This window comes from Stegostoma tigrinum, chromosome 38 (assembly GCF_030684315.1).
Source record: "Stegostoma tigrinum isolate sSteTig4 chromosome 38, sSteTig4.hap1, whole genome shotgun sequence".
Taxonomy (NCBI): Eukaryota; Metazoa; Chordata; class Chondrichthyes; order Orectolobiformes; family Stegostomatidae; genus Stegostoma; species Stegostoma tigrinum.
Window position 1 is genome coordinate 18221768 of NC_081391.1, and position 144179 is coordinate 18365946.

At 42.7% G+C, this 144179-nt stretch overlaps 3 protein-coding genes across 5 annotated transcripts; 1 reads left to right on the forward strand and 2 right to left on the reverse strand.

The window, feature by feature from the left end:
* Positions 1 to 16134: 16134 nt before the first annotated feature.
* Positions 16135 to 91279, reverse strand: aldh16a1 (aldehyde dehydrogenase 16 family, member A1). Of its 2 annotated transcripts, XR_009443032.1 has the most exons (18): positions 91136 to 91279; positions 76669 to 76771; positions 74259 to 74385; positions 71953 to 72131; positions 68909 to 68986; positions 54143 to 54327; positions 50430 to 50582; positions 49405 to 49602; positions 43185 to 43283; positions 37269 to 37405; positions 36815 to 36920; positions 33610 to 33770; positions 33353 to 33520; positions 32779 to 32983; positions 30638 to 30823; positions 28300 to 28425; positions 22402 to 22502; positions 21188 to 21299 (listed from the first exon to the last, which is right to left on the reverse strand). XR_009443032.1 is itself a non-coding variant. In XM_048521157.2 (17 exons), exons 1-17 carry the CDS (start codon positions 91229 to 91231, stop codon positions 21126 to 21128), a joined length of 2481 nt encoding a protein of 826 aa, XP_048377114.1. In that variant the 5' UTR covers positions 91232 to 91279; the 3' UTR covers positions 16135 to 21125. The 2 variants fall into 2 exon arrangements, 1 of the variants encoding a protein (XP_048377114.1); XM_048521157.2 differs by lacking the exon at positions 22402 to 22502 and having other exon boundaries at positions 16135 to 21299.
* On the forward strand, positions 91270 to 111204 carry pih1d1 (PIH1 domain containing 1). 2 transcript variants are annotated; one of them, XM_048521158.2, is made up of 11 exons: positions 91270 to 91538; positions 94425 to 94530; positions 95348 to 95414; positions 97720 to 97905; positions 100573 to 100634; positions 102865 to 102946; positions 105922 to 106018; positions 106515 to 106565; positions 107981 to 108071; positions 109848 to 109991; positions 110430 to 111204. In XM_048521158.2, the coding sequence occupies exons 2-11, from the start codon at positions 94453 to 94455 to the stop codon at positions 110463 to 110465; spliced, it is 894 nt and encodes a 297-aa protein (XP_048377115.2). In that variant the 5' UTR covers positions 91270 to 91538; positions 94425 to 94452; the 3' UTR covers positions 110466 to 111204. The 2 variants fall into 2 exon arrangements, with proteins under 2 accessions (XP_048377115.2, XP_048377116.2); XM_048521159.2 differs by lacking the exon at positions 91270 to 91538 and adding an exon at positions 91543 to 91647.
* Positions 111205 to 118465: 7261 nt separating this feature from the next.
* Positions 118466 to 130535, reverse strand: prl (prolactin). The gene is made up of 5 exons (XM_048521665.2): positions 130458 to 130535; positions 128143 to 128249; positions 124187 to 124294; positions 122720 to 122899; positions 118466 to 120152 (listed from the first exon to the last, which is right to left on the reverse strand). The coding sequence occupies exons 1-5, from the start codon at positions 130495 to 130497 to the stop codon at positions 119970 to 119972; spliced, it is 618 nt and encodes a 205-aa protein (XP_048377622.1). The 5' UTR covers positions 130498 to 130535; the 3' UTR covers positions 118466 to 119969.
* Between the last annotated feature and the right edge of the window lie 13644 nt (positions 130536 to 144179).

Sequence of the window (144179 nt, forward strand, 5' to 3'; positions counted from 1 at the left end):
TGTCCCTAAGAGCAATGACCTGGGTGTCTGGATTACTCGTCCAGTGAAATCACTGCCACCTCCACCAATTTCTATGTAACTCCCCCGATTTCGTTCCCATTGTACATACCTTGTCAGGGCTAACCTCTTTCTATTCACGTGCATCGTTCTCTCTCTACCTGATGTCGAAGACTTGCTAATCACGATACATGCTGTGATATCAATAGGGGGCAAAGCAAGGAGAGCTTCACGAAAATTATTTGGTGGAACTCCTATTCAAACAATACTTATTAATTTCAAAAAACCCTAAATTAAAATAATGATTCCAAGCATCTACTATCCTTAAAACTCTCCCAAACAGTATAATACAAAGTGATAACAGAACGTCGAGTACGCATGAGCATTGCTCATAAAACAAATAAATTAAAACAAAGCAAAAACACTGCAGATGCTGGAAATATGACATAGTTTTGAAGAAGGGTGGCTGGATTTGAAACTTGAATTCTGCTTTTTTGCCACACCTGTTGAGTTTCTCCAGCACTTTCTGTTTCTGAAAACAAATAATTAAGTTATTTTATTCTGAAGGCTGACTTGATAGATTAATGTTTACACAGAAAGTTGTACACGGACATGCAAAGCACCCAGGTTTATTCCGGAATCTCCAGGGATCAAAGATTAATTCCCAGGACAATCCTACAAGGACATGAATAAAAATGGAATTTTCCCCAATTTCTTTGAACATTCAGCTATTTGTTACAAAATTGTTGAGACATGGCATGAAAGAATCCTACTTGTCAGTCAGACACTAAGTATTTCGGCAATTAAGAATATTTCTATTCAACTCACAATTGTGCAGGAAGGTGGAAGGACCGTAATAATGGCTATACTTGTTGATTTAACGATGGAATAAAGGTTTTAGAAGCTGGAAGTCAAGCCAAGAAACTTCCAGGAATCAAAGTTGGCAACCCTATACATGGATCTGTCCTTGGCAAGACTGGCTACGTGATTAAAGTAGGAAGTCTCTCAACCAATCCATTTTATTGCACATTTAAAGCAGTCTGTACTTTCCATGGCTGTTTGTTCTGGCAAATTGTTTGGTTGGCATAACTTTTATTAGCTCTACAGGCCCTTCAGCCCAAGTTGACCATACCGCACAGTTTTCACAATTAAACTAATCCCACATGCCTGCGTTTGGTCCATATCACTCCGTTCCTATCCCATGCAATGTACTTGTCTAAATGCTTCTTAAATTATGAAATTTCGACATGACCTATTGCTCTTCACTGATTTGGAAACTGTCCCTTCACTTCATGGGTTCAAATGCAGCCAAGTGTATTGGTATTGCGAAGAACAAAGAAAATTACAGAACAGGAACAGGCCCTTTGGCCCTCCAAGCCTGCGCCAGTGGAGATCCTCTGTCTAAGCCGGTCATCTATTTTCTAAGGGCCTGTATCCTTTTGCTCCCTGCCCATCCACGTACCTGTCCAGATACATCTTAAAAGACACTAACATGTCTGCGTCTCCCACCTCCACTGGCAATGCATTCCAGGCCCCCCACCACCCTTTGCATAAAGAACTTTCCACGCATATCTCCCTTAAACTTTTCCCCTCTCACTTTGAACTCATGACCCCTAATAATTGAGTCCCCCACTCTGGGAAAAAGCTTCTTGCTGTCCACTCTGTCTATACCCCTCATGATTTTGTAGACCTCAATCAGGTCCCATCGTCAATCTCCGTCATTCTAATGAAAATAATCCTAATCTACTCAACCTCTCTTCATATCTAGCACCCTCCATACCAGGCAACATCCTGGTGAACCTCCACTGCACCCTCTCCAAAGCATCCACATCCTTTTGGTAATGTGGCGACCAGAACTGTACACAGTACTCCAAATGTGGCCGAACCAAAGTCCTATACAACTGCAACATGACCTGCCAACTCTTGTACTCAGTACCCTGTCAGATGAAGGAAAGCATGTCGTATGCCTTCTTGACCACCCTATTAACCTGCGTTGCCACCTTCAGGGAACAATGGATCTGAACACCCAGATCTCTCTGTACATCAATTATCCCCAGGACTCTTCCATTTACTGTATAGTTCACTCTTGAATTAGATCTTCCAAAATGCATCACCTCGTATTTGCCCGGATTGAACTCCATCTGCCATTTATCTGCTCAACTCTCCAATCTATGTATATTCTGCTGTAATCTCTGACATTGAACTAATCTTTTTGCCTCTTTTTCAGGTTTGCTGTATCTTTTCTGTGTCAATTCTGTATTTAATGAGAAAACATATGAGTTTACTGGTTTACTTAACCTACATGCTGTACCTGGCTAGGAAGTGCTCAACTGGACAGCGTAAAGACAGCGTTACTCAATGTCTACTTCATCTTGTACCTGAACTTGAAGTGCTTAGTGCTGATGTTCAAGGAGAGGGTTGAAATGAGGAGGAGAGAGAAAGGATGCTCCCATTCCTAGTAACAACATCTCTGATTTTAGCTGTTTAATTCAAAATCAGGAAGAACTTCCATTTATATAGCAGCTGAGGTGGAGATGGTCGAATGTGTCAAGTTCCCAGGAGTGATGATCATCAGCAATCTGTCCTGGATCACCCATACTAACACGACTGTCAAAAAAAAGTCAATACAATGCCTTTATTTCCTTAGGAGTCTCAGAAAATTCAAGTCCATAAAGACTCTGACCAAGTTTTAGAATGCTATCAGTGACGCATCTCTATCTGACTGCGTAATGGCTTGGTACAGCAACTGCTCTGCCTAGAACCATAAGAAACTACATAGAATTATGAACACAACCCTGTCCATCAACGCGAGCCAAACTTCCATCCACTGACTCCGTCTATACTACTCATTGCCTCAGAAAGGCAGTCAACATAAGACCCGCCTACTCTGGTCATAATCTCTTCCAAACTCTCCATCGGGCAAAAGATACAAAAGCTAAACATACATAACAACGGATTCAAGAGCAGCTTCTTCCCCGCTGTTATTAGAATTCTGAATGGACCTCTCAAATTTCAGATTTAATGTTGATCTCACTCTTTGTATTCCTTGCTCTGTTATATCGCCCTAATGCACGTTGTATGGCATGATCTGCCTGTGCTACACTCAAAACAAAAGCTTTTTACTGTACCTAGGCACATGACAATAATAAATCAAATCAAAATCAAAAGATGTCCCAAAGCACTTTACCGCCAATGTACTTTTGAATTTTAATTCTCTATGCCCTCCCTCAAAATGGTGGCAAGGCAATCTCTCAAATCTACCTGGGAGACCTCAGTTCAAGGAGGCAGCCGTAAGAAGGCATTTCCAACAAGGAAACTCTGACTCAGTCCTGAAAGTCAGCGTGCTCAGGTCTCTGAAGTAGGAATTTAACCAGGTCCATCTGACTCAGAATTGACTGTCATACCAACTGAAACACAGCTGACAATTTAACACAATGAATTAGAACATAGAACATAGAACAGTACAGCACAGAACAGGCCCTTCAGCCCACAATGTTGTGCCGACCATTGATCCTCATGTATGCACCCTCAAATTTCTGTGACCATATACATGTCCAGCAGTCTCTTAAATGACCCCAATGACCTTGCTTCCACAACTGCTGCTGGCAACGCATTCCATGCTCTCTCAACTCTCTGCGTAAAGAACCTGCCTCTGACATCCCCTCTATACTTTCCACCAACCAGCTTAAAACTATGACCCCTTGTGCTAGCCATTTCTGCCCTGGGAAATAGTCTCTGGCTATCAACTCTATCTATGCTTCTCATTATCTTGTATGCCTCAATTAGGTCCCCTCTCCTCCTCCTTTTCTCCAATGAAAAGAGACCGAGCTCAGTCAACCTCTCTTCATAAGATAAGCCCTCCAGTCCAGGCAGCATCCTGGTAAACCTCCTCTGAACCCTCTCCAAAGCATCCACATCTTTCCTATAATAGGGCGACCAGAACTGGACGCAGAGGAATTGACAAGGTAATTACGAAATTAAAAGTTGAGCAACAGTTCGGTGCAGCAAGAGGTATTTGGGCAGTTTCTTTACCCGAAACACTACTTAGGTAGTGTCTCCCACCCATCCTCCTCCTCCTCCTCCTCCTCTAACCAAAACAAAAGGATCCGAGTGCTGATTTGGTAGGATTACTTTTTCTTTTCTTTTTCAATAGTCTGTGTGTGAATTTAGAACAGAGGAATGGGTTTCAGGACAGTTGCATGCTCCTCCAGTAGAATGTGGGAGGTAAGGGTCACTATTAGTGGCCTCACTGAATTCAACTGCGGGAAGTGCACCCAACTCCAGCTCCTCGGAAACCGCGTGAGGGAACTGGAGCTGGAGCTGGACAAACTTCGGAGCACTCGGGAAGCTGAGGGGGAAATTGAAAGGAGTCTCAGGGAGGTAGTCGCACCTCAGGTACAACAAAAAGTTAGATGGGTGACAGTCAGGGGACAGAAAGGGAACAGACAGACATTGCAGGGATCCCCTGTGGCTATTCCCCTCAATAACAAGTATACCATTTTAGATACTGTTGGGGGGAGGGGGAATGACTTACAGTGGTTAGCCGTGGGGTACAGGTCTCTGGCACAGAGTCTGTCCCTGCTGCTCAGAAGGGAAGGAGGAAGAGGGGAGAGGAGGAGGAGAGCATTAGTCATTGGGGACTCCATAGTTAGGGGGACAGATAGGAGATTCTGTAGGAATGAGAGAGATTCACGGTTGGTGTGTTGCCTCCCACATGCTAGGGTCCACGGCACCTCAGATCGTGTTTTTGGGATCCTTCAGGGGGAGGGGGAGCAGCCCAAGTCATGGTCCACATAGGCACCAACAACATACGTAGGAGGCAGAAATTCAGGGAACTAGGGTTAGACCGAGAACCAACCGAGTGTCATCTCTGGTTTGTTACCTGTGCCACATGCTAGTAAGGTGAGGAATAGGGAGTGAGAGCAGTTGAACATGTGGCTACAGGGATGGTGCAGGAGGGAGGGATTCAGATACCTGGATAATTGGGGCTCATTCTGGGGTAGGTGGGACCTCTACAAAAGGGATGGTCTATACCTGAACCAGAGCAGTACCAATATCCTGGGCAGGAAATTTGCTATTGCTCTTCAAGAGAGTTTAAACTAATTCAGCAGGGAGATGGGAACCTGAATTGTAGCTCCAGTGTCCAGGAGGTTGAGAGTAGTGAAGTCATAAATAAGGTTTCGTGGTCGCAGGAGTGTACCGGCAGGCAGGAAGGTGGTTTGAAGTGTGTCTACTTCAATGCCAGGAGCGTCCGGAATAAGGTGGGTGAACTTGCAGCATGGGTTGGTACCTGGGACTTCGATGTTGTGGCCATTTTGGAATCATGGATAGAGCAAGGACAGGAATGGTTGTTGCAGGATGCGGTGTTTAGATGTTTCAGCAAGATCAGAGAAGGTGGTAAAAGAGGGGGAGGTGTGGCATTATTAGTCAAAGACAGTATTGTGGTGGCAGAAAGGACATTTAATGAGGACTCGTCTACTGAGGTAGTATGGGCTGATGTTAGAAACAGGAAAGGAGAGGTCACCCTGTTGGGAGTTTTCTGTAGGCCTCTGAGAAATTCCAGAGATGTAGAGGAAAGGATTGCCAAGATGATTCTGGATAGGAGCAATGGTAACAGGGTAGTTATTATGGGGGACTTTGACTTTCCAAATATTGACTGGAAATGCTATAGGTCGAGTGTGTTAGATGGGTCAGTTTTTGTCCAATATGTGCAGGAGGGTTTGCTGACATAATATGTAGATAGGCCAATAAGAGGTGAGGCCACTTTGGATTTGTTTCTGGGTAATGAACCAGGCCAGGTGTTAGATTTGGAGGTAGGTGTGCACTTCAGCGAAAGTGACCACAGCTTGGTTATGTTTACTTTAGCGATGGAAAGGGATAGGTATATACCACAGGGCAAGAGTTATAGCTGGGGGAAAGGTAAATATGAGGCGATTAGGCAAGATTTAAGATGCATAGGATGGGGAAGGAAACTGCAGGGGGTGGGCACAATTGAAATGTGGAGCTTGTTCAAAGAACAGCTACTGTGTGTCCTTGATAAGCACGTAGCTTTCAGGTAGGGAAGAAGTGGTCGAGCGAGGGAACCGTGGTTTACTAAAGAAATTGAATCTCTTATCAAGAGGAAGAAGGAGGCTTATGTAGAGATGAGATGCGAAGGCTCAGTTAGGGCACTTGAGAATTACAAGTTAGCCAGGAAGGATCTAAAGAGAGAGCTAAAAAGAGCCAGGAGGGGGCATGAGAAATCTTTGGCAAGTAGAATCAAGGAAAACCCTAAAGCTTTCTGTAGGTATGTCAGGAACATAGAGTAAGATTAGGGCCAGAGAAGGACAGTAGTGGGAAGTTGTGCGTGGAGTCCGAAGAGATAGGAGAGGTGCTAAGTGAATATTTTTCATCAGTATTCACACAATGTTGTCAAGGAAAATACTGAGATACAGGCTATAAGACTAGACGGGATTGAGGTTCACAAGGAGGTGGTGTTGGCAATTCTGGAACGTGTAAAAATAGATAAGTCCCTTGGGCCAGATGGGATGTATCCTAGGATTCTCTGGGAGGCTAGGGAGGTGATTGCAGAGCCCTTGGCTTTGGTCTTTACGTCACATTATGTTCAGGAATAGTGCCAGAATACTGGAGAATAGCAAGTGTTGTCCCCTTGTTTAAGGAGGGGAGGAGGGACAATCCTGGTAATTACAGACCGGTGAGCCTTACTTCGGTTGTGGGTAAAGTGTTGGAGAGGATTATAAGAGATAAATTTATAATCCTCTAGAAAAGAATAATTTGATTAGGGATAGTCGACACGGTTTTGTGAAGGGTAGGTTGTGCCTCACAAACCTTATTGAGTTACTTGAGAAGGTGACCAAACAGGTGGATGAGGGTAAAGCAGTTGATGTGGTATATATGGATTTCAGTAAAGCTGTTTGATAAGGTTCCCCATGGTGGGCTATTGCATAAAATAGGGAATCATGGGATTGAGGGTGATTTAGCAGTTTCGTTCAAAAATTGACTAGTTGGAAGAAGAGACAGAAGACAGAGGGTGGTGGTTGATGGGAAATGTTCATCCTGGAGTTCAGTCACTAGTGGTGTACTGCAAGGATCTGTTTTGGGGCCACTGCCGTTTGTCATTTTTATAAATGACCTGGATAAGGGCGTAGAAGGATGGGTTAGTAAATTTGCAGACGACACTAAGGTCGGTGGAGTTGTGGATAGTGACGAAGGATGCTGTAGGTTGCAGAGAGACATAGATAAGCTGCAGAGCTGGGCTGAGAGGTGGCAAATTGAGTTTAATGCGGAAAAGTGTGAGGTGATTCACTTTGGAAGGAGTAACAGGAGTACTGAGTATGGGGCTAATGGTAAGATTCTTGGTATTGTGGATGAGTTTAGAGATCTCAGTGTCCATGTACAGAGATCCCTGAAAGTTGCCACCCAGGTTGATAAGATTGTTAAGGCGGCGTATGGTGTGTTAGGTTTTAATTGGTAAAGGGATTGAGTTTTGGAGCCATTAGTTCATGTTGCAGCTGTACAAAACTCTGGTGCGGCCGCACTTGGAGTATCGCGTACAGTTCTGGTTGCTGCATTATAGGAAGGATGTGGAAGCATTGGAAAGGGTGCCGAGGAGATTTACCAGGATGTTGCCTGGTATGGAGGGAAGGTCTTATGAGGAAAGGCTGAGGGACTTGACGCTGTTTTCGTTAGAGAGAAGAAGGTTGAGAGGTGACCTAATAGAGACACACAAGATGATCAGGAGGATTAGATAGGGTGGACAGTGAGAGCCTTTTTCCTTAGATGGAGATGGCTAGCATGAGGGGACATAACTTTAAATTGAGGGGTGATAGATATAGGACAGATGTCAGAGGTAGTTTCTTTACGCAGAGAGTAGTAAGGGTGTGGAATGCCCTGCCTGCAACGGTAGTCGACTCGCCAACGTTCCGAGCATTTAAATGGTCATTGGATAAACATATGGATGATAATGGAACAGTGTAGGTTAGATGGGCTTCAGATTGGTTTCACAGGTTGGCACAACATCGAGGGCCAAAGGGCCTGTACTGCGCTATAGTGTTCTATGTTCATTTGGCCTGGTAACGCATATGGAGCAGAAATGGTAAAGCTTAAAAATCAGAGATACATAACTCAATTATTACTGATGTCAACCTTCTCCAAAAGTAATTAAACATTTTGACTCCTGTTACAATGCATAAAATGTTATGGATTACTTGCCAGCTCTAATCATGATAGTGGAAAGTTGCTGAAATAAAACAGAATTAAGTGATTAACAGTGACAAGATTGAACATACAAATTCTAAAAGCAGCACTTCTTGGAACAGGAAGTACTAGAATCTAATATGTTGTTTGAATGCCACAGAAACAAGCTGCAAAAGACAGATAATGAAGTTTCACTTTCATGGTGTTGCCATTATGGATGAGCGACCACTTATAAGGTTCAACATTTGATGCAAGATTAGTCACCTATTTTTATTACATTGGTTATTACATCTGAAAATTCAGGATTATGTTCCATAATTCTGTCCATTGCAAAGCATCTTTACTTGGGGATATGCTGGATCAAGATCCCAGGATTCCTTCCCCCAACACCACACCTTCACCACACAGACCTCAGAAGTTCAAGGTGGCAGGTCACCTCTTTAAATCAGGGGCCCATATCCCAAGGACGAATTAAAAGAACAGAGGCAACAGATTTATTAGTCGAATGGGTCAAATTCCACTCTGGTTATGTAGCCTAAGGGATTTTCTGGAGTTTTGATACTGTGCTGAGAATTGACATACTTTTCTACCGAAACTGCAATGTTTCAGTTGACACTTCAAAGGTTGTTAAGGCGGCCTACGGTGGGTTAGGTTTTATTGATAAAGGGATTGAGTTTCGGAGCCATGAGGTCACATCGCAACTGTACAAAACTCTGGTGCGGCCACACTTGGAGTATTGCGTAGTATGAGTTGGCACTTCAAACATTTGAGATAAGACTAGGCCTTGTCAGGAATACAGTTTGAAGTCGGAGATAATGGGAACTGCAGACGCTGGAGAATTCCAAGATAACAAAATGTGAGGCTGGATGAACACAGCAGGCCAAGCAGCATCTCAGGAGCACAAAAGCTGACGTTTCGGGCCTAGACCCTTCATCAGAGAGGGGGATGGGGGGAGGGAACTGGAATAAATAGGGAGAGAGGGGGAGGCGGACCGAAGATGGAGAGTAAAGAAGATAGGTGGAGAGAGTATAGGTGGGGAGTCAGGGAGGGGATAGGTCAGTCCAGGGAAGATGGACAGGACAAGGAGGTGGGATGAGGTTAGTAGGTAGTTGGGGGTGCAGCTTGGGGTGGGAGGAAGGGATGGGTGAGAGGAAGAACAGGTTAGGGAGGCAGAGACAGGTTGGGCTGGTTTTGGGATGCAGTGGGTGGGGGGAAGAGCTGGGCTGGTTGTGTGGTGCAGTGGGGGGAGGGGACGAACTGGGCTGGTTCAGGGATGCAGTTGGGGAAGGGGAGATTTTGAAACTGGTGAAGTCCACATTGATACCATTAGGCTGCAGGGTTCCCAGGCGGAATATGAGTTGCTGTTCCTGCAACCTTCGGGTGGCATCATTGTGGCACTGCAGGAGGCCCATGATGGACATGTCATCTAAAGAATGGGAGGGGGAGTGGAAATGGTTTGCGACTGGGAGGTGCAGTTGTTTGTTGCGAACTGAGCGGAGGTGTTCTGCAAAGCGGTCTCCAAGCCTCCGCTTGGTTTCCCCAATGTAGAGGAAGCCACACCAGGTACAGTGGATGCAGTATACCACATTGGCAGATGTGCAGGTGAACTTCTGCTTAATGTGGTATGTCATCTTGGGGCCTGGGATAGGGGTGAGGGAGGTGGTGTGGGGGAGAGTGTAGCATTTCCTGCGGTTGCAGGGGAACGTGCCGGGTGTGGTGGGGTTGGAGGGCAGTGTGGAGCAAACAAGGGAGTCACGGAGAGAGTGGTCTCTCCTGAAAGCAGACAGGGGTGGGGATGGAAAAATGCCTTGGGTGGTGGGGTCGGATTGTAAATGGCGGAAGTGTCGGAGGATGATGCGTTGTATCCGGAGGTTGGTAGGGTGGTGTGTGAGAACGAGGGGGATCCTCTTTGGGCGGTTGTGGCGGGGGCGGGGTGTGAGGGATGTGTTGCGGGAAATACGGGAGACGCATCTTCATCTCCAACTGCCGTTGAGCCTCTTCATCTCCAACTGCCGTCGAGACATTAACCACCTCAACCTCTCCCCCGCAGAACGGGCAGCCCTCCGCTCCAACCCCAACCTCACCATCAAACCCGCAGACAAGGGTGGCGCAGTGGTAGTATGGCGCACTGACCTCTACATCGCCGAGGCCAGACGCCAACTCTCCGACACCACCTCCTACCGCCCCCTCGATCATGACCCCACATCCGAGCACCGAACCATCATCTCCAACACCACTCATGACCTCATCACCTCAGGGGACCTCCCACCCACAGCCTCCAACCTCATTGTTTCCCAACCCCGCACAGCCCGTTTCTACCTCCTTCCCAAAATCCACAAACCTGCCTGCCCTGGTCGACCCATCGTCTCAGCCTGCTCCTGCCCCACCGAACTCATCTGCACCTACTGGACTCCATTTTCTCCCCTTTGGTCCAGAAACTCCCCACCTACGTCTGTGACACCACCCACACCCTCCACCTCCTCCAGGACTTCCAATTCCCTGGCCCCCAACACCTCATCTTCACCATGGACGTCCAGTCCCTATACACCTGCATTCTGCATGCAGATGGCCTCAAGGCCCTCCGCTTCTTCCTGTCCCACAGGCTCGACCAGTCGCCCTCCACCGACACCCTCATCCGCCTGGCTGAACTCGTCCTCACCCTTAACAACTTCTCTTTTGACTCCTCCCACTTCCTACAGACTAAGGGGGTGGCCATGGGCACCCGCATGGGCCCCAGCTATGCCTGCCTCTTTGTAGGTTACGTGGAACAGTCCCTCTTCCGCACCTACACAGGCCCCAAACCCCACCTCTTCCTCCGGTACATTGATGACTGTATCGGCGCCGCCTCTTGCTCCCCAGAGGAACTCGAACAGCTCATCCACTTCAGCAACACCTTCCACCCCAAACTTCAGTTCACCTGGGCCATCTCCAGCACATCCCTCACCTTCCTGGACCTCTCAGTCTCCATCTCAGGCAACCAGCTTGTAACTGATGTCCATTTCAAGCCCACCGACTCCCACAGCTACCTAGAATACACCTCCTCCCACCCACCCTCCTGCAAAAATTCCATCCCCTATTCCCAATTCCTCTGCCTCCGCCGCATCTGCTCCCACGATAAAACATTCCACTCCCGCACATCCCAGATGTCCAAGTTCTTCAAGGACCGCAACTTTCCCCCCACAGTGATCGAGAACGCCCTTGACCGCGTCTCCCGTATTTCCCGCAACACATCCCTCACACCCCGTCCCCGCCACAACCGCCCTAAGAGGATCCCCCTCGTTCTCACACACCACCCTACCAACCTCCGGATAAAACGCATCATCCTCCGACACTTCTGCCATTTACAATCCGACCCCACCACCCAAGACATTTTTCCATCCCCACCCCTGTCTGCTTTCCAGAGAGACCACTCTCTCCGTGACTCCCTTGTTCGCTCCACACTGCCCTCCAACCCCACCACACCCGGCACCTTCCCCTGCAACCGCAGGAAATGCTACACTTGTCCCCACACCTCCTCCCTCACCCCTATCCCAGGCCCCAAGATGACATTCCACATTAAGCAGAGGTTCACCTGCACATCTGCCAATGTGGTATACTGCATCCACTGTACCCGGTGTGGCTTCCTCTACATTGGGGAAACCAAGCGGAGGCTTGGAGACCGCTTTGCAGAACACCTCCGCTCAGTTCGCAACAAACAACTGCACCTCCCAGTCGCAAACCATTTCCACTCCCCCTCCCATTCTTTAGATGACATGGCCATCAAGGGCCTCCTGCAGTGCCACAATGATGCCACCCGAAGGTTGCAGGAACAGCAACTCATATTCCGCCTGGGAACCCTGCAGCCTAATGGTATCAATGTGAACTTCACCAGTTTCAAAATCTCCCCTTCCCCAACTGCATCCCAAAACCAGCCCAGTTCGTCCCCTCCCCCCACTGCACCACACAACCAGCCCAGCTCTTCCCGCCCCCCCACCCACTGCATCCCAAAACCAGTCCAACCTGTCTCTGCCTCTCTAACCTGTTCTTCCTCTCACCCATCCCTTCCTCCCACCCCAAGCTGCACCTCCATCTACCTACTAACTTCATCCCACCTCCTTGACCTGTCAGTCTTCCCTGGACTGACCTATCCCCTCCCTACCTCTACTGTCTCCACCTATCTTCTTTTCTCTCCATCTTCGGTCCGCCTCCCCCTCTCTCCCTATTTATTCCAGTTCCCTCTCCCCATCCCCCTCTCTGATGAAGGGTCTAGGCCCGAAACGTCAGCTTTTGTGCTCCTGAGATGCTGCTTGGCCTGCTGTGTTCATCCAGCCTCACATTTTGTTATCTACAGTTTTAAGTCAGTTGCTTTTCCCAGCAACTTGGATGCTTTATGCAATTCACAATTCCAAGCTACAATTGAGGTCTGATCTCAACTCCCTGCCAAATGGTACATTGCCAGAGGCCTGCAGTTAACATCAGGGCTTATTATGCTAAATCAGAGAAGAATGGAACCAAAAACTTTTATTCTGGTAAAAATAGTTAAAAACAGATTGAACCCTTCTACTTTAAAAAACCCTACCTTTGCGGCGGACGAAAAGCTGATCATTCCAGCACCGATGAGCTATGACCAAGAATCAAACACAGCAGGGGAGTAAGGTTTGAATAACATTGGAGGTTATTTAGTAATAGGAAAATTGGTTTATCAGCAAGTTCTCGTAAGAGCATTAAGTTTTTCTTTGACAAATTGCCAGATTGTACTTTGAAACATGATCACTATCCCCTGTGGTTTGATCCGTCACTGTTGGATTCCATTAGCTTACTTAGTTGAAAGTGCATTGAAATGCTTTAGCACTCAATATTCCCAAGAGCTTCATCTTCCAATTCCTTTCCCTTCTTCTTCAGTCCTTAAGGCGTTCTATGACTTTCGTATAGTGCTTCATAGGCTCCAGTTATCCTCATGTTTTATTCCAACAGCAAGATTTTAAAGTTGATTCCAGACTGAGTGCTATCGTAGTTCATGCAATGGTTAAACTCACTATCTGCTCTTCCCCTCCACTCCAGGACAGAATTAGACACCCTGGCTGTCATTTTGACAAATTCATTGCCAAAGGTGCAGATGCCAAATTGGTGAAATTACCCAAAGCAGAGAGTCTTTTATACAGTGCCTGTCTCAACTTCAGGACTTCCAAAACAACCTGGGGTTAGGAGGAGTAGGCCATTTGGCCCCTCCAGTCTGCTGGATCATTCAACAAGATCATGGCTGATCAAATTGTAGCTTCCACTCTACTTTGCTGGATAACCACCATAGTCTTTGATTATTCATTAACAAAGAAATCAATCCACATCTACTTCAAAAATGCTCGATGATTCTGCCTCCATTGCTCCATGGAGTCCCGACCCTCAGAAATACTTGAGGTCACCAATTTAGGAGACCCCTTATTTTTAAACTGTATTCCACTAGTTTTATTCTCTTCTACAAGTTTAAACATTGTTCAGTATCCACCCTGTCAAGTCACCTCATTATCTTAACTGTTTCAGTAAGATCGCATCTCATTCTTCCAACCGCCAATGAACACGTTCGTATCTGTCCAACCTTTCTTTGATAACCCTCTCAACTCAGAAGTCAGTAACTGTCATCCAGAGTCCCAGGCATGGGTTCAAATCTCACCAAGGAAGATGGTGAAATTTAAATTCAATAATTTTTTTACAGCACAAAAGCTGGCCTAAAGATGACTATGTAACAATTCTTGATGATTGCAAAAATCCATCTGGTTCACTAATAGTCTATCAAAAAGAAAATCTGCCATCCATAGCTAGCCCGCATGTGACTTCAACCCGACAGCAATGTCATTGATTATTAGCATCTGCCCTCTGGACAGTTAGGGATGGGTAATAATTGCTGGCTTAGCCAGAAATGCCCACATCCTTGAACAAATGAAAAACACAGAATGACTTTCCCTGAACTGCTCCTAATGCCTTTCTTAAATAAGGAGGCCAAACTGTAAGTGATACTTTACATGTTACCTCACAGATGTCTCTTACAATTGTAGCATAGCAAGCCTTTTATATTCTATTTTCTTTACAAAAAACAAGTGGATAATGAACAATATTCTTTTGCCTTCCTAATCACTTGCTGCAGCTGTATACTAATTTTGTGCAATTCATGTACAGGGACAGTTAGATTCCTCTGTACTTTAAAGTTCCAAAATCTCTCTCAATTTAATTAGAAAGCTGCTTTTCTGCTCTAAACCATCCTACAGTCAATGAATTAATTTTTGTAATCCAATCTATCACTTTGGAGGAAATGAGGCAGCCAATTCATGCACAGCAGGTTCTCACAAATAGCAATGTTACGAAGGATTAGGTAATCCATTTCAGTGACATTGGTTTCAAGGTAAATATCACTTAGGTCTCTGGCAAGAATTTCTCTTCTGTATTTCCAAATGCTGTGCATGGATTCTTTTACGTGCACCTGATGGGGCAGACAAGGATCATGTTTAACAAGATTACAACAGCATAAAAATTATACATCAAAACGGACTCAGTCACACATCTGAAACAAAATCATAGCCTTACCATAAAGTGTGTGCAGTGATTGTAACCAGCTGGATCTTGTTCACTACAAGATCCTTGATTGGGGTTAACCTGGACCAAATCAGGAAAGCCCGGGGTGACCAATATAACCAGGAGGTTAGAATCTCCTCAGTTCAGGCAACTGACTGAGCTGGCTGGTCACAGCTTATACCCTTTACTTATTCGTGCAGTGTAACTTGGTGACAGGTTACTTCAGTATGCACCTGAACAGTGCTCAGAAAGACATTGAGGACAACTGAATTTATAAACACTCACTGAAAACGAGAATGGAAGCACATACCAAAAAAGCCTCAGTTTTCAAGTCCCTTAGAAACGGATGGATAAACCAGTTCTGGGTTCAAAACATTCTTTTCTACTTGGAATACTGGTTTGTTATTAAAGACTACCAAATTGTCACAATTGTCTGGCAGTCAGAGAGACACGCAACATCCTGATGGCACATGCTAAAGGAAGAAAATAAACACACTCCCCATGAGAATGTTGCTGCAAACCATTATTCTGACTCCGTTAAATATCAGCAACAATGAACCTTGGGTCGTTCACCTCCTTAAATGCCTGGAGGAAAGTAAATTCTTTCAATTACTTGGAACCATGGTACAAGCATCATTCAGTTGTAAGAAATTCTCTTGCTAAAAACAAAATACATTAATTTATGATATTAGCAGGTACGAGACTGTGAGAAAGAAGGCTGTTCCTTCTCTCTCGCTGCAAAGAAAGTTCTCAGCAGTCAAAGGCAGGGACATGCAGACATACTTGCCAAAGTACAACTAGATATGCATCTGGTTGGAGTTAATGGTCAACACACAGCAAGACAAAAATTGCAAAATGGTTATTAACCAAAGTAATGGGGAGAAGGAAGGAGGCACCTTGGGTACCCCTCTTCTGGTCTTCAGCCTAATGGGATCGAACAAGTGATTGGAAAGGTGTACACTAGCATCCCCTGGAAGCAAAGTATATTAACGGGTTAACAATGTGTAGAGGTGGATGAACGTGGAGCAGTCCAGACCCAAGACGTCAGCCTTTACGCTCCTCTGATGCTGCTTGGACCGCTGTACGTCCCGCTCTACACCTGGTTATCTCAGATTCTCCAGCATCAGCAGTTCCTACTATCTCTGTATTATTGGGTGTTTGGAAGAGAACGGGACTATCCTCAACAGGAAATGGTGTCTTTCTTAATCTGTTACTCTGCACATCAAGATAGAACAAAGGAAAAGTCTGCAAACAGAAAAACCATCAAAGTCCCTCTCAGTTGGATTTTTTTTCTTAGTCCTTTTCGGAGCTTTTCATCATATTTAAACAGTCGCTCAAAAAACACAAAATCACAATAAGCACAATCCCTTTTATTAGGCAATCTACCCAGCTCTGGCTTGAGAATGGGTTTCTATGAATATAGCAGGAAGGTAGGGGCGTGTAAAAGGAGAACGGCTCGCAAAAGGTTTTGTTTTGTATTTAAAAGACTAACAGAAGTTAAACTGAACAAATGAGTAAAATAAATGGGAAAGCAACTGTGACAAGTGAATATCACAAAAAAGAGGATAGCCAAGCTGCAAAAGTAGACAGTCTAACAAAACAAATGCAAACAAACAGGTGTACACCTTAGTGGATAGTGAACGTTTGTTACTTTTTAAAATAGAATACAAATCATAACCAAAAATTGCTGTCCAATGGTCAGAATTGACAATTAAAACTTCCAGATTATATTTTCTACAGGTATAAAGGGAGGTACATACAATGGAGACACACCATTATCAATTACACAGAGTAAAGGAAGTAAAGGCCCAATGGTATCATCACTGGACCATTAATCCAGAGGCCCAGGTAATGTTCTGGGACCAAGTTCAAATCCTGCCATGTTAGATGGTGGAATTTGAATTCAATAACAATGTGAAATCATTTTCAACTGTTGGGAAAAATCCCATCTAGTTCACTAATGACCTTGAGGATGGAAAACTGCCATCCTGACCCATAGTAACGTGGTTGACTCTTAAATGCCCTGCTCTGGACTATTAAGGATCAATAATAAATACTGGCTCAGCCAGCAATACCCTCATCTTGTGAATATTTTTTTTAAAAAATGCATTAGTGCCTAAACAATATAAAAAGAATTTTCTCCCCCCACAGGGCTGAAGAATTGGTCACAATATTGTGACAACATGACAAAGAAAAGGACTTGCATTTTTTGATGGCCCAGTTCCCAACCTCAACACGACAGCACTTTATAACCAATGAAGGACTTTTGAAGTAAAGTCATTTAATGCGAGAGACCTGTCAGTTACTTTGCACACATTAAGACAGTGCAAGTGAGCGTTTTATATTAATCATGGAGTCATAGCCACAGGAGATTTTAATTAACCAAAAATAGTTTGTGGTAGGAAAGTATTTGCACTGTGGAAGAGAGGATCTTTTGAGTGCATCGAGTTTGTTCAATTCAAACAAAGTAGCAAGCTCAACTTGACCTAGTTCTGCACAGCAAATAATGCAAAGGCTACCATAATGAGGGAAGGGCATTCAGTGCAATCGGGGTAAGTCAGGATAAAAAAGGTCCTTGCGTGGATAAAAATAAGTAAAATTATCCCATAAATAAAAGCCAAAAAGAACTGCAAATGCTGTAAATCAAATAAAAATAGAAATTGCTGGAAAAGCTCAGGAGGTCTGGCAGCATCTGTGGAGAGAAAGTTAATGTTTCAGGTCAGTTCTGAGGAAGGGTCACTCTGGTTTCTCTTCATAGATGCTACCAGGCCTCCTGAGCTTTTCCAGCAATTTCTATTTTTTTTCATCACTTAAGAAATACAGAACGCCCCAATTAAATGATGAAATGGAATCTTTGATCATCAATGTGAAGTACTTAAACAGGAGGAGATGAGACAGATAGTAGGAACAGATTTTCTTTAATTTCGATTGTGAACAAGGACCGCGTTGAAGGCTGCTGCAGACAATTAGTTTATGGAAAATATCATCTAATTTGTTAGTATAATTTCCACTGGCACAAGATATGTGAAACATTAAGGGCTTGGACTGGAATAAGTTAGGCACAGGAGTGGTGCAAAAGGAGCCAGCAGGTTTTGCAGTGAGGACAAGAAGGGGTAGTATTTTACACCTAAGGCACTAAACCTATGCTTATAAATTAATTGTTTAATATTCTTGTTACAAAACCTTTATGATTGCATACTGTGTTAATAACCAGATTGAACTCAATTCCTTTGTTTCGGATCAACGTAAGAAATAGAAGATTATACATCCACTTAAACATGCTCTGCCATTCAATAAGATCACAGCTGATCCACTTTCTTGACCAATCTCCTCGATTCCTAAAACCCAAAATTCATTCACTCAGCTTTGATCATCTTCGCAACTGAGCATCTGAATTCCAGAGTTCAAAATCCTACAAATTCCAAAAACAGGCAATCCTTTGGGTAAAAACAAAATTGCATCTCTGTCCCAAATGGGCAACTCCAATTCCTAAGGGCTTTGATCCACAAGTTCTAGATTCTCCAGACAGGAGGAAACAGCCTCTTAGCATCAATCCTGTTGCAAAATCTTAACATGTTTCAATAAAGTTCCTGTCAAATCCATCTCCTCACATAAAAATCCCCCTATTTTAACAATTAATTCAGTGAATCTTTTTGGAACAATCTCTTGGGCAATTACACTGCCTTTTTGTATGAATTTGATCTTCTCACCAAAGTGGCCTGATGAGGTCTCAGCAAAGGCTTGTTGTACAATAGCAACAAGATTTGCCTTCTGTTATTCTCCAACCTTCTTGCAACAAAGGCTAACGTATCACTTACCTTTCTAATTGTTTGCTTCACCTACATTTTCAATTTGAGTAGTGTACACAGACACCTTAATTCCTCTGAACACCAATACTTAATAGATGCTCTCTACAGGTAGTTCTCCTGTAATGTGATAGTTGCATTCGTGTGATCTTGCGCTATAGAAAACTTCCACAGAAAATCACGTTATAGGGAAATCGCAATATCTGTACAGCGGAAAGTTCATGTTATCCAAACAGCATCCACTATTCATTAGTTGCATTATGGCCCATTTGTGTTAATGAAATGCGTTATAGCTGAAATACCTGTATTTGAAAAACGCATATTTGTTACCCATCCTAAATACCCTCACATTTTCCTATACACACTCCACCTGAACCTTCTTAACCACTCTACCTGCAGACCATTACATCCTGTTCACTGTTTACTTTCCCAGCTTACTTTATAAGTGTGGTTATAAATGGTAGGGGAATGGAATGCATTGCCGGAGAGGGCGGTGAGGTCGGCCTCATTAGGGGCATTTATGCTGCTATTAGATAGGCAAATGGATAATAGTACAAGGCAGGGGTGGAGGTTAGATAGAACTTAGATTTCCGGTAAAAGTTCAGCACAATATCGTGGGCCGAAGCACCTGTACTGTTCTATGTTCTAACTCCAACAAAACTAGGTGCGTTACATTTGTTCTTTCATTTAATTCATCCAAGAGGATTGTAAGCTGCTGAGAATCTAGGGCTGTTCTATGTCACACCCCATTAGTAGCAGCCTATCATCGTGAAAAATGATCTGTTTAGCCCTTCTCTGTGTTTCCTGTTTGTTGATAAATTTTATGTTAATAAAATTAACTCAGATCTGATGATCCCTTATCTTGTATGAACCAGAGGGGTTTCCACACCTGCTTTGTCTGCTTAGTCATAAGTTTTATACCTGAACCTATTATCAGAGCAGTAAAAAGTATATGTGAAGCATTTTAAAATATTTCTCAAATCTGATAAGTATTTATCGAAACGCACACCAGCCTTCTTTTGTAAATTAGGGGCTGCTTCCCTTTCATCCAGTTGCAATCTGATACAGTTATAAAATAAATACATTCCTGATTAAAGAGGGGAGAAGCATACACCAGGCACAAAGTTATTACACAAAGATTTGTTGTTTTACAACCTTATTCCCTTGTTTCACACCTCATTTTTATCAACAAGGCTATTGCTTTTCAGAAATTTATTCTCATTTTGATGATAAGAAACACAAATTCTATTGTTCATCAGAAGTGACTCGTAAAGGATGGGTACTTTTGCTCAAAAGGACGTAGTTGGTATTTTTATTTCTCAGCTCAATCATTCTTGCAACATTTCCTATACAAAGCCAAACTGAGAACAAGAACTATGGGCATTTTTGGTACTTACAGACTTAGCTTGAAGAATTGTGTTCACGTTATGACTTCACATTAAACATTTGAAGACAGCAAAGGAGGATGAGGGGTAAGTTTGTTCCTATTGATCTGGATTCATTCCAGATTCCTATCAGTAAAATTGCAGGATTGCTATCGCACCATCTAGGAAATTCATGGTGGATTCACACAAGACTGAACTTGTACGAGATTCGTTCATTTTGCCTGATATTTGTTCAAAATATAAAACATGCAAATCATTACATCAAGCAAAAAGGTTCTCAAAGAGATGGTGGGATGATATTCCTGGGATCACAACCGATTTACGATGGTGAAATTGATGTGCAGATCTGTGGCAAGCATATTTGGTGAAATTTTCTATTCTTCAGAAGATTTCTTTTTTTAAAAAAAGATAATTGCATGTTGTTACCCAAATATGGCCAGTGGATCATGGACTAACAGGAAATACTTCTCACAAGTAATGTTCACGACTGGCAGGTAGCACTTTTTCGGAATGGATCAGTGAAATTAGCACCTAGACTCCTGATTCAGAGTTAACGCCAACATCAGCTGGCTGATGATTGGGTAATGTCATGGAGTACAGATTATATATCTGACCTATCCTTACACAAATGAATTTGGTGGGACGTGCTTTCGTAGATGAGGGAACAAGCTTCAGCTGAGACACACAGAAGGAGAAGGAATGAAAAAGATGGAATGGACCTACAAGATATGTTGGCACTCAGCTCTTTATATAATGATCAAAATCAAAGACAGAACAAGATGGGAAATCCAGTTCAATTTGATGGTCGACTCTTCAAAGAGTTACAAAGAAAGATTAAACTTGTTCTTTCTCATCTGAGTTGCAATCTATTTATGATCCCCCAACTCGTGCAATTCTGAAACCTAGAACTTATAGCCAATTTGTCTTTGATTTTGTTCATTGCTACTGATTAATGTTTCCCTGTTATCAGATATTCTGCCAATTTAGACAAAGGACAGATTAGATCCATGACCAATTAGTTTGGAAGCCATTGCTGTTTGTCAGCTAACTCAAAACCCATACTACAACAGAAAAGGCATGTGAATTTAACACAATAGAATTCCATTCTCCCACTCTTGAAAATCAATGATTGATCCCTTCCTGAATGAAGAATTACACTCTGAAAGGGCTGCAGTCTGTTAGCTTGGATAGGCTGCCTCTAGTTGGCAAAGATTTCTCCCATAGGGATCCAGATGTTCTTGCACTGTGTGGCTTGGTAGAGGAATTCTTCACCTGCACCTTGCTGAAGGTTCCACCAGTTTCGCTGCGCACCATAGTTCACCCAGGTCCGCTTTACATTTTCAGCTGACGACCACTCAACAAACTTTGATCCCTGCAGAAGACAAGAGAAAGGTAACACTGTTACATATATCTTTGAACATTAAAGGAAAGGAACTATAATGATGGGCACAGCCCATGATGCAAGGCTTCAGAGAGGAAGACGATTTAGTGTTGTGGATTAGGACAGCTGCATAAACCTGTAGCACAAAAAGAATAAAAGGTCTTTGGATTTATTTAGTACCTTTCAAAATCATAGAATGCTCCAAACTACCTTACAATAAAGTGAAGCACTTCTGGAAGTGCTGTCGAATGTTTAACAACAGAAATGTTCAAAACAATTTACACACAGCAAGATTACACAAGCAACAATAAGTTAAAAGGCCCAGTATGGTTTTAGAGGATATCAGGGACATCGGTAAGTGCTTTTTGTTGATACCAGTCATGGAATCATTTGTGCCCAATGAATTGAATAAGCAGACTGAAGGATTCAAGTGGCTACTCCTGCTCCTAATTCGTATGTTTACTGTCTCAGACAAAAGGAGTGCTCCACTTTCAGAATGATATCAGCAATGTCTTCACATTGAAGGAAGCCTAACTACTCAGACTGCATGTGCACCATCAGAATGTCAACGTAATTGTATACCATTAACTCAAAACTGAAATATTTAGCTTTGATGCTGCTGAAACTCTGAAATAAACACATCAGTTTTCTCCTTTTTGAAAGGTGTTGAAGTATGGTCCATTGGTATCTATTTCTTTCATTCCCTGTCCAAATGGTCACTCCCCATCCTTATGCCTATATAACAGCTGCTGGCCAGCAGTTCAACCAGGGAATGTATCACTGAAGTGAAGTTGTCAAAGTGTTAATGTCATTGGACCAATAATCCAGAAACTCAGACTAATTTTCCAGGTACATGGATAAAAATCCTATCCGGCAGCTGGTGGAATTGAAATTCAACTAATTACATATGGAATTGAAAGCTAACCTCAGTAATAGTGACCCTGAAGGCCTTCAGCAACTGTCATTAAAAACCCATTTGGTTCACTGGTGCCTTTTAGGCAAGGAAATCTGTCATCTTACTTGGTCATGTGACACCATACCATTAGCAATATAGTTTTTTTAAAATTTGATTTGATTTATTATTGTCACGTACCTAGGCACAGTGAAAAGTTTTGTTTTGCGTGCAGTTCAGGCAGATCATACCATAGAAAGTGCGTGGGGTGATAGAACAGAGCGAGGAATACAATGTTACAGCTGCAAAGAAGTGCACAAACAGTGAGATCAGCATTAAACTTAAAATTTGAGAGGTCCATTCAGAAGTCTAATGACAGGGAAGTAGCTGTTCTTGAATCTGTTGGGACATGTGTTTAAGCTTTCGTATCTTCTGCCTGATAGAAGACATTGCAACAAACTGCCCTCTGAAATGCCTAGAAAGCCACTTAGTACAAGGGTAATAGGAGATGGATAACAAATGCTGGCCTTGCCAATAACACCCAAATCCCACGAAAGAACTTAAATATCATCTCCCATGCATAGCTTTGTGAGCAAGAGTCACAAGACAGGGAATGCTGGCTGGTTTCTCCCTCCTCCTTAGCTGGTAAGTTCCAAACAATGCCTCCCCTGGGGTTTAACAAGCTCTGTACAAACTCAGGTTCAAGTTTAGATTCTTCTGCTCTGCCTGGTGATGCCTTTAACCAACTAATTCTCCCAGGGAGCTGCTAAAATTCGTTATCAACTCTCCACTACTTTACACACAAGAGGTTAAATATTAGCACTTATTAAGTTGAGGTTATTGACCTACATTGCAACAGGAAAATCATTTTAGCCTCTGCGTCAACTCTAACTAGGGGAATTAACCCAAATAGTGTGCAAGCAGGTCATAAGCACAAGTAATAATACCCTTTGTGATTTAACACTTATTGAATACCACAATAAGTACCTGCAAGTTCTGCAAGTGAATTGATTAACCAAAAGCAACAATGAGGTTGTGCAATGCAACCTGCCAACTCAGGCTTCTGCATGTGTCAATAAAAGCAGATTGTCTTCCTTGATGACCTTTGCAGTGCAGGGGGTGCAATGAAAAGGACTTGTGTTCTCTTTTTGCATTTAAAAGTGAGGGGTTAGAATGGAATGTGATGTCAGACTAATTACTTCAACACTGATAGAGTGCAGTTAGATTAATTGCTTGTTTCATTCCATTAGCACCAACCACCATTTGTAGTCAACATTCATTTCCAAACTGATACACATGATCTAAGCCAGGAGCTCTCAAACATTTTGCTCCTTGGACCACTCAAGTGGGATAAAAGACCTTGTGGATCACCCACTGGTTCCAACCCATCCACCTTCACTTGCCATCCCCAGAAAAAAAGCTCTGGGGGCGGGGGGGGGGGAAACACTCTGGCATTGCTTTTGGTAAGACACCAATGAGGTGATGTCTGGTTCCAAAATGGAGAACTCTAATCTCATGTCAGTTTATTACTCCACTTGATTTTCAGCTGCCTATGAGTCAGAAATGTGACTGTAGATTATTGGAGATGGCAGCAGATCCTTCACAGCCGATCGGGTGACTCTTGAATAGTCAACACTGTACATGGAGCCAAGCTTTCTCACCACATTAAAGACCCCTGTAGACCATCAGAGGCCCATACAGCAGACTTTTAGAACTACTGATCTAAACTGACGTTATCTATGTGGGGGTAGGGGAATTCTCCAATGCTGAGGACACCATCTTTCAGAGGAGCTGCTGAGATGAGCCTACCCAATCTGTTTGGTCAAGTGTTGAGATATTCCATTGACATTAATTAAATTTACAGCAAGGGTTTTCTCTCTACCATAAACAAAACCAGAATTGCCAGACAAACTCCTTTAGCTGGTAAGTTCCAAACAATGCCTCCCCTGGGGTTTAACAAGCTCTGTACAAACTCAGGTTTGGTAAGACACCAATGAGGTGATGTCTGGTTCCAAAATGGAGAACTCTAATCTCATGTCAGTTTATTACTCCACTTGATACCCTTTGTGATTTAACACTTATTGAATACCACAATAAGTACCTGCAAGTATTTGCGGAGACACATTTTGGGTTGTTTGTTTAAGTTTCTCTCAATGTCTTGTTCAACATTCTGGTCAGAATCACTAAAATCTAATCAACTGCTCATTCAAAGGAGTCACGACTAGGATGAAACCATCACCAATATGGATGAAGGAGATCTCATAACTAGTATCAGAGATAATGGGAACTGCAGATGCTGGAGATTCCAAGATAATAAAATGTGAGGCTGGATGAACACAGCAGGCCAAGCAGCATCTCAGGAGCACAATGAAGGGTCTAGGCCTGAAACGTCAGCTTTTGTGCTCCTGAGATGCTGCTTGGCCTGCTGTGTTCATCCAGCCTCACATTTTATTATCTTGAGATCTCATAACTGCTGTGTTTGATCTGCAGGTATTTGGAGATGAATATCAAGATTCAAAAATTTCATGGAACAGTGAGGCTGGCTTTGCATTTTAAATGAATCTCGATACTCCAACAGCAAATTATCTTCACATTTAAATGGCAACTCAGTTAGGATCACAGGATATTGCAAAGGTAGACAATCAGTCCACTAACACTTTGCTAATCCTGGGAGAGCTATGAACGCATATTCCAGACAACACAGTTGCTTTAATCGATGTGCATCATTTCCTCCTTACAAACTGTTAGAGCCCTTAGATTTGTCTTTTAGAATAAACTATTTTAACTGTTCTATAATTTCTTCACAACACAGAACTTCAAGTAGAGTCAGAAGAGTTACTGAGCTCTAAAGAAGTCATATCAGACTTGAAACGCCTGCTGTTTCTCTCTCCATAGATGCTGCCAGACCTGCTGAGTTTCTCCAGCATTTCTGTGTTGGTTTCAAATTTCCACAAGAATTTATAATTATTACTGCTCAATAATTACTGTTTATCACTTTCCGATGGCATAAATAGAAAAGATTTACAGAGACAACACTTCACTGCTTTGGTACAACTTTCATTTCAAAGGATTTTTGAAGATGATAATCTTGGTCTTTATTATTTCCTTCCAGACTTCCCTCAGGATTCTTATGAAATGTGCCATCAGGGAGTGCGGTCTTTCTTGCTTGGGAGTGTCTATTTTTTCAATACTGAACACACATCTTGTTATCTAATGAGTTGCCCCACTTCCTCTTCCTGTCCCTGCTCAGTCCCACTACCACATGTTAAAGCTAATGAGTGTTTAAGAGGACTAGCTAGGCATATTATAGAGGGTAACGGATGAATACAATTAGATGCTATGAAAACCTAACACCACTTCATCGCCAACACAGATTTTACTCAAAGTGATCAAATGGCAAATTAGATAATTTTTTTTTGAAATAATTTCAAAGTGCTTCTGGTGGGCAAACTCTCTCTCTCTTCACATGAGGCTTATTTTGCTACAATTTGCCCTCATTGAAGTCATAAAGACAGCAGATATTTCCTCAATGAAAATAGTTATTGTTAAGTGAATCCACGTCAGTGACCCAACTGCTCCAACTATTCCTCATATCCAAAATTGAGTGAGTAGAATTTAGCAGTAACAGTCAGAATTATAGACAGGGGCGTAAAAACACTGCTTCTATTTTTGTTTCAAAGCTGAAGCGGTGTCAAGAACACACAATGCCACACTCTAGCCATTTCTGCTCTATGGAAAGTGAGAGGGTGTTGGCTGCAGACAGCTACAGACTCAGCAGCAAGGTTCAGAAGGGATTTTTGATGCACTTTATCCCACAACCTCCCCTGTGCAGAAACAGTGACTGTTGTTGTAGGTCAACGTATTCCATCTGTAACTGGAGTTTCCAATGTTCAAATTTGATCAATTACATTAAACAGTCACTGGGATGAAATAAATTGAGGTCAGCATTTATTTTTGTCATACCAAAAAAGTTTCCAAGTAATATAATGGCATAATTAGAAGCCCTAGAATACATTCTGCGTGCTTCTAGCCAGCTCACCACGTACAAGTCACTACTAAACCAAACAGGCTATATACTGTTTGGGTTGCAGTTAATATTTCCTGAAAAAGGTACCAAAAAGATCCATCTCCCGGACAGTACGATGTTCAGGAATGGTAAAACATTAATTACTCTAAAAAGTCTTCACTTGTCAAAAGTCCAAAGACCAAAAATAAATTCTGCTAGATCACAGATAACATTTATTGATCAAACGTTCATTTCTTATTACAGACTGTTATAAAATCAAAATCATCCAATTTACATATCTGTGTTGTTGACTGTCTGATAATTCTTAAAGTGACCATTGCATAACAGTTTTATTGCTCTTTAAAATGTTAAGCACCTGTGCTAGCAGGGTTTGAAGTTAGCACATTATAGACATGCACCACAGCAGACAGAAAAGGTGAAATCGAACTGGTCAGTGTACAGCACTGAAATCATTCACATTATGCCTGTCAACTTTACTCATTACCTCATGCTACACCTTGCAGAACTTGCATCTTAAGAATCAGATTGGTCATTGTGGCAAACATAAGTGTGAAAAATTTAAGCAAAGTAGGGATGACTTGGTCTTCTTTGCAAGTTGCAGTTGCAGTTTCATTTCTATTTAAAGTTTTGAATAAACAGAGCTTTAAAAACCTTTTTACATAAAATGCATCTCATTAGGAAAGGCCTTAACACTTCAAGCCCAAAAGGTATAGATGAAGCCTGAAAAAGCACCAACATGCATTTTGTAATGCAAACGCCTTCAACCGGCTCAGCCCAAAAGCTGCTTCCGATACCATCTATTTAAGATAAAAACCATGCAAGCATTCATTAAGATGATAGAAGAGGAATCAGGAATTAGACTCAGGGCTATGTAGGAAACCATCGGAAACCTCAATTAAATTCAACCTCAATTTCATTTGCTCACTTTCTTGTTCTACAATATTGAAACCCTCAGGAATTCTCTATACGTATTCCATCCCATTTTGCAAAACTTGGTTTCTGTACAGAATTGCAGAAACCATCAGTAAGATCTCAGTTCTCAGTACCTACTTTTCTATATAGAATCTTTCAATTACATTTCCACCTTTTGGAATCTGTTAGTCTCTGATAAATGTTTGAGGTAGAACCAGACTGTTTGCAACCTTGCTATTATATCCAATGCCAAGATGAGCTTCTGACCTCACATCTGTGCCCTAGCCAAGACCATCTATTTCCACATTTCTTTTAAAACTCGCATTAGAATCCACACATGCTACAGCTTATCTGCTACTGAAACGCTCTTCCATATGTTCATTACTGCTACTTTTGATCATGCCGATGCATTCTTGACTGGCCTGTCTTTCCCTCTCCATGAACTTAAGTCATCCAAAATGATGCTGCTTACATCTCAGCCTACATGAAGTCTTATTTACCCATCATCCCTGTCCTTGTGACCAAAATTTCCCAAAATTTGTGGGTAAATGGAGCTGAGTCTCAAAGATCAGCCATGACCGTATTAAATGGTGGGGCAGACTCGAGGGGCCAGATGGCCTACTCCTGCTCCTAGTTCCTAAATTCAATGTTAAGCACTGTCTTGACTTTCTTTATATTTATTTTACAAAGCCTCCATGGCCTTGTCCCTTCATACCTCAGATTTTCCAGAATTCTATCATCCTCAGATATCTCTTTGCCCCTCTAATTCTGACCTCACCTGTGCATTTTTATATTCAACGCTCCACCACTGGCAGTCTTGCCTCCAGCTACCAAAGACCTAAGCTCTGGAATTCCTCCTGAAACATTTAAAAAGTTCCTTAAAATCTAAAGACTTTGACTAAGCTTTTGGTTATTTGCCCTAAAGCCCTACATGACGTGGTGTCAAATTTTGACGGATAGTGCTTCTATGAAGTGCCTTGGAACTGGTTACATCAATAAAAGGGCAAGTTGTGGCTGCTTGTTGAAAACATTAGGAGGTCAATAATAGATTCCAATCTGTAACTTTTATTTGATTTGTCCTCTCCACTGAGCCAGTACAGTAGACACTTAATGCAGAATGGCAAACATTACCACACAGGAATGACACAACAGCAGATTACCTTTTCAGATCCAAAATACCACATGGCTTGGACATCTTGATGCTCAACTAGGAATTTACTGAGGTGGTCTCGGCAGCCAGTCAGAATATTCACGACACCAGCAGGAAGATCTGAGGTTTCAAAGACCTACAGAAACCAAAACAAAAATTCTTTGGTTGAAATATGCAACACCCACAGGAATTAGCCTGACTTTAAATCGAGAAGTAAGTTTTTTGCTAAGGTAATGTTTCAAAATGATTATAACTATTCCAAATCTGTAAAATGTCACCAGTAAAGCCCTGCATTGGGATGGATGGTTTCATCTCTATAGTTTCAAAAAGGCACAAGGCTTTTAAAACAAAAAATTTAAAAAAAGAAACACACCAAATTGTTTCTTTGAATCCGTGATGTAAAAGATAGGATTGTTAAAATTCACGTCACATAACATAAACAATTAACATCAGCTTTATATTTTTGAACATTTAGTCAACTCCAATCAAGTTGTATGCTCAGTGGGGAATAAGGTTGTTTTTAATAGAACCCTACAGCACTGAAGCAGGTCATTCGGCCCATCAAGCCCACACAAACCCTCCAAACATCATCCCATCCCCCTACCCTATCTCTGTAACCGTGCATATCCCATTGCCAATCCACCCCAACCTGCACATCTTTGGACTATGGGAGGAAATTGCAGCACCCAGAGGAAACTCATGCTGACACAGGAAGAATGCCCACACAGTTGCCCGAGGGTGAAATTGAACCCGGGTCCCTGGTGCTGTGAGACAGCACTGCTAACCACAGAGCTACTGTAACACCCAAATTACTGTTCCTGTGAAGCACAGTTGAATTCACCAGATAACTGGACGTGTCTGGAGCACAAGACTGGGCATGCGAAGACAGCACTTAAAATGTTATATGACAAAGGTGATTTTTAGGGTATTCATTATCTGTAAAATGACATCTGCCTGAAAGATTGGTACAATAATGGTTTCAAAATGATGGAAAGTGTTCCAAATGCCAGCACTATCATTCCTGACCTCGACTAGCATGTTAAGTGATTGTTGAGTCAGCAGAGTAACCAGTTCAATGCACTGTTGATATTCAAAAACAAAAGGAGGTCACATTCCTAGACGTTGGAGGAATCTCAGCACAGCAATCTATTTACATTCATGCATGCGACGCAGGATTTCTCAGAATCAACAGAAGACAAAATAGAAATCTGGTGGCATGCAGAATCCATGCTTAGTCTTGTTTAGCAGCATGTAATCAAAGTGTGAAAACGCTGCTGACCTGACTCTAACAGCTTGTCAGGTTCCTTGAAAAACCTTGTCAATCGCATTCATTGGTAAGTATTCACTGACTGCAGTTCAGAGCCTTACCAGCCACCGTGCTGCAGACAACCTGCTGACGGTATGTCAAACAGCTCTGCCACTTAAAGCTGTGCACAACTTCAGAGAATTATACAGAAAGAGAACTCTATGATCAACAGGCAGGTATAATTGGTGCTACTAGTGCATAGTGCATGAAATGCTAAAACCTACCATTGCAATGTTCATCTGATATATCTAAAACAACACCAAACTTCATTATCCTTCCAAATTGATCAATTTTTCCCACACTAACTCCCATGGTGCTGGGGAGACTGCTGATAACTTACCCAAGTGCGCAATTTTCCTGTGTGAACTCAGGTAGCAGGCTACTTGACCATAAGATATAGGAACAGGATTAGACCATTTGGCCCATTGAGTTTGTTCTGCCATTCAAATCATGGCTGATGTGTTTCTCAACCACATTATCCTGCCTTCTCCTCATAACAGATGATCGCCTGGCTAATCAAGGGCCTATTGATATCTGTCTTAAGTACACTCAATAACTTGGCCAATCCAGCCCTCTGCAGCAATGAGTTCCACAGATTTGCCACCCTCTGGCTGAAGAAATTTTTCCTCATCTCAGTTCTAAGGGTGGCCCCTTTGCTCTGAGACTGCGCCCTCAGGTCATAGTCTCTCCTACCAGCAGAATCGTCTTATCCACATTCACTCTATCCAGGTGGCTTAACATTTTGCAAGTTTCAATGAGATCCTCCCCATATCCTTCTAAATCCCTCAGACAACAACCGCTACACCCTGGGATCATTTTTTGTAAGCCTCCTCTGGATCTCTTTGAATGCCAGCACATCCTTCATTAGATACAGGGCCCAAAGCTGCTAGAAGGATCGAGTTTTCCAAAAATTTTAAATGTGTCCAAGTTTGCATTCTGACAAAATCATTGTCGCACAACCTAAAGAGATTGGGAGTTTTTCACAAGGGCTATTGAAAACATTCTCATTCATGCATGGATGTCTTAAAACTCTGGCCTATACCTGATAAAGTTCCAAGGCTGGCAGGGGATACTTTTCACTGGGGACAATGATGACAGCATTTCCTCGAATAATGGCTGGAGCAAACAGACTCACAAAACTGAGGAGGGGGTTCTCATCTGGGCAAGCAATGGCGATCACTCCAACTGGCTCCCGAACCATGATTGTGGCACCATAAAGCTGGGTTTCCTTCAACAGACAGACAGACACAGAGCGCGCGCGTGAGAGAGAGAGAGAGAGAGAGACAGACAGACAGACAGACAGACAGACAGACAGACAGACAGACAGAGAGAGAGAGAGGGAGAGAGAGAGAGTTAGTGCTCTTACTGTCAATAATCCGCGACAGTCATATTTGCTGAATGAAGGGATGGTTGAAAATTACACAGCAAAGAAACCTTTACGTCACTGTTAGCAAAGCAATAACTACACAGATATTAGCACCAACTCTAGTGAATAGAGGAATTCTGAGTTCAACTTCATCCAGACAAAACAGCTTGAAATTCACAGGCTTACATGAAGAGACAATCTTATGAATGCAGAACAACTCAATAAGGATCTGAGGAGTAACAATTATGCAGTAGAGTCATGTTAAATACTTTACCGTAAGATGATGCAACACAGGAGGTTATTCATCACATCAGCCCTACTTAGGAGCTACCCCATCAGTCTCAAACACCTGCTCTTTCCCCGCATCCTTGTAAGATTTGCTCCTTCAAGTATTTAGCGATTGTCTTTCCAAAAAGTTATTACTTAATTTGGTTCCACTATTCTTTCAGGCACTGCATCAGGCACCAGATCATAATATTGCACACCGTAGAACAAATAAATCTCCACATCATGCTTCTGGTGCTTTTGCAAATTACTTTAAATTTGTGTTTCTAACACAGGCAACTTAGTTAGCAAAACCCTTCATAATGATGAATGCCTCTACTAATTGTCCCATTAGATTTTTCTGCTGTAAAGCTGTACTAGGTTCTCTCATTTCTCCTGGCAATTAAAATCCTTCATCCATACTTGCAAGAGTCCTAAAATATGGAGCACAGAAATAGACAATTTTCCAATGGGGTCGAAGCAGAAATTAAGCTCAACATATCATTGTTACTTTTGATAATCCTCTGCTTATTTTGAGCCATGAGTCCCAAGTGGACTGCTACCTTTGAAGATTAGTGCGTACACCCTCAATCTTTCTGTTCTTGCACGTCCTTGTAAAATGATACCATTTGGCATTTCACCACTTTCTTCCTACCAAGTTGTGTCACTTCTTATCTCTGTTTAACATTTCGTCTGTCACAAGTCTACACATTTCCCTGATTTGTCTCCACCTCCCCGTCTTCTCTGCCTTTTAGCAATCATGACATTTCAGCAGTACTTCATCAGTTGTAAAGCACTTTGAGACATCAAGTGGTCATGAAAGGCACTATATAAATGCAACATTTTCTTTTCTTTGACATCAGAACCTAAAAATCAAATTTCCTCGGGGTTCTTTGAGGGTGGATATTGTTAAGTGATGAATTTCCAGGTCAGTGCTGTTCTTTAGCTGACCACTCCAGTGAATGACTCTTGGCTCTAGAAAGGGAAAGGGATCTTCTGTAATCAGTGACTTTCCTCAACCAGGTACCCATCAGGTGTGGAATTTACATATATAAACTCTACTTGTTCTGAATCACTGGATGCTGACATTCTGCAATGCTACACCAGTGATTTATTGCCTCATTGACAGGCTGCATTATGTTCATAACCAGTTTTACTCTTTGTCATTATTGCTTGACATCATATTCCACCCTTGTCTCCTCCAAACGTAGTTTCAAGCTCGAACATGACTCCCATGATACTTCGCCCATCTGGACTCATTTACAAAGTGCATGTCTAGACAGTGACATATGCAAGACTGACCCTGTCCTTGCTCCAAATCCTCTCACAGGTATCACATTGCAGAAGTCAGTGAGAGGCCTTCAACAGGAGCCTGATTTTTAACTCACTTGCATTAGGGCATCAAAGCAATCAGAGCTTGATCAAACATTTAGATCAGCACAAGGGTGGGAGTGGGTCCTAAGTATTGGCTAGTACTATACCAGCTTGAATATTTATCCAGTTGGCCATCAGGGACAGGAAGAGAATGGAAACTTTCAAATCAATTTACCCACCTGGACTGTGCCCCCAAATTTGTCACAATAAGCACCCCAGTAAAAAAGTCTTTCAATGCAGGCATCCACTTCACTTAAAGCTTCCTCCATCTCAACACCAGTCAGAGCACTAAGGTTTTGTGCCATCTCTTCCCGTCGCTGTTCCAGGTTCTCTGCCATGTAGTAAACAATTTGAGCCCTATTATGGGCAGCTCGCTTCCCCCATCTGCAGGGAACAAATGACAAAGTCTACAGTCCTTAACTCCAAAATAAACTTGTTTTCTTTTTGCCAGTCTACAACTTCCAAGAGTCAGGAGCAATAGCTTAGGCCAAATTAAGTCAAAATCACATCTTGCTTACTCCAGGGGGCCTTATCCTAGACAACAGATAATCTTTAATGACTTCTCATACAGTTGCAAGGCAAAACTCAGGCCTTTATCGCCATGCCTGCTGCACTCAGTCAGCAGCAATTTCACACACAGCTCCTGACTCTCAGCCCCACAGTACATAAACTGAGCCTGGCTCAAAACTGTAAATTGAAGAATCATACCGACACACTGATTCATCTCCGAGCTGAGCCTTTACCATTACTTACCCCAGTGCTCCTGAGTGAGCAGCCTCGACTGCATTCCGGACATCTTTCCGGTTACAATCACTCACGTAGGCGAGAGCCTTGCCACAGTGGTCAAAGATGGGCCGAGAGTACATGCTGTAAGGCCTCTTCTGAGCGCCTCCATAGTACACTTTATATGTACGGTCAATGCTACAGGTAAATAAAACACCAAGTCAACTGCGTAAATGAAGACAGTCCCATTTACATGGTTTCATGACAAAATTCCCACTTCTTCTCACCTTGGAACCGCATCAATCTGGAGTAGTTTGGGTTTTGTCATCTGACCTGGTATTGGTGGAAGATCTGCTCCTTGTATGGCTGCGAATGTATTATACTGGATTTCTCCTGGATTTGGACGAGGTCTTTCCTCCCATGCGGGCCTCACATACTCATACAAGCCCTAAACAGGAGAGTGGGTTGCAGGGTGAAAGGCCAGCAGTAAATAACTAACTTTATGCTTCCACCCAGGGTTATGGGAATGTAGTGTGCCACAACCAACTGGAAAATTGATCCTAAACTAAAAGGCAAGCCTTGTCTTGTAAACTGTATACTTCCATGATCAGCACATGGTGAACACTCTCTGACAGGGAAGAGTCTAAAGAAATTCCTGGTCATTAACTACATTAATCCAGTAGGTAACTGTAGGCCAGTTAGCTTAACTTCGGTAGTGAGGAAAATGCTTGAATTTATCATTAAGGAAGAAATAGCAAGGCATCTGGATGTAAATTGTCCCACTGGGAACACCCAGCATGGGTTCATGAAGGATAGGCCATGTTTAAGTAATTTGGTGGAATTCTTTGAGGACATTACTTGCATGGCGGACAATGGGGAACCAGTGGACGTGGTGTACCTAGATTTCCAGAAGGCATTTGACAAGGTGCCACACCAAAGGCTGCTACATCAGATAAGGTTGCACGGTATTACAGGTAATGTATTGGCATGGATAGAGGATCGGTAGACCAGTAGAAAGCAAAGAGTAGGGGTAAATGGGTCTTTTTCTGGTTGGCGGTCAGTAGCTAGTGGTGTGCCTCAGGGATCATTGTTGGGACCTCAGTTGTTTACAATTTACATTGATGATTTGGAGTTGGGGGCTAAGTGTGGTTTGTCAAAGTTTGCAGATGACACTAAGGTGAGTGGTAGAGCAAAGTGTGCAGAAGACACTGAAAGTCTGCAGAGGGATATAGATAGCCTAAATGAGTGGGGCAAAGGTCTGGCAGATGGAGTACAATGTTGATAAGTGTGAGGTCATCCATTTTGGTAGGAATAACAGCAAAATGGACTGTGTTTTAAATGGTAAAAAAACTGCAGCACGCTGCTGTGCAGAGGGACTTGGGTGTCCTTGTGCATGAATCGCTGAAGGTGGGATTGCAGGTGCAGCAGGTAATTAAAAAGGCAAATGGAATTTTGTCCACCATTGCTCCAGGGATGGAGTTTAAAAACAGGGAGGATATGCTGCAGCTGTATAGGGTCCTGGTGAGGCCACACCTGGAGTACTGAGAGTAGTTTTGGTCTCTTTACTTGAGAAGAGATATACTAGCACTGAAGGGGGTGCAGAGGAAATTCACTCGGTTGATTCCAGAGTTGAGAGGGTTGGATTATGAGGAGACAATGAGTAGACTGGGATTATACTCCTTGGAATTCAGGAAGAATGAGGGGAGATCTTATAGAAACATAAGATTATGAAGAGAATAGATAAGGTGGAGGCAGGGAGGTTGTTTCCGCAAGCAGGTGAAACGAGAACTAAAGGGCATTGCCTCAAATTAAAGGAAAGCAGATGAAGGTCTGAAGTCAGGAGAAACTTCTTCAACCAGAGGGATGAGAATCTGTGGAATTCCCTGCCCAGTGAAGTGGTTGAAGCTACCTCACTGAAATGTTTTAAGGCAAGGCTAGATTAAGTTTTGAACACTAAAGGAATTAAGGGTTATGGTGAGTGGGCTGGTAAGTGGAGCTGAGTCTCAAAGATCAGTCATGATCTTATTAATGGCTGGCCAGGCTCAAGGGGCCAGATGGCCTACTCCTGCTCCTAGGTGTTACGTTCTTATGTTCGTATGTATTTTCAAAAATGTATCTAGCTTTGTATATATCGCTTAACATGACCTTTGTAAAAAGGGGCATCAAGCTGTTGCTGACCAAAGTCCTACCACAACTACAAGACACTTTAGTATAGTCTTGCTCGACTGTAGGTTTGCTCCCCTGTTAGACAGAGAGGTGGCTAAAGGTGGTTTAATCTGACGGGCCCCAAGCCTAAGGTGAGGGGAGAGGTTAAGAAGGAGAGTCCTTCATGGCAACCTAAGCCAGTGCAGAAATTGAACCCAAGCCAATGACATCACTCTGCATTGCAAACCAGCCAACTGAGCTAACTGACCCCAATACTAATGGCACCGGAAAAGATGTCAATATGATCGATAAGAATGATGACAGGAACACGCGAGACATACATATTTAGAAGGGATTTTCTAATGACTTTCACAGAATCCCTACACAGTGTGGGAGTGGGCCATTCGGCCCATTGAGTCCACATCAAACTTCTGAAGAGCATGTCACCAACTGCACCCCCCCCACCCTTTTACCCCTCATTTCCCACGGCCAATTCACCTAACCTGCCTATCTTTAGATTGTGGGAGGTAACCATAGCACCCAGAAAAACCCACACAGATACAGGGAGAATGTGCAAATTCCATGCAGTCACCTGAGGGTGGGATTGAGCCTGTTCCCTGGCGCTGAGAGGAAGGTGAGCCACCATGTCACCTGTATCCAGAAGTCTTTAAAATTATCTAGGTTTTGATACACAGTGAACTCTTCCTCTCATGAAAAGCAAAACTAGACACCAACAAAATAAGACAGTCACCAGAAATCCAATAGGAAATTCAGAAGAAGCTTCTTTACCCAGAGGATGGCTGAAAGGAATATTATAAATGCACTTAAGGGAATAACATACGAAGGAGAAGGGAATACTGTGCAGGGTTACAACTGCAGATAGAGATGATGGCTGATGGCTGATGCAGACTAGTTCTACGTTGTATTTCCTCTCAAATCCGTGCTTCTTAATTGATTGGACTGGGGGTATGGCTGCAGACTGTGTCATGGCAATATGGAGCTAAACCAATCCAGTAAAACACTGTACAGGCTGCATATTCAAGAACGCACGAGAATGGATAGCATTTTCATTGCAGAAGGGCAGCACATTGCGGTTTTCTTTCTGGATTGCCTTCTTGTGGTCTTTTGATTAGTCACTGTTTTCCTTCTGATATACTTTTCCCCACTCTACCCCGCAAAGCTAGAGGCAAATTCTCAATTTCTATTATGGAAAATGGAAAATCTTACTGCACTCATAGAACATGTGTCAAAAATTTGTTTTATTAGACATTGGGAATGCAAGTTTAATCTTTAGAACAGTTCCACTGGTCATGGAATTGGACTCATAACCTGTCCTCCAGTACTGACCTCTTTTCCACCATCTCGTCCAAATCCACTTTCCTTGTACCCACCAAAGCCAGCTGCGGCATCAAACATGTTGTGCCCGTTCACCCAGACAGCTCCTGCCTTCAAACTAAGGAGAGAATGTTCGTCAGTAAATCTGGAAGAGTAACTGCGTGAATGTGAATGATGCAGGAATGCGAAGGCAAGGGGAAGAGAAAAACAAAGGAAGGAAAGAAAAGGTAGCATAAGGCGATGAGTGGGAAAGAGAAGTAAAGAGGCAAGGGGACAGAGGAAAGAGGATGACAGCAAAGTGGAAAAGCAGAGAAGTAGTAAAATGATACGAGAAAGGAAAAAAGGCAAAAGCTGGTAAGAAAGGAGGAATAGAGATACAGAGGTAATATGCAAGACAGGATGGAAGAACAAGTAGGGAAGATGCTACACGCCACCCCAGTCAATCAATGATCACAGATAATATTACCTCATTGCCACTTCAAGTGCCAGTGGCAGGTTTTCAGTCCAAACACTGCCAGCGAGTCCGTATGGTGAGTTGTTTGCCAAAGCAATAGCTTCCTTTGCTGTTCGGAATGTCAGAGCGACCAAAACTGGTCCAAAGATCTAAGGAATTAAGGGGCGATTACTTATTAAATGTCACAGCAACAAAGATCCACAAAACTTTCTCCCTGCTGCCCAGAAACAGTTTATGCCTGTGTTTTAATCCCAGGCCCGACCCCCAACTATATTATGAACCTGGAGGAAATTACCCAAATGTTGTTACAATATGGCTAGGGATCAGTAACCTTTCTTCTTAAAGCAGACCATAGGTGAGCTCCATGAGACCTATTAAGAAAATAAAGCCACAAGACTGCATGGTTTTACCATACTTTTCTTTACAGATTAGAACAGTAATAGAATCCGTAACATATGTACACCCAGATTTTGTATGCGGTAAACATGGATAATATATTTCAACCAAACACCCCAGAGCGCAAATTAAGCAGTAAATATTTTCAAGACAAATGCCAAAGGATGTCTTGGTAACTCTCCAGGACATGAATGATACAGCGATTCTCAAGAGCAAAATTTTTCCGTGGCACCAGAGAAAGTAGGTGAGGCCCTTAATGAGTGCTTTGCATTGGCATGCATCAAGGTGAAGGACATCGATGGTGGTAAGATTAGGAGGGCTGTGATATTCTTGTGCGTGTCAATATTAAGACGGAAGTGGTGTTGGGTGTCTTCTCCCCAGGAATGGATGGAATCTATCCTAGCATACTGAGGGAGGCAAGAAAGGAAATTGCTGGGACTTTGACAGAGATCTTTGAGTCCTCTTCAGCCATAGGCAAGGTCCCAGAAGACTGGAGAATAACCAAATTTGTTCCACTGGTTAAGAAGGGGAGCAGGGATAATTCAGAAAATTGTAGGCCGGTGAGCCTTACATCAGTGGTAGGGAAATTACTGGTGAAGATTCTTAGGGACAGCATTTACTCTCATTTAGACTTTGGAAATTAGGGTCAGTCAGCATAGCTTTGTGCGAGGAGGTCTGGTCTCATAAATTTGTTTGAGTTTCTTTGGGAATGTAACACAGGTGATGAGGATGGGGTAGCAGATGTTGTCTACACAGACTTTAGTAAAGCATTTGATAAGATCCCATATGGTAGGCTGGTCCAGAATATCAAGTCACATGGGATCCACAGTCAGTTGGCAATTTGGATACAAAACTGACTTAGTCATAGAGGACAAAAGATCGTAGTGCAGGGGTGTTCTTCTGACTGGAGGTTGACAAGAACAAGTGCTGGGACCTCTGCTGTTTGTAATATATATAACAAATGTATAAGTGATTGAGTTGTTTGTAGATGGTCTCATTAGCAAATCTGCAGATGACATGAAAATTGCTGGGGTTGTGGCAGTGAGCAGCATTGTCAAATGATACAGATCAGTTGGAACATTAGGCAGAGACTGGCACATAGAGTTTAATCCGACTAAGTGGGAGGCGAGGCATTTAGGGAAGGCAAATGTAGGAGGAAAGTACACAATGAATGGTAGGACCTTTAGAAGCACTTGTATACAGAGGGATCAGAGGTAGAAGTCAATAGATCCCTGGTAAAGAAGTATATATGCTATGTTTGCCTTCAATGGCTAGGGCACTGAGTTTAAAAGTTGACAAGTCATTTTGCAGCTTGATAAAACTTTAAATAGGCCACAATTGGAGTTGTGTGCGCAATTTTCATCACTGCTATATAGGAAGGACATTAACGCAGAGTGCAAATAAGGTTTGCCAGAATGTTACCTGGATTGGAGTGTATTTCTTATAATGAGAAGTTGGACAAAAGTGGATTGTTTTTGCTAGAGTGTTGAAGGCTGAGGTATGATCTGATAGAAATAAATAAAATGATAAGCAGCGTGTATGGGTGGATAGCCTTTTTCTCCTAGAGTGGAAATGTCAAATATACGGACACATAGGTTTAAAGTGAGAGAGGGAAAGTTTGAAGGAGATATGTGAGGCAGCTGTTTCTTTTCTTTATGAAAATACAGAGGGTGGTAGGTGCCAGAAACGTGATGCTGGGGAGATGGTCAAAGCAAGCATGAAAGCAATGTTTAAGAGACATATAGACAGATATATGAACAGGAACGAGAGGGATAGGGACCACATGCAGGTAGATAGGTTAGCTTAAAATGGCATCATGGTCAGCACAGACATGGTTGGCCAAAGGGCTTGTTCCTGCGCTGTACTGATCTGTGTTTACAAGGAATTACAATTATTTACTATTGCAGATCTGGCCTCAAAATTCCCTCTCTACAGCCACTCCATCATGGACTGCCGCAGTGACTGCTCCTTTTTTAATCAATCACCCTGCTCCCCTGGGTCCACACTTGCCTGGCTACAAAAACTGCATTTCAATAATTATTTTCTGGAACGACAACAGTTTATGCTGAGAGCTAACTTCACAAAACTAGATTTGCCCCTGAGTTTTCCCCAAGCTCCAATCTTGCTCGGGTGTATTAAGCAAATACTACTCATGGGCTTTTCAACCCTCACTCAGTTGTGCTAAAGAATCAATACATTTTCAGACGTTTCGTCACCATTCTAGGTAACATCAGTGAGCCTCCGACGAAGCGCTGGTGTTATGTCCTGCTTTTGAGTTTTCTCAAAACTCGCTAGTCCTGCTTTCTATTTATCTGCTTAGGTTTCCTTGGGTTGGTGATGTCATTTCCTGCACTGGTGATGTCATTTCCTGTTCTTTTTCTCAGGGGATGGTAGATTGGCTCCAAATCAATGTGTTTGTTGATGGAGTTCCTGTTGGAATGCCATGCTTCTAGGAATTCTCGTGTCTCTCTCTGTTTGGCTTGTCCTAGGGTGGATGTGTTGTCCAAATCAAAGTGGTGTCCTTTCTCATCTGTATGTACGGATACTAGTGACCCACGTAACGACATGACCCACCATCACTCGTATCCTTACATACAGATGAGAAAGGACACCACTTTGATTGGGACAACACATCCATCCTAGGACAAGCCAAACAGAGACACGCACGAGAATTCTTAGAAGCATGGCATTCCAACCGGAACTCCATCAAACACAATGGCTCCAAATCAATCTACCATCCTCTGAGAAAAAGAACAGGAAATGACATCACCAGAGGAAATGACATCACCAACCCAAGGAAACCTAAGCAGATAAATAGAAAGCGGGACATAACACCAACGCTTTGTCGGAGGCTCACTGATGATGTTATCTAGAATGGTGACGAAACGTCTGAAAACTAACCTTCCAGCTCAGCGAGCAAACTCACATCTAGAACCTCAACCTGAGCTACAAGTCTTCTCAAAACTCACTAATCAATACATGCAGGCTTCTTCCGAGTCCTTTACAACCTTCCTACTTTCATAGTTTCCCAGCATATCTGCTACTAAGTGCTTTTAAATCGCTCATTAGGTTTTCAACTGTACAGAATCGGAGCAGTTCCCATCAGTACAGTAACTATCAGCACTCCTAAATCAAAAGGTTAAATAGAAGTAAAATATGTTGGATTTTGGAAATCTGAGATAAAAACAGTGGATGTTATTGAAACTGAGGAAGTCTGGCAACATCCGTGGAGCAAGAAACAAGATTAATGTTTTGTGTCCAATATGACTCTTCAATTCTGAGTTTCTTCAACATTTTCTGTTTGTATTTCTAAAATGGAATCTGCCCAAAACAGAGGATCTGTCACTCTCTCTTCCTCCAACTTGGTGATCCCCCACCCTAAACTATTTTCTCTCTGAAAAAGTGAACCCCTCCCCTTCTCACCACGCTGAATTGTCTCGAGTGAATAATCAAGAAACCCTTGCAATAAACCTTGCGCCCATCTCAGGGCAGAATTTAATGCTGCCACGGAACAACTCTTGGACTGAGCATCTTGTTAATAATTGGCACATTTTACAGAGAAGGCGGTCTTTCACGTTATACTTGGACCTAATCAGAAATGGTTTTCATTACTATCAAAGGCTGAAAGCAAGAATAATTTCTCAGTCTGAAGCAAAGAACATCACAGGCTTCACTCAGGCTCAACCAACACAGAAATCAAATCACATTCTGCTGAACTTTGGATGCACTTTCATCACAGTTTGTAGACCAACTTTTGCCACCTGTGCTATCCATGTTACGCCAAGCCCCTTTCCCCAGCAGCCACCACATCCAGCTCCATTATTAATGCATAACATTTACCTGGTTTATCAAGGTATCTACATCTGTGTGGAACTCAACTTGTACCAGAGTGTGCAACACGGTCACATTACAAGAACATATAATAACCCCATAAAGTACAACATCTCAAATCACTTTAGTGAATCTGGTACTTTTGCTGGATAGTCTGTGTTATAAGGAATGAATTGGGCAGCCATTTCACCCACAGCAAACTCCCAGAAACAAATGACCAAATAATCTGCTTTTATTGAATAGATGAGAATTAATGACATAGACACTGGGGAAAACTCCCTCATTCTGCTTTGGAATAGCAAGATGGGTCATTTTAGGTCCACTTGGGACGGTCAGTGGCCTTGGTTTAACATCTCTTCAAAAGAAGACAAGATTAGCTACAGCGACATCAATGATCCAACAGCTCATTAATTATCTACACAAAAGCATAAACATTGCTACTGCAAAGAGGAACTAGTGCATGATTTGTGCTCAGGAAGCCAGACCTCAGCTACAAAGAAAGGCAGAATAATACAAATAGAGTACGCTCTTAACTAATATCAGCAGTAGCTCAGGAGGTAACACTTGCCACTGAATTAGCAAGAGGCTGAAGTCCCACTCCATGGCTTGAACCCAAATCATGACTGCCAATCTAGCACAATACTGACAGAGTGCTGTACTGTTGTCTTTTGGGCAGGATTTGTAGGATGAGACAGTTACTAACAAGGTCAGTAGCTCTTTACTATCCCTAATTGTCCTAAAGGCGGAGTTCAAGCTGCCATTTGAACCACTGAAGTCCATATGATGAAAGGGCACTTACACTGCTGTTAAGAAAACTCCAGGATTTGAACCAATGACATTAAAGAACAGCAGTACAATTCCGGGTTAGGATGCAGTGTGGTTTGGAGGTGAACTTATTGGTGATGGTGTTTTCATGTATCATTCCAGGTGGCAAAGGATACAGGTTTGGAAGACACTGTTAAAGAAGCCTTGGTAAGATGCAATTGTCCATCCTGTTGATGGTACATAATGCTATGATGGAAGTAGTGAATGTTTAAGGTGAGAGATGGGGTGCCGGTCAAGGAGGCTATTTTGTTCTTGATCGCGGCAGCATTCTAGAGTGTTACTGGAGCTGAAATTACCCAGGCAAGGAGGGAGTATTAAACAACACTCCCGAGTTGTGTCTTATAGATGGTGAACAGATTCCAGAGAGTCAGGTGAGTTATGTGCCATAGAATTGCCAGGCTCTGACTTGCTGTTATAGCCACATGACTCAAGTGACCTCTGAATTTCAGGTGAGCCCCAGAATCTTGTTAAATGGTGAGGTTGGTGAAATGTGAAAATAATTAACCGCCTGAATGAACGTAAAAGCTCCAATGACATATTTCCAAGAGACACAGAGCAGTTGTCTCATATTGGCTAATATTAACAGTCAAACATCACAAAGATCAGACTAATCAGTCATACAATCACAGTACAGCTGTGAAAGCTTGCCAAGTGCAACACAGCTACTAGATCACAACAGTGATTACACTTTGAAAGTACTTCTTTTTATGTATGTAAAGCATTTTGAGATATCTGACGGTCATGAAAAATGCAAGCCTTTCTTTTTTAATGTTCTACAATTTTGCAAATAGAAGATATGGAAGAAAAGGGTCACACTCATTAAACAAGTGGCTCCACAAGAAAATGGAAACTGATCTTCCAGCAGATTTCAATTACCTCTTCCTGGACAACACGGGAGACTGTGTTCACATGTGTGATGAGGGTGGGTGGATAGAAGATACCTTTCTGAGGCATTCCTTCACACACCTGGTACACCTGCATATGAGAGAGAGAGAGAGAGAGAGAGAGAGATGTGAAAACTTGCTAAAAGTCCAGGAAAGAGAAAACCATACTTCAGCTTCCGTGTCCAAGATGGAGGTTGTGGAAAATGAAGGCTACCAAACTTTAGTCAGTCATAAAATCAGAAAAAATGTACAGCACAGGAAGAGGCCATGCAGTCCATCAAATCTGAGTCAGCCTAAAAAAAGGAGTCAACCATCCACTTTCCAGTTCTTGATCTATAGCCCTCTAGATTATGGTACTTGCAGTGTCAGTCAATTTATTTTTAGTACAACAAGGGTTCCTGTCTCCACCACCCTTTCAGTCACTATTCCAGACGTCCGTCACCCCATAAATGAAAACTATTCTCAACTCCTCTTTAATTCTTCCACCGTTTACCTCAAATTTACTCCAAGCTAGGCTCCCTGGTTATTGAGGGAAATAGGTCCTTCCTATTCACTGTCTCAGGTCCCCTAATATTAATACACCCCAATTACGTATCACCCCAGCCTCCACTTCCAAAGAAAACAATTACAGCCCATCCAATCTTTCCGCTCAGTTGTATTCAGCCAAAACTCTACTGTTAGAACTGACCAGGAGAAAAGATTACATAAGTATAAATTTGAATATTCTTGAGAGACCAGCTATCAAAGCATTTTTGTCTTTCACTCAGGGCAAATGCAAAAGTACTCAATTAAAAATGACTGCAATGATTTATACTGCAGATGAAAAAGGTGCCAAATGATTGGCAAGTCAGCTCCAATGCATCTATGTACTGCTTTGCAAGAGAAATGGGGGATTAAAAGATCCTCAAGCTTCTAGGTAATTAAAAAAGGCACAAAGCTTGGACATGATCCTTTTGTTTGGACAGAATGGGTCGCTGTAATTGAATGCATGTCGCTTGTAGTAGACTATAGCTTCTAGATTATTGTAAATTGTTGCTAGTTGGCACACTGAAGTCTGTTCGGCAAGTGTTTCCCAATCTCGGATTTACATCTGACAGCATAAGCTTTTCCTGAAGATCCTGTGATCTGTACAATGTGCAATGAACTAAACAGATCTGTTGCAATTCCTGTTTTTTCATTGAGTTGTCATCTCATCCAGTTCAAGCGGTAGCGTCACACTTAGACTCAACAGCCCAGGCAGGAAATGCATGGTGAGAAAAAGAATACATCTAGATATGATAATAGAGACCACAACCGAAACCACGTTTCTACATGATTGATGACGCAACCAGGCTTGGCTGCAACATCCCGGTTAGTAAAATTGTCTCTCAATATTCATTGAGAAGTTTGCGTGTGCATGGTAGGCAACAGGATGAGGAATAAAAATGCTGGAGAAATTCAGTAGGTCTGGCAGCACCTGTGGAGAGAGGATCAGAGTTAATGTTTCAAACTCAATGAATTGTCTTCAGAATTGAGCGAGATGTTGGATGGTGGGCAACACCAGTTGCACAGCATTCAGGAGAGATGGGAACGAGAAATCATCAATACAATATTTCTGGACTGAAACAGAAGATATTCGGACTCGCAATTTGCCAAACCAATTATTGAATTAATTTTAGGTTCCAGAGCTAACTTACACACAGTATAGATCACCAAACTAGATCAAAGAAATTTGAAGTCACCAACTTTTTCAGCCTTAAGAAGTTGAAAATGATAAGAGCAAGAAATGGAGATATACAAGTTCCAATTTCATTGAAAGAATAAGTTTAAAAGGGAGGTGGAGCACAGTACCTCAAATTCCACTAAAGTCAGAATCAGAATGTTTTAACCACGTATCCATTCCTTTTTGAGTGAAACAGAATGCAATGAGATCTTGAATGGAAAATCTTCATCAGTCAACAGATTAAATATCAGTACCTGTGCTTCATTTAGAATATTTCCCAAAGTGCACGTTGAACACGTGAGGAGTTGAACATGTGGCTACAGGGACGGTGCAGGAGGGAGGGTTTTGGATTCTTGGATAATTGGGGCTCTTTCTGGGGTAGGTGGAACCCCTACAAGCAAGATGGTCTTCACCTGAACCAGAAAGGTACCGATATCCTGGGAGGGGAAATTTGCTAAGACTATTCGGGTGGGTTTAAACTAATTCAGCAGGGGGATGGGAACCAAAATTGTAGTTCGACTATAGAAAAGGTTGAGAGTAGGGTGGTCTGAAATAAAGTTTCAGGGACGCAAGATGGCACCGGCAAGCAAGAAGTTGGTTTGAAATGTGTCTACTTCAATGCCAGGTGCATCCGGAATAAGGTGGGTGAACTTGCAGCATGGGTTAGTACCTGGGACTTCGATGTTGTGGCCATTTCGGAGACATGGATAGAGCAGGGACAGGAATGGTTGTTGCAGGTTCCGGGATTTAGATGTTTCAGTAAGAACAGAGAAGATGGTAAGGGGTGGGGGGGGGGGGGGGGGGGGGGGGGGGGGGGGTGTGGTGGTGGTGGTGGTGGTGAGGTGTGGCATTGTTAGTCAAGGACAGTATTACAGTTGCAAAAAGGATGTTTGGGGACTCGTCAACTGAAGTAGTATGGGCTGAGGTTAGAAACAGGAAAGGAGAGGTCACCCTGTTGGGAGTTTCCTATAGGCCTCCGAATAGTTCCAGAGATGTAGAGGAAAAGATAGCAAAGATGATTCTCGATAGGAGTGAGAGAGACAGGGTAGTTGTCATGGGGGACTTCAACTTTCCAAATATTGACTGGGAACACTATAGTTCGAGTACTGTAGATGGGTCAGTTTTTGTCCAGTGTGTGCAGGAGGGCTTCCTGACACAGTATGTAGATAGGCCAACAAGGGGCGAAGCCACATTAGATTTGGTACTGGGTAATAAGCCTGGCCAGGTGTTAGATTTGGAAGTAGGTGAGCACTTTGGTGATAGTGATCACAATTCTGTTATGTTTACTTTAGTGGTGGAAAGGGATAGGTGTATACCACTGGGCAAGAGTTATAGCTGGGGGAAAGGAAATTACGATGAGATTAGGCAAGATTTAGGGAGCATAGGATGAGGAAGGAAACTGCAGGGGATGGGCACATTAGAAATGTGGAGCTTATTCAAGGAAAGCTCCTGTGTGTCCGAGATAAGTATGTACCTGTCAGGCAGGGAGGAAGCTGTAGAGTACGGGAGCCGTGGTTTACGAAGGAGGTGGAATCTCTGGTCAAGAGGAAGAAGAAGGCTTATGTTAGGATGAGATGTGAAGGCTCAGTTAGGGCGCTTGAGGGCTACGAAGTAGCCAGGAAAGACCTAAAGAGAGAGCTCAGAAGAGCCAGGAGGAGACATGAGAAGTGGTTGGCGGATAGGATCAGGGTAAACCCTAAGGCTTTCTATAGGTATTTAAGGAATAAAAGAATGATGAAAGTAAGATTAGGCCCAATCAAGGATAGTAGTGGGAAGTTGTGTGTGGAGTCAGAGGAGATAGGGGAAGCGCTAAATGAATATTTTTCAACAGTATTCACTCTAGAAAACGACAATGTTGTCAAGGAGAATACTGAGATACAGGCTACTAGACTAGGTGGAATTGAGGTTCACAAGGAAGAGGTATTAGAAATCCTACAGAGGGTGAAGATAGATAAGTCCCCTGGGCCGGATGGGATTTATCCTAGGATCCTCCGGGAAGCCAGGGAGGAGATTACCGAGCCTTTGGCATTGATCTTTAACTCGTCATTGTCTACAAGAATAGTGCCAGACGACTGGAGGATAGCAAATATGGTTCCCCTGTTCAAGAACGGGAGTAGAGACAACCCTGGTAATTACAGACCAGTGAGCCTTACCTCAGTTGTTGGTAAAGTGTTGGAAAAGGTTATAAGGGATGGGATTTATAATCATCTAGAAAAGAATAAATTGATTAGGGATAGTCAGCATGGTTTTGTGAAGGGTAGGTCATACCTCACAAAGCTTATTGAGTTCTTTGAGAACGTGACCAAACAGGCAGATGAGAGTAAACCGGTTGATGTGGTGTATATGGATTTTAGCAAGGCGTTCGATAAGGTTTCCCACAATAGGCTATTGTACAAAATGCGGAGGAATGGAATTGTGGGAGATATAGCAGTTTGGATCGGAAATTGGCTTGCTGAAAGAAGACAGAGGGTGGTAGTTGATGGGAAATGTTCATCCTGGAGACCAGTTACTAGTGGTGTACCGCAAGGGTCGGTGTTGGGTCCACTGCTGTTTGTCGTTTTTATAAATGACCTGGATGAGGGCGTAGAAGGATGGGTTAGTAAATGTGCAGATGACACTAAGGTCAGTGGAGTTGTGGATAGTGACAAAGGATGCTGTAGGTTGCAGAGAGACATAGATAAGCTGCAGAGCTGGGCTGAGAGGTGGAAAATGGAGTTTAATGCAGACAAATGTGAGGTGACGCACTTTGGTAGGAGTAACTGGAAGGCAAAGTACTGGGCTAATGGTAAGATTCTTAGTAGCGTAGATGAGCAGACAGATCTCGGTGTCCATGTACACAGATCATTGAAAGTTGCCACCCAGGTTGACAGGGCTGTTAAAAAGGCATACAGTGTTTTAGCTTTTATTAATAGAGGGATCGAGTTCCGGAACCAAGAGGTTATGCTGCAGCTGTACAAAACTCTGGTGCGGCCGCACTTGGAGTATTGTGTACAGTTCTGGTCACCGCATTATAAGAAGGAATGTGAAAGCTTTGGAAAGGGTGCAGAGGAGGTTTACTAGGATGTTGCCTGGTATGGAGGGAAGGTCTTACGAGGAAAGGCTGAGGGACTTGAGGCTGTTTTCGTTAGAGAGAAGGTGGATGAGAGGTGGCTTAATTGAAACATATAAAATAATCAGAGGGTTAGATAGGGTGGATAGGGAGAGCCTTTTTCCTAGGATGGTGACGGCGAGCACGAGGGGGCGTAGCTTTAAATTGAGGGGTGAAAGATATAGGACAGATGTCAGAGGTAGTTTCTTTACTCAGAGAGTAGTAAGGGAATGGAACGCTTTGCCTTCAACGTTGTAGATTCGCCAATTTTAGGTACATTTAAGTCGTCATTGGATGAGCATATGGACGTACATGGAATAGTGTAGGTTAGATGGGCTTCAGATCGGTATGACAGGTCGGCACAACATCGAGGGCCGAAGGGCCTGTACTGTGCTGAATGTTCTATGTTCTATGAATAGATGATCTCCTTAACGTACCAGCTAGCATCAAGTTGTGCATAACTTAATCATTTATGCAAATGTAGGAACCGTTCACAGACTAATGCCAGCTTAGTGTGTAGGAACCAAACATATGAAATAGAAACAATAGCTGACTGTTAGGACGTGGAGCTGAACTTAAGGGGAGGCAATGGCTGGTGACATTAACACTAGATTATTATTTCAGAGGTCCAGATTTAGGCCATTATCGAGTCCTGTGCTCAATTCTGATCACAACATTGCAGCAAGGATGTGGAAGCTTTAGAGAGGGGTGCACAAGAGGTTTACCAGGAGGCTGCCTGGATTATATGGCATGAGCTATAAGGAGAGGCTAGAAAAACTTGGGCTGTTTTCTCTGGAGTGGCGGAGGCTGAAGGGAGACTTGATAGAAGTCTATTAAATTATGGGATGCATAGATAGCATTGATGGTCAGAATCTTTTGCCCCCAGAATTGAAATGTTTAATACTAGGGGGCATGCATTTAAGGTGAGAGGGAAAAAGTTCAAAGGAGATGTGAGGGACAAGTCTTTTAAAAAAAACAAACAGTCTGGAATGTACTGTGAGGGGTGGTGATGGAGGCAGATATGATAGGGGCATTTGAAGGGCGTTTAGGTAAGCATATGAACATGCAGGGAATGAGAGCCAGGGACAGGCAGAAGGGACTAGTTTAATTTGACATCATGTTCAGCACAACATTGTGGGCCAAAGGGCCTATTTCCTGTGTTGTACCATTCTGTTCGAAGTTCCCATGACCATGAAACCATTGAGGATTGTCAGAGAAACCTATCTGGATCACTAAGATTCTTTAGAAAAGGAAACTGCTGTCCTTACTTCTTCTGACATACATGTCACTCCAGGTCTACAACAATATGGTTCACTCTTAACTGCCTGCTGGCAGTTAGGGGAGGGCTATAAATGCTGGCCTGGTCAGTGACATTCGCAACTGGTGAATAAATTTTACAAAGTATGATTTTTAACCTCTCACCTCTGCTCCTTCACTCCTCGCCTGCTCTACATATTCCATGATCGTCTTCTTCTGTGATTCGTCCACCAATGCACCCATGTCAATGCCCTTGTCCAGACTGTCACCTACACGGAGGCGCTGCATTCGCTGCTTTAGCTGGTCAATCAGCTTGTCAGCAATTGACTCCTGTATTAGCAGTCGAGAGCCTGCACTGCAAACCTACAACAGAGAAACACCATAATCCTGAGGAGATCGACAGCAATTTATCTTCTAGCTATCACTGTTTAATACTCAAATTAAGCGATAATAATACCAGGTGTGAAACACTTTCAATTCAGCGTTAGTACCATAGATTTCATCGACAGATTAGAAGAGTAAAGCTCCCCTTGCCCAGTACTAATCAAGTTCAGGACTGGTGTCACTGATGCAAAAGTTCAGATAAAGTCAAATCTGTTAACTGTGCTTGTGGAGAGGCACCCAAACTATGACACATTTCCTACTATGCCCTCTACTACCAAACCTACGTTAACGACAAAGTTTGAAGTTTTTCAAATCTTGAGCGAGAGACTGCATGCAAGTGGTGAGGGAAGCCATAGCAACACAGCATGTAAAAGCTCCAACCGTTTGCTTCAAAACACCCTGACCTCAGGAAGACAAAGCTTGCTACCAAGTGGAGAACACCCTCTTGGAAAATCATCCATCCTTGTGAAACTGGCCATCATACTGTAAAAGCGAGAGGAATCTGTAAATCCAGACAGCAATTGTGTTGAGTTGGCTGTTCTCAGCCAGGACATCAACTTGAACACTGAAACATGTTCCAAAAGGGAATGGTAGCCTTCTGTGTCTTTTACCCAATGGGCTATTCTTCTTTATATGCCAGCCTTGGCAGGTTGCAATCTTTGCCTTTGGAAGTATGTTATTACATAATGAAGGGAAAAACTGCCAAAAAAAGCTAAATATTTGTGACAATGGCACATACTTTTGGGTGCTTCTTGGTTGGAAAATATATAACATGCCTAAGCTAAACACACAGCTGTGGGTCTCACCTGTCCTTGGTTGAACCAAATTGCATCCACAAGGCCTTCCACCACACTGTCCAAATCAGCTGTATCAAACACAATGAAAGGAGATTTCCCACCAAGTTCCAGTGATAGTTTCTTGCCAGTGCCAGCTGTAGATCGACGGAGGAGCTGACCGACCTGCGTGACACATTAAAAAGGTTCAGTAATCAGAAACAAAGAAGTTCCTTATAGGATTTAAAATGAATTTTTAAAGGGGTTTGACAGGGTGGATGCAGAGGTCGATTCCCTTGGCTGGGAAGTATAGAACACAATATAAAGGATGAGGGTCAAGGTGAGAAGAAACTCATTCACTCTGAATTTTCAGGATGGCCTAATCTCTAAGGGGTTTGTGAATGATCCTTCATTAAGAAAGTAAATTAGATTTTTGGACTCTCCGGGAATCATGGGATATGGAGTTTTGGGGGTAGAAAGCAAGGGTTTAGGAGGTCTGTTGTAACTATATTGAATGTCGGAGTAGATCTCAGGGAAAGATGGTCTACTCCAGTTCCTATTTGTTCTGTTCCCATTTAAAAAGGATTAAAAGGCCAAAACCCAACATCTTTACCTTTTAAAAAGAAACTAGCTTTAAATATTGATTAATCACCAAATCAAACTAAGATTCAATTACTGAGGTTTACCCACCGTGACATGATGGCTCTCGAAACATGGGATCTTGAAGCCAGTTACACCGCATCTCACAGCCTTTTCTGGAAGCCTATTCCCTGAATCAATCATCCTTGTGGATGAAAACATTTCCTCTTGACTTTTCTTTTTACGCCTAATTTCCTATTTTTAACCGTTTGCAAAAGAGAACAATTTGTCAGGATAAATTTTCTCTCAATTTCTTGGCACGATGGCTCAGTGATTAGCACTGCTGCATTACTGTGCTAAGGATCCAGGTGTGATTCCACTCTTGGGCGACTGTTTGTGTGGAGTTTGTATGTTCTCCCCCTTGTCGAGTGGGTTTCCTCATAGTACTCTGGTTTCCTCCCACAGTCCAAAGACGTGCAGGTTAGGTGAGTTGGCCATGCTAAACTGCACACAGTTTCCAGGAATGTGCAAGCTAGGTGGTTTAGCCACAGAGAACGAAGTGTTACGGGGACAGGGTCAGTCTGTGTGGCTTACACCTTGGAGGATCAGTGTGAACTCGTTGGGCCGAATGGCCTGAATCCACTCTACAGAGATTCTATGATTTAATTAGGTCACCACAAAGTCTGCTCTCTCACAAAAGGAGAGAAGCCCAACATTCCGCAGAAGTTGTTAGCAGAGGGCTGGAAGGAATTGCTCTACAGGGATGAATTACAGCAACCAGTTATTTCCTCATCAGCAAGTTCTCTGCCCTTCAATATCCATCTCCTGCTAGTCGACATCTCCAGGAAGTTCCCCTTACACTGACTAATTCCTTGTGGGCAGCTTCTGAAGGCTTACTGTTGAAGTTTTCTCTCCCCTTCAGATTTTGTCCCTTTTCTGAAGGCACTAATGATTTTTCACTCTGCCACAGTTCTGTGAGCATAACCAGCCTTCCAGCACATTCCTTCAATGCTTGCTTGTTGTGAGAGAGATGAGGCAATGGAATCAGGTGAACATTTATTCAAGGAAGATGAGCTACCCTATGCTCAATGCCAGTTTATGAAGCAGGATCAGAATCTAGATCCCTGGTTCGTATTTCATCACCTTCCCTCCCGCCTCGCTTGTTCAGCGATACTGACACTGATTACAGCACACTAATTGTTGGCCCAATAAATTTATTTCAGATTTGAGGCCAAAAGCTTACGGCTGTTCTGTTCAGCTTAGCAATGCACAAAGTATTTCAAACATTGGTTATCAGGGAAAGCTGGCAAAAAAGCTGCAAACCTTTTCACTGACACCCAAATTGAGTTGCACAGTTCTCAATACCTAATTATGTTTCTGGCTTAGGATCATGCTACAGCAGACAGAATGGGGATTTTAACACAATCGTTCACATCTACAAGTCAATGGAATTTTATAAAATCTGTCAAAGGGGGCTGGAAGGTCATTGCAGGACCAAAGGGAATGCATTACTCTGTTTTACAGTTGGCCCTGTATCTTCCAACATTGAAACACAATGAGCTAACAGGTTTAGTGTTGGATGACTAGTATGAAGTCAGTTAGCCAGTGAATCTGAACAGCAAGATGTTGAATAATTATGCTAGACACATGCCCCATCAGGCTGGATGTGCACAATTCTCCCTCTCATTTTGTTTTCGGCTTCTTTACTAAAGCTCTTCTAATTAAATGTCAGTTTCTATGCAGTTAAAGCAGCAGATTCAGAAACATAACATTATTTGATGTAAAGCCCCTTGTGATTTACAGGAAGAACATTTAGCCTCACACCAAAAAATGAAACACAGTACCAATAAATAAAGCCCAGCTGATTGTATATTATCTTCTTTCTGATGCTTTTACATCAAAAGGTAATGAGTATTATGCTTCCCATTTCAGACAATGGATGCCATCAACTCCTCTATCTTGTTTGCAAGTAAGGCCGGGTTTGTTCAGTTGGATAGCTAGATATAAATAGAGAACACAAATATCTTCGAAATCGAAATACATTCAGGACAGTATAGTAGGAGTTAAATACAAAAATAAAAGGCTGCCTCTAGCCTTTTTTTAAAAAGGTACTTCCAAGGGCAAGTTCAGTGCAGATTTGATGTAGAGTAAGCTTCTATTAATGTTCACAAGCGCACTTAATGTTTTTAAGAGTTAGCATTTAAACATTTGCACTAAAAGCTAAGAGTTATGAAAGGTGCTGGCAAAACCCAGCCATTTCATTTGTATTAACATTACACTGGAAATTGCAAATAAACTGGCTTTCTAACGAGGGTAATAGACTTACATTTTATCTGACCACTCAGGAAGGCTACAGGCCTTGGTTCATTCCATTTATCAGGGACATGGTTGTGGAGATATAGAAATAAACTCTTTTAAAGTTCTCCAACTTTTGAAGATTAATTGCACTTTGAGACAGGATACTATTACCCAAAAGCAGAAGTGAACACTTGGCATCCAGTAAGAAATGCCAAAGCCATTTCTACCTTCTTCCATGGAACCAGACATGAAACCAAAGACCAGCCTTGCTCCTTTAATGAGCTTAGTAATAAAGCCGCAGTACCTTTACTCCAAGGCAACTACACTTGCTGACTGGTTAAAAACCTTAAGACATTGGCCTGATTCTGCTCTTTTCTTCCGACTGGACGGCAGAGCTTTCTCAGTGAGATCTGGACTGATCTGTTAATCCTCAAATCCACCTTCCTGCATATTCCCTATAATCCTTGACTCCCTTATTGATTGAAAATCTTGAAATCTTAGCCTGAATACGCTTAAGAAAGATCCTGAAAACAGCAGAAGCCAATGCTCAAATAACTGCACTACAGACTTCCATTCAAAAGATTGGCCTCTTTTTCCCCACAGAGCTATTAGTGGGTCACATCCACTTGTCACTAATAGCAGCTGGTCAAGTGACAGACAATTCAATGTCACGACACACATGTTGTCAGATTTGTACAAAGTAACATGGACAGCAGGTTGGCACTTGAATTCCAGACGGCAAGAAGTAAGTGCAGCAAGGGACAAGGCTGACTTAAAGACCACAGGGTTTTAAAAGCGAGACAGGGTGAGCTGGGGCCAGATAAACAGATTTAAGAGAAACGTCTCTAAGAATTTATCCAATGCAGTACCGTGGTAGAGCCGGTGAAAGCGACCTTGTCCACATCTTGATGCATCGCCAGTTTGCTGCCAAAAGCTCCATTTCCCGTCACCACGTTGAACACGCCAGGTGGGAGGCCAGCCTCCGCACAGATCTCAGCAAACAGTAGGGCAGTCAGTCTCGTGTATGAGGCTGGTTTCAATACAACTGTGTTACCTGAGATTCAGAGGGGAATGAGTCAGACAGGACATGGGCATTTAAAGCATTGCAACTATTCTGTATGAACTTCACCAGTCAAACTTCAGACTAACATTCATTATAGTTAAAAATTTCAATCCAATCATCATTGCACTATGAATTAAATTTATTCAATAAATCTGAACTGTATTACATTACTGCATCATTAATGTCTTGCTTGTAAACCTTTGACTTTGATTGAAAGAAATAACTTGGATTTATAATAGAATCTGCCATAATCACAGTTCCAAAGCATTTTACACCTGTTAAGTCATTTAAAATGCATTCACAGTTTGGATAGAGTCATAGAAATGTACAGCACACAAGCAGACCCTTCAGTCCAACTTGTCCATGCTGACCAGATATCCTAAATTAATCTAGTCCCATTTGCCAGCATTTGGCCTACATCCCACTAAACCCTTCCTATTCATGTACCCATCCAGATACCTTTTAAATATTGTAATTGTACCAGTCTCCACCACTTCCTCTGCCAGCTCATTCCATACACACACTCCCCTATCCGTGGAAAAGATGCCCCTTAAGTCCCTTTTAAATCTTTCCCTCTCACCTTAAACCTATGCCCTCTAGTTTTGGACTCCCCTACCCTGGGGAAATAACCTTGGCTCTTGACCCTATCCACATCCCTTGTGATTTTCTAAACTTCTGAAATGTCACCTATCAGTCTCTGACACTAGTCCGGGGAAAAGAGTCACAGCATATTCAGCCTCTCTCTTTGGCTCAAACTCTCCAACTCCAGTAACGTCATATCTTTCCTCTAGCAGGGTGATTAGAATTGAACACAGTTTGTCAGATAATGTAAGGAAACAGAAAAGGGATAAATGGTTAAATCATAGGTTTCACTAATGGTGCTTTGGAGACAAATGTTAGCCAAAGCACCAATGAAATGTTGCTTCCCCCACCACGATGAATCTTTCTAACACTAAGATTTCAGGGTAGAGGCCTGGTTGAACATCTCATCTGAAACACAGTACCTCCAAAAGTGCGATATCCCCTCCATTCTGCCCTCAAGAGTCAGCTCATACATTAGAGTCATAGGGTCATACAGCACAGGAACAGGCCCTTCAGTCCAACCATTCTATGCTGAACATACTCCCAACTAAACTAGTTCCACCTGTCTGCTCCTCACCCATATCCCTCCAAACCTTTCCTATTCATGTGATGCTTTTTAAATGCCGCATTTGTACCCAAATCCACCACTTCCTCACGAAGTTCATTCCACATGCTAAACACCCTTGTGTAAAAAAAATTGCCCCTCATGTATTTTTTAAATCTCTCTGCTCTCACTTTAAAAATGTGCCCTCTAATCTTGAAATCCTCCAGCCAAAGGAAAAGACAACTACCATTAGCTCTACGTATAGCCCTCATTATTTTATAAACTTCTATAACTTCTCAACCTCCTGTGCTCCAGTGAAAAAAAAATCCCAGCCTATCCAGGTTTCTTTTATAACTCAAATCTTCCATACCATGGTAAATTTCTTCTGAATCCTCTCCCGCTTAATAATATTCTTCCTATAAACTGGCAACCAGAATTGGACACAAGAATCCAGAAGAGCCCTCACCAATGTTCTGTACAATGTCAACATGACATCCCAACTCCTATACCCAAAGGACTGAGCACTGAAGGCAAGCGTGCCAAATGCCTTTTTAAACTATGTTTAAAATCTATGGAACTGGGTTGGATTCAACAATCTGTGGAGCTGGAGGGACACAGCAGGCCAAGCAGCATCTTAGGAGCACAAAAGCTGATGTTTCGAGCCTAGACTCTTACCAGTCTAGGCCTGAAACGTCAGCTTTTGTGCTCCTAAGAGGCTGCTTGGCCTGCTGTGTTCATCCAGCTCCACACCTTGTTATCTTGGATTCACCAGCATGTGCAGTTCCCATTACCTCTGGATCCAACAATCTTCTGATTCAAAAGAGTACAACAACACAGCCAATGATTGACTGAATACCGATTATGGAACCGTCTCCTCCAAAACAAAATGCTTTCACAATTAATAGACAGTGCGAGCATGAATAAAGTGGGCGCAATAAAGCAATGTTAAAGGTAGCTTTCTCAAAATAAATCTTACAGTGCAATCAACGAACAGCAAGAAGTGGAAGCAAAAACACAAAGCAAGCAGTATTATTCAAAAACATACTTCAAATTATTTCCATCGTTTTGAACTATCATTTCACACTTATCAATTACATATCTGCACACACCCCTTCTACAAAACCTTGCATCCTGTTGTTACATTTTCTGGCAATATTTTCCATTCAAAATTCATATTTCCGTATCTGTCATGTATTACAAAAAATTGTACTAATTTCTAATTTCTTAATTTCTCCCATTGTATTGACGGTATTCCTCCTGTTATAAAACAGCTGAATTTTAAATCACCAAGAGCCAGAACATAGAAGATTGAGGATTAATCTCTGAACCATGGCTATTCCAATACTTTCCTGGTTAGTCTCCCATCTTTCATCCTTTTGCCGCCTATCCCCGTCCAAAACCTTATTCACATTTGCTTAAAGTTACATTCACCCATCATTCCTCTGGAGCTCAGGGTGATCAAAGCCCTGCATTGGTGCCTCTTCTCTTAATAATATCCTTGAACCCTACCAGCTATCAAAATCACCTCAAGATAATAGATATTATCAGATCTCTCTAAATTCCTACCCTCACCCCTCCATGACTAAAGAAAACGACCTAAAATCCTTGTCTGATCATTTATTAAATTTTGATAAGGCTCCTATCAAACAACGTGGGCCAGCTGATTATCCTTTATACCCTGAGAACCTACTGCCCATGCTTATGGTGTCTAGAATGAAACATTCCCTCTCAGCTGCATAGAACCTCGGTGGATGGTTGATTAGTGTGTGGAAGGTCTTGGGAAGTCTGCACTGTAGCAGGAAAAGTTAGAGGGAATGTAGTCGAGAACTAGGAATCACAATCTCAGGATAAGAGATATGAATTTTGTTGTGTTGTGTTATGTCTCAGTCAGTATACTTTTTAAGATATTCGCTCATGGCACCTCCAGATCATAACACTGGACCTGTGGGTATAGAGGTTGCATACTCCATCTCGCCTCAGATTACTCAAGGCGAGACACTCTACTGAAAGCCTGTTGCTCTGTTTAAACTACAGGAAGTCACTGGATTGTGATCAGGTTGCGTTCTGGAGACCGTTTGCAAGTACACGATAACATAAAACAGCTGTTTGTACATTGGGTCTTTAAAATTTCACCCATGTCCTTTTCCTTTATTCATTCACGGGATGAGGGCATTGCTGAGTAGGCCAGCATTTATTTCCCATCCCTAAATGCCCAAAGGGCAGCTCAGAGTCAACTACATTGTTGTGGGTCTGGAGTCACATGTAGGCTTGACCAGGTAAGGATGACAGTTTCCTTCCCTAAAAGGACATCAATGAACCAGATGGATCTTTCTTCCCCCCCCCAATCAGCAATGGATTCATGGTCATCATTAGGCTCTTAATTCCAGATATTTATTGAATTCAAATTCCCCCATGTGCTGTGGCAGGATTCAAACACGGACCTGTGTTTGAATCCCGCTACAGCGGAAGGGGCAATTTGAATTCAATAAATAGATCATTAACCTAGATCTCTGGATTAACAATCCAGTAATAATACCACTAGGCCATTGCCTTCCCTTGTACGTATGGGATTACATTTGTAAGTATAAGTGTCCAGTCGTTAGATGTTCATAAATCAGAGACCCCTGTACTGCCCTCATATTAGTTCAGACAATTATGCACCTTAAGAATATTTTTTGTACTCAATAGTTAGTCATAATAAATAATAACTGGGGTCTTCAGTACCACATTATACATACGCAGTTTCACTTTCATATTTAATCAGGGAATCCGGGCTTTGTTGGCTAGGACAGCATTTATTACCCATCCCTAATTTCCCTAGAGAAGTTGGTGGTAAACTGCCTTCCTGAACCATTTGTAGGTCCACCCAAAGTGCTATTAGGAAAGGAGCTCTGGGATTTGTCCCAGTGACAGTGAGGGACTTTCTCCCCCGTTTTCCACTGACTCTAACACAAATGAAGAAAATATTGCAGAAACACAGAAGGTCTGGTTGGGACTGTAGCAGAGTTTCTGGTTTGAGTCCAACATGACTCTTCTTCTGAGTGCACGATGTCCAGGCCAGTCACTCTCACCCTTCGAGTTCAGCCTTTTGTACATTTTTGAACCAAAGCCACATCGAGGTCAAGAGCTGAGTGATGCTAGCAGAATACAAACTGAGCATCAGCGAACAGAATTTGCTGAGAAGGTGCTGGTTAGCACCTTTAATCATTTTGCTGCTGATCAAGAATAGGCTGATAGGGTGATAACTGACCAGGCGGGAATTGTCTGATCTTTTGTCCACAGGGCATACATGGTCAATTTTCCACACCACCAGGAAGATGCTGCTATTGCAGCATGAATAGTTTTGCTTGGAACATGGCAAGTTTTGGAGCAAACGTGCTCATGAGTATGACTGGAATATTGTCAGGGGCCAGAGATAATGGGAACTGCAGATGCTGCAGAATCAGGGATAACAACTGCACCTCCCAGTCGCGAACCATTTGAACTCCCCCTCCCATTCCTCAGACAACATGTCCATCCTGGGCCTCCTGCAGTGCCACAACGATGCCACCCGAAGGTCGCAGGAACAGCAACTCAGTCAACTTAGGAACCCTGCAGCCCAATGGAATCAACGTGGATTTCACCAGCTTTAAAATCTCCCCTTCCCCCCCGCCACATCCCAAAACCAGCCCAGCTCGCCCCCGCCTCCCTAGCCTGTTCTTCCTCTCACCTATCCACTCCTCCCACCTCATGCGGCACCGCCGTTTCCTTCCTCCTAACCTCATCCCGCCCCCTTGACCTGTCTGTGTCTACCACGGACTGACCTATCCCCTCCCTACCTCCCAACCTACACTCACCTCTACTGGCTCTACCCACCCCTTTAGCTTGTCTGTCTCCTCTCCATCTATCTTGTCCTATATCCATCTTCAATCCACGACCCCCTCTCTCCCTATTTATTTCAGAACCCTCTCCCCTTCCCCCTTTTCTGATGAAGGGTCTAGGCCCAAAACGTCAGCTTTTGTGCTCCTGAGATGCTGCTTGGCCTGCTGTGTTCATCCAGCTTCACACTTTGTTATCTCTATTGTCGGGGCCACAGCCTTTGCACTTATCCAGTACCTTTAGTTATTCTTTATACTGTATAGAGTGAATCAACTTGACTGAATACTGGCATCTCCATTTTTGGGTACCTCTGAAGAAGCAGAGATTGTTTTTCCAGTTAGCACATCCAATTGAAGATTATTGCAATGCATCATTAGCCTTATTGTTTGCACTGATGTGTTGGGCTACTCCAACATTCAGATGGGGATATTTGTGGTGCCATCTCCTCCAGTAAGTTGTTTAATTGTTCATCACTATTCAGGACCGGATGTGGCGGGACTTCAGAGCCTCAATCTGATCTATCAGTTGTGGACACCTTAGTCCAGTCTATCACATGCTGCTTATGCCCTCTGACATGCAAGCAGTCCAATGCTGTTGCTTCACTGAGGGTAGACACCTCCTTTTTCAATACAAGCGATAACAAGGTGTGGAGCTGGATGAACACAGCAGGCCAAGCAGCATCAGAAGAGCAGACATTTTAGGTCTTCTTGCAGAAAATGGTGTTGCTGCTCCCAGCACACTCTCTTGCACTCTTCATTGAACCACAAGTAATCCCTTGCTTTGATGGGAATGTTAGAGTGAGCGGCATGCCAAGCTGAGTTTGCAGATTGTGTTAATGTTCAATTCTGTTGCTAATGAGGACCCATAGTGCTTTGTGGAAGCTCAGATTTGAATTTCTAAATCTATTTGCTAATGATGACCCATAGTGCAGCAACAACACCAGTATGTCATGGCTTCCACCCCAAAAGATGAATTACATGAACCTGGCTACACCAGGCAAAACACTGTATTGGAGATAGACTTGCACCACATTAAAAGCAGAGGTGAGAAATCTCTTCCATCAATGTTAGGAATCTTTGGAATCAGAAACCTATGATGCTCCAAACAAGATTGAATTACTGTACAAAAATCTAGCAATCAAGGGTTGTTCAGACAGGTTAGACAAGTACAGCTGCGGCAAAAAGATAGGGCCAGTTGAACGGTGGAGCAGCTTTAAGGGGCTACGCAAACCTGTACTTATTATTTCTTGCCCTTGTATAAACAAATACAAGTTGCTTTCTTTAGCAGGAGAATTTCTAAAAGCAATTCGAGTGTGTTCAGAGAGCCATCACAAAATGAAGTCACAAAAGAAATACTGCCAGTAGTCTCAAATTAAAAAGGAAATAGCTAGAAGATTTACTTTCAGATATAAAGCAGTTTTCTATCGTGTGCATATTTCTCAGCCTGAAGCTAGCTTTAGCCTCCTCCAACTCTAGCATCAAATGACATTCATTCAATGCTCCGTACAAAATAGGAACTGTGGCTGAACAAAGGCGACAGGGATTCATCTCTTCCCTGTGAATACTTCAATCGTGCCATCAAGCCAGTCTAGTGGCCAATTTGCCTTCCTTGGCACTGTAAAAAGGAAAAGATTCTTATACAATTAAGTATACATTATTTGGAGTAAATATCTGATTGCTCTTCTGAGCCCTGTAAACTGATGCAAAAAAAAAGATAAGCTGCTAATTAGTTTATAGACCACAAAGAATGAGAGATAACGATTTCCCTTTGAAGTAGAAATAACAATTAGGCCAAGAGTTGGTCAAAAATTTTTGCATCTCTTCACTGGTCTGGAATTTACAGCCTTAACTGGCAGTAAAATTGCAAATGGTACAATTGCAATCTGCATGCCAGATGGTCTAGGCTAAATTAGACTGTTCATGAATCAGTTGTAGAGTGTGACTAAGTTCCTAATTGTGGAGTTGCCAAGTGGCTTGTTCCCTTGTCCAGATACCTTGTTGCAGCTTGAAGCAGTGCCACATATTTAATGTTGCCATTCGGATGACTGGGTGGTACGGTGGCTCAGTGGTTAGCACTGCAGCCTCAGTGTGGCAGGGAACCAGGTTAGGTTCCAACTTCGTGTTATTGTCTGTGTGAAGTTTGCATGTTCTCCCTGTGTATGCATTGGTTTCCTCTGGGTGCTCCAGTTTCCTTCAACATTCCAAAGATGTGCAGTTTAGGTGGATTGGCCATGCTACAATGTGCAGGCTATGTGGATTAGCCATGGGAAATGCAGGGTTATGGGGGTGAGGGTGTGAGGGTGTGAGTGGGATGCACTTCAGAGGGTCAGTGTATACTCGATGGACTGAATGGCCTGGTCCCACACTGTAGGGGTTCTATGATAAAAAGGAGCTTTAAGAAACCAATGCTTTTTTTCATTAATTAGGCTATATTTAGCACCGTTATGGTCACCACGCCATAGGAGGATGTGCAGGCTTTGGACAGAGTGCAAAAGACTGATGAAGGGTCTAGGCCCGAAATGTCAGCTTTTGTGCTCCCGAGATGCTGCTTGGCCTGCTGTGTTCATCCAGCTTCACACTTAGTTATCTCGGATTCTCCTGCATCTGCAGTTCCCGTTATCTCTGATCACAATTTTAACCTCACTGTGAAGCCTGTTCCAGGATGCCTAACCTGAAGAAGTTACCCTCCTCCTTCCGGACCAACCTCAGGGAATCTCTACTCTCCTCTCCACCTATCTTCTTTTCTCTCCATCTTCAGTCTGCCTCCCCCTCTCTCCCTATTTATTTCAGAACCCTCTCCCCTTCCCCCTTTTCTGATGAAGGGTCTAGGCCCGAAACGTCAGCTTTTGTGCTCCTGAGATGCTGCTTGGCCTGCTGTGTTCATTCAGCTTCACACTTGGTTACCTTTACCAGGATGTTGCCTGGATTGGAATGAATTAGCTGTAAGGAGAGGTTGGCCAAACTCAGATTGTTTTTGCTAGAGCATTAGAGACTGAGAGGGATCTATTAGAAATATACAAAATTATTGGAGGCATGGATAGGGTGGATAGTCGCAGTGGGGAAGTGTCAAACACTGGGGTGGTGTTTGATTAAAGTGATGGCAGAAGTTTAAAGGAGACACGACAGCGTTTTTTTTTTAAAATGGAGAGTAATAGGTACCTGGAACACACTGCCCTGGGAGGTGGTCGAAGCAGTTTCGACAACAATGTTTAACAGTCATTTAGTCTGACACATGAACACTCAGGGAATAGAGGAACAGGGACCATGTACAGGCAAGTTGGATTAGTTTAGAATGGTATCATAGTCTGTACAGACATGGCAGGCTGAAGGGCCTGTTCCTGTGCTGCTCAATTCTATGTTATTTGAATCACCACTTTTTGAAGATAAATGGCTCCTGTTTCTTCATACTTTGTTCTAAATTCTGTACTCTGGCATTAGGAATCAGTCTGCTAGCCTCTTTCTCCACTGCCTCCAAGGATTAAATATCCCTCACATTCAGTTTGCAATGGTTCTAACCTTTAGGACTGAGATGAGGAGACTTTTTTTTCTAAATAAACATTCTCAGGACGTGGGCATCACTGGCTACTTATTACCCTGACAGCAGTTAAGAGTAAACAACATTGAGTCTGGAGTGACACGAGGGCAGACTCCTCCCCAGAAGACATTAGTGAACCAGAAGGGTTTTTCCGACAATCTGTTTCATGGCCATCATTAGACTCTTAATTTCAGATTATTGCCTTCAAATTCTAATCATCTGTCATTGCAGGATTTGAACCTAGGTCCCCAGAACAGCACCTGGATCTAGTAGTCTGGCAATAATACCACTGGGCCACCACCTTCCCTTTCACTCAAAGTTGTGAATCTTCAGAACTGTCTACTCCAGATACTATAGTGTGATACATTTTGTATTGTCAGTCAATCAAGCAATATGGAGTAGGGCAGGAAGATGGAATGGAGGTAACAGGACAGCCATAGCCATATTAAGTGGTACAGTAACAAATGAAGCTATTTGATTATTCTTCTATAATCGTATTACAGAAATAAATATAAGCTCTTTGCAGCAGTGAAAGGCTTTCTGAAAAAGACAACAAAAATGCTGTCAGCAGTAAACAATCAAAAGGCAATTGCTAGGGGGTGGAGTGAGGCACTGTACAATGTAGCTTGCGATATTGAGCATATTGTACAGCCTGTAGCTAGCTTTAGACTCCTTTAATACCAGCATCAGCGAACTTCTTTGTTTCTCCCTTGTGCACACCTCAGCCCTGACACTGAGTGAATCTAATGATCAATTCACTTTCCTTAACACAGTAAAATGGAAGATATTTTTCAATGATTAACAATATATCACCTGGAGTTAAAATCTCACTGTTTGCGGTTTTAAAGAACATAATGTGATACTAAAAGATAAGTTGCTGATCAGTTTCAAGACATTAAAGGAACAAATGATAATGACTTCCCTTGGAACTAGAAATAACAATTAGGGCAAGATTTTGCCAAGTACCTCCAAACCATCTCACAGATGAAGAATTTACAGCACTAAATTGGTAACACATTTATAAATTGTACTCTGCATGCCCATCGATGGCTCTGGTCCAAATTTGTAGTTTTTCCTGAACAAAATGCATAGTACGATTAACTCCTAATTGGTGAGTTGCTGAGTTATTCACTCTTGATCTGCTATCTCACAGCACCAGGGACCCAGGTTTCATTCCTCCCTCGGGCAACTGTCTCGGCGGAGTTTGCACAATCTCCCAGTGGCCGGGTGGGTTTACTCTGGGTGCTCCGGTTTCCTCCCACAGTCCAAAGATGTACAGGCTAGGTGGATTGCCCATGCTAAATTGCCCATAGTGTTCAGGAATGTGAGGATTAAGTGGGTTTATAGGGTGATGGGTCTGGGTGGGATGTTCTGAGGGTTAGTGTGGACTTGTTGGGCCATAGGGCCTGTTTCCACACTGTAGGGATTCTAAGAACTTTATTGCCCAAGTTTGTTAACAATCCCATTTGCCCAAATAGATGTTGCAAAAGATCTCTTGACACCTATTTTTGAGAAGAGCCAGACCACACTTACTGGGATATCCTCAGATCCCTAACAATAAAAATCAGACAGACAATCTGTTCAGGATTAATATTTATAGGATGTTGCTGTGCATAAACTCAATGCTGTGTTTACTAACCTTACAAACTGGGCATAAAGTGTTTTGGATTCTCCAAGTCACAAAGGCGACCATAAAGAACAGAATTTCTTTTCTCTAAGTCATAATTTTTCAGGATAATATACAACACTTTTAAAAAATAATTCAGACAGTGTGGCATTGCTGGCTAGGTCAGCATTCATGGCCCATCGCTAATTGCCCTTAAGTAGTTGGTGGTGAATTGCCCTTTTGAACTGCAGCAATCACGTGGTCTAAGTACATGTAGCGTGCTGCTGGGGAAGGAGTTCCTGAATTTTAAACCAGCAATTGGTTTAAACTCAATGATGAGAAACTTGAAGGAGAACTTGCAAATGATGACATTCCCACACATCCCTTGTCCTTCTACATAATAGAGATCATGTGTTCTGGAATGATTTTTTGAACACACCTTAGTGAGTTGATGATCTGCATTTTGTTAGATGGACTACATTGCTTGCATTGAGAGATGCTGGTGGACGATGTGCACATTGAAAGTGCTTGATGGGTGGCCTATCAAATGGACTGTTTTGTCCTGAATGGTGTTGAGCTTCTTGAGTATTGTTGAAGCTGCAATCATCCAGACAAGTGGACAGCATTCCATCACACTCCTGATTTGTGCCTTGCAGATAGTGAACAGGATCTGGGGAGTCAGCGGCAAGTTACTCACCACAGAATTCCTAAACTCTGACCTGCTCTTGTTGCTACAATATCTGTCTGACTGATCCAGTTCAGTTTCTGGTGAATGGTAACCCCCAAGATGTTGATAGTGGAAAATTCAGCAATGGTAATGCTTATGGAATATCAAGGACCGTGAATTGGTTTGCCATGTTGGATATGGGTCATTGCATAACAATTTCTACTTGCTACATATCTGCCTTAACATGTACTTTGTCCAGGTTTTTCTGCATATGGACATGGACTGCTTTGGTATGTGAGGAGTTATGAATAATGCTGGACATCATTTCAGCTCTGTTCATATGTCTATGTTCTGACATTAGGGGCCAGTCGTTAGCTTCTACCTGCTTACGGCTTAATTATGTCAGAAGGTAAGTTGATGAATAAAACTGAACAAATGCAAGAGACCAGGACTTTATGACGGAGATGAGGAGAAATTTCTTCACTCAGGAGATGTTGGTACATAGAGTATATTCAGGAATATGATTGCAATATGTTTAGACACGAAGGCAATGAAAGGATATGGGGTGGGGCATAATGGAGGAGCTAAGCCAAAGGTTGAGCTGCAACCTAATTAAATGGTTCTTTATAACAGTGGAAGATTATTTTTAAAATAGTATTTCTGCTGCCTATCAGTAGTTTCAAACTGAAAGGAAATTGCTAGAAGATTTACACTGAGATACAAGATTTGCTATCTCATGCATATTACACACCCTGCAGCTATCTTTAAATTCCTTTAGCTCTAGCATCAGTGAACTTCAATCACACTTTGCACAAAATAGGGATTGCAGCCAAGTGAAGGTGTGAGGAATTGGTGTTCACTATGGAGAAGCCTCAGCTTGGACACTGGCTGTTAGTGGTCAACTTGCCTTCTTTGGCACTATAAAAAGGAAGAGATTTTTGCACAAAAAGAAGTACATTATCTGGAATAAACTACTTCACTGTTTACCCTGCTAAATACCATGAGCTGATGCAAAACAATAAAGATAAACAAATAACAAGGTGGGGAGCTGGATGAACACAGCAGGCCAAGCAGCATCAGACGAGCAGGAAAGCTGGCATTTTGAGTCTGGACCCTTCTTCATAAAATATCAGTTTATAGAGCAATTAAGTGACAAAACATTTCAGATAACAATCTCCCTTTGAGTGACAAACAATAATTAGGTCAAAAGTTGGCCAATTTGACTCAGGCCACGTGACATCAAGAAAAGGTGCTGGTCCCTGACAATACTTTGGTACAGTAATGAAGATCTAATTGGGCCTCTATTCAAGCTGTTCTAGTACAGTTACAACAGTAACATCAACCAACGTGCCAAGCTATGCCCTGTCTACAAGTGTCAGGCAAATTCAACCTAGTCAATTACTGCCCTTGTCTACTCTCAATCCTCAGCAAAGTGATGGAGCACACAAGCAGATGAAACATGTCCTCTTTATTCCCCAAGTGCCTTAAGTTCTTGTTGGCAAGCGAATCTTTCAACACAAAAAAAAACAAGTACATCAGGTGCTTTAAATTGGAAACAAAACCAGGAATTGCTGGAAAGGCTCAGCAGGTCTGGCAGTATCTGTGAAGAAAAAAAAAGTTAACATTCTGCAGAAGGGTCATTCAACCCAAAGCATTAGCTCCGATTTCTCTCCACCGATGCTGACAGACCTGATGATCTTTTTCAGCAATTTCTTTAAGAACTAATCTACATCTGCCTTAAAAATAAGCAATGAGTGCACTTGTGCCACATTCAGACCAAAGTTCCAAACTCTCATGACACTCTGGGGGGGGAAAAAAATTCCCATCCTCTCTATCCTTAAAAGATGACCAAATTCTGGACAGATCCATAACAGGAAACATCCTTTGCACATCCATCTCATTAATACTGCTCAGAATCTTACATAATTCAATTAAGTCATCCCTCACTGTGCTGAGCTAAGTAAAAACAGGCCCAATCTTTTCTTATAAGAGACCCTGTTCATTCCAGGCATCAATCAAGTAAACCTCCACTGAACTGCCTCCAACACATTTACATCCTTCCTTATACAAGATGACCAAAACTGCAGAGTGTTCCAGATGTGGTCTCAATGCCCTATATAATTGACTTTTATATTCAGCTCCTCTGGTCATAAAAGGATACAATTCCATTAGCCTTCTTTATCACTTGCTGTACCAGCATATTAGCTTTTTGGTGACTTATACTCAAACATCTGGATCCCTCTGTACCTCAGAATTCTGTGCTCACCATTTAAACAGCACTGTTCTTTCAGTCTTCCTGTCAATGTGTATAACTTCATGTTTTCCTCCATTATACTTCACCTGTTAGATTTTTGTCCATTCAGATAAACTATGTCCGTCTAATTGGTGTATGTCCTTGTTATGTCATCTTCACAACATACTTCTGACCTGTCATGGTATCATCTGCAAACTTAGCAACAATGTCCTCTATCTCTCCATCCAAATTATTGAAATAAATTGTAAAAAGTTGAGAGTCCAGCACAGACCTCTCTGGGACTCCACTCATCACATTCTGCCAATCCGAAAAAAATACATTTATGCATATTCTCTATTTTCTTTCAATCAGCACGCTAACATATTTGCCCCTTACACCAACAGCTCCTACTTTGCATAGTAACCTTTTCCATGGAATCCTTTCCGATGCCTTCTGAAAATCCTAGCGCAGTCGAACAATGAGATGCCCTTTATCCACAATCCATTTTACCCCTTAAAAAAACTCCAATAAATTAGTTAAACACTACTTTCCTTTCTCAAAACCATGTTCAGTCTTCTAGATTACCTTGGTTATTTCCAAGTAGCCAATTGTAACACCCTTTCCAAGGCGGGCCTCGAGCTAACTCAGCTATATTTTCCTGCCTCCCTTTTTTCTTGCATAAACAGTTAACATTCACTAATGGAACCTTGCCATAATTCAGCAAATTTACGAAAAATAGCACTAACGCATTGACTACTTCATCAGCCACCTCTCTCAAAATCATAGGATGAAATCCATCAGTAACCAGAGAGTCATCAACTCCAGCTCCTTCAGTTTGCTCAGTCTTGCTTCTCTAAGGACAATTTTAGCAAGTGCTCCTCCTACACCAGCCTCTTGACATATAGGTTTTATTAAGATGGTTTTTATATGCTCTAATATGAAGAGACAAGGAAAATTTATTCATTTCATTTGCCATTTCCTTACCAACACCCCATTTCTCACCCTGCTGATGGCCAACACACACTCTACTTTTTTTAAATATCGTTTTAGATACCAGTTGAAACTCTCACTTACTGTTTTCACATTTCTAGCTTCCTCTCATGGTCCAATTTATTTGTCCTGATCGACCTTTTAGTCTTTCTCTGCAGTTCTTTGTATTCTGACCTGTCATCTGACTTGCCACTCCCTTCACACAATGATATCCTTTTTCCTTAATTTTGATGCCTTCAATAACTTTAGATCATCACAGATGGTGGAGGCACCCTGTGAATTTTTTTTTTTTTTTTTTAAAGAGTAGGAATGTACTTTTTCTTCATACTCTGAAATATCCCTTGAAATGTGTGCCACTGATTTTCTACTGATCCATCTCCTAGTCTAAAATCCCACTTCATGACAGCTACCTCAGCTTTCATGGCCAAATAATTGACTTTTAAGTTAAGTCTAACATATTAATCATAGACCCACTCTTCTCCCTTCCAAACTGGATGTAAATTAGATTATATTACGATCTCTGCTAGCTAGAGATGCCTTTGAGGTGTAATGTCTCACCCATAGCGAGAGCTGGACAAATTTTCCACGTCAGCAACATCAAAGGGAAGTTCCACGGAACAATTGCTGCAACAACACCTGAATAAAGAGGAAGGAAAATGTTTGTTATACTATTTAAGAGCAAAACAAGACAGTACCTTCAAAAAATTTGCAACCCTCACTGTGTGGAAAACTAACATTTTTTCATAGAATTATCATCTTTGAACAAGGTTTATATGCTATCAAATGTAAAAGCAAATAATTTAAGATTACGCAAATGGAAGTTGGTTGGCATAGATGGTTTCACAAAAAGCAAGAATGTAATATCTCTGCTGTCTGTAGTAATCCTCCCACCTACATTCAGTTTTAGATGATGAATGCTACTTATGTTCTTAAATGCTCAATGAGTTTGGAGCTGTCCCACCTCCTAGCACAAATGCTTATTCAGTTGAATTTGGCACTCATTTTTCAGCACCACGGAGGTACCACAAAAGGAGGGTGGTGTGGAAAATGGAATAGGTTGCACTGGTAGAACAAGAAAGCTCCTCCAAGGTTAGGCTGAATGGACAAAACCATGCATGATCCAAGTAGGTTTAATGAGGTAAAGTTAATTGTGTGTTTCACTTGTTGCAGCTGACCTGGGAGTCCTAAATAGAGCAATGTAAAAAGGAGATTACTGGCATTTCTAAGTCATATTTTATCTCGTGTAATTTTATCAGAATGTAAACTAGGGCATGTCAAGAGACAGCTATGTACGCAGCCCATGTGGCACTTGCCCTGGGGGTGTTTGATGGGAACAGTGTGGAGGAAACTTTATTCAGTACCAAAATCCCATATAGTAAGTGCCCTGTGAGTGTTTGATGGGTACAACGTCAAGAGAGTTAGACTCTAAATCCACGTTGCGGGAGTGCTTGCTATGGATGTCTTTGTGGAAAGTGAAAGGTCAGCTTGGTTGGGGGTCGGGGCAGGTGGAATCACAAGACACAACCCAACGTAGCTTTGGTGCTTTCCTTTCATGATCAAGCAGTTTGGCAAAAAATCCTACATATCCCAGGCATTTGTAATTCCTACTTCTGTTCCTACATCTTATGGTCCATTGGGGATGAGGCAGAAAAATGGATTTGAGGATTATCAGATCAGCCATGCTCTCATCGAATGGTGGAGCAGACTCATAAGCCAAGTGGCCTACTTCTGCTCCTATATCTTACTACTTGAATGGGGTGCACTGCTGGGTCACTGGCATGTGCCAGTGCTCTAGAGCACAAGTCACTGCCTTCAAACAGAGAGAAACAGTACATAACTAAACCAACAAAAACACTGTTGGCAGCAGCTCACTAGTCAGGCAATGCCCTGGAGACTCTGGTTCTTCCTCTGCTGAAACAATCACATCACAGTTTCAACAGTTTTGCTCTGCTATTTGCTGCAAAAATACAATCAGATCTTTCCCTCTTTCAAACCTTTAACACGTGTTCCAACATTCAGTGACTTTTTTGCAATCTCGTTTTGCACACCAGTTAGCGATACACTGAAAAAATACAAACAGCAGCTCATGCACGGGATGAGGAAATCTGCAAAAGGCTTTGGATGGGAGTTTGTACTAATCTCACTTGACGACCTCACTAAAGCCGAGTTCTGAAACTTAAGACAGCTGACTCAAAAATATATTTCCTGCTTGTTCTTTATTTAAACACTTTCAGTCTGTTGCCTCCTCCTAGTGGTAGGAGGGAATAACAACACATGGCATAACGTTATTTGGGAAATCTCAGTATCGAGGTGGGCAGTCAGTGTCAAGGTGTCATTTATATAGATTAACAGAGAGCAATTAAAGGAGGTGCCTTGGGAACACAGCTACCTTATGTATTATAAAGCACTGAACTGCTGTGCACAATAAGATGGTCTTCTGGGTAGCTATGAGCTTGATAATCAAACATCTAATTGGAATGAACGATTTAGGAATTTGCATTTCTCTCCTAATCTTGTGATGTTTAAAGCACGTTGTAACCAACCAAGCATTTTTTAAAACATAGTTACTCCAGTGCACAGTAAGCTCTCACAATTAGCACTGTGATCAAGTAATTTTTCTAATAATGTAGGAAATATGGATAAATATTGACTAGGACATGGCAGGGGGTTGGGGGGGGGGGGGGGGGGGGGAAGGAATTCCACTGCCCTTCTTCAAAATGTCATGACGTATTTTAAGCATCCAAGAGGACAGGTCTCAATTTACCATCTCATCTAGAAAGTGTTCAGAAAAGATTTACAAAGGTGTTGTCAGGGTTGAAGAGTTTGAGCTATAGGGACAGGCTGAATAGACTGGGGCTATTTTCCGTGGAGCTTTGGAGACTGAGGGGTGACATTATAGCAGTTTATAAAATCATGTGATGCACGGATAGGGTGAATAGACAAGATCTTTTACCCCACAGAGTTGGTGAGTCCAAAACTAGAGGGCATAGGTTTAAGGTGAGAAGGGAAAGATTTACAAGGGACCTTAATGGGAAAACTTTTCTATGCAGAGGGTGGTGCATGTTTAGAATGAGCTGCCAGGGGAGGTGGTAGAAGCTCATTCAATTACAATATTTAAAAGACATCTGGATGGGTATATGAATAGGATGGGTTGAGAGGGACATCAGCCAAAAGTGAATGGGATGAGGTTAATTTAGAATAATGGATGAGTTGGACGAAAGGGTCTGTTTCTGTGCTGTACACTCTGACTCTATGTCACCTCTGGCAGTGCCATACACATTCAATGCTGGAGTTCCAGCCTGAGTTACGTGTTCCAAAATACAGAGAGGATTTTGAACCCTCAAGCCTCTGATTCGGCAGCAAGTGCACTACCTACTGAGAGGTTGGTTAAAACAACAGCTCTCATTCTGAAATAAAGCCTCCTGAACTGTTTTGATGCGAGGTCAAAGACCTGAAACATTAATTTTGCTTCACCCTCGAAAGATGCTGCCAGGCCTGCATTCTCTGCTTTCTCTTATGTCAAATTTTGGCATCCGCAGTACCATGCTTTTGCAGCTCTTTGTCGAAGTGGTTTCTTTGTATGTAAACGAATTCATACTGACCTACTGGCTTCCAGTTCTTCATTTCAACGTCCATTAGCTGTGCCCACCCAGCATGGTGATAGAAGTGTCGTACCACCAATGGGACATCACAGTCGCGTGACTCACGGATTGGCTTCCCGTTGTCCAAGCTCTCCAGAACACTCAATAGCCTCTGGTGTTTCTGAACATTTCTGGCAACACTGCAAAGACAAAACATCATATAGTGACCACTCTGGCACACCATAGCTCTATGTCTCCAGTATTCCAAAATGTACACTCCTGAAGCCACCACACACATTACAGTTTGCAAGTCTGACACGGACAGCGCAAGAGGGTTTTTCTTCACTGATTATTTTGAATAGGAACATACAAGAATAGCTGCAGCCAATCTCATTCAAAAAGCTGCATTCAAACCTGGAGGAAAATTCAAATTACTGCTATAGCTATTATTTATCACCAGCAATCTTAATTGGTAGAAGCCAATCACTTCAGTAGTTTCATGCACACTACAGCTTCATTTCACATATTAGGACTGTAAATGAATGGATGTAAAAATGTACATGGTAACATCACTACTTGCAAATTCCCCTCCTAGCTCCAGCTGTCCTGACTTGCACTGTTGTTCCTTCATCATTGTTGCAACTATATCTGAGAACTTCCTCCCTAACAGTACTGCAAATCTTTCTACATCACAGACTGCAACAGTTCATGAAGACAGCTCACTACCATGTTCTCAAGGACAACACGGGATGGTGAGACACCCAGTTAATTGCTAAAAAAGTAATATCTCCAGTAATATTTCAATAGTGTTACATACTATCAACACAGAAAGCAATTCAGCTGCGTTAACTCTGCCAAAGACCAATGCAATTAGACCCCCTACCTGCTCTCTCACCTTATTACTGGAATTGCTTTTAATCATTCAAGCATATATGATTCCTTATGAAACCCTTGTACTATTCAATCTGCTTCAGTCACATGATCAGACAATTAATTCCATATACAGCCACCTTTTGCATAGGAGAGTCTTTTTCCTCCTGTCATCTCTTAGGGGCTTTTTTCCAAATTACCTTACATTTTTGTCCTTTGTTTATAAACATATCTATCCAATCTGCTGTAATTCCTGGAAGGAGAGAACAAGCACACATGCATGTGTGTTTGCATTATGCAAGTGCCTGTCACTGGGGGCTGGGGTAACAGAGCACAACAGGCAGCGTGAGGTCGCATATTTGGGATTAAATGTTAAGGTTGCAGTTGGAGCTCTGATGCACCTCAGAATGGTACTTGCAGTATCAGCTCAACATCCTTGCATCGCTGTACAAGTTTACTGTAGCTGTTAATGGCACCTGTGATGCTGCCATCAGCTCAGTAATTTAGTACAATGACCAACTGGATGTTCCTCAATTGCTGACTATGTCAAGGTTCAAAGGCTGAATGGCCTCTTCTTGCTTCTACATTCCCAATAAACAGCCAATGACTTCATCATCCAAGAGTTGGTACCTCTACTTAATTGCTTTGATTGATTTGGGGCTCAGTATCTGCCCAGAACACTCAGCCAATTATATTAATGAGACTTGGTAAAATGGTTGAGCACTGAAATATTTTAAATAATTCAATTTTTCTTTCTGTATATCCAATAAAATAAATCTCTGTAAAGAGCTTGCTCATGAAAACAGTCCAGAGACACTAATTAAGCAGACAAGTGACCAAGACAGCGCTTAGCGAAGCTGGAAATTCAAAGAATCCTTTGCACAGTAAGCAGAACCAAATCCCAGCATGCTGATTACCTTCCAGAAGGAACAGGGCAAAACTGGTATAAAAGCAAAATATTGCAGATCCTAAAAATGCTAAAATAAACAGCAGGCCAGAAAACATGGGGTGACAGGAAAAGACAGTAAATGTTTCAAGTCAAATGATATTTCAGCAGAGCTGTCACTTCATCAATGTCACAGGTCTGATGAAAGATCATTGACCTGAAATGCAAACTGTTTTTCTCTTCACTGATGCTGCCCGGCCTGTTTAGTGCTTCCAGCATTTGTTGCTTTTACAATTGAATTAACATTTTGATAACAATTGGGGCTAAAAGGTGTCATTGTTGCTGCTGAGCAGAACATCCTAACCTCAGTTCACAGGTTCAGCAAAATTTAGGGCTAAATGCTCACTGCACCGTGGTCTAAAGGCCAACATGAGAGTACCTGTACTTATTTAAAACAGCACCTGTACGTGGTTAGAGAAATTTACAATGCCATAGCCTAGGGACTGAATTCAAACCCACATCCCACATTGTGACTTCATGCCTTGTTCCAGTAAGTAACTGAGTATCATACCTGTATAGATGTCTTGCTCGCACATGACAAGGCAGCTTACTCCAGGACTCATAAGCCCTCTTGGCAACTTTAACCGCCAGCTCTATGTCCGCTTCCTCACCCTCAATGGTGTTGGCCAAAGGTTCCCCTTGAAAGAATAAAATATCTTCAGTGAAAGATTGCTGCCTTAGTTGGGTATGGCCACAGTAACAGGAGGAAATTCAGTCCCTGCAGTTTATTCCAACAATCGATGAAATCATGCTTTATTCTTGTCAAAGCTACAGCCACTTTGTAACTCCATCTGCTTGCCTTGGTCCCTCATCCTTTCAGACATGTACCTAGCAAATATCTGGCAATCTCAGATTTAGAATGGTTTATTTATCTTGCTGCTTCTCATTTTACAGGAGAGCTCTACACATCTACCACACTTTGTGAGATGTGTATCCTAACTTTGGTCATAAATAGCCTAGCTCTGATATTAATGTTATTTCTCCTTATCGTAGGCTCTGCCACAAGCAAAATAAAAAGTGTTTTTTTTTTCCTATGTACCCTACTAAATCCCTTAAAAATTCTCCCTTAATCACACGTAATAAGTAACATAGCCTATGAAAAAACTGCATTGGACATCTACACCTGTATTTCATCCCACCCCATTTATGGGCAGAACAGTCGCTCAGTGGTTAGCGCTGCTGCCTCACAGCACCAGGGACCCAGGATTGACAGGGTGAAGCTTGCATGTTCTCCCCACGTCTGCATGGGTTTCATCTGGGTGCTCCAGATTCGTCCCACAGTCCAAAGATGTGCAGGTTCGGTAGATTGGCCATGTTAAATTGCCCTTGATGCGCAGGCTAGGTTGTTTCGCCATGGTAAATGCAGGGTTATGGGGATAGGACAGCATGCTCGTCAGAGTATTGACTCAATGGGCCAAATGGCCTATTTCCTCACTGTGGAAATTCTATGATTTAAAATCCTGCTGCTGAAATCATTCATGTTTTTGTTGTCTCCAGATTCAACTCTTCTGATCCTTTCAAATGTCATTCTATTGTCCATGCTGAATAAATGATTTAATTTAGATATCCATGCTCTAATTTACACTGTTCGACCCACCTATCGCTCATGTTTTCAGATTTACATTTATGTCAGCTATATTATGATAGAAACACAGCACCTGCATGGCAACACCACTTCCTCGGTACTGCACTGAAATGTTAGTCTAGTTGTGTGCTCAAGTCCAAGAGTGAGGCTTGACCTCACAATCTTCCGATTAAGAAATGAGCCACTTTCTTCCTTCTCCACCAAAAGTAGCACATATTACTGCACTCCATTCTGTCTATTATAATCTCAGCAAAACTACCATAGGTTGCTTAAAATTTGTATTGAAGCTGATTCTATAATTCTCAAACTGGCTGTACAGTATCAGACAGGATTCCATCAACTATCCAAGTAAGGGAGCTGGTACAGCGGTTTACCCGTCCATCGTGTTTCATGTGCTGATAGAAATGAATGCAAAAGCACATTTGAGTGGAACAATGCCAAATAGGAATGAATTGCTTTGTTCATCAACTGCACATATTGAAGCAGGAGTTATGCACAAGGTCTGGAGGCTTTAAATTCCAGGAACAAAAGAAAACATTTCAGAGGTAGTAGGAACTGCAGATGCTGGAGAATCTGAGATAACAAGACGTAGAGCTGGATGAACACAGCAGGGCAAGCAGCAGAGGTGCAGGAAAGGGTCTAGGCCCGAAACGTCAGCTTTCCTGCTCCTCTGATGCTGCTTGGGCTGTTGCGTTCATCCAGTTCTACATCTTATTAACACAAAAAAAAAGTGTTGAGTGGCGAAAAAAATCCAGTCATGCATCACCGAGTGAAACCTTACTGTACCATCACCTTATTTGCCTGCTTAAGGCAAGGGAGTTGTCTTATAGTGGTTTGTACTGGACTAGCAATCTAGAGGTAAGCCCAGGTTTACAATCAGAGGATTCAGGTACAAACTCCACCACAGCAGCTGATGCAATTTAAGCTCAATTAAATAAATCTGGTAATGAATTTAGTCTCAGTAATGGTGACTATCAACCGATCACAGATTGTTGTGAAACCCAAACTGGTTCACTCATGTAATCTGCCACCTTTACTTGGTCTGCCCTACATGCGATTTCAGATAGTTACAGTGATGAGGCTGTCTTGTGGTTGCCCTCAAATGGTCTCACAATCCATTCAGTTCAAAGGCAACTTTAAAGATGGATAACAAACGCTGGTCTTTCCAGCTACATCCCCTTGAAGAAATTTTTTAAAAAAGGTAGGAACTGGTTAATGAAAGGGAGGACAGCAAATAAGACTGAATGTTTTCATAATCTCCAATGACAAGGGAAGATAAAGATGCAGATGAGAAGTTGTACTATGTTTCTATTTGGAGAAGCAAAGTGCTTCTTACCTGTAGCAGGATTTTTAGATGTGGTGAACTTGCGGTTTTCAGGCTTCACCCATTTGCCTCCAATGAAATGGCCAAAACATTGTTTGTGGTAATCCAACCAAGCCTGATGCAAAGAAACTGGATTTAAATTTTTAAAAAATTCCTTCCGACCATTGAGCTACTCACCTGGCCTTTAGACACCAACACTTCAAATGCAGTTTTACAACAAAAAGCAGCTCTTTGGCCCATCATGTTCATTTCCTAATATTTGGCCCACAGCCTCACATGCTACGGTGTTTCAAGTGCTCATCTATATAGTTCTTAAATGTTGTAATGGTTCCCGCCTCTACCACTCTTCCAGACACACACCAAGCTCCAGGTGAAACAAATTCTTCAAAATCCCCTCTAGACCCTCTGTACTTTCAGAGCCTGCAGCTGTCCTTGACAAAGGAACAAACAGATTCAAGCATGGCCCAACTTGCAAACAAGAAACACCAAATGATGATACAGAGGTGGAAAGCAAGTTGAGATTTGCCTCCTTATGGCTAAAGGCTACTTTTATTTGACGCTTTACTTCACTGGGAAATCATTAACTCAGCGCTAATCAGTGGTCTAGATTCATGCCGTAATTGCCTCCATTCTCAAAGCCACATCAGAACGTTGCCTTTGCACACTGGGCAATTAGATGAACTGAGGTACACTTAATTATTGGGGCAGAGATAGGAATAAGAGGAGATTTGCATTTATATAGCACCTTTCACAACATTGATGTCGCAAAGCTCTTTACAACTAAGTAAGCAAAGAAACAGCAGTCAATTTTCTACAGTTAGCTCCCACAAATGCAGATTGCTAAACAATCTCTTTTCTGTGATGTCAACTGGAGAACAGGAACATAAGAAAAGGGGAGGCTGGAGACAGCTGTTCAGCCCCCTAAACCTGCTCTGCCACTTAAGACCATAATCTATGATTACGGCCTTACTTCCACGTTCCTGACTGTTTCTCATAAAACTCAACTCCCCAATAGATCAACAATTTGCTCAACTCAGTCTTGAATATATAACATTATTTAAATATATAAAATGTGAATATTGATCTGGGCATTAGTGATAGGCATGGGATCTTACGCATCCAATACAGGGGCTGTCTGGAGTCATGCTTTACTATTTTATCCAAAAGCATGGTGCAATACTGCAGATTATGAGTGACTTAGGAATCCAACACTAAAGCTCTACAAACCAGGAACAAGATTTAGGATCGTTACATTAAAGCACAAAACTGACTCCTCCAATAGGTTTCCCATCCCACACGGAGGCAAATTCGAGGGGTGGTGAGGCACAAAAACCCATGCACTCGGGGAACCAACTAAGATCAGAAAATTTTAAATTAAATGGAAACATGGGTTCAAATACCACCATGGGACTTAATGGAATTGAAATTCAATTAATAAACCTGGAATTAAAAGCTAATTTCAGGAAATGATGACTGAAATTATCACTGTATTGGGTTTTTTATTAAATACATCTGGTTTACTGTTGTCCTTTAGAGAAGGAAGCCTGCCACCCTACATGATCTAGCCAACATGTAACATAGCCGACTCTTAACTATTCTCACTTCAAGGACAATTAGTGATGGGCAACAAGCATTTTTTGCAAAAATACACATTAGTCATATAAAAAGGCAACCTTTACGTACAAACACATTTAGTAAAGCAGTTCATTTCTACTCAGTTTTTGCGTAAAGGGAAGCAAACAAACACTGGGGCCTGACTTTCTCGAAAGTTAAAGTAATCTAAACACATTTCTTAATTATGCTACATACCAGGAACTATTTAAGTGCATCTGAGGCATCGGAGGGTCCAATAACTGAATGAACCCGTTGTGCTTTGGCAATAAGACCTTAAACAGTGGTCTTTCCCTGCCATGCCTTGGTAGCAGCTGCCCCAAACTTAGTGTTCCTCAACACACCGTCATGGGCCTTGGAACATGCCAGCCTGCAACAATCAATCGGGGTCAACTCTTTCAACTGGAAGACCAACAAGTTTCAGGCAGACCAAAGAGCATCTTTCACTGATCTGATGGTTCCCTCCAGGAACAGTTCATGTTTGTCTCAGTGTGCATGCCCTAGGGAACAGCGCATAGAGCACAGAATTCTGCATCATGGAGCTGTTTGGGATGAACTTTTCCAAAACAAAAAAAAAGCTAGTGCATCTCTCTCCAAATAAAGGCAAATTCCAGCAGGGGTGATGGGCAATAAATGCTAACCTTGTCAGTGAACTCCACAGCCCATGATTTCTTTCAAAAAAAACTCCTTCAGAGGCCAACTGCATACTCCTCCCAGTCACTGAAAGTGACTGTGTCCCACACATTGTGTCCACTACTTATCCCCTCAAAACCCAAAACCCTGCACTTAGACTTGGAGCTGAAATGGAGGGAAAAATAAAAGCTAACATATCATTTTTATCTTTGCCCAATAAGGTGCTCTAACTGGTCACAGGATCTCAAATTAATGAATGAGTGACTTCCAGAGACTTGGCGTGATCAGTCCTACGTTGATCAGATCAGAATCACACCCTGCAGTTAACACAAAAATCAACTTGTAGCTGCCCAAGTCTTCACCAGTTTTAAAAAAAATTCTAAGAGTTGCCAATAGACCTTTCAAGGCAAGCCACTGCAGACGGGGATCTCAGTGCACAAACTTATCCTGAGATGCAAGATGATCTGGAGTCCTTGTCCAGCAATGAGTTGCATCACTGCATCAAGGCTGCAAGCCCAGAGTTCAAATTGCATCCCAGGGTCGAATGGCCATGGAAGGTGCATTTATAATGCAACCAAATAGTTTGAGATTCAGCCTGCAATTCTCTGCAACACACAGCAGTGGTTGGGATTCCTGATCAGCCACGTGACAGAAAGATTATTGGAGCCACTAACATTACTATTCATAGCACCAGACCAGAACATGGAAAGATATTTAGGTTGCCACAGTAACTCACCAAGTCAGCTGTAATACATCACTACCACAAAGGAATGTGACATCTCACAAATATTAAATAGCCTGCTGTTAATTTTAGACTCCTTCATCACAATAGTTCTGGCTGAGAATGAGTCCAGTAGTCAACTTATCTTCCTTAGTACTATAAAAAGGAAGATTTTTTCACAGATAAAAATGCATTGTCTGGAGCAATCACTCTGACAACTCATCAAAACTTCACACTGTTCACAAAATACACTTGGACCCAATTCAAATCCCACCATGGCCAATGGTGGAATTTGAATTCAATAAAACTCTGGTGTTAAGAGTCTAATGATGACTACAAATTCATTGTTTTCCCAACGAGTGACAATCTGATTCACTAACTGCCTTCCTTATCCAGTCTGGACTAAAACATAGAACATGGAATATAGAATCCCTACAGTGTGGAAGCAAGCCATTTTGCCTATCAAGTCCACACCGATCCTCCAAAGAGAATCCCACCCCCTACCCTAGATACTATGGGTAATTTAGCACGGCCAATCCACCTAACCTGCACATCTTTGGACTGCGGGAAGAAACTGGAGCACCCAGAGGAAGCCCACGCAGACATGGGGAGAATGTGCAAACGCCACACAGACAGTCACCCGAGGCTGGAATTGAGCCTGGGTCCCCAGCGCTATGAGGCAGCAGCGCTAATCACTGAACCACTGAGCCTGTGTGCCACTACATGTGACTCCAGATGCACAGCAACATGGTTAACTCTTAACAGGCCTCTGGGATAGATAATAAATGCTAACCTTGTCAGCAATGCCCTCTTCCCAAGAATGTATTAATAAAAACTGATTTTTTAAAAGTCATTCATTCCTTTATAGACCTCAAGGAACAAAGCTTTTCGGACGATAGTCTTCCTTTAAACTATAACTAACTACTGGGGCTAAGAAAGTTGAAACCGTCAGATCAGTGGAAAATTGACAATATTTGCAGGTCCAAACTTGAAAAGGTAAGGTAAAGTGCATAAGTAAAAGTTGCAGATGTGAAATTGTTGCAAACATCTAAAATTCAATTTAGCCAAAAACATAACAATCAGCCACATGGTTCTGGCAGCAACTCAGCAGAAGACAGAAACTAGAGTATCATGCAATAACATTTTGTATTCTTGTGGCATCTTTTGAACAACAAAAAAACTTTCAAGATACCTTACAAGAGTGTTAACAAACAAGGTTTGACACTGAGCCACTAACAGGACTTGGTACAAGTGAGAATACAGATAAGGGAGTTTGAATGACCTAGGTGTGTGAACTGTGTAAGATTGGAAGGCAGTCAGAAGTTAACAGTCAGGTCTGGAGCTATAAAAAGCTCAGTGGGTCAGTGCTAATCAGTTCCAATTCTTTTTAACTTACAGCTTGGTCACTTATGTCCTTTAGGGGTGGAAAGCTAATGCAAGGAAAAATGGACTACGCCAACATTTTTTTTTTACAATCTACAAAGCGAACACTGTAGGAGAACTGGTGCCAATGCTGAACTCCCAGCAAGGTCATGAGTTGAAGTAGAAAAATTGAGAATCTATAAATGGTCTCCTTAGAACAGAGAACATTGAGGGAAGATATCTTGTTTGAAACTGTCAGTGTCTTTGATAAGAGAAAGTACAGTCAGCAACCAAAAGTCACAGGTATTTTCCAATTAACCTGTTTACAGATATTATTACATGCCTCTGGAGCGGGTGGGACTTGAACCCAGGTTCTTAGGAGCACTAGACCAAGTCTAAAATAATTAGCAAGTGAACAAGAGGGGAAATGAGGATTATTATTTTCACACAAAGGGAGGTAAAGATCCAAAATGTACCATCTTAACGAGTGAGTGATGGAATCAAACTCATTAGGAACTTTCAAAATAAACTGCATGCCTTTGAAAAGGACTAACTGGTAGAGTTGTGAAATAGGTTGAAGGACAGATCTTGGATAGCTCTTAAAGAACCAGCCCAAGCAGAAAAGACAAACGTTGCTTTTTTTAAAAAAAACGGTTAATTCTATGGTTCTGAGCTTTGCAAAATTGGATGATAAGAATTACTTCCTTCTATTCAACTAAAACTGATACCATTATATTCTCCTCGGGTGGTGCTGCTCGCTGAGTTTTTCAACAGGTGTGTCAAGAGGCAAGCCTGACATTTCTGCTGAATGCATTTAACCAGTGAATTATCAGGGGACACGGGGAGTAAATCTGCTAGCTGTAATTGGCACAACAAGCTGAAATGGCAGGTGGAGCTGGATGCCTTGTATCATGACACACAATGATAACAGGGCTGAACAGCTATTTTGTATCTTACTCAAAACAACAGAAACATTAATTCTACATGTTAACCACTGTCACGAAACCATAACTGAATCATAATAATAGATACAAAAGTCGAAAGGTACAAAAATAAAGATACAATAGATACAATTGATAATAAAAGATTTGTGGAAGCTCAGCCACTGAGTAGGTGTAAAGCAGAGATTGACAGATTCCAAAGTGGTTAGCACTACAGCCTCACAGCACCAGAGACCCGGGTTCAATTCCAGCCTCAAGCAACTGTCCGCGCAGAGTTTGCACATTCTCCCAGTGTCTGCATGCGTTTCCTCCAGGTGCTCCGGTTTCCTCCCACAGTCCAAAGATGTGCAGCCTAGGTGGATTGGCCATGCTAAATTTCCCGTAGTGTTCAGGGGTGTGTGGGTTATAGGGGGATGGATCTGGGTGGGATGCTCCAAAGGGCGGTGTGGACTTGTTGGGCCGAGGGGCCTGTTTCCACACTGTAGGGAATCTAATCTAAATACCAATGATGTAAAGGGACATGGGATATTGTGGGAAAAGGCATTGAACAGCCATGATATTATTGATCAGCAAAGTAAGTCAATAGGTCTACTATGTTCTTTTGCATAAACAGATAAATATACAGTGTACAGACTTAGCTTTAAATCACTGCACACAAAAGAAACTAAATGCAATTTTATTTGTTTACAAGATGAGAACGTCATGGCTTGTGTTTATTGCTCATTCCTAATAGCCTTGGAAAAGTGGTAGTCAGCTGTCTTCTTAGTCTGAGGGGTAGGGGCATCCACTGTCCTGTTAGGAAGGAAGTTTCAGGTTTCTGACGCTGCAAGGTGAAGAAACAGCAACATAATTCCAAATCAGAATGGTACATGACTTGAAGTGGAACCTGCAAGTGGTGGTGCTCCTCTACATCAGCTGACATTGTCATTCTAGGCAGTACATGGCCGTACTGGTTACAGGTTTGTAAGTGTGGGATTGTGTTTTAAATCATGACTGAAACAGGTGAGTGGCAAAAACAGCCTCTATGTTGAGCATCCAAAGTAGCATAATTCGAGGCAGCGATGGAACCTGAAGTACAGTACTTACGGCAGCATCTTCATACGCAGTTCTAACATACACTAAAATTTTAGCACCATGGTGTTACATAACTATATCTATTGTACACAAAAGTTTGTGTGACATCTATCCTGGGGAAGCAGGAGATGGTTTAAATGTTTGCTAAGTACAGGCAGTTACTCCTGATGGAGTTAGAGTGTCTGTCCGGTCTGCTTGCCTAATTAAGAGGTGTTAGTCCTTTCAAGTTAGTAAATGTCAGTAAAAATATTAAACCAATACGATCTAAATAAGTTAGAAGCCACACAAGTACTTAAAGTAAAGAGGGTATCAAACAGATTACTGCAGCTCGGTCATGAGATTTTATTTGCTATTGCCAGTTTTGACAATTCTTACGCATTCATTCATTCATTCATTCACGCAGTTTCACAGAAGTGCTGTGTTGATAGTAACTTCCTTAAAAGGGGACAGAGGCCCTTTTCAATATGTACTTAACAGGTACAGGCTAGTGGTGGAAACTTGTTTGACGTTCTGCAACCTACTCAAGTCCCGAGAGACAGTTGATAAGGGGCTGGTTAATATTATAATCTTCCCACAGTTTTGGGTGAGTCATGGAGACATTACAATGGGAATGGCATTGTTCTGAATAGCTTACAATATTAGTACTTATTCAGGGATAGCGTTTGAGAGAGAAACAGGTGAAATACTAACACCTGGACAAGGAGTGAGGCTCCGAAAGCTTGCGTTTTCAAATAAACCTGTTGGACTATAACATGGTGTTGTGCAATTTCTGATCTGGCAAAGAAATAGTAATGGGTTGGAAGGGATGTTTTAATTTAGTCTATATGGTAATAGTAAAATGTACTACAAGACTGCAGTTTTATGAACGAATGAATAAAATGCAGTATAGTAAGCACATTGCGCTGGTGAGTGGTTAGTAAGAGTGTTAGGAATGAATGAGAATACAGTATTAGTAAATATAGAGCACTTGAGTAGGTTGGAAAAGAGACCTATAGTACAACATCTTACAGAAGGTGCAATTGAAGGAGCCTTGGTAAGCTATGGCAATGCATCTTGCAAATGTGTACATTGCTGCCATTGTGCACTGGCAGTGAAGGGAGTGAATGTTGAAAGCAGCAAACAGTGTGCCAATCAAGCAGGATACTTTGTCTTAGGTGATGTTAAAAATCTTGACTGTTGTTGCTGCATTTATCCAGGCAAGTGGGGAATATTCTATCGTACTTCTGACTTGAAACTTACAGGTAGGAGACATGTCTTGGAGAGTCAGGAGATGAGTTACACATTGTAGAATTCCCAGAGGTTGACCTGTTTTTGTAGCCAATGTATTTATATCACTGGTCAGAATATTGATAATGGGATATTCAGAAATGCTAATGCCATAAGATATCAGATTCTCTTGTCCAAGATGGTATTTGCATGGCAAATGTGGAGAATGAATCTTTCTTGCCAATTTTTATCCTTAGCCTGCATTGATGGAGGTATTGTCGCACAAGAAACTGACTGTTTTAGTATCCAAGATAACGTGTGGAACTGGATGAACACAGCAGGCCAAGCAGCATCATAGGAGCACAAAAGCTGACATTTTGGGCCTAGACCCTTCAGAGAGGGGGATGGGGAGAGGGTTCTGAAATAAATAGGGACAGGGGGACGCGGATCGAAGACGGATAAAGAAGATAGGTGGAGAGGAGACAGACAAGTTAAAGGGACTGGGACGGGGTCTGTAGAGGTGAGTGTAGGTGGGTAGGGAGGGGATAGGTCAGGCTGGGGCGGACGGACAGGTCAAGGGGGCGGGATGAGGTTAGTAGGTAGGAAATGGAGGTGCAGCTTGAGGTCGGAGGAGGGGATTGGTGAGAGGAGGAACAGGTTGGGGAGGTGGGGATGAGCTGGGCTGGTTTTGGGATGCAGTGGGGGGAAGGGGAGATTTTGAAGCTTGTGAAGTCCACATTGATGCCATTGGACTGCAGGGTTCCCAAGCGGAATATGAGTTGCTGTTCCTACAACCTTCGGGTGGCATCGTTGTGGCACTATAGGAGGCCCAGGATGGACACGTCATCTGAGGAATGGGAGGGGGAGTTGATATGGTTCATGACTGGGAGGTGCAGATGTTTACCGCGGACCGAGTGTAGGTGTTCTGCAAAGCGGTCCACAAGCCTCCGCTTAATTTCCCCAATGTAGAGGGGGCCACAACGGGTACAGCAGATGCAGTATACCACATTGGCAGATGTGCAGGTGAACAACTGATGTGGAAAGTATTCTTGGGGCCTGGGATGGGGATGATGGAGGAGGTGTGGGGGCAAGTGTAGCACTTCCTGCAATTGCAGGGGAAAGTGCCAGGTGTAGTGGGGTTAGAGGGGAGTGTGGAGAGGACAAGGGAGTCATGGAGAGAGTGGTCTCTCCAGAAAGCAGACAAGGTTGGGGATGGAAAAATGTCTTTGGTGGTGGGATCGGATTGTGGATGGCAGAAGTGTTGGAGAATGATGCGTTGGATCTGGAAGTCAGTGGGGTAGTATGAGAGGACAGGGGGATTCTCTTTTGGCAGTTATTGCGGGGACAGGGTGTGAGGGATGAGTTGCGAGAAATGTGGGAGACACAGTCAAAGGCATTCTTGACCACTGCAAGGGGGAAGTTGTGGTTCTTGAAGAAAGAGGACATATCAGATGTACGGGAATGAAATGTCTCATCCTGGGAGCAGATGCGGCGGAGGCGAAGGAATTGGGAATAGAGGATGGAATTTTTGCAGCAAGGTGGGTGGGAGGAGGTGTATTCCAGGTAGCTGTGGGAGTTGGTGAGCTTGAAATGGATATTGGTTTCTAGGTGGTTGCCCGAGATGGAGACAGATAGGTCCAAGGAGTTGCAGGATGTGTTGGAGATAGTCCAGGTGAACTTTTGGGTGGGGTGGAAGGTGTTGGTGAAGTGGATGAACCATTCGAGCTCCTCATGGGAGCACGAGGCAGCGCCAATACAATCATCAATGTAACGGAGGAAGACGTGGGGTTAGGGCCTGTGTAGGTATGGAAGAGGGATTGTTCCACGTAACCTACAAAGAGGCAGGCATAGCTTGCGACCATGCGGGTACCCATGGCCACCTCCTTTGTCTGTAGGATGTGGGTGGAATCAAAAGAGAAGTTGTTGAGGGTGAGGACGAGTTCGGCTAGGCGGATAAGGGTGTCAGTGGAGGGGGACTGGTCAGGCTTGCGGGACGGGAAGAAGCGGAAGGCCTTTAGGACATCTGCATGGGGAATGCAGGTGTATGTGGACTGGGCGTCCATGGTAAAATGAGGTGTTGGGGACCGGAGAATTGGAAGTTCTGGAGGAGGTGGAGGGCGTGGGTGACCCACCTACACTCACCTCTACAGGTCCCAGTCCTGCCCCTTTAACTTGTCTGTCTCCTCTCCACCTACCTTCTACTCTATCCATCTTCAACACGCCTTCCCTTCTCTCCCTATTTATTTCAGAACCCTCTCCCCCTCCCCCTTTTCTGACGAAGGGTCTCGGCCTGAAACGTCAGCTTTTGTGCTCCTAAGTCGCTGCTTGGCCTGCTGTGTTCACCCAGCTCTACACTTTGTTATCTCGGATTCTCCAGCATCTGCAGTTCCCATTATTTCTGCTTTAGTATCCAAATGTATTCAGTTCAAACTCCATGGAACATCCCCATTTTCTGACTTTATGAGAGTGAGGGAAGATGTTTGGTGAAGTGGTTAAAGATGCTTGGGGCTAAGGCACTACACCAAGGTACTCCTGCAGAGAAGTGATGGAACGGTGATGATTGACCTTCAACAACCACAACCATCTTCCTTTGGGCCAGCTATGACTATTGCCAGCAGACAGCTTTTCACATAATTTTCACTGGCTCTAGTTTTGCTTGGACTCCTTGATCTATACACAGTCAAATGTTGCCTTGATGTCAAGGGCTGTCACCATCTCATCACTTCTGAAATTCAATTCTTTGGTCTGTACTGTAATAAGATCAGAAGCCAGGAGGCCCTGGTAGAAACCAAACTGAGCGTTATGAATAATTACAATCAGTAGAGAAAGCCATGTTTATTTCACTCTTCATGTATAGATCTCATTTGGCATTCTTGTGGCATGGTGGCTAGCATCCCTGCCTCTGAAGTAGAAGCTCAGCATTTGAGTGCCACCCCAGGAAAGGGGAGTTCATTATATGGTGAAACCGGTTGAATATCAATCCTGCAAATCCTTCCAATGCACATCAATAACGAGAAAGAGATTTTTAGTCTGCCAGGAAATGGAATGAAAGTTCTACTCTTTTCCATCAGTAGACATGATTACAGCACCTTGGACTGCATGTGAGTATTTGCTGAGTGAGAAAGTATCTAAATTTTTCATTTGTGCAAGCCTAATTTAGCCTATGTTTGATTGTAATTTGTAGTTGGCATAAAGTGAAATCTGCTGTTTAGCATTTTATGATTGAGAGCTTTGAGGAGGTTTATTTTCAAGGGGTATGCGAAAGGCAGCCTAATTAAGAAGTGGCTGGAATGGGATCTTCATTAACTTGCTCATATGCCTTTTGTGCTGGGTGCATATATAAATAGGCAACTTACTGTGACTTATCATAGAATTCTGGAGTTTAGCATCTCAAGAAAAAAACTGGACAAAAGAAAGAAATGCTTGCTTGCTTTTGCCTAAACAAAGCAGCTGATTGCTGAGTATTTCTAGTCTTTAAAAGTAAGAAGTATTTAATTTGTGTTTAGTAGTCTAATAATCTTTTCTTCTTTATCTTAAAACAAAACTTGTTACATAAAAGATTGAGACCAGTGCATTAAAAATGGAAAACACTACACTAAAATGTTAAGTGTGGAAATTCTTCAGCCATAAAGAGCAAGGATGCTAGTGTGATGCAATTAATAACAAATAAAACGATTGAGATGGCAGGTCAGGTGATGTGCTGCAACTGCAGCACGTGGGAACTGCTGGACATCAAGGAGATCCAGATTGGCCAAGGGTTTGCAGCTCCAGCTACTTTTGATCCGAGTTGAGGAGCTGGAGTCCCACCTGTGAGCATCGCACCCATCGGGGGGAGGAAAATTACCTTGACATTTTGCTCCAAGAGACAGTCACAGTCACAACACTTAGATTAGGCATTTCAAACTTTGCCTGTAATCACGGACAGGAGGGTGTGATTGTAGATGAAGTGCATATGTAAGAACACAAGAGGCAGCTCGTGAGGAGCTTTTGTCACTGTAATATTCCAACAGTTGAGGTTCTTGCGAACTGAATGGACAGAAGTGGATGATCAGTGAACTGACCATGACACCATGGTTCAGGAAGCGAAGGACAAATTGGAATATATTAACTGTAAGGGGCAGCATAATTAGGGTAGATATTGTCTTTAAATATATGAACATAAGTCTCAATGGTGTGTTACCTGCCTGGTGCCATGATCAAGGATATCAGAGGCTGGACAGGAACTTGGAGAGGGAGAAAAAAGGCTTATTCGTCATTGTACTAATGTAGACAATCAACAGGATGAGAAATAAGGTTCTGTTGAAATATTCCGCAAAGTCAAGAGCTAAACTAAAACTGTAAAACCTCCAAGGCAGTGATCTCAAGGTTACTACCTCAGTCACAGGCAAACTGCACACAGTGGTACATTGCTGGGAAGGCAAGTAATCAGCATGACAGTTTACAGGGGCTTCAAGACAGGTTAAAAGGGTAGACAGGGCAAAAACTGGACCGATGCAGTATCATGTGGTGAAGGTTACTTAAATAGGGAAGGACCGCAGAAAGCTGGAATAGAGATATTTAGGGGACTTTGTGCAATAATCTCAAAACTAGCATCAAGTTACGCAAGTAATAGGGAAGTGTTGATCTTTATTTCATAGGAAATGGAGCATTACAATCTTACAATAGTCAGGCCACATTTGGAACACCGAACCATTTTGTCCTTTTACCTAAGAAATGGTAGCCTGGAATCAGAAACAGTCTAGAGAAGGTTCACTAGGTTAAGTCCAGGTATGGAGGGTTTTTTTTAAAAAATGGTGAGAGCTGGGTTCAAACTGTCTGGAGTTTAGAAGAATACGAGGTCACTTTATTGAAACATAAGATTATTAGGACGTTTGACAGACTAGATGAGGAGAAATTGGTCCTAGACTATATGGGAAGGAAAACAATAGATAAATATGAGTACGGAGTTGCCCATTTACAACAGAGACAAGGAGGATTTTTTTTTCCCCTCAGAGGATGTTGAGCATATGGAATTCTTTACCACAGAATGCTCTACAGGCTGGGCCATTAAGTATATTCAAGGCTGAGACAGACAGGTTTTATTTAATCAAATCAAGAAATCAAGGGATAAAAGGCTGGAAGGTGAAGTTGATATCCAATCAGCCAGTGAATGGCAGAACAGCCTCAATAGTCACCATAGTCCTATAGGATCACAGGGCTGCTCTCTCATTACAGAAAGATGACCAGTGCTGATTCAATCTGAAGGTCAGCACATTTCAGATGAGGGGAGAAGTTGCGAAGAAAAGTCCTTCAAAGGTAGCCTTAGCTGGTACATGAAATGAATCCACACTTTCAGCATCACTGGGTTGCAAACCAACTGTCCAGCCAACTGTCCGATCCCCTCTGTTCAAAGCACTCACGTATATAAAAAACACACCTTGAAATTCCCTGACTGAACTGTAACACACTACCATGTCTACCTCATGTACTCACAACCTCCTGTCCGTTGAACAGGTTAGGGTTCCAGCTGGAAATACATAGCAAATAGTCTCTCAAACAAAACTGATTACTTCCTCCTAGTGAAATACTTTCAAACACTTGTACAAGTCTAGTATGATCTTAATTCTGCTGAGCATGCAAATTAACCAGCTAGTGTAGCAAATGATCTCAGTTCTCTCTTCATCTTGTGACTTATTAACCAATTATAAAACCAAGGGCTGATAAGTCACGACACAGGGTGTGTTCTATGATCTGTCTCGTTCAGATTGATTCTGGGAAAGAACACTGATCCAAAATTAATTGAACTGCTATAGACAGTGCAACGCTGAAAAGTAAAATTAATGGATGTAAATATGAACTAGTCCAGTCCTTTACCATCCTTTCAAGCACATTCTTTTCAAATAAATGAATTGAGAAAAAGGCATTTTCAATGATCTTCTTATATTGCTCCTTATGTCAATTTAAGATATTCTCACAGAATACTTCCCTGACAGCATGAAATGTATGTATGTTAGGATATGTAGGTTCTGAAATGTCAACACCCCAAGCTGCTTCACATGGAGGAGTTTAGGAAACTAATTCTAGCGGTCAGCACCTCTGCATTTAAAGGCATGAACAATATGGTGAATTAATCTGAGGATATGTAAGAGGCCAGAATTAAAAGGAGCATAATTTTCTTGGTGGGTCATTGTTCAGTTGCTAGCACTCATCTTCAAAACAGAGATTGTAGGCTCATGCCATACTCCTATACCAGAACACACAAACCAAGGGAAATACTCCAGTACAGTTATTGAGATGGCGTTGTGTTATCAGACGACCAAAAAATGATACTCCAGTGCAGTTATTGAGAGAGCATTGTGTTATCAGAGGGGCCATTTTTCAGATGAGACATTAAGCCAATACCCCATTCGCCCTCTCAGGTGAGCTCAATGCAGCCCACAGCACTATTCTGAAGAAGTGGACGAGAGTTTGCTTAATGTCTGGTTAAATAGTTGTCGATTGACCCTCATCACAGAAAACAGGTTATCGGTTCATTATCACATTGCTGCTGGCAGGAAGCTTACTGTGTTCAACTGGATGCCACACATCCGAAACTATAACGGAGACACTATAGGTTGTTGCTTGAGGAGGGTTTTAGGACGCCCCAGGCGTTGGGAAAGGCGCTATATAAAGACAAAGCCCTTCTCTATAAGGGCAGTGAGATCCTTCCATTCACTTCAATTGCAGCAAGCTGCCATCATTTTGCAGCAGAATCAATGACTCTCAGAACAAAGGGAAAACAAGCAAAGCGGGGTTTGCTAACTTTTTGCTGCTTTTGGGACATAGTTTTGAATTTGACGGCAGCCCTGCACGTGACTAGTCCCCGCCCCTTGCCCGGGCAAGGTTCACCAGGATTTTTCCAGAATGAAAACGAAGCTGAAAGGAGACAGAAGGTTCGGTCCCCATCTCTTACCTGGGCATTCTTGGGAGTCTCAGGGGCCGGTCCGTAACTCATGGTGCTGAAAATCTCACTGACACTCAGCTTCTTGTTCCCAGAGCCCGCAGCCATGACACCGTCCCACTGCAAGGGAGAACTGTCTATCACGGAAGACACTTCCGCCGGAAGAAGGTCAACGGCGCATCCTGACGAGGGTTTCCCTTTTAATGTTTTAGCCCACGACCGCTTATTTTCACTTTTGTTGTTTAAGAAGTTTATTTTTCTTTAAACGTTCTTTTCTTCACGTATTGGTCGCAGGGAAAGGGGAAGTGTGGCGGGTCTTTGATTTATTCTAAAGCCCGGACCATTTGTTCAGGGCGGCTGTTGGTCGTGGAGTGGCTTGAAGGTTGCGCATAGCAACGCGTCGGAGTATCAGCAGGTGGGTCATGGTCTGGGGATATTTGGAAGGGGAGCGGATTTGGGGCCTGGGGATATTTGGAAGGTGGGCCTGGGGATATGGTTGGGGACTTGGGTTCGAGGAAGGAGAGGTGAGTATTGGGTAGAAAGGTTTGGAGGTAGTTAAGGGATGGGGTTGGAGGGTACTATGGGTGTTGGGGGGGCGGAGTTGGGGTTCGGGTGCTGTTTTGTTGGGGGGGGGTGCTGAATTGGAGGATCGGGTTTGAGCAGATTACTGCAGATGCTGGAATCTGTATTGAAAACAAGCACAAATGCTGGAGATCGTAGCAGGTCTGGCAGCATCCGTGGATAGAGGGCAAGCTAATGTTTCAAGTCTGGATGATTCCTCATTTGAAATTGAAGTTGGGTGCTTGGGAAAGGGGAGGGACTGTTTGTGGTGGAGTAGCGGGTATGTGGGGAGAGAGTGAGTCCTGCCTGCTGGGGGCTGGTACAGTGATTAGGATGGTTTTATACATGCGTATAGTCAACTGCTCAGAAAAGATATGGGTTAGAAGTCAGACCTCTGACCTGGTCCAACACTTGCACCTCCACATCATAGAAAAAGTCTAAGCTGAGCTGGGAAGATTTAAGAGGCCTGAGGTGCAGCCTTCCATTGCAGAGGGTAGTGCGTATACGGAATGAGTTGCTAGAGGAAGTGTTGGAGGTGGGTATAATTACAGCATTTAAAAGACCATTTGAATAGATAGAAGACATGAATAGGAAGGATTTAGAGAGATATGGACCATGCACAGGAAAGTGAGACTAGATCAGTTTGGAAAATCTGGTCAGAATGGATGAGTCAGACTGAAGGGCCCGTTTCCATGCTGTATGACTCTGAGTGTCACCAATGGTTGAATTCAATAAAAACAAATTTAAAGCCTGCTGGGAAAGTCATCACAAACATCATCAACCAATACATGTGTGAATAATGATAACGCAACTCTTAGAATTGTCTTAGAACCATTCATGTGGTGATGGAATGCAAGATTTCTCTGGTAGATAAACTAAGATGGGCCATTCTCCTCCCCCCTGCCCTAGCTCATCTATTTTTATGGTCTTAACAAAATGACAGAGGTTGAGCAATTTCAGAAAATATGGAAATCATTCCTATAATTCCCAGATGGAAATCATCTAAGCTGCTTAATTAGAGTTGTAATGATGTTTCTCACACAGTAATAAAATTGTCAGAGAGATATGTAACATTGTATACAGCTCAGTGGAATTGGTTAAGGATTATTTGCTGCCAACAAATCTCCTTTATCTTTGGACTACCTCATGATTAGTTGTGGAGGATATGCCACCGTTGAGTTCGTGCAGAAGAGGCATGGTTCTTAGGTAGCAATGTTTATGGACTGATGTCAATAAGAACACTCAAGCCTTGTTATACACGGATCTGCCTACTCGCCAGGTTGGCCAGCTAATGCGTTTTCCTCCCCTTTGACAGTCCCCAATGGATGGTGCAGTACCTCCAGGTCTGTCAGGATAGGTAGAGGATTATCTGCAGGTTTATGTTTTTCTGCAGGAGACCTATGCCTAGATTTTCCCCCACAGATAGTGCAGATTAGGAATATAGTAATATTTGGTAAGGCATAATTGAGAACCTTGGGGAGCTGGTACAGGTTTGTCAGTTTCTTGTGAAAGCCACAATAGAATTCCTTGTCTATTGGTAGAGACTGTGTGTGACATAAGGAAAATGGGTGGAGCCAGTATAATGTACACATTAAACTCTTCAGAAATAGTATATTGTTGTACAAGGTAAACTTTAAATACAAAGCATCTGTACTGTGTTAATCCTTGATAGATTGAGAGACTCATTTCTCCAAATGAGAGGATTTGTAAGCAGCTACGAATTTACACTAGAGGTCTTGTGGCATAGTGGCGAGTACCTCTGCCTCTGAGCCTGAAGCACTGGGTTGATTCACGCTCAGAGCTTGGTGATCATAATGCAGCCAAACAAAGTGATAATCAATTTGCAGATTTTGCCAACGTACCAACAGCAGGTGGTAAGAGCTGAATAGATTTGTGATCAGCCACGTGATGATGGAAAGAACATTGGAACAACATGAATGCCCTTAGTGAACTGAAACACAAATTAATGTGGAATGATTATCTGGATTATGTAGGAAAGTAATCTGAATTAATTGTACCTCTTTAGAATGTTTACCTGCAGGTTGTACTTGAGCTAAAAGGTTACAGGAGCAGATTAGAAACGCAACAAAGCTTATATTTGTGTATCTCCTTGAATGTAATGTGTAGCCCTGTGCTGCTTTACAGGCACGTCATAAAACAAAATTTAACACTGACCCCTTAGAGAGATCTTGGGGAAGGGGACCAAATGTTTTTCTCTTGGGTTTAAAGAGCTTTGTAAGGGAGGATAGTGGTTTAGGGAGGCAATCCCAGAGATTATAACCTAAAAAAGTGAGGAAATGGCTGCTATTGATGAAGCAGTTAAAACTGGGGTTATTTGGAATATTAACAATTTTTGTAGCTGGAGGAGATTACAAAGAGGTAGGGAAGGATGAGGCCTTGGGAAAATTTGTGAACTGGCATGACAGCTTTAAGGTCAAATTTTTGGGATGTAAAATTTAAACTAAAGATCAGCTTTAGCAACTAAATGTCAGATCAGGGATAATCTATCAGCAACAGTAACCAGGATTCATTTTGTCATAGTTGCACTTCTCTCACAGCCCCATCACATTATTTTTGCACAAATGGAAGCAAAAACAACTTCGAAAGAAAAATAATATGGGATCAAAGTTAAACTAAAAGGTCATCAGATTGTTCTATTTTTATGTTTACGTGGTAAATGAATTTTTAATCCTGTCAACCTTGTTGATTACTACTTTGGCCATTGTTGAATGTGAGCAAGTCCAGGTACGCTGTCAACAAGTTGAATCATGACCACAACAGATGGAAGCCTACTCTCGACTGAGATGAACAATGAAGATGCACTGTACGAGCAGCTCCTACTGCAGGTAGACTTTCCCAACTCCCCTTGCAACCTCATTGAAACTCGGTGCTCTCAGTACAAACATCAGGACCAATGCTGCCTGTGGTGCATATCATTCTGCTCTTGGGGTGGTTTGTAAGGTTGTGCATGGCAATGGGTCAGAGCATCATGTGGATGCTGGGCTGGGTGGTGGGGCTTTGGGTGTTGGAGTTGGGGAAGCTGGGTGCTGGTGCTGGGGGAAGGGGAATTGGATATGGAGGTGGGAGTTGGGGTGAAATTGGGTGCTGGGTTTGGGGGAATTGAATGTGGCGGAGAGAGTTGGGTGTTGGGTTTGTAGGGGGTGTTGGATGCAGAGGAGAGGGTTGGGAGGGAGTTGGGTGCTGGGTTTGGGGTGTTGGTTTCTGGGAATGGGGTTTGGGAGGAGGGGAGGGACTGCCTGTTGGAGTTGTGGAGAGCGATTGTGTTGTGCCTGCTTGCAGGGGACTTACACAACCATTAGGATGATTATATACACGTGTGCATAGTTAACCGCACAGAAAACATATAGGTTTAAGGTGAGAGGGGAAGATTTGAAAGTGACCTGAAGAGCAACTTTTCACCTAGAGGGTAATGCATTTATGGAATTAACTGCCAGAGGAAGTAGTGGAGGCAGATACAATTATAACATTTAACAGACCTTTGGACAGATACATGAATACAAAAAGTTTAGAGAGCTATGGGGCAAATACAGGCAAATGGGACTAGTTTAGTTTGGGAAGCCTGGTCAGCATGGACAAGTTGGACCAAAGGATCTGTTTCTGTACTTTATGACTGAGTATCGTGGATTTCTTCTTCCTCCTCAGGCTGCAAAGGAGATGCAGAATCAACTTCCGACAGCACAGGAATCCCAGCAGATCAGACCACAACCAGGTAGACGCTATCATCCCTCACTTTCCACCCCCGTGACATTCCACAAAAGCAACCAGCTGCACTCTCCCCTTAAGTAAAAGTAAAAGTAAAACCCTGTTGTCGCTGAAAATGTAAAATAAAAAGCAAAGGTGCTGGAAAAGCATAGTATCTAGGGAGAAATAAGGGGAGGTAGCATTTCCAGTAAAATGTTGCTCTTGTTTTCAGGTCTGTTCCAAAAAAGCATCGTATTTGATTTGAAATGTTAAGTCTGTTTCTCTATCCACGGGTCCCTGCAGACCTGCTGAGTTTTTCCAGCACTAAGTTTTTATCCTTGCTGTCTGTTTCACACACTGGTCCTTCTTTCCTGAAGCGGTTAGCTTATCCTCATTTTGGAATCCTTTTTGTGTCTGGACTAGTTTGCAAATTTTCAATTCAAGAAGTGAGAGTAAAAATGAAAAGGTGAAAGAAGACGTCATCAAAATCTAATGAAATGTTAATGAGAAGGTGGAGGGAAGGAAAAGGTACTCTACTCTTTACCCAGTGTGACTCCTTTTAGCTTACGAGCTGCACTGTGCTCTTTGTAGGCAGAAGTAAAAAAAAATCTAATTATTTTACAGTCTGCCTTGCACATTGCCCTCTTCTATATCTGCTAATGATTGGTGATGTCCTCTTGTTTTGGTTTCTTTGTGCCATTACTGTATTAGTGAATGATTTACAGAGCCACCAATGTATGTCCCTGCTCTCTTTTGTTGTGTAGTATCTATTATTCATGGTAATAGGATGCGTTCGAGGCAAATGGTATCCCAGTAAGATTTTGAAGTTGTTTTTACTTCATCAGCCTTTGAGATGTGAGATTCACTGGCTAAGCCAGCAAATATTAGCAATGTCTAATTGCCCTTGGGAAGATGATGGTGGAATTTGAATTCAGTTGCTATCTACAGTTGAGTCTAATAATGACCATGAAACCGTCGCGATTGTAAGAACAAAAAATTCAGTTCAGTAATGTTCTTTAGGGAAGAAAGTTGCCATCTTTACCTGATCTTGCATACATGTGACTCTAGAACCACAGCAATGTGGATGGTTTTTAGCTGCCATCTGGGCAATTGGGAATAGGTAATGAATGCTGCCTTAGCAGTGACACCCACATCCTATGAATGAATAAAACAATTAATCTATGTATGCAATTGTGTCCCTACGATGTCTTTCTGTGAGATGCTATGTGTGCACATCATCATTGCATTTGCCTCCACTGGTTTTATCGTTTCTTTTCCCAGAATCAATTATCCATGCTCTGCTATAGACCCTTTGGTTGAAAAAAAAAGTAGCGTGTGCATTTATATAACACCTTTCTATACTTCGGGCTGTCCTAAAGCCCTTTACAGCCAATGAAGTGTAGTTATAATGTGGAAATGCAGCAACCAATTTAAACACAGTAAGTTCCCACAAACAGCAATCTGGGAATGATTCAGTTGTTCCTATTGAGTTAAATTTGTGAATAGATAAACAAGGGACAAGGCACGAAGGAGATCTCTCTTGATGTTTATCAAAATAATATCATGGGCCCTTTTGAAGCCACCCAAGAATATTGACAGGGCTTTCATTTAAAACCTCAACTAAAAGATCGTACCTCTGACAGTGTGGCACAGCTTGGGAGTGCAAGTTAAATTTTCTGTTCAAATACTTAAAGTGGGACTTGAGCTTACAACCAAGGGATGAAGTTGTGACTGGTTTGCAAGTAAAATTTGATTGGAAGAGGAGTTGCTACTCTCTCAGCACCGAGGACTCTGGTTCGATTCCACTCTTGGGTGACTGTCAATCTGGAGGTTGCACTTTCTCCTGGTTCTGCATGGGTTTCCTCCAGGTGCTCCGGTTTCCTCCCACGAAGATGTGCAGGTTAGGTGAATTGGCTGTGCTAAATTGCCCATAGTGTCCAGGGATGTGCAGGCTAGGTGGATTAGCCAGGGAATGCGCAGGTTTACAGGGATAGATTTAGGGCGAGTGGGTCCAGGTGATATGCTCTTTGTAGGGTCAGTGTGGACTTGATGGGCCGAATGACCTGTTTCCATGCTGTAGGGATTCTTATGATTCTAAGTTTCCATGCAGAATGCACTAGTTGGATGACACAATTGACTGCCAAGCTTAGTTCAAATTTAACCCAGGCAGATTCCCCTGAGAAATGAGCCAGTGAATGGCAGTCACCTACTTAATTGCGCAGGAAGACACAAGTGTATGTTCATGTTCTTTCTGTCTGCAAAGAACTGAACTTTACTGTTTCTTATCGTTATAATGCTAAATTGTTTGCAATCAAAAATCACCTTTTTCACAGGCTTCTGTGTGAAGACAAAGACGAAGATCAACGAGAAGGTTTTCGTCAATGTTTGTAAGTCTGATCAAATTCCACCTCCACCAGATCTCACTGAGGATGGCTTGGTCTCCCTGCTGGAATCAGATGATCCTTCTGGATACAGAATTCCAATGAGCCTCGGTGAACCGCATGCTGAAATTGACAACAGTAAGAAAGGGGTGAATTAAATTCTTCCCTGTCTGCTCGCTGGGTGGGGGACGAGTAGTGGATCTTTGTGTTCTGATGCCTACAGGTTGCCGGGTCACTGGACTAGGCCAAAATAATCCCAAATTACCCTTGAGGTTGAACATAAAATACTGGATGAACAACGAACCACAAAGAATGTTGTGTTCAGCGCAATCCTGTTGGTTAGAATTTTGACCCCGTGGCAGTCAAGAAGCACAATATAGCTTCAAGTCAGGATAGTGAGTGACCTGGTGTGGAGTTTGCATAAGATGGTGTTGGCAGGCATCTGCTCCCCTTGTCCTTCAAGATAGTAAATATTATGGATTTGAGAGGTGCCTTGAGGAAGCTTGGTGAGTTGCTACAATGCATCTTGTAAATGGTATGTACTGCTGCCACCCTGTGATTGTTGGCAGTGAATGTTCAAGGTAGCGAATGTGATGTCAACCAAATGGGCTGCTTTATTCTGCATAGTGATGTTGGAGCTGAGACCCCTGCTACTCAACCAATCAAGTAGAAAATATTCCATCACCCACCTGACTTGTGCCTCGTATATAGTAGGCAACCTTCGCAGATATGGGAGATAAGCAGTCCTCTGCAGAATTCCCAACCTCTGACCTGTTCTTGTAGACAGGATTTGTATGATTAGTCCAGTTTAATTAGTGGTCAATGGTAAACCCCAGACTTAGAGAGGATTTCAGCAATGGTAAAGCTATTGCTCATAAGGGGTTTCAGTTAGATTCTGTCATGTTGGATGTGGCCATTGTATGGCACAAAGTTACTTGTCAGAACAAACCTAAATGTCGTCCGCTATTTTGCATATGGACACCGATTGCTTCAATCTGAGGAGTCAAATGTAGCTGAGAATTGTGCAATTATCAGCCAATATCCCCAGACCTTACGAGGAGGGAACATAGAGTCATAGAGATGGACAGCGCGGACACAGACCCTTCAGTCTAATTCAGTCTAACAAGCCGACCAGATATCCTAAATGAATCTAGTCCCATTTGCCAGCATTTGGCCCATATCCCTATAAACCCTTCCTATTCATATGCAATCCAGCATATGAATATTGTAATCGTTGTATTAAATGTAATACTAAATGTAATTGTATCAGCCTCCACCACTTCCTCTGTAGCTCATTCCATATACACACACCACGCTCTGTGTGAAAAAATTGTGCCTTTGGACCCTTTCAAATCTTCTCCCTCTCACCTTAAACCTATGCTCTCTAGTTTTGGACTCCCCAACCCTGGGGAAAAGATCTTGTCTATTGCCCTATTCATGCCCCTCATGATTTGATAAACCTCTAAGGATTACCTGATGCTCCAGGGAAAATAGCCCCAGCCTATTCAGCCTCTCCCTAAAGCTCAAACCCTCCATGTCCGGCAACATCCTTGTAAATCTTTACTGAACCCTTTCAAGTTTCACAACATCTTCCCAAAGCGAGGAGATGAGAATTGCAAGCAGTATTCCAAAAATGGCCTGACCAATGTCCTGTACAGCTGCAGTATGACTTCCCAACTCCTGTACTCAATGCACTGACCAGTAAAGCCATGCATACCAAATGCCACCTTCACTACCCTATCTACCTGCAACTCCAAATTTCAAGGAATTGTGAACCCACACACCAAGGTCTCTTTGTTCAGCAGCACTCCCCAGGCTCTTATCATTAAATGAATATGCTCTGCTCTGATTTGCATTTCCAAAATGCAGCACCTCACATTTATCTAAATTAAACTCTTATCTGCTACTACCTTGGCCCATTGGTCCTCCTGATCAAGATTCCGATGTACTCTAAGGTAACCTTCTTCCCTGTCCACTGCACCTCCAGTTTTGTTGTCATCTGCAAATTTACTAACCATGCCTTTGTTCACATCAAACTCATTTATATAAATGATGAAAATCAGAGGACCCGGCTCCGAGCCTTGTGGAACACCTACAGTCAGAAAAGCAAACCTCTACCACCACCTTCTGTCTTTCACCTTCGAGCCAATTCTGTATCCAAATAGTTAGTTCTCCCTTTATTCCATGTGATCTGACCTTGCTAACCCGTCTACCGTGAGGAACTTTGTCAAACACCTTACTGAGCTCCTTATAGATCACGTCCACTGCTCTGCCCTCATCCGTCCCCTTCATTACTTCTTCAAGGAATGCAATGATTGACAAAGTAGCTGAAGATTTTTGGAGTTAGGTTTGTGCTAATCATAGAACACCTACAATACAGAAGGAGGCCATTCAGCCTGCTGTGTCCTACTGGGTCTCTGCAATAGGAATCTGAGTGATTCCACTTCCCTGCGCTTTCCCTTTACAGTAAAAGCAATAATTGAGTCTGCTTTCATCAAACATTTAGTGTGCTCCTGCTTTTAACCACTCGCCACATTTGATTGTTTCCTCATGTCACTGACCTGGTTCTTGGGTCTTTGACCAGCAAGAATAGTTTATCTTCTTGTTCTGTGTAGACCCCTCATACATTTACAGTAAATGAGGACAGGACTGAGCTTGGGTAGTGATGCCTGGCTTTCTTGCACAAACTCACATGAAGTGCTCTTGAGCAAGGTACTGGAAGGAAGCTCTTGAGTGAGAAAGGGATTAATTGTGAGGGGAGACAATGCTGCATTGTGAATGATTAGTATTGTCTTGTTTTCACAGGTGGTAATGGATGCACTGCATATGACATAGTCATCAATTCAAAATTTTACAACACAATTCAGGTACGACCACATGGTGAGGTCTATCAATATAAACCATGTAATTGGTGGTCTGGTGCCATGGTTATAACACTAAGCCAGGAAATGTGATATCTGCACTTTGTTGTATCTGACAAATCTGTCATTGTCACACCTGGGTCCTGTGGATAAGAGAGGCTGAACTGCCAATTCCTGTTCCTATCAGGCTGGCTCTGCCATTCAACAAGCTCACGGCTGATCTGGCTGAGCGCTCAACTCCAATTTTCCACTTACTCCATACACACCTCAATGCTGGATCCCCTAGACTATCTCAAAACTATTTAATTACGTTTTGATATTTCATCAGGCTTGACATTAAAATAAATAGCTACGAGGCAGAATGGATTATCCTTGAAATCTGACTAGCGTATTAATATCCTTTAGGGAAGGGAAATTGCCACCCAGTCTTGTGAATCCATCCCAGACTGCCAGCTGACTTGTAATGCCATCTGAAGTTTCCCAGGACACCTACCTCAAGGTCACCCAGATTGAACAGTAAGATGCCCTCTGTTGCCTAGACTCTGATACATCTTTCACAAGTGCTTTTATTTTAAGGGGATACAGTGAATGCTATCACCTACATTTATGTTGCCCCTCTTTCAAGTGGTAAAATGTCCCAGGGCACTTTGCAGGAATGCTTAGAGTGATTAATTGAAATTGACTATTAGAAAGAGGCAATTTCTAGAGGAACCTGTTATCTTGGAGGTTTATTGGCTTGGGCTGGAACAGGGTACAGAGATAGGTAGGGCCATTGAAGTAAAGTTAAACTTTAAAAATGAGGGATTCATTCAGGAAGCACTGTAGTTTAGTGAACATTGATGATAAGTGAACAGGATATGGTATAGGTTTACCCTGAGCATCAGAGTTGGGAGCTACAGAGCAAAAATTGAAATGAGACACATGAAGTGATATAATGTTAGGTGACCAAAAACTTGATAAAAGAGGTATGTTTCAGGGAGAACCTTGATAGACCAAAATGAGCTAGAGAGTTATGGAGGGAGTTCCTGGGACCCGGATCTCTGGAGTTGAAAGCAGAGCTACAAGAGTAAAGTACAATATGTATATATGGTGATAAGGTGATCCATGGGTGTGCGCGTATAACTCCATATCTCTCTGCATAACAGTTTTCAGAGCACGATGTACTGGGCAATATGATAAAAGCATAAAGAATAACATGGTTATGTTTGCTGACACAAATTTACAAGGATCCTCTAAATGCAAATTGGCAGTAAACTTAGATTAACAACGCCAGATGTGTGACAGTTTAATACTTGTGGACATGGTGGACTGAACGCCTTGAATACAAATATCCCTTGGAAGCAGAACATTACGTTACATCTGTTGTGGTACAACTAACAATGCCTGAGGGATTCACCAATAATTTTAGGACAAGTGTAAAATGGTAGTGAGATGTCACATGAGCATTGCTGGTCTTTGCAGTCAGTTTCCAGCCTGTTTCATCACTGCAGTGACCTCAGCTCCAGACTCTCTCTCAAACTCTACTGCCTCTAGTTGCCTACTGTCCTCCTGCTGTATGATGCCTTCCTTTAGGAAGTGTTTGATTTTAGAGTTTTGGATTGCCAAAAGTCAAAAACCAAAGAAACTTGCATTTACATGGTGCCTTTCACAATGCCCACGTCCCAATGTGCTTTAAATCTAGTGAGTTCTGTTGATGGTCTTCAGTTGTAACTCCTGTTACTATTGATTCCAGATCCTATGTGAAATTGAAATCTTATCTAATGCCCCCAGTGGGGTAGCTAAGCAATGGCCACAATTTTGAAGAAAAGCAGTGGAATTCTTCCTTATGTCCTGACTAATATTTGTCCTTGTAAAAGCAGGCCATGTCCATGTGAAAGTATAATCCTGTGGATGTTGGAAATTCGAAATTAGAAACAAAAACTCAACTGGCCTGTCAGCATGTATGGAGAGAGCAGCAGAGTTAACGTTTCAAAACTCTCTTTTTCTCTCTCCTTTAATGCTCAACACCAAGTTGCTATTTATGGAATTTTGCTGTGTTTACATTGGACTGTCACTCTACCTATTTGGCAACAATGACTACATTTCAAAAGTACTTCATTGGGCTTTGAAGTCCCAATGGACTTTGGGACGTCCCGTAGGGAATGAAAGATGCCACATGAATGAAAGTTGTCATTTCCTTTGAAACGATCAAGTAATTTCATTCCAGATTTTTGTTTTTTCTTTTCTTTTGATACAGAGCAACAAACTCTTCATGGAATTTTTCCTGACTATCGGCTTTGAGGGGCTGGAAAACAAATATAATTTGGAACTTTCGCGAGGTAACTACTTAGATATTGTTATTAAGCAGAGGTCAGCCCACACCTCTGATAACTGAAACCAAAGCACCTAGAGAAGCTTGCCTCACCTCATAACCTGTTAAAGTAAGTATAAGAAGTATAACCTGCCTCTCACCTCTCAATCTGTTATAAAGGGGAGGTTAAATGAAATGAACTCCTCACAGTCACACTATAATCAACAAGTTACAATTTATTTATTTAGCTAACTCTAACAGTGAACAAATTAACAGAACTCCTAGCAAACTGAACAACTCCCCCTTAACTACTTACTATTCCCAAATAAAACAAAACTCTGACACGGGGCTATTCTAAAAGATACAATACCCCCATTTATAAACCAAATTAACGAAAAAAAATTAAAACTTTGTGTCTTGAAATTACAGCCAGGCTAAGTCTTCCAGAATGCTCTGCACCCTATCTGCCTTTCTCCATCGAATTCTTCTTGTCAGGAATATTAGCTAAGAATCCTGCTATATCTTTATTTAGATGATGGTTTTCTGAGAGCCAGTGATTTTCACTTTAGAACTAGTTGTTAAGTCTAGTAGATGGCAGTTGTTCTCACACCAATTTTCTTTTATACCCTTGACCTGTTAATTTCTTACAAAAAGATTGGACCTAGTTTGTCAAAACTATCAGTTTTTTTTAATTTAATTGGTTTTTAGCCTCTAAACTGCCTGGTTTAAATTAATTGATTGATTTTTCAAACTGGTTGCCTTAATAACAAAACAAACTATTGTCTAGGTTGTTAACCCCACAGCTTTCTGATTGGGTTTTAATTTCAGAAACTCTCTGTGCACATGCACTTTTTTTTGAATCTCCAAGCCTAGAAAAACACACCATCTTTTAAAGGGGACCACACACTCTTTCCCCTATCATTTTACAAACATCAAATTCTAACATCCTGTCTTTCAATCCACGGAACTCTACCCAACTTTGCAACAATATTTATTCAGCTTGATGCTTGCATCTAAACTTAGATCCCACCTCCTCCTAACCTTTGAGCAGAACTTTCAAGCACTGAGCTACAGTTGATGATGCTTGGATACGACAGTGACAAGATACTTGGAGCAGAATGAGCAATGCCCCATGTGACCAACCCAACATTCACTTAAACTTTTCTTCAGTGCGGCATCTCCTTCAAGGAGATCTGCCTGGATTGTTACAATCTGGTGCTGGTAGGTGACAGAGAGGGGCAGCTGCCCAATGTTTTTTCCAACTACTGCTTTTGAAAGGGTGAAAGAGGTTGGTTTCAAACATTTATCAGTCACTGGATGGGAGATTGCCAATGCTGTACCTCAGTAAACTGTCTTATCTGGCTGAAGAAAGAAATGAAAGATTTGCATTTATGTAGCACCTTTCACAACCACTGAAGTATTTGCAGAAAGAATCAAACCATTTAACCTTGCTGAAATAAAAGCAAAATGCTGTGGATGGTAGAAACCAAACAAATACAAATAAATACTGGAGAAACTCAGCAGGTCTGGCAACATCTGTGGAGGTAGTTCACTTTTTAAGTCTGGCATGGTTCCTCTGTTTTGTTTCCTTCTTCAGAAGCAGAGTCATACAAGGCTGTCAATGTTAACTCTATTTCTCTCTCTCTACAGATGCTGCCAGATCTCCTGAGTTTCTTCAGCATTCTGTGTTTTGTTTATTTTCCTTAACTGTAGAGAGATGATAGCCTAATGGTATTATTGCTGCACTGTTAATCCAAAGACCCAGGTAACGATCTGGGGAACCAGGACTGAATCCTGCCTCAGCAGATGGTGGAATTTGAATTGAATGAAAATCTGGAATTAAATATCTAGCAAGGAATCCATTGTTGATCATTGAAAAAGCCCAACAGGTTTACTAATGTCCCTTGGGGAAGGAAACTGCCATCACTATCTGGCCTACGTGTGAATCCAGACCCAGAGCAATGTGGTTAACTGTTATAGGTAATAAATGCTGGTCTAGCTAGTGACACCCTCATCCCGTGAATGGGATTTTTAAAAAATCCGTACTTGTGTTTATGCCCTCCCACCCTGCCTCATCGCAGCTTACCTTGCATATGTAACAAGTAGGACTTGGCTGATTTTTGGCATCATTCTGAAGATACCCATCAGATGATAGGCATGACCAGAATTAACACAATAGGACTGAAAGGTATGGAATGAACATGGAGCGATCTTGCACGTACATAGTACCTTTCACAACCAAGGGACATATCAATGTGCTTGATAGCCAATAAAGTACCTCTGAAATGTAGTCGCTTTTGTAACATGGGAAAACACACTAGCCAATGTGTAAACAGCAGGCTCCCTCAAACAGCAATGATATAATGATTAGACAATCTTAGTTGCGATGCTGACTGAGGACTAAATATTTGGCAGAACAAAAGGGGTTCTCCTCTACTTTTTATTTTCCTGACAAAGAGGGTTCCAAATACTACTAATCCTTAGCAGGGGAAGAAATAAGTCACTATCATAAAGGCGAAGCCTCTTTGTTCTTATATTGTCTCCACATTCTAGCCCTCCTAAAGGGGGAATCCTCAGAATTCACCCTGTCATGTCTCCTCAAGAACTTGAATGCTGCAATGAGATCATCTCTCATCCTTCTAAACACAAATGGGTAAAGGACTAACCTGTTCAAACTTTCTCCATTTTGGGATCCTCACAACGTGCAACTAATGTCACCTAATTGATTTAAGTGCGTGAGCAGGATTAGTAAAGGGAGAGAACCAGTGCTCCACATTTGTTGAACATATTACTATTTTTATTAGGAAATTGTTGAATAGATGCTGATGGGCTTTCCACCAATGAAGTAGGTCATGGAGGACCCCAGGGCTAAACCTGAACAGCTTAATGCAGGTCTGATGCGATCTCCTGTAAAGTATAGAGACTCGCATTATAGCTGAACCTTGATTTGAGAGATGTAAGTACAGCATTCACAGCTGAAATTCTTAACCATTTTGTTACCAGAGTGGCGGATGCTGAAGAACAGGAAATTTCTGGGATCCATAACAGAACAAAACATCAGAACAAAATCAAAACCTGTTATCCAGGAACTGGAATCCAGGTAAAGCAACTGAAGAACTTGCCTTTATGTAGCACCTTGAGCAACATTGCAGCATATTTCTGCCTTCCATATTTGATGGCATGGTATAATGTTGCTTGATGAAGGAGTTGTCTTTTCAGGAAAGGCTGAGCAAGTTGGGCCTATCCCTTGAAGACAGTGAGGACTGCAGATGCTAGAAGCTAGAGTCTTTAAATGTGTAGCTGGAAAAGCACAGCCAGTCAGCAGCCAAGGAGCATGGAAGTCCGTGTTTCTGGCCGAAACCCATTGTCAGGACTATCAGCCCAAAATGTTGACATTCCTGCTCCTGCCACTCTTCAGGGGAGATGATGAATGTTTACAGTGTTAGATGGTTTCTGAATGGAGGTGGGCTGCATTGTCTTGTTATACAGCAAACAGACAGCTGAAAGATCTCTTTGCTTCTCTGAAATAATGATTACAACTAATGGAAACTGTAAGGTCAAATCCTGACTGTGTTATTGTAACTTTATTTTGGCAGCGCTTCATCTCTGGGAACTTGCAATAAACCCCTTCTATCAGAAATAGAAAGGTAAGATTTCTTCTCCTGAATCCAGATTGGAGAAAATGATTAATGGGGGGAGTTGAGGGTTACATGAAAGTGGAAGTGAGGAACGTCAGAGCAGTCAGGATCCTGTTGAATGGCAGAGCAGGTTCAAGGGCTGAATAGCCTACTGCAGTATTTTTTTCTAAATCACTATGGAGCATGCATGGCGCTGGCTGGGCCCAGCATTTATTGCCTGACCCCAGTCTTTCTTGATTAGGTGTGGTGAGCTGCCTTCTTGAACCGCTGCAGCTTGCATGCTGTAGGTTGACCCATAATGCTGTTGAGGAGGGAATTCCAGGATTTTGACCCAGCGACCATGAAGTCAGGATAGTGAGTGACTTGGAGGGGAACTTGCAGGTGGTAGTGTTCTCACGTATCTGCTGTTCTTCACCTTAAAATGGAAGTTGTCATAGACTATTATAACCCTGTAGAGTGTGGAATTCAGCCCATCGAGTCCACACTGACCCATCGAATAGCATCCCACCCCATCTCTGTAACCCCACATTTGCTATGGCTAATCCACCTAGCCTGAATATCCCTGGTGGCTATGGGCAATTTATCATGGCCAGTCCCCCTAAACTGCACATCTTTGGGCTGTGGGAGGAAACCAGAGCACCCAGAGGAAACCCCAGATATGAGGAGAATGTACAAACTCCGCACAATCGCCCAAGGGTGGAATTGAATGCAGGTCCCTGAAGTTGTGAGGCAGCTGTGCTAGCCACCGAGCCTCTGTGTTTGGTCATGGTCATGGTTATGGTTGTGCGTTTGGAAGATGCTGTGTAGGGGTCTTTGGTAAATTTCTACAGTGTACATTGCTACTACTCAGTGTTAGTGAAGGAAGTGGATGTGATGCCAGTGAAGCAGGCTGCTTTGTCCTGGATGCTGTCAAGCTTCTTGAGTGTTGTTGGAGCTGTACTAATCCAGGCAAGTGGGGAGTATTTCTTCACACTCCTGACTTGGGCTTTATTGATGTTGGACAGGCTTTGGGGATTCAGGAGGTGAGTTACTCACTGCAGTACTCCCAGCCTTTGACTGGCTTTTTCTAGCCACTATTTATTTGGCAAGTCCTGTTGAGTTTCTTGTCAATGGTAACCCCAGGAATGTTACTAGTGAGGGTTTTTAGTGATGGTAACACCATTTGAATGTTAAAGTTCAAAGGTTAGATTTGTCTCTCATTTGGAAATGGTCATTACTTGTTCCTATTTTTTACGGTGTTATAGTTTTACCAGGAGACTTCTAACTAATAGAATACCAATTGCTGATTACCAGAACTACAATCCACATTCATGAGAGGGATGGGGCCAGTTGGTTTAACTATTCAGCAGGAGCAATAGGACTGTGTACCAAGAGTGTGGATTGTTACAGAGGTATTAAGGTCATCTTTTTCTTTGCCCTGATAGTACCTGTGTGGAGCCAGAATATACAATCGTGGCTGACCCTGCAGATGAGCACCCCAGCTTTCTTGTAGCAGAAATCTCCTTGCCAAAAGTGGTTAGTATTTTAATTCCCAAACAGCTGCATTTCGAAGAGCAGCTCTTCGGAGCCAGGATTCGGGATTTGAGGATAAAGTTACCAAAAATGCAGACCAATTCCTAACCTGTGACTGACCGCGGCACCAAAGTGTTCAGTTAATGAAGCAGAGATGCTTGTGATTGATTGTTGTTCATGTTTCCTTGTCTTTTACTTTGCCTCATTTCTAGGTCAAGAAGCTATAGGTTCCAGGGCCGGAATCAATCTCAGCTCTAATTCCAGTGGAGAGCTCAGGGAGTGCTGTTTTGCCAGAGGAGTCATGGTTCAAATTGAATTGGTTGTCTTATCGGTCAACCTGTCTGAGTTCAGTCAGGTTCTTTTGTGATTCCCATTTACCCTACTAATAAGGGCGAATGTGAATGTCTGGTGGGGACAGCACTGGCTTGTTTCTAGTAGTCTCCACTGTCAGATGTTTGCCTACACTAATGGCTTAGGCTTCCATATAATAAAAGACCCTCTAAAAGATTGAAGGTAATTGCATATGAAACTATTGTACAGTATAAGAAGTTTATGTCTTCAGGGCAGAAACTGAGCCTATGCCAACCTAATTTTTTTTATTCATGTCTGGGATGTGGGCTTCACTGGCTGGTCAACATTTATTGCCCATCCCTAATTGCCCTTTGGAAGGTGGTGGTGAGCTGATTTCTTGAACTGCTGCAGACCATGTTCTGTCAGCTATCCCACAAAACATTAGGGAGGCAATTCCAGGATTTTGACCCAGTGACACCGAAGGAATGCCCATATATTTCCAAGTCAGGTTGGTGAGTGGCTTGGAGAGGAACTTGTAGTTGCTCATGTTCCCACGTATCTATTGCCCTTGTCTCGCTAGCTGGAAGCAGTCATGGGTTCCTTGCTACCCAAGGATCTTGGTTAATTTCAGCAATGAATCTCGAGGATAGTATATCTGTAAGCTCATTTATCACATTGGGTAGTGACTGTGTCTGAACCAGAAGCTCCAGGTTCAAGTCTCATACCAGGACTTGATGGGTGAAGGCATGTGTGTTCATAGTGCCAAACAGGGACAGTGTCAACTTGTTCATCCTTCTAATACATGCAAGCAGGGTAAGAACAGGAGAGATTCCAGGTGAGCTGTGTGAGTGAAAGAGATTATAACTTCCACCGTCACTATCCATAGCTCTACAATCTGTATGTTTAAATGTATTTTCCCAACAGCACCTCTAACTTCCTGGGTAACCTGTTGGCTGGAAGGCTGCTGTGGATCAGATCAGTGCCAATAGCACCAGGTTTGATCCCTTTTCCAGATGGGGTAGATTCAGCACCTGCCTCTGTACCTGGCCAGTGGTGAACATTACTGTGGGTATTCTGGCAGAGAAGGCAGGTATGGTGAACAGGCTTTCCTAATTATGCAGGAGTCAGATACTAACTGTTTCCAGTGACCACAGGCAAAATAACCAAAGGGCCCAGATTTCAGATGCTTGGCAAAAGAAGCAAATTGGAGGCGAGTACAAAACTTTAATCCATAACATTTGTTCGGATTTGTAATCAGGTGCCTGTTAGCATAATTGAAACAGACTCCATAGCAATTTTTCAAAGGGTATTGAATGAATGATTCGATGGGGGAAGTGGGGGCGGTGAATATTGTCAAATGTGGGAAAAGAGGTAGGAACTATCAGGATGACTGTTCTGATAGAGCAGGTGCAGACTCTCTGAGCTGAGCAGCTTCCTATTACATTGCTTGATTCATGGGCTACAGGCTCTCTTTCTTGTGCACTGCAGGATTCAGTAGGATCATTACTACTTGACCTTGGAGAAGACCGGATTGTGTTGTGGGCACGGCCAGACCTTTATCACTTAGATGTTTACATCCCGTATAACATTGTTCAGGAGAAAAGTGGCTCTCAATTCAACAGGAAAACCAAGGTAAGGAGTTATCGGGCAGTTCACAGCTCCTCCTAATACACATAGTCTATGACCAACATACAAACGTTAGAGCTGTTGTTTTTAACCACACAAGACAACATTGGCAGTAAGTACACAGAATTGGGTATGGGAGGAATTCTTTGCTTTTACTTTTTTTAATTTTTGTCGTACATGTGCAGATGCTAGCACAAAGATAACTCTACAGTGTAATATTGAATCAAACGGATTTGCCTCACTTTATCTAGTGCTGTATGTGTACAAGTGCAGGTGAGCCGTGAGTTTCTACACAGGAGTCGTTTATTTGTCAGTGTGGAAAGAGTTTTGTACAAAAGGTGACAGTGCATGAAAGGTGCAGGAGAAGGTTGCCATCAGAAAGAAGCGAATGTATTTTCTGAAATGTGTGAGAAATCATTCAATTTTCGCTTTGTTCCCTGGCAGGTTCTGACCATAACGATGCCAGTGCAGCCAGCATAAGACCCGAATTGCTTTCAGGATGAACATTGTTCGCACAAACTGAATAACAGGAACTTCTGCTCGTTCCCAGCATGGCAGGCTGTCAGCACCACATTTATGATGTCACTTTACATTGACAGCAACTTGATGTTCACTGACTTTGCCTTTTCTCTTTCTCATTCATTAGAATTGCGCTTAAAGAAATTGAAGTTCAATACTGTCTGGTATCTTGCCCAAGGATTTTTTTTTGATATTTGCTTACTGGATGAGCATGTCACTAGCTAGGGCAGCATTTATTCATAACTCATTGTCCCTCAGCTGTGGTGAGCTATGGTTCCAAGTTCAAGTGAGCAGCTTACGCAACCTGCTCAGAGGGCACTTAAGAGATTAGCCATTGTGCTGTGGATCTGGAGTCAGAGGCCATAATAAGGAAGGATGTCATATTCCCTCCCTTATGTGAACAGGCAGGTTTTTGCAACAGTCCATTAGTTTTGTAGTCTCCATCACTTTCACTAGCTTTTTATTCCAAGTCCCTATTTAATTGAATCTGCCCATGGCAGGTTTTGATTTCTGGAATAGCCAAAATTTCTTTTTAAGGCTCATTCAGGGGTTGGCTAATATTTATGTCTGCCTCCCTGAGAAGGTGATGGTGAGCCACTACAGTCCACTTAGGTAAACCCATAACATTTGGTTATATAATTTAGATGGTACTGTATTTCTAAGTCAACACTCTTCATGTGTGATAACAAGGTGTAGAGCTGGATGAACACAGCCAGCCAAGCAGCATCTTAGGAGCAGGAAAGCTGATGTTTTGGGCCTAGACCCTTCATCAGAAAATCATTTTCTGACTAAGGGTCTAGGCCCGAAACGTCAGCTTTCCTGGTCTTAAGATGCTGCTTGGCCTGCTGTATTCATCCAGCTCTACACCTTGTTATCCCAGGAACTGCAGATGCTGGAGAATCCATTATCTCTGATCACTTCATGTGCATAAGCATTTACGGTGAAAGCTTTCAAGCTGTTTGACATTGGTGTCCATCACAGCAATACCCAGTGCTATCCTCCTCCCATGTTCTGGCATTCTTTGCAGCAACACACACTGGATAATGATTACAAGTGTGAATACCAGCTTATCTACAAACAGCCAATAGGAGGAAGAAAGGGTTTGCAAAGCATGCTGTGCCAGATTCATAGAGTCATAGAATCATACAGCACAGAAACAGACCCTTTGGTCCCACCAGTCCATGCCCCTGCTGAAAGTCCCATTAAAACCTGAGCTCTTCAGGCACTAACTGACCTGATATGTCTTATGTTTGTTATTTTGGATTTAAAAGGATTAAAAGTTATTTTTCATCTGGTTATTAATGCCCATTTCACAGCTTGGAAATAACATTTTCGGGGCCTGCTCTAAAATACAGACAGTTCATGAAATCCTTCCAACACAGGAGTGAAAGTAAGAGCTAATTTCCTTAAGGCCTGTTCAAGTGCAGCAAGTTATTGGTTGCCCATCTTTCTACCAAGTTTTACTTCTGCCCTTCACTTACTTGACGTAAATAAAATCATTTTCTAAATGGTATATTGTGTTGATAAGAATGCAGTCTTCCTCATCTGAGCACTTTTCTCTGTTGCAACAGCTTTCATTCCTTTTGAGCTTTTGTGTTTTGAAAACTGGTTGCATGTGCAGTTGCAATGTTTTAGTGCACAGGGCCCCCCTTTTGGTAATTGAGTGAGATACATAGGAAGAATGGAGGTGGAGTACCATAATGCTTGTGCTTGCGAGTCGGATGACAGAACAAATTAAACAACTGAAATCAAACCAGACTTCCTATGCTTAGTGATAATGGGAACTGCAGATGCTGGAGAATCCAAGATGACAAAGTGTGGAGCTGGATGAACACAGCAGGCCCAGCAGCATCTCAGGAGCACAAAAGCTGACGTTTCGGGCCTAGACCCTTCATCGGAGAGGGTTCTGGAATAAATAGGGAGAGAGGGGGAGGCAGACCGAAGATGGAGAGAAAAGAAGGTAGGTGGGGAGGGGATAGGTCAGTCCAGGGAAGACGGACAGGTCAAGGAGGTGGGATGAGGTTAGTAGGTAGGAAATGGAGGTGCGGCTTGAGTTGGGAGGAAGGGATGGGTGAGAGGAAGAACAGGTTAGGGGAAGTGGAGTCAGGCTGGGCTGGCTTTGGGATGCAGTGGGGGGAGGGGACGAACTGGGCTGGTTTTGTGATGCTTTGGGGGAGGGGATGAATTGGGCTGGTTTTGTGATGCAGTCGGGGAGGGGATGAACTGGAGTGGTTTTGGGATGCAGTGGGGGAAGGGGAGATTTTGAAGCTTGTGAAGTCCACATTGATACCATTGGGCCGCAGGGTTCCCAAGCGGAATATGAGTTGCTGTTCCTGCAAACTTCGGGTGGCATCATTGTGGCACTGCAGGAGGCCCAGGATAGACATGTCTGAGGAATGGGAGGGGGAGTTAAAATGGTTCGTGAATGGGAGGTGCAGTTGCTTAGGCCTGTCTCATACTTCCCCCAACATCTAGTATCGAGGGAATGATTCAGATATTTGGGGTGGAATAGGTTTAGAATGCAGTATCCAAGACCAGTGGAGGCAGCTCAGTCAATGTGATCCAAAAGGGGAATTGGCCTTATTTGGAAGGAAGCAACCTGTAGAGTTGACAGGATGAAGGGGGGAGAACAGCACAAAGTATAGAGAACCAATACATTCACAAGGTTCTGAATGGCAGCCACTTCTGCTGTAACAGTTATGGTTCAATAGCACAAGCTATCAGGTTCATAGAAAGCAGTGCTACCCAATACCCCACCCAATACACATTCCTTGACCTGAGTTCTAACCCTTCAGAGCAATGCCAATTCAGGCATGTGAAGACGTTTGTAAATATGGTTTGTTGCTCAAAGTTGCTACATAACCTGACACGTGGAAGGGGGAGAAATGGGCCAAATTTCCCCCTGAATGAATAAGGATCATGCTGTCTCTTTTCCACTTCTTGCGTTAAACCTGTGCCCCCTAGTGTTTGACATTTCCATCCCAGGAAAAAGTCTTTGACTATCTGCCCTATCTATACCTCACATAATATATAATATTACTATCAAGTTAATCCTCAGCTTCTAATGCAAATAAAAATCCAAGTTTATCCAGCTTCTCCTTATAGCTATTAGAGCAGCACAGTGGCTCAGTGGTTAGCACTGCTACCTCACAGTGTCAGAGGTTTGATTCCATCCTTGGGTGACTGTCAAAGCTCCATGCAGATGTTTTCCCCATGCCTGTGTGGGTTTCTCCCAAGAAATCTGGTTTCCCTTCTCAGTCCAGAAATGGTTAGGTGGATTGGCCATGGTAAATTGCCCTGTAGTGTTCAGGGTGCAGGCTAGCTAGATTAACCATGGGAAATGCAAGGTTACAGGGATTGGTGGACTGCTAGTTGGAGGGTTATTGTGGCCATGGTGAGCTGAATGGCCTGCTTTCATACTGCGGGGATTCTATGAAGTATAGACCTTGCTGAGAACAGTTTTTCTTGGCTGTAATTGTTGAAGGGAGAAGATTGGCTCAAGCAGCAGCATTCCCTGTGTTATAGGATTATTTTTATGTTTTCACCCCCTCAAGTGAGTCAGGCCTTGATTTAACATGTCCAAATCAAATTTGCATTTTGTTAGGCAAATTTGTTAAGATTATGGGCTAAAGGTAGCTAAAGGGAGTTGTGCCACAGATCAACCATAATCTTAATGAATGGAACAGGCTCAAGGGGAATGGTCTGATCCTATGTTCTCTAAAATGGCCCACACTCTATAGTGTCGTGAAATGTCAACCTACTTTAAGCTTGAAACCATAATCTTTCATTAAAAAGGCAATCAAAGTTTGACACATATGCATTTAAACTGTAGCACACAGTATTTGTGGACAAGTTGATTCAACATTAAGAACTAAAGTACAGCTTTTTGCACTTTTTATTTGCATTTCTTTCAGGTACAAAGAGAAATGAAAAACTAGAAGCAACACTTGATGTAAAGACCATCACAGGCATTTTGTCTGCAAACTTGTATCAACACTCTGACATGGGGCATGTTGTGGCATAACTTAATATACTATGGTTCAGTCACAATTTGGTCTGAGTTTTAGCCTGAAGGCATGTTCAGTGTGGGGATGAGGAAGGATTGCAATAATATTATGAAGTCAAGGAAACCTGGGACCACCTCACCTGCCTCTGACCTATCTTAACATCGCTGTTTCTGGTATATCATTTCTTCTCACTGCTGTGACATGCCTCAGTGTTTACCTATATCAAAGATATTATACAAATATACTTCTTTCATCATGTATTCTATTGTGAGCAGACCTGCCATTTGCCATAGAAAGCTAATCAATTGCAGATACTTGGCAATTTTTTTATTTATTCATTCACAGGATCTGGGTGTCACTGACACAGGGAGCATTTATTTCCCATCCTAAATTACCCTAAAAAAGGTGGTGCTAAACTGCCACAGTTCATCCAGTGTAGCATCGCCCACGGTGCTGTTCAGGAGCACCGGCTTCCATGATTTTAACCCACTGACACTGAAGGAACAGTGATATTTCCAAGTCAGACTGACCCAAGCCACCTCCTTTATCTCACCATTCAGCCCATCAAGCCTGCTTCACCTGAAGGTGGCTGATATGTTTCTCAACCCCATTTTCCTGCCATATCTCCATAACCCTTGAACCCGTTACCAATCAAGAATCTATCTACCTATACCTTGATTTTACTCAACGACTTGGCCTCCACAGCCCTCTACTGCAATGTGATGTACAGATTCACCACCTTCTGGATGAAGAAAGTCCCCACTCTCAGTTCTAAAAGGTTGGCACTTCACCCTGAGGCTGTGCCTTCAGTTGGAAACATCTCCATGTCCACTCCATCTAGGCATCTCAGTATTCTTTCAATGAGGTCCCTCCCTCATCTTTCTACGCTCCATAGAGTAAGACCCAGAGTCCTCAATCGCTCCTCATATGACCAGTCCTTCAGCCTTGTGATCATTCTAGTCAACATATATTGTGGACCCCGTCCAACACCGACACATCCTTCCCGAGATGCAGGGCCCAAAACTGCTCATAATATTCCAAATGCGGTCTTACCAAAGCCTTATATTAGTATGTGCAGTACACATCTGCTGTTGTATTCATTACATAAATGTAATTTTCATCACATTATTTTTGGCTTTTATACTGTCTCTGACTTCCCTTGTTAGCTATGGTTGCTTCATTCTCCCCTTGACATGTTTCTTCTTCCTTGGGATGAATATCTGTTGGACCTCCCACATTACCCCCAGAAACCCCCGCCATTGCTGCTCCTCTGTCTTCCCTGCTAGACTCCCCTTCCAATCAACTCTGGTCAGCTCCTCCTTCAAGTCTTTGTAGTTACCTTTACTCAATTGTTGTACCATTTCATCTGATTCAAACTTCTCCCTCAAACTGCAGGGTGAATTCTATTTTATTGGGTCACTGGACCTAAAGGGTTTCTTCACCTTAAGCTCCCTAATCAAGTGTGCCTCATTTCACACCACTGAATCCAAAATTGCCTGTTCCCTAGCCGGCTCTACCACAAGCTGCTCCAAAGTTCCATCTCAGATATTCACAAATTCCCTTTCTTGGCATCTGCTACCAAACTGATTTTCCCAGTCCAGCTGCATATTGAGGTCTCTGATGATTATTTTATTCATGTCTTTTTTACATATCCTCAGACATTTAGTTCCCAGTCCTGATCCTCTTACAGTCATGTCTCTTGTTATCCCAACCACACTGAATCTGCCGATTTCAATCTGTGCCACAAGCTCATTTACCTTGTTTCACTTACCGTGGGCTTTTAAGTACAAAAATATTTTTAAAAGATTGAAGTACCATTTGATGCACAGCTAACTGATTAGAAAGACACCAACTATGTTTAAAAGTTGAAAATGTTAGGAAACACTCGGTAGATCAGGCATAACAAAGGCATCAATTTGACAACCTTTTATCAAATCAGTACATGTTTGAGATGAATGGCTGTAAAACAAGTTGGAACTGGAAAACAGAATGAATAAAATAAAATGTCTGTGACAGGATAGGGATGATTTAAAGGTGAACAGAAATGAAGAAGCTAGAGTCTAATAATCCAGTGGAGCAGTTAGAACTAAGAAAGAAGCTCAGAAGCCAAGAATCTGTGCCATAGTTCTAGAACCAGGCTGTTAAACCTTAACTTGGCCACCACTTGGTCAGAACATCGTGCTGTGTCTCACCCAATGAGAGGTACCAGAAGGACTGTGTTGAGCTTCAGCTACTCACAATCTGTATCAGTGACCTTCTGAGCCTTTATAAAGCTCTAGTTAGGCCCCATTTGGAATACTGCGTCCAATTTTGGGCCCCACACCTCAGGAAGGATGTACTGGCGCTGAAGCGTGTCCAGTGGAGATTCACACGGATGATCCCTGGAATGGTAGGTTTAACGTATGATGAACGATTAAGTATCCTGAGATTGTACTCATTAAAGTTTAAAAGGTTGAGGGGAGATCTAATAGAAACTTATAAGATAATGTATGGTTTAGAAGGGGTGGACGCTAGGAAGTTGTTTCCGTTAGGCAGGGAGGCTAGGACCTGGGCACAGCCTTAAAATTAGAGGGGGTAAATTTAAAACTGAAATGATACGACATTTCTTCAGCCAGAGAGTGGCGGGCCTGTGGAATTCATTGCCGCAGAGTGCAGTGGAGGCCGGGACGTTGGATGCCTTCAAGGCAGAGATCGACAAATTCTTGATCTCAAAAGGAATCAAGGGCTACGGGGAGAGTGCAGGGAAGTGGTGTTGAAATGCCCATCAGCCATGATTTAAATGGTGGAGTGGACTTGATGGGCCGAATGGCCTTACTTCCACTCCTAGGTCTTATGACCTTATGACCTGGATATACAGATGGAGTGAAATGGAGCAAAATTCGCTGACAGTGTGAAGCTAAATGGAATATGAGCTATGAGGAGGATGAAAAAAAAGTGACAAAGGTTAAACAAGGCAGAAAAGTAGCATTTGGAATGTAATGTGAAGTTATCAATACAAAAATACAAAAGCACATGATTTTTTTGATGGCAAGAGCCTGGGGAATACTGATATGTGGATGGATGTGGGCATCAGTATACACTAATCTCAGAAGTGGAATGTGTAGATACAGCTAGAAATTAGAAAAACAGTTAGAGTGTTGGTTTTATTATGAAGTGACTGAAGAATATGAACAACTTAGCCTTACTGGGCCTTGGTGTGACCACATTTGGAGGATTACACATAGATTTGATACACATAGTTTTATCTTAAAAGCACGTAACTGTGGATCATGATATTGATTCTTTGGATGAGACATCAACAAACACCAGCCTTGCCATAACCTGAGAATGGTTTTAACATTGTGGCATAAAGGAGAAATGCTTCTTTTCATCTCAGATAAAAATACAAGAGGAATTAACAATCAATAAGTTAGATAGAGGAGAGGTTTGAATCTAAGGGTGAGTAAGAGAACAAGTTGTGAAGCCAAACCAATGTCCAGATTTCTAAAGCCAGCAATTGGACAAAATCATCAATGTGTCCAAGTGATGTAACAAAACATCATCACTGTGCCAGAAATTCAGATGTTGCCTATACGCTGAGTGTTTTGAGTGAAAACCTAGGGCATAATGACTGAAGAAGCTGCGTTTGGTAGTCAATCAATCAGGTGTTACCTGCTAAGCTTTTTCAAAGAGAAGAAAAAGAGAAAAAGAAACACATCTATTTAGCCTAGATAATAAAACGAGAGGCTGGATGAACACAGCAGGCCCAGCAGCATCTCAGGAGCACAAAAGCTGACGTTTCGGGCCTAGACCCTTCATCAGAGAGGGGGATGGGGTGAGGGTTCTGGAATAAATAGGGAGAGAGGGGGAGGCGGACCGAAGATGGAGAGAAACTCTGATGAAGGGTCTAGGCCCGAAACGTCAGCTTTTGTGCTCCTGAGATGCTGCTTGGCCTGCTGTGTTCATCCAGCCTCACATTTTATTATCTTGGATTCTCCAGCATCTGCAGTTCCCACTATCACATCTATTTAGCCTATCTGTATAGACAGGGTGGTTGAAAAAGGCATTTAGCATGCTTGCCTTCACTGCTTAGTCCTTTGAGTATAGGTCTTAGGAAGTCATATTGAGGATGTACAAGACATTGGTGTGACCTCTTCTGGGGTACTGCATCCAGTTCAGGTCGCCCTGTTATGACATAAGAACATAAGAAATAGGAGCAGGAGTAAGCCGTCTGGCCCTCCGAACCTGCTCCGCCATTCAATAAGATCATGGCTGACCTTTTCATGGCCTCAGTTCCACTAACCCACACTCTCACCATGGCCCTTAATTCCTTTACTATTCAAAAAATTATCTATCTTAGCTTTAAAAACTTTCAGCAATGTAGTCTCAACTATTTTACTAGGCAGGCAATTCCACAGGTTCACAACGTTTTGGGTGAAGAAGTTTCTCCTCAATTCAGTCCTAAATCTGCTCCCCCTAATTTTGAGGCAATGCCTTCTTGTTCTAGCTTCACCCACCAGTGGAAGCAACCTCCCTGCTTCTATCTTATCTAATCCCTTCATAATTTTATATGTTTCTGTAAGATCCCCCCTGGTTCTTCTAAATTCCAATGAATGTAATCCCAGTCCATTCAGTGTCACCTCATAAGACAATGCTTTTAACTCTGGAATCTCCTCTGCACCCCCTCCAGTGCCAGTGCATCCTTTCTCAAGTAAAGAGGCCAAACCTGTATACAGTACTCCAGGTGTGACCTCACCAGCACCTGATATAGCTGCAACATAACCTCCCTGCTTTAAAACTAAATCTAGCAATGAAGGACAAAATTCCATTTGCCTTCTTAATTTCCCGCTGCACCTGCGAACCAACCTTCTGCAATTCATGCACAAGGAAGGATGTTATTAAGTGGGAGAGAATTCAGAAGAGATTTACCAGGATATTGCCAGCTGTGGAAGATTTGATTACAAAGAAAGGCTGGGGCATTTTTCACTAGAGCATATGAGGTTGAGAGGCGACCTTGTAGAAGTTTATAAAGTCGTGGGGGGTATAGATAAGGGCAATGGTAGGTATCTTTTCTCTGAGATCGGGCATTTCAATACTAGGGGGCACATTTTAAAGGAAAACAGAAAGAGATTTTAAAAAGACATGAGGGGCAAATGTTTTACACAGAGGAAGGTTCGCCTGTGGAGCAAATCTGCTGAGAAAGTGGTGGGTATGAGTACAATTACAATGTTTAAAAGATATTTGGATAAGTAGACAAATAGGAAAAGTTTGAAGGGATATGGGCCAAGATAAGGCAGGTGGGACTTTAACTGTTTGGGATTATGTTCAGTTTGGACTGGTTGGACCGAAGGGTCTATTTCCATGCTGTATGACTCTATGGCTCTATCTATCACTTTTCAATTAAGAGCTGCTGAAATGACAACGCTTGAGCTGTGAACACTTAGGATGAGAATTCTAACACATCACTGAGAGTGACCTTTCAGCATTTCGATTGCTGGGTGAATCTGCATTTCAGCAGCTTAAGATAAGTATCAATTTTATTTGTGTCTCGCCGGAAGCAGTGCAGGAGATTGTACAGTTGCAACATTATTGAGTCTCCATCTTCAGCTAAATGGTGTTCCCATGGCACTGTCTGCTCAATGGCTCCACCAAGCTGTCCAATCTGAAATGCAAATGAGAAATGTTTGCTGATAAATACAATGCTAGTGGCTACTCTTATGCCTGCTTAGCTCAGTTGGCTGAGCAACTGACGAATGATACCAACTAACATATGTTCAATTCCTGTAGTGCCTGAGGTCTCAGTGAATGTTCTACCTTCTCAACCTCACCCCACACCTGAGACATGGTGACCCTTGGGTTAAATTCACCCCTCAACATCTCTCTCTCATGAGAGTGGGACTATGATTCCTTTACCCTTGATTGCTAGCCTCACCTATTACAAGTCCAGCAATGCCCCATTTTAAAATTCACATCCATCTCCCTGAGATCTCCTCTGGCCCTGTAAAGATCTCTGTATTCCTCTAATGCTATTGCCCCAATGGTCACCCCTGTTGAGATCCCAAGCTCCAGAATTCACTCCTGAGACCTCATTATCACTTCAAGTCAACCCTTAAAATCTTTCTGTTTGATCATGCTATTGGCCAACATTCCTTAATATCTCCATACTGCAATGTCAGATTTTGTCTGGTGGGGCTCCTACGATAGACACTGGGATGTTTCACTAGGTTAAGGGCATGGTATTGAAGCCTTAAGGGAATTCTGGAAGTGGAATTAAAACTAAGTCAGGCAGACTCCCAATCCTCTCTGTGGTCAACTAACCTTCCGCTGCTCACTGTTTATTCTGCCCTTTGTGGTACCCTGACAAGTGATTGTGAGAAAGAGAAAAAAAGCATAACAGAACATGCAATTTTATGGGGTGGTGAGCCCCTGTAACTAATAATTTATATAACAGTGGATTAGCAGTGGTTTAAAGTTGAATCCAATGACCCAGTACTCCAGACCCCAGACTAGATATGGAGTTGAATCCTGTCAAGGTAGCTGATGAACGTTATATTGGAGGTTGTTGACTTGCTCACTGAGCTGAATTGTTTTTGCTCAGACGTTTCGTCACCATGCCAGGTGATATCATCAGTGAGGCCTCCGATGAAGTGATATTGTTCTACTCCACTTGGAATTTATACTGTCCAGTCCATTATAGTGAGTAGTGTCATTTCAGGTTTTGACCTGTATGGGTTTGTCTATGGGGTCCTATTCTATGTGTTTGTTGATTGCATTATGCGTTGAGAGCCATGCCACTAAGAATTCCATGGTGCAATCAACAAGCATATAGAATTGGACCCCATACACAAACTCACACAGAACAAAACTGGAAATGATAGTACTCACCAAAACAGACCAGACAATATAAATTCCAAGTGGAGTAAAACAACATCAGTTCATAGGGGCCCTCACTGATGATGTCACCTAGCACGGTGACAAAATGTCTGAAGGAAAACAAGCCAGCTCAGTGAGCAAGTCAACAACCTTACTCAAAACCCCAGCTACAGATCTTTGCTAAAACTTGAAATTTAATTCATAAATATAGAATATAACAGTAGTCTCAAAATGGTGACTGTTGACTGGTTAGATCACGCTAATAGAGGAAATCTTCCACATTTACCTGGTATGGCCTACATGTGACGCCAGACATATAGCAATAGGGTTGACGCTTAACTGCCCTTTGAAATAGACATATAGCCATTTCAACATATCTTGCTCAGTTCAAGGTAATTGGGGTAGGACAATAGATGCTGGTCTTGCCAGGATACATGAATAAAACTACAGAATTCAAACTTTTACAATACAGGAACAAGGTATTGAGCCCATCAACCTAGTGCTAGCTCTTTGACAATGCAACCCAAAACTGATCCTATTGGATATTGGCCTCTCTGTGGCATTCTAGTTTAAGGCGGAATGATTTTAACTCTAGATTATGGGTTTGAGTCCCACTTCAGGAGCTTGAGTAGGAAAATCTAGGCTGACACTTGCAGTGCAGTACTGAGGGAGCGCTGCACTGTTGCAGGTGCTGTCTTTCAAATGGCACATGAAACTATGTCTCTAGTGTTCTGCCAAGTGGACCTAAAAGATCGCATAGAATCATAGAATCCCTACAGTGTGCAAGCAGCCCATTTGGCCCATCAAGTCTACAGTGACCCACTGTAGAGCATCCCACCCCGATTCACATTCCTACCCTATTCCTGTAATGCTGCATTTTCCATGGCTAATTCACTTAGCCTGCACACCCCTAGACACTACAGGGCAATTTAACATGGTCAATCCACCCAGCTGCACACTTTTGGACAGTGGGAGGAAACCCCCGCAGACAGGGCGAGAATGTGCAAACTCCACACAGACAGTCAACCGAGGGTGGAATCGAACCAGTCTCCCTGGCACTGTGAGGCAGCAGTGCTAACCACTGCTAATCAATCTGATGGCATTATTTTAAAGACTAAGGGAGACTTCCCCGGCCAGTGTTGGTCCCTTGCATCTAATAGTAAAGAAAACTAGAAGATTATCTGGTCATTATCACTTCGCTAATTGTGGAAGAGTTCTGAGCAATACTTGGCTATTTTGTTTTGTACATTGCAACACTTTAGATAGAAGTTCTCAATTGACTGTGACAGACTTTGAGATGACCTGAGGTCACAAAAGACACTGTAGTTTACTTGCCCCACCTCTGTATGACAGTACCTGCTCAGTTATCTTATTCAATCCTTTTGCAAGTTGCTTCACTTGTTTGACAATCTTCACTGATTTACTCAATAAGGAGTTGGTAATCCCATGGGTGGCACTGAATTCGGAGATCACATACTGCAGAGGGTCTCGCCAGGAATGTAGGATAACAGTTGTGAGGCTCAGTAGACGTTCATGCTAAAGTTGAACACGTTGCAAATGAATTTTTTTTCCATTTTAAATGCTATTTTTTAATCCACATTATCTACTTTTCATTTGTTCTTAGCCCTTAAATTGGAGGGGGTAATGTGTGTCAAAGTGCACCTTTGTATGGAAATCGCTCATAAACACTCATTCTAGGCTGGCACTCCTAGTGAGGGAGTACTGCGCTGTTTGTCTGTAGAGCTCTGCTAAGTGGACCTAAAAGATCCTACGGCATCATTTTAAAGCTGAAGAGAAAGAAAGCTCCTTTGGGTGAGTTAATGATACTCAGTGTTTGCCTCTGCACTGTCAATGCCACAGAGGAGGAGGAGGAGGCAAAACCCATAAAAACATTCTTAGGCTTTTGCCAAAATAAGAGAACATCAAGGGTATGCACTATGGCTCAGTGGTTAGTGCTACAGCCTCACAGTGCTAGAGACCCAGGTTCAAACCCAGCCTTGGGTGACTGTTTGTGTGCAATGTACGCATTCCCTCCTTTTTCTGCAAAGTGCTCCAGTTTCCAAATATGTGCAGGTTTGGTGGACTGGCCACGTTTAAAATATATTGTAGCATTCAGGAATCTGAAGGTTAGGTAGATTAGCCATGGCAAATGCAGGCTTAAAAGGATAAAATGGATCTGGAGGGTCGGGGGGTGCCCTGTGGAGGGTCAGCAGTGCATACCCAATGGGCTGAATGGCATCTTTCTACATTATAGGGATTCTACGTGTGTGGCCTGTTAACACGGACCAGGAGAATGAATTCCATTCCCCTTCAACACTCAGACCAGTCACCACCCAAACAAAACATTGTAGGCCAGAGTCAAGGAAACTGCATTGATGGCATTTGAGGAGAAGCTCATTCTCAACCCCTTACAAACATGGCAAGTTTTCACTGATCATATACAGTGCTAAGATGCAGAGAGATTTAGTAATGTCACGTGCCACATTGAACCCAGGGACTGAACCTGGTTTCTGGCTTCTCTGCTATCTCCAAGTGATAGGTCATAGCTTCTTGATCAGTCAGAGAGTCGAGGGTTACAGGCGAAATGCAGAACAGTGGGCATGAGGAATGTCAAAACAGCCATGATCCCATTGAATGGCGGAGCAGGCTCAAAGGTCTGAAAGGTCTACTCCTGGTCCTATACTTTATGGTCTAGTTTATGGGATTCATCTACCTGCCCCTCCTCCCTAATTAATAAGGAGCTAAGGGTTTTCTGAAACTCAGATGCATGTGCAAATTTTTGCAGGATTTCCCTCTTCAAGTTGTTCCACTAGAAATACTCACAGGGGTACGTAATGCATCTTCCTTGTTCTGAGGGGTCACTATGGAGGAGGTGTGGCAGCTATTGATAGTGCTGAAGTTAAGATGTTGGCCTTGAATAAAATGTTGTATCTGTGAAAGCACAAGTAACCAGAATCAGTCATTTCTTCCCAGAACCTGCTGTTCTGCTAAATAGAATCGTAAATGCATTGAAGGATTTATTGTCGCTTACATTTTACAGTGAGCAATGCAGTAAAATACAGAAAAAAAGCTTCAACTGTTGCCACAGCCTGACACTATTTTGAGTAGTATAAGAATTAAAGAGTAAAAGATATAACTGGAAGAGTCTCTGATGAAGGGTCTAGGCCCGAAACGTCAGCTTTTGTGCTCCTGAGATGCTGCTTGGCCTGCTGTGTTCATCCTGCTCCACACTTTGTTATCTCGGATTCTCCAGCATCTGCAGTTCCCATTATCTCTGAGTCTATACCTTTGTTCACCACCTCCACCATGAATCTTGAAGCTCATGACTAAATGTTCTAGTTGTGGCGATAGCTGTACCTTTCTGCCTAAGGTCCCCCCTCCCAAAACGCTAAGCTCTGTTTTCACTCCAAAAGTTAATTTAGAATATATTAAACCACCTAGTCTACAATTTTGTCCGTGGAAGGTAATTCCAAGATTACTGTCCCTGCTGAGAGAAGAAATTCCTCCTCATCTCTGTCTTAACAGTGCCATTCCCACCCAGATCTGGGTTATGTAATGAAAGGTGCATAAAAATTTGTATTATTATTATTACTTCTGATATTTGAATTGTTTTAGTAAAGCCTAATGCGCATGGGTTAATGCTTTGAAGGTTATATTCTTTAAAAGATCAGAAAGTCATTCTGGAACAGTGATCTAAATGCCCTGGTTCAAAGAAGACACATGACTGCACTCAAGGCCTTGGGAGATCGCTGGAGTGTAAGTGGAATTAGATGTTTATACTTTTCAGTTTATGATGGGCGGTGTGAACATATCAAGCCATTAACAGCACCAAATCCAGAAAGTGTGGAAAAGCTCAGCAGGCCTGGCAGCGTATGTGGAGAGAAATCAAAGTTAACATTTCAGTTGGAGTGACCCTTCTTCAAAAGTTGACATTTTAGTTCGAGTGACCCTTCCTCAGTTCTCCACAAATGCTGCTGGATCTGCTGAGCTTTTCCAGCAATTTCTGTTCCTGTTTCTGTTTTGCTGTATCCTCAGTTATTTCTGTTATAAGTCATTAGTTTTGTTTCCAGTTTTGTTCAGTTCTCCTCTCGTGGGAGAACTTTTGTGGTTCCAGCTGATGGTATTCTGGACAAATCAAATCCCAGAATAAAATCTGGCTTGATAGATTCCATGTTTAAAATTTTTTGTTTCATCAGTTAACATGATGGGTTCCAGCTGAAAATATTCATATATGGCTGCTCACATTCTTTAACAACAAGACCTAAGTTTATTACACAAAAGAAATGAGCCCCACTATATTATGTATTACAGTTAGAAAGATTTAAACACAAGTATTAAAACAAAATTTCAACTTGTTTCCCAACACGACCTGTTACAGACACTCATACTCAAATTATACTCCTATGTCAACTCTTTAGTTTGTAATTAATTGGTTTCTCCCAGTTTCTCTTTCTTGAACTGTAGAGGCTATTTTACAATTCCTTCCTGAATCTGATGCCGTAAAATTTTTCCCATGTCACAGGGTCATGAGTCATACATCATGGAAACAGATCCTTTAGTCCAAATAGACTATGCTGACTATGTTTCCAAATCAAACTAATCCCACTTGCCTCTGAAGGTCTAACCTTTTCAATTCTGGCAACCTGAGGATTTTTGTACTGAACCTTCCTGGCTTGGAAATTTCACAAACAGGTGGAAAAATGACATTACTGCTACAGTGACTGGTTTCCTCTGAACTGACGAATTTCAGAACTGAACTGAATGAAACAGAACTGAATTAAAACCTACGAAGGGAGAAAGTAAAAACTTGACTGTGATTTTCATGTTTGATTCCTCTCAACCTTCAGCATCTACCCTGGTAATCTTCCTCAAGATTTTTTATGTTTCAATGAGATCACTTTTTGTTCTTCTAAAACATACAATAGAGGAGCAAGCATAGGCCATTCTGCCCTTCAAGCTTGCTCCGTCATTCAATACAATCATGGCTAATCATCCAACTTAGCTCCACCTGTTCCCACTTTCTTTCCTGTTAGCCCTAGGAACATTCTCTATATCTTTCTTGAAAGTCTTTAGTTTTCTGTGGTAAGGAATTTCACAGGCTGACCACTCTCTGGGCAAAGAAATTTCTCCTCATCGCAGTCCTAAATGGCCTATGTAGTATCCTTAGGTTATGAGCCCTGATTTGGGATGCCCCAATCATAGGGGGCCTCTCCTGCGTATAGTCCTGGTAGAATACTATAGATTTCTTTCATATTTCCCACCCCAGAAAGTCCTAATCCATGCAGTTTCTCCCTGTATGTGCGCCCTGCCACCCCAGAAATCAGTCTGGTAAACCTTCTTTGCTCTCTTTCAGTGATCCCTCCTCAGACGAGGAGACCATAACTGCACAGAAAGAGCATAAAGATTTGCGGGATGAGATAAACCCGGTTCACACTGCAGCCACTGTAGGCTTTTGGTGCTGGCAGTGAATGCTTGACGTGGTGCATAGATAGTCAAGTCAGACATGGTGGATCTACATTCATCCAGACTTGCCTTAAATAATTATTAACACTGATCCTCAATGCACCTGATACCAAAGCAACATCCTGTCGAAGTAATAATTCGCTATTCATCATCACAGGCATTTTAGAATTTTTAAGAAAGTTAGTTTGATCCCTTGACTTCATGAATATACTCAAGGATTAGGGGCAGGAAAAAACCATTCAGCCCTTGAGCCATTTGATAAGATCTTGACTGATCTGATTATGGTCAATTTCCTGTCTGTACACCTCCCTAAACATCCTTGTTGATTAATAATTTGCCCAAATCGGCATGGAATATATTCAATGACCCAGCTTCCAGAGCTCTCTGAGAAAGAAAATTTCACAGCCTCTGAGAGAAAATAATTCACCACATCTTAATCTTAAAGGAAAGGCTCTAATTTTTAAACTGTACATGCTAGTGCTAGACTCACCCAAATGGGTAAATATCCTCTCAGCTTTCATCACGGAGGCATAGAGCTGTATAGCACGGAAACAGACCCTTTGGTCCAACACATCCATACTGACCAGATATCCTAAATTTATCTAACCCCATTTGCCGGCATTTAGCCTATATCCCTCTACATCCTTCTTATTCATGCACCCATACAGGTGCCTTTTAAATGTTGTAACTGTACCTGACAGCTTGTTCCGTACATGAGCACGAAAATGTTGCCCCTTAGGATCCGTTTAGACTTTCCCCTCTCACCTTAAAGCTATGCCCTCTAATTTTGGATTCCCCTACCCTGGGGAAGAGACTTTGGCTGTTTGTCTTATCCATGACCCTCATGATTTTATAAACTTCTATAAGATCACCCCTCAGCCTCTGATGTTCCAAGGAAAATATTGCATGTTTCAATAAGATGATGGCTGAGCTTTCTCACCCAAGTATCTTACTGCCCCCTATATTAGCAAACCCCAGAAAGGCTGGAAAACCTCAGAAGTCTGAGGAGAGAGAAGCAGAGTTAACGTTTCGAGTCCCATATGGTTCTTCTTCGGTCAGACCACATTCAAAGCATTAACTCTGTTTCTCTCTCCACAGACACTGCCAGACCTGCTGAGTTTCTCCAGTATTCTCTGTGTTTGTTTCCAGTATCCATGGTATTTCGCTTTTGTTCCATTTATACAGTTATTGGGTTGACTCTTCAGAAAGCTACTTAAGTTTGGCATCTATATACTCACAAACTCACTGTACGTTTCCGTGGAGAGAGCATGGATCTGGTGGGAGATCTCAACAGCACGATGAAACAATTCACTTACAGAAATTGTCCGGCATTCGCCAGCCTTGTTGGCACACTTGGGCATAGCCATAATCACGCCAGCCCTGGATTGAACTCCAAACACCAACACAAGCAGAGAAAGTAAACCTAGAGGAGAAGTGACGGTAGCAAGTATGTGAAATGCTAATTATATTTGTGGAAGAGTTATACAGGCCCAGAAAGCCCCAGATACTATCCGCATTCCAGGGTGCTCTCAAGCGAGGTTGTACTGGTGATTCCATTGACTCAAATGACTTTGCTCAGATCAGGAGAGAGCAGTTAGAGAAAGCAGCCTGCATTTTAACCTCTGTTTGCTGTCCTTTGTCCTCTCACATTTGCCCCTAGCTCATATTTTTTCCTTATTCATTCACAGGACAAGGGTAGCACTGGTTAGGCCAACATTTATTGCCCATCCCTTATTACCCAGATGGCAGTTAAGAATCACCCGCCTTGTCTGGAGTTACATGTAGGCTAGACCAGGTAAAGACTTCAGTTTTCCTTACTAAAGGACACTAGTGAACCAGATGGGATTTTTCCAACAATCAACAGTGGATAATTAGTAATCATTAGACTCTTCATTCCAGATTTTTTTTATTGAACTCAAATTTCACCTTCAGCTGTGGAATCATTTGAGCCCAGGTCCCCACCTGTGTCTCTAGATTACCAGTCCAGCAATAATACCACTAGGCTATCACCTCCCCAGTTGCATAGAGGATATGATTAAAATGGAAAATGCTCCAAATGCTCAGCCATACAAGAGAGAAACAGAATTATTTTTTCAGGTTGGAGATGGCTCTTCTTAGGAACTTAGAAGAGTGGGAGGTTTAATGCTCTTGAAAGCGAAGAGAGAAAGCTCAATGTTCTTTCACAATTCAACTCTTTCCACAACTGCCTGTTTTAATTTAAGATTCAAGAATAGTAGTGTTATTTAAGCCTATAGTTCACCGCTGATTCTCTTCCAGAAACATCTATTCTGAAGAATTTCTCTCTGATAGGATTCCTGTTTGCTTTTTTATTCAGCCATTACAGAGAAAACAGGAATGTCTAGATATGCATAGTCCCAGACTAATGTTCTGAGGACCTGGGTTCCACCATGGTAGCTACTGGAATTTAAATTTAATTAACAAAAATCTGGAACCAGAAGATAGTCTCAGCATTGGTGACCAGAAACCCTCATTAATTGTCACTAAACTGCCACTCTCCTTCACTATGACATTTACAGAAGGGAATCTGCTGTCCTTACCTGGTCTTGACTACATGTGACTCCAGGCCCACTGCAGTGTGTCTGACTGTTAACTGCCCTCTGGAATGGATGAGCAAGCCACTCTGTTCAAGGGCAGTTAGGGATGGACCACAAATCCTGGCTTTGCCAGCACTGCCTGCATTTCATGAAAGAATTTTTTTTAAAAGTTTTCCAAACAGAAGTCACATTCAAATCAAAAACCTGTTTCTCTCTCCAGGGATATTGTGGAATATTTCCGGTAGATTCCATTTCTATTTCAGATTTCCAGAACATGCTGTATTTTGCTTGTATTTGTGGGGAGAGTGGGAAGGTGTGGGATTAAGAATTGATATCCAGCATGCCTGGGGACATGATAGTATAAACTCACAAGGCGATGCAGCCACTTGGTTGGGGTACACTGGGAAGTGAATCAGCAGACTCCTGAAGTATTGTATCCCAATATGTGTCAATGCAGTTTCAAAGAAATGGGGTAGAAGATTAGAGAAAAGCAGCAAACAATAGAAATGCCTTTTGGGAATTTATCAAAGCACCATTTCAATCTGTGTTTATGACTCAGAGGTAGCTCTGCAGCCTCACAGCTCCAGGGACCTGGGTTTAATTCCACTCTTGGGTGACTATCTGTGTAGATTTTGCACATTCTGCCTGATTTTCCTCCGAGTGCTCCGGTTTCTTCCCAAAGTCCAAAGATGTGCGGGTTGGGTGGATTGGCTTTGGGAAATTGCCCCATAGTGTCCAGAGATGTGTAGGCTAGGTGGATTGGCCATGGAAAATGCAGGGTTACAGAGATAAGGTTGGGTGTGGGTGGGGGGGGGGGGCTCTTCAGAGGGCTGGCATGGACCTGATGGGCTGAATGGCCTGCTCCCACACTGGAGGGATTCTATTCTATGAAAGCCCCCATGTGTGGAAGCCTATTAAATATTTGTAATTAAACCCATGGTACATGTTCCATTCTCAAATCCCTAGATGCTGACTCTGGGTTCTAGGATGAAACACATTCCATTACCAACACTAATGTTCCTTACCGTTATAGGCACAGAGGTCTGTTTCAAAGGTAAGTGAAGGAAGGATTTTACCTTTAAGGGAACTGCGACCGTTAATCTGATAGATGATCATTGCCGTTTGATGTTGGTTTAAACAGTGAGAAGCAAGTCCTCAACTTGTCTTTCAACTTACCATAGCATTTGGAGCAATTTATAACCTAGTTGTAATAACATTCATTAAGTACATCTCAGCATATAATCCCTCAAATGATTAATATCCAGTTAGCACCTTTCACTACACAATTAATTAATTCATATTTAGTATTTTTCTCCCTGCTCAATTACGTCAAAACTTGTCTCCAATGTCATTAGAGGAAGTCTTACACAAAAGAGTGACAAATAGATGGTGTACAGTTTTGTTCTTTCTCTTTATTCTTTCACAGGACATAGGCATCACAGGCAAGACCACATTTCAGCAACTGTCCTTAAACTATTTCAGAAACTAATTAAGAGTCAACCCCATTGCCGTGGGTCTGGAGACCTGACCCTGTAAGGACAACAGATTTCCTTCCCTAAAGGACGTTAGTGAACCAGGTGGGTATTACCCAACATGGGAGGGGCATGATGGCTCAGTGGTTAACACTGCTGCCTCACAGTGCAAGGAGCCCAGGTTCAATTCCACCCTCGGGTGACTGTCTGTGTGGAGTTTGCATGTTCTCCCCACACTTGCATGGGTTTCTGTCAGATGTTCAGGTTTCCTCCCAAAACACAAAGATGTGCACATTAGGTGGATTGTCTGTGCTAAATTGCCCATAGCATCCAGGGACGTGCAGACTAGGTGATGCAGGGATGGGTGGTGCAGGGTGCAGGGAAATACAGGGATGGGGTTTGGGTAGGATGATCTTCAGAGTGTTGGTGTGGACTCAATGGGCTGAATGGCCTATTTCTGCACTGTAAGGGTTCAAGTCTATGAACAGTGGACAACAGTTTCATGTTCACATTACTGGGACTAGCCTTACTTTCCAGATTTTGCTAATTGACTTGAAATGCCACCAACGTATCACCGTAGGATTTGAATCAATTTCATTAGGCCGGTCCTCTGATTACCAATGGTATTATAGGCAGTTCAAAGGAGATTAATTCCACAGAAATCTGGGATGCTGAGGATGACCTTATGGGGTAAGGCTGGACTGACTGGCCCTTTTGGTCATAAAGTTTAGGAGATCTTATTGAAACATTTAAGACCCTGAATGTCGATGGGATGTGACCCTTTGTTAGAGAGGCTAGAACCAAGGGTCACAGTTTTAAAAAATAGCAGTCTCCTATTAAACATGGAGATGAGAAAGTCTTTTTTTCTCTCTCTCTCTCTCTCAGAGTATTGTGAGTATTTGGAGCTCTTTTTGCTGAAAGCAGTGGAAACAGAGTCATTGAATATTTTGAACTTGGAGATAGATTGATTCTTGACTAACAAGAAAGTCAAATGTTATTCGAGAAGATGAGTAAGTGGAATTAAGATAATCTGTGATCTTGTTGAATGGTGGAAAAGGCTAGAATGGCTGAATGGTCTTCTCCTGCTCTTAATTTTTATGTTCATAGAATGCCTACAGTGTGGATGCAGGCCAATTGGCCCAAGTCCATTCTGACACTTCAAAGAGCATCCCATCCAGACCTACCTCCCCTTCTCTGTTCCCTGTAACCCTGCCTTTCCCATGGCTAGCAAAAACATCCTAGGGCACTACGGGACAATTTCACATGGCCAATCCACCCTAACCTGCACATCTTTGGACTGTGGGAGGAAACTGGAGCACCCGGAGGAAACCCACACAGACACGGGGAGAATGTGCAAACTCCACACAGACAGTCACCCAAGCGTGGAATCGAACCCAGGTCCCTGGTGCTGTGAGACAGCAGGTCTAATCACTGAGGAAGGATCACCTGAAACGTTAACTCTGATTTCTCTTCACAGATGCTGCCAGACCTGCTGAGCTTTTCCAGCAATCTCTACTTTTGTTCCTGAGAAAGGGAAGAGGTGTTAACTCTGCTTGGTGTAATCTTCCATGTTAATTAGGCTGTTCACAAAACATGTTTTTTTCTCTCACTCCCTTTCTTCCTACATAAATATGTCACTGTTCAAAAAGAGAAGTTCTCTCCAGTGTTCAGGGTAATATTAATCCCTCGACCAACACCTAAAACGAGTGAACTTGTTAACTATTTAATGGATCCTGGCAGGATCTTGCTGTGCATGTGTTATCTGCCACGATTCCTATATTACAACAGTGACTGCACTTCAAAAGCTACTTCTCTAGCTGTGAAGTAGATTTTCTGTGAGGGGTTTGCTTATTTATTTGCCCTTGGGAGGATTGTCAATGGCAAAGCCACACTTATTGGACATCCCTAATTGCTCCTGATGACATGGTGTTGAGTTGCCTGTATGAATCACTGGATTCCTTATGGTTTCTGTTGGGCGATGAGCTGCAAGACTTTGATCCAGTCATGCTCAATAGATATTGAGTAAGGTTTCAAGTCAGGATGGTTAGTAACTTGGAGAGGAGCTTGTAGGTGATGGTATTCCTATGTATCTGCTGCCCTTGTCTTTATAGAATTGAAAGAATACCTACAGTGCAGAATAATGCCATTCGGGCCATCAAGTCTGCACCAACCCTCCAAAGTGTCCTACCCTATCCCGTAGCTTTTCACTTACAGTGGCTCATCTACCTACCTTGTACATCTCTGGTCACTACAGGGCAATTTAGCATGGCCAAACCACCTAGCCTGCACGTCCTTGGACACTATGGACAATTTAGCAAGGCCAGTCCACCTAGCCTGCACATCTCTGGACACGGTGGACAATTTAGCAAGGCCAGTCCACCTAGCCTGCACATCTCTGGACACGGTGGACAATTTAGCATGGCCAGTCCACCTAGCCTGCACATCTCTGGACACGGTAGACAATTTCGCATGGCCAGTCCACCTAGCCTGCACATCTCTGGACACGGTGGACAATTTAGCATGGCCAATCCACCTAGCCTGCCCATCCCTGGACAATTTGGACAATTTAGCATGGCCAATCCACCTAGCCTGCACATCTCTGGACACGGTGGACAATTTAGCATGGCCAGTCCACCTAGCCTGCACATCTCTGGACACGGTGGACAATTTAGCATGGCCAATCCACCTAGCCTGCCCATCCCTGGACAATTTGGACAATTTAGCATGGCCAATCCACCTAGCCTGCACATCTCTGGACACGGTGGACAATTTAGCATGGCCAGTCCACCTAGCCTGCACATCTCTGGACACGGTGGACAATTTAGCATGGCCAATCCACCTAGCCTGCCCATCCCTGGACAATTTGGACAATTTAGCATGGCCAATCCACCTAGCCTGCACATCCCTGGACAATTTGGACAATTTAGCACGGCCAATCCACCAAACCTGCACATCCCTGAACAATTTGGACAATTTAGCACGGCCAATCCACCTAACCTGCACATCCCTGAACACTATAGGAAATTTAGATTGGCGAATCCATCTAGCCTGCACATCTCTGGACACTGCAGGACAATTTAGATTGGCCAAACCACCTAAACTGCGCATCCCTGGACACTATGGGCAGTTTAGCATGGCCAACCCACCTAACCAGCACAGCCTGCACATCCCTGGCCCCTATGGACAATTTAGCATGGCCAATCCACCTAGCCTGCACATCTCTGGACACGGTGGACAATTTAGCATGGCCAGTCCACCTAGCCTGCACATCTCTGGACACGGTGGACAATTTAGCATGGCCAATCCACCTAGCCTGCCCATCCCTGGACAATTTGGACAATTTAGCATGGCCAATCCACCTAGCCTGCACATCCCTGGACAATTTGGACAATTTAGCACGGCCAATCCACCAAACCTGCACATCCCTGAACAATTTGGACAATTTAGCACGGCCAATCCACCTAACCTGCACATCCCTGAACACTATAGGAAATTTAGATTGGCGAATCCATCTAGCCTGCACATCTCTGGACACTGCAGGACAATTTAGATTGGCCAAACCACCTAAACTGCGCATCCCTGGACACTATGGGCAGTTTAGCATGGCCAACCCACCTAACCAGCACAGCCTGCACATCCCTGGCCCCTATGGACAATTTAGTGTGGCCAATCCTCCTAGCCTGCACATCCCTGCACACTGTGGGCAACTTAGCATGACCAATCCACGTCTTTGAACTGTAGGAGGAAACCAGAGCACTAGAGGAAAGTCCATGAAGACACAAGGAGAATGTGCAAACTCCACACAGTTTTTCACAGTGGAATCAAACCTAGCTCCCTGGTGTTGTGATGCAGTAGTGCTAACCACTGAGTCACCATGCACAGTGATTATATCCAACTTCTATTTGGCCAGTGATTCAATCATTTCTGGCCCCTGTACTTTATCATTCCAATCCATTGAGAGGCCAGCACAGGCTGAAGGAATGGGCATTCCTGCAAGTTAAAGGAAGTTACTGTTAGCACTTTAGGTAAAGAACCAGAAAAAGCTCTCGATCAAGTTGCAGTGACACAGAGAACAACAGCCTATTCACTACTTTCAAATCATCATTGGATGTCAGGCTAGGAGCTGCTACTCTGGGGCTAGACTACAGGGCTAGAGAGGTCACAGATATGGAAGGTGCTGTTTACAGAGCCTTGTCTAGTTGCTGCTGTGCTTCTTATAGATGGTGCACGCTGCTGTTATTGAGAGTCAGAGGTGGAAGGTGTCAATGTTGAAGGAGGTAGATAAGGTGCGGATTGAATGGGTTACTTTGTAGGCCATCTTGAGTGTTGTTGGAGGCACAAGGAACAAAAGCAAGTGACGACATCTTAAGCGAGGGACTCCTGATTTTTAAGCTATTTCCCCTATTTCTAGTCTCTCTGATATGGGGACACATTGTCTCAGTATCCAGCCAGTAAAGTCCCTATTGGGATCTTATATGTTACAACGAAATCCGCTCTTCTCCTCATGTGCATTGTAGACGTTGGTGTCAGAAGCTGAGTGACTCACTGCAGGATCCCTGGACACTGTCTTGCTTTTTGCAGCCATAGTGTTTGTGCAGCTGTTAATATTTTGGGTCCAGTGACCCTTCTTTAGAACTGATAGCAGCTAGGAATTTTTTTAAAAATATCCTTTTTCTACTTTTTCCTAGCTACCATCAGTTGTGAGGAAGAGTCACTGGTCCCAAAAAGTTAATACTGATTTCTTCACGCGTGCTGCCAGACCTGATGAGCTTTTCCAGCAATTTCAGTTTTTGTTTCTGATTTCCAACATCAACAGTTCTTTTTTTTAATTTATACAGCTAATCTAGTTCCATTTCTGGTGAATGGTAGCCCCTGGAATGTTAATGGTGGGGTTGGAAACTATATTGCTTTTGAATTTTTGATTCTCTTGTTGGAGATTGTCTTGTGTGGTCCATTATACCCACACCAGGTTGGCAAACAGTGAGGTATAAAGGCTCCTCACCATATATATCCGCCAATGCTCAATATAGTCAAAGCCTTGCTGCCTAGTAGATGATGCACAGGCTTTGTTCTGAAGTCCCGCTTACTTTTTCTACTTCACACTGATGTCCAGGCATGTCAGCAGAAATCAGCTAATTAAACACAGTATCAAAAACAAAGTTGCTGGAAAAGCTCAGCAGGTCTGGCAGCATTGGTGAAGGAGAAAACAGGGTTAACATTTCGGGTCTGGTGGCCCTTCCTCAAAACTGAGGCAGATTCTTAGACCATCCGCAAGTCTTTCGGTTTTTATTCAGCCAATTAAAATTGCGGAAGGTTCCTACAGTTTATAAAATATTATGCATTTTGAGAAGTTGGGAGGTTTGATGAGGATCTTTAGGAAGTTACATGATTGATGAAGAGATCTAAGGGACTCAGCTCAGCAACTTAAGAAAAGGACAATTGAAGTTTCTTGAGCAAGTGAAAAATCATGCTTTTGAAAGTCTTATGCTGATGTGAAAGATTGATGCAAAAAGAGATTGAGATACACAAAGAATAACCTTTCTACACCGCCTCACAATGTGGGTGAATAGGGCACCAAGGAACATACACCACGCTTTTAGAACAGAGTAGCTACAGAAGACCATGATAATCAAGGGTCTCTTGGGCAGGTGTGAGGTCCAATTCACACTCACATGCAGATACCTCTGGTGCAACCGGATCTGCTCTGATGAAATAAAAACTGTAAATCCTACAAATGCTAGGAAATACAGGGGTAGCATGGTGTCTCACAGCATCAGGGACTTGAGTTCGAATCCAGCCCCAGGAGACTGTGTGGGGTTTACACAATCTCCCCTTGTCTGCATGGGTTTGCTCTGGGTGCTCTGGTTTCCTCCCACAGTCCAAAGAAGAGTAAGCGAGGTGGATTTGCCTTGGGATATGCAGATTTATAGGGATAGGGTAAGGTGATGGTTCTGGGTGGATGCTCTTCAGAAGGTCAGTGTGAAATTCATGGGCTGAATTGCCTGCTTCCACACTGTAGGGATTTGATGATTCTAAGTCTAGCTGTGTCTGTGAAACAGAATGAATGTATTAGGTCAATAACATTTCTTTTTTAAAAATTTAACCCATTTTTCTAATTAACCTGTTCAGAGATATTCCTACACCATCAGCACATGGGACTTGAACACAGGCCTCCTGGCCCAAGCCACCTCACCACAAGAGAGCCCCAGAGTCTCCTTTTCTCTTTCTTTTCCAAGAAGGCCGAATCATCTGCTTCCCCCCACAACCACCACCTATTCACCCCCAGTAATATCTTTTCGATTTTGAGGCAAGACCGAAAATGAAGACACCATTGTGAATAGAGCTTATTGTTACATTTTTTTCTTCTCCACCACCAGCAAAACACCCAAGTGACCAATTGAATGCTTACAAATAAAGCCAGGTAAGGGTAATGTTAATATCAAAGAGTGAGGGGTCAGTAACCCTCAGCAGAACTAGTCTGTACCAGTGTGATTGGTGATGTTTGAGGTGCATAGTATTTTGCACTTTGTGCCCTTTTGAAACACATTTGCTTATTGATGAATGACAAACCTCATTTCGGTTTGAATGTTCATGACTATGTGCCCATCAGGTAATCACATTGGTCTGAGATTCATTTGACATTCATTGGTCTGAGTGTCCTTACCTGGAATTTGAAGAAATCCTGAGGAGCTGTCATAACAAAGATTACTTGTCTTTTTTAAAATCAGCAATTAGTTCCACAGTGCCCATATGTTCACACCGCGTATAACTAGCTGTCTACGCACGTAGATGGAGCTAATGAATCATAACAGTTGCTGGCTGATTAACTGCCATGGGTCATCTTGTTCACCTTTGAGACATAGAAAGGAGGACCTACATTTATAAAGCACCTTTCATGGCCATGGAGTGTCTCTCAAAGTGCACTTGAAGTATCATAGAATTAACACCACAGCCAATTTGCACACAGCAAGTTCCTACAAACAGCAGCATGAATGTTAGTTTCTGTGACATTGGTCAAGGGATAAATATTGACCGGGATATCTTATGTTGTTTTATGAACTGATGTTACGGGATCTTTCAGATCTACTGCGGTTTAAAGTCCCATCTGAAACGCAGCACCTCTGAGAATGAGGCACTGTCTCATTTCTGCAGTGTCAACATGACATTGATACTCAAGTGCTGGGGTGAGACTCAAAAACATAAGCTTCTGATTAAGAAGCACGAATGCTGTTAATTGAGTCACCAGACAGTAAACAGGTTGTATCCTTTCAGTTTTCTTTCCCCATTTCCCCATCTCCTGTATTTCCTCAGAGGTTTTCTGTTCCCTAATTCAGTCAGCTCTTCACTAGTGCGAGTTGAAATAACAAACATCACTTTTGTAGAATGGAGTTATCTGATCCCGTCCATCCTCAACTATAAAATATAGGCTTCCCAGCTGGCTCAGCTGTTCCAAAGATGAAAAGATGTTGAGATAAGTACATGAATAAGAAATATTTGGAGGGATGTGAACCAAGCACAGGGAGGTAGGATTGATCAGTTTGGGAACGTGGTTGGCATGAACTGGTTGGATCTGTTTCCATACTGTATGACCAAATAACCCCACGACTTCAAGAGTCATGGGACTCAAAACATCAACTTTATTTCTGTCTCCACAGTTGTCACCAGACCTGCTAAGTCCCTTCAGCACTTGCTGCTTTTATTTAAGTCATCATTGTTGAAGTCCAAGAGCTCTTAAAGGAGAATCTCAAATCTACCACTACATTCAACCAGCCATAACAGGTCCAGGAAAACACTGAGGAGATCACCTTCTCAAGGGGGAGCTGGGGATAGGTGATAAATGCTGCACCAGTCAGCACCATCCACGTCCCATGATTGAATTTAAAAATAAATCCAGCGCCAATCGATGGCTTTTGAGCAAAGTGACTTTGACTTCTGACCCGCATTGGGATATTTCATTTCTTTTGATTTTATTTTGATATTGATTTATTATAGTTGCATGTGTCTAAATACAGTGATGACAAGGTGTGGAGCTGGGTGAACACAGCAGGCCAAGCAGCATCAGAGGATCAGGAAAGCTGACGTTTCGGGTCTGGACCCTTCTTCAGATTTCTGAAAAGTCAGCCTTCCTGCTCCTACGATGCTGCTTGGCCTGCTGTGTTCATCCAGTTCCACACCTGGTTATCTCAGATTCTCCAGCACCTGCTGTTCCTACTATCTCTAAGTACAGTGAATTGTTTTGCAAGCAGTTTAGGCAGTTTATAGCAAACAAGGACATATGGATCATGGAGTGCTTAGACAGACTGAGGCATATGCAGTTATGGCTGCACAAGAGGTGCGTAAAGCAAATCAACATTAGCAAGATCAACATTATTTGAAATTAGAGGGGTCCATTCTGCTGCCAGTAACAGCAGGAGAGAAGCTGTTCTAGGTGCATGTGTTCAAGCTTCTGTATCTTCTGCCTGACCAAAGAGGTTGGAAGCCTTTCTGTGGCAATGGGAAGTGTAGACCATGGATGGACTTCTGAATTTACCTATAAGTTGGCCAAAGTACTTTTAAAATAACACCTGCAGAGTTGTGTGTTTTTCACAACCTTGGAAGTTGAGTCTTAGTTTTTAATAGGGTACTTCGATACTTTTGCACTGTTTAAATTATTTGTTCATCTTTCTTCAATAATGTGTGTCTCTTCAACGTGAATCAGCTTTTCGATTGAAGAATTCACACCGCTGTTTGTAGAATGCCAATTTTCCTTACCTGCATTGGCTATAACATAATTCCGGCCCCATTCGTTTAAATGGCACGGCTATTTTTCCCATAAAGAGAGATCGCACAATCATGGGACTCTCATGTTATATCAGAACCGACTGCATTTCCTTATTTGTTAGTAAGGGAACCAGACTATTTTGACCATATCAAGCTAGAAAGAAAGAAACAACTTGGTCTTGTTAATAGGAAGTTATGCCAAACTTTTACAAATCTTTGGTTAGATCTCAGCAGGAGGAATGGTGTACAGTTCTGGGCTCACTCCATCAGAGAGCTGTCAAGGATTTGGTTACAGTGCAAAGGCGTTTTGTGGGGTGATACTAGAAAGTAGGGGCTTTTCAAAGAATTGTAATAGCATAGAAAATAGGAGGAGGAGTAGGCCATTTGGACCTTCAAGCTGTTCCACCATTCAGTATGATCATGGCCAGTCATCCAACTCAGTTCCCTGTTCCTGCCCTCTCTCCCATATATCTCCCCATTCCCACAATCATAAACAGCACTGAAGGATGGCATTTGACTCATTAAGTCTGTACAAGTACATCTTAAGAATAATTTGGCTAGACCCAATCCCTGGGTCATTCCTTACATCCCTGCAGTTTCTTCCTCGTCAACAGCTAAGGTTGCCACAAAGATCCCACCTTCTCAACCTCTCCCATCACCTGAGGCGTGGTGGACCCTAAACCACCACTAGCCATCTCTTTCTAGTGAGAGAGTAGCCCAGTGGAAATGCAGCAACTTAACTTTAGCAGTCTTTAGGCCACTGGAAACAGATGATGCTTGTTTTCTCTATCTGCAGTGTTGCAGAGAGATCGAAGGTACTATCTTTGCTCCTCTTCAAAGCAGGGAAGATGACAGGGAAGATGGTTTGATAGAAGACATAGGCAGAAACTATTTCCCCTGGCAAGTGACCTGGTGAGTAAAAGCTGTAGATTTAACATATTTGGGAAGTGAAATGGTAGAGAAATACAAGCCCACCGACAAACCGATATCCATTTCAAGCCCACCAACTCCCACAGCTACTTAGGATACATCTCCTCCCATCCCCTATTCCCAATTCCTTCGTTTCCGCCGCATCTGCTCCCAGGATGAGGCATTCCAGTCCCATACATCCCAGCTGTCCTTGTTCTTCAAGGACCACAACTTCTCTCGCGCAGTGGTCGAGAACGCCCTCGACCGTATCTCCCACGTTTCATGCAACTCATCCCTCACACCCCGCCCCTGCAATAACCGCCAAAAGAGAATCACCCTCATTCTCACATACCACCCCACCAACCTCTGGATCCAATGCATCATCCTCTGACACTTCCGCCATCTGCAGTCCAAACCCACCACCAAAAACATTTTTCCCAATCTCACCCTTGTCTGCCTTCTGGAGGGACCACTCTCTCCGTGACTCCCTTGTCTGCTCCACACTCTCCTCCAACCCCACCACACCCGGCACTTTCCCCTGCAACGGCAGGAAGTGCTACATTTGCCCTCATAACTCCTCCCTCACCCCCATCCCAGGCCCCAAGGAGACTCTCCACATCAAGCAAATGTTCACCTACACATCCGCCAATGTGGTATACTGCATCCGCTGTTCCCGTTGTGGCCTCCTCTACATTGGGGAAACCAAGTGGAGGCTTGGGGACCGCTTTGCAGAACACCTACACTCGGTTCGCAATAAACAACTGCACATCCCAGTCGCAAACCATTTCAACTCCCTCCCCCCCCCCCCGATTCCTTAGATGATATGGCCATCCTGGGCCTCCTGCAGTGCCACAACGATGCCACCTGAACAGGAACAGCAACTCATATTCCGCTTGGGAACCCTGCAGCCCAATGGTATCAATGTGGATTTCACAAGCTTCAAAATATCCCCTCCCCCCACTGCATCCCAAAACGAGCCCAGCTCGTCACCGCCTCCCTAACCTGTTCTTCCTCTCACCCATCCCTTCCTCCCACCTCAAGCCGCACCTCCAATTCCTACCTACTAACCTCATCATGCCCCCTTGACCTGTCCGTCTTCCCCGGACTGACCTATCCCCTCCCTACCTCCCCACCTACACTCACCTCTACTGGCTCCATCCCCACCCCTTTAACTTGTCTGTCCCCTCTCCACCTGTCTTCTCCTCTATCCATCCCTGATCCGCCTCCCCCTCTCTCCCTATTTATTTCAGAACCCCCACCCCCTCCCCCTTTTCTGATGGAGGGTCTAGGTCTGAAACGTCAGCTTTTGTGCTCCTAAGATGCTGCTTGGCCTGCTGCATTCATCCAGCTCCACACTTTGTTATCTCGCATTCTCCAGCATCTGCAGTTCCCATTATCTCTGAGAAACAGGGAGGAGTTTGATTTCACTCAGTGGGTTATTGTTATCTGGAACTCACTACTGGAAAGAATGTTGGAGGCAGATTCCAGTGGAACTTTCAAATGGCAACGAAACAGTGGCCTACTCTGCCAGAACATGGGAAAGAAACGGGAGTAGGGAATGGAATTAGGAATGGCCTCCTTCTCTGCAGTCAGATTCTTTGAGATGCTACTTAGAAGCTAGGTTTTCTCAGCATTCAGTGTGGAGTGAAATGTAAGAAACTGGAGCAGGTGCAGACCATTCAGCCCATCAAGCCTGCTATGCCATTCAATACATTCATGGATGATCTTGCTATCCAACTTCATTTTCCAATCCACTGCCCCTATTCCTGGATTCCCTGAATGACTGGAATCTACCCATCCGCGTCTGGGAAAGGGGTGTATTAAAACAAAATACACGGATCTTGTTTGTTACTGTTAAGCAATGACTCATATTTCAATTCGCAAATTGACTGGATTCTTCCCATGTCTGTCTGGGTTTTCTCCAGGTTCTCTGGTTTCCTCCCACAGTCCAAAGCTGAGCAGGTTAAGGTGGATTGGCCATGCTAAATTGCTCCCAATGTCCAGGGTGGTGCAGGCTAGGTTTGTTAATTATGGTTAATGTGGGGTCACAGCGATAAATGGGGGCTGGGTTTGGGGGGGGATGTTCTTCAAAGGGTTGGTGCAGACTCAATGGGCCAAATATCCTCTTTCTGCACTGTAGGGATTCTGTAATTCTTTGATTCAAATCTCCACACTCATAGGGCACAAACAAGAAATACCTTCAGTGGAAGCCTCCTGCTCATTGCTGTATAGCACATTCCTGATTGGTACCGGAGACTGGCTTTCAAACATTGTCCCAGATTGCGGTGAAGTGGTGTTGTGGTTTTACATGATTAAAGTTCTCAATCATATTCACACCCTTTAATAGCCTCATCCACTTCCCCCTCAGCCCCACCGTACCTTTCCCTATCTCTGTAATCTCCAGCCCTACAATGCTTTGGGAGCTCTGTGTTTCTTCAACTCTGACCTCTTATATATCCCAGACCTTCATTCCACTGAAGGCAATTGTAGTAATTGGAGTGAAATCAGCCAGGTGGACCTCATAGAATATGAGTTCCCTGATTGGCACTGTTAACCTGGTCCAATCATGGAGCCCTGACTGACAGATATAAACAGCTGCCTCTGTTTACTCTGACAGCTGCCTCTGAGGAAGCAGCATCAATGTCAAGTAATATACACGTGTGATTAAAAGGTGACCTGGTGACAGGATGCCGGCATCTTTGGAGTTATTTCAGCAACTACGCCTTCTGCTCCTCTAAACTCTGCATTATTGTTGCTAAAGAAGAGAACAGTGGAAAAGCTTAGTGTTTAAGAAAGGAATTAAAGACTCTTGGGACCTAATAGATATTTTGAAATGAACCTGTTGAGAGATGTTATTACATTACTTTGAAACAGGTGGGATTTGATCCTGGACCAAAGGTAGAGACACTACCGCTCAGTTGGTTTACAGCATTAGTTGTCTCAATGACCACTCCTGAGGTGCATCTTGTTCTTATGACACCAGGTGGCACTATGAGCATGTAAATTAAATTTTATCTGGCCTTGTTTTGAAATTTAGCAGATGGAATTCATACTTGTTAAAGAGAATCATTTCACTGCCTTGGGCTTTGTGTGTGTGTGTGTGTGTTTGTGAGAGAGAGAGAATATATCTCTGTCTGTGGGTTTTGGTGTCTGCGTGTATGTGTGTGTATGCCTGTGTGTGAACGTGTCCATATATGTGTCTGTCAGTGTATATGAATGTGTGTTTGTGTGTGTCTGTACCTGTGTATATGAACTTGTGTGTGTGCCTGCATGTGACTGTATCAGTGTATGTGTGTGTGTGTCTGCATGTGCAAATGTATGTGTATGAATGTGCCTGTGTGTATGTCTGTGTGTGAATATATCAGTATTTTTCTGTGTGTGTGTGTACATGAACATGTGTCTATGTACAGGAAGGGGGTTCGTGTTCAGGTAAGGAATTACTTGTCCTTCTCTAATGGCCTTGAGAGTGTAGTGCTGAATCACCATCTTGAACTACTGCAGTCCATGTGGTGTAGGAACCCTCACAGTGTTGTCAGAGTGGGAGTCCTGGGATTTTGATCCAAAGATAGTACTGGAAAGTCTTGGATATAATTCCGAGTTGGGATGGTGAGTGACTTGAAGGGAAATGTGCAAATGGTGGCGTTCAACAGAAAAGAA

Coding starts and splice junctions, on each gene's coding strand:
- pih1d1 (XM_048521158.2), top strand. CDS start 94,453: ATGACCACAACAGATGGAAGCCTACTCTCGACTGAGATGAACAATGAA. Junction 106,019..106,514: donor ATCCAGGAACTGGAATCCAG/GTAAAGCAACTG, acceptor TTATTTTGGCAG/CGCTTCATCTCTGGGAACTT. Junction 106,566..107,980: donor CTTCTATCAGAAATAGAAAG/GTAAGATTTCTT, acceptor TTGCCCTGATAG/TACCTGTGTGGAGCCAGAAT.
- prl (XM_048521665.2), bottom strand. CDS start 130,497: ATGATCATCTATCAGATTAACGGTCGCAGTTCCCTTAAAG. Junction 128,250..130,457: donor CGGTCGCAGTTCCCTTAAAG/GTAAAATCCTTC, acceptor CTTCTCCTCTAG/GTTTACTTTCTCTGCTTGTG. Junction 122,900..124,186: donor AAGATGCATTACGTACCCCT/GTGAGTATTTCT, acceptor GTTCAACTTTAG/CATGAACGTCTACTGAGCCT.
- aldh16a1 (XM_048521157.2), bottom strand. CDS start 91,231: ATGGCTGCGGGCTCTGGGAACAAGAAGCTGAGTGTCAGTGAGATTTTC. Junction 37,406..43,184: donor CCCGTGTTGTCCAGGAAGAG/GTAATTGAAATC, acceptor TTAATTCCTTAG/ATCTTTGGACCAGTTTTGGT. Junction 36,921..37,268: donor GCACTTGAAGTGGCAATGAG/GTAATATTATCT, acceptor TTCTCTCCTTAG/TTTGAAGGCAGGAGCTGTCT.